The sequence below is a fragment of the Strigops habroptila genome, chromosome Z, assembly GCF_004027225.2.
Source record: "Strigops habroptila isolate Jane chromosome Z, bStrHab1.2.pri, whole genome shotgun sequence".
NCBI lineage: Eukaryota > Metazoa > Chordata > Aves > Psittaciformes > Psittacidae > Strigops > Strigops habroptila.
Genome location: NC_044302.2, coordinates 66458455 through 66593502, shown reverse-complemented (window position 1 = coordinate 66593502; position 135048 = coordinate 66458455). Strand labels below are relative to the sequence as shown.

Sequence of the window (135048 nt, the reverse complement as noted above, 5' to 3'; positions counted from 1 at the left end):
ATACAAAGAAAAGAAATTTTACTGTAAGCCATAATATACATAACCTATCCACAAGGAGTGTTCTGCTTTCACCTAAAGTGAAAGCTGCTATGTCTCTTGCAAGAGGGCTTCGGCTTAAGCCTCTGCTTAAGGACTGTGTTACCTTAATGCTGTGCATCGCTGTCATCTATACAAAGGGCCAGTCCTCCACTGGACTGTGATGAATGCCTGGCTTCAAATGTACATTGTAGTTATGAGCATCAGAATTTAATTGTAAATATGACAGTTTGTTCCTTTTTAGAAGTGCTAAATCTTTTGATTCATTATTTTTATACTGGGAGGAAAAATGAGGAATACAACTCAAGATCTGTCTATCCTCAGACTGTAACATGCGGTTTTATAGGTGATAATTATCTACAATAGTGAAGAACAATTAAGATAGCTTAAAAATATATGCTTTATCCTGTTGAATAGATGCAAGGATTAGTTTTTGCTGTAAGGCTTTATGGCTTTTTTCTAATCAAGCTTAGCATTTAGATAAGCAAATAATTCTTAAAATTTTAATTAACCTCAGCTTATTTTTTGCTTATTTACCACTAAAGAAGTGTAGTATCTCTTTATACTATTACTTCTTTTTGGGGAGCTTAGATACACTATTTGTGATACAGTTCATTGTCGGTGTATCTTGCTGGTCACTGCAGCAATCAAAGCTGTAGCGTAGGCAGGACAGTGAAAAATGTGGAATAGAGTGGAAGACAGACTGGGCAAAACCACAGAAGTCTTTCTACTTGCCAGCCCTGACTGGTATTTGTGGCAGATTAAAGTATTATAGAAAAGGCTCTGTATGCTGCATTAGTGATGTTATTTATTTGACCTACACAGCCTTTAAGAAGTACTTACAACCTTGGGAATTTCATCTCATTTAGTGCCTCAGCTGGAATCAGAAATGGAAGGGACAGAAATGCAGTAAGAACTGTCATTTTTTGCTATCATTTAACTTGAATTGGTGGATGATAGCATCTTGGTAGTGTGAAAAAATACATTGGAAAAATCCTTAGACTGTGGAAACAGCTTTGAAAACACTGCAACAGGTTTGCAGCTGGATGCCAGCTTAGGTGCTCCATGAGAGCTCACATCAGGCTTTCTCTATGAGGAGCAATCCTTTTGTTTCTTTTTTTGTGCAGAATGGCATAATGAAATATGTGAGTGACCCTTAAACTGTACCTAGCAATAACCACAGTGGCAGGAAAGAATGGACATCCTAATAGGAAAAACCTTTGGAATATTCTGCAGTGATCTCATGTTTTGCTCTGTTTCCACTGTGCCTCCTTTCTCTGACCACAAATGTTAGTTCTAGAAAAAGGCCAACTCAAAAATCAGAAAACTGTTTGAGGTGAATGCGGGTATGTATGGCATTATTTGTGTATAAACATGCGTCTTCAAAGGTTGTACAGTCCTGGACCTTGCTTTAAAAGCAGGAAGGTCTCACAAGGTCAAAGCATTCAGAAAAATGGGTGAGACACTGCTTTCTGTAAATACCACAGTGTCCGAGTACCAAAATGCATGCTAGCTTATAGGGAAGATGAAATTGATAATAGTATCATCTAACAGAGATATTTCTTTGTTTCTCATGGTGGGATGGCTTCTATGACTGGAGTGTCGGAATGGAAGGTTACAGGCTGTTTAGAAAAGACAGGCCAGGCAGACGGGGAGGGGGCGTTGCTATTTATGTCAGTGATAGGCTGGAGAGTATGGAACTCTGTCTGGGGACGGGTGATGAGGTAACAGAGTGTTTGTGGGTCAGGATCAAAGGGAAAACAGCAATGGGGGACATTACGGTGGGGATCTGTTACAGGCAGCCTGATCAAGAGGACTCTGTGGATGAAGCGCTCTACAGACAGATAGGAGCAGCCTCACGCTCACAGGCCCTTGTCCTCATGGGGGACTTCAACCATCCTGACATCTGTTGGAGGGACGGTACAGCTCGGCACAAGCAATCCAGGAGGTTCCTCGATTGTGTGGAAGACAGCTTCCTCTTTCAAGCAGTAGAGGAGCTGACAAGGAGAGGTGCCATGCTTGACCTCGTGCTCACCAACAGGGAGGGACTGGTTGGAAATGTGATGCTCCAGGGCAGCCTTGGCTCTAGTGATCACGAGATGGTTGAGTTTGAGATCCTCAGGACAGTGAGAAGAGCGTGCAGCAAGCTCACTGCCCTGGATTTCAAGAAGGCAGACTTTGGCCTCTTCAGGAACCTGCTTAATAAGGTTCCATGGGATATAGTCCTAGAGGGCAGGGGGGCCCAAGACTGCTGGCCGATATTCAAGGATCACCTGCTACGTGCTCAAGAGTGTTGCATCCCAACTAGAAGAAAGTGCAGCAGGAGGGCCAGGAGACCTCCATGGGTGCACAAGGAGCTGCTGAGGAAACTTAGAGGGAAAAAAGAAGCTTATAGAAGGTGGAAGCGAGGACAGGCAGCCTGGGAAGAATATAGGAGCATTGCCCGGGAAGCTAGGGACCAGGTTAGGAAAGCTAAGGCCCAGCTAGAGTTAAGTTTGCCAAGGGATGTAAAAGATAACAGGAAAGGATTCTATAGATACCTAGCAAATAAAAGACAGACTAGGGACAACGTGGGCCCTATCCAGAAGCTATCAGGAGAACTGACTGCCATGGATTTGGAGAAGGCTGAGGTTTTTAATGACTTCTTTGCCTCAGTCTTCACCAGCAAATGCTCTGACCACACCACGAAAGTCTTGGAAAGCAAATGCAGGGACTGTGAAAATGAAGATCTTAGGCCCACTGTAGGAGAGGATCAGGTTCGAGACCATCTTAAGAACCTGAACATGCACAAGTCCATGGGACCTGACGAAATCCATCCATGGGTCCTGAAGGAGCTGGCAAATGAAGTTGCTAAACCACTGTCCATCATATTTGAAAAATCGCAGCAGTCAGGTGAAGTTCCCGATGACTGGAAGAAGGGTAATAGAACCCCCATTTTCAAGAAGGGAAAGGTGGAAGACCCGGGGAATTACAGACCAGTCAGCCTCACCTCTATGCCCGGCAAAATCTTGGAACAGTTTCTCCTGGAAAACATGCTAAGGCACATGAAAAACAGCGAGGTGGTTGGTGACAGCCAACATGGCTTCACTAAGGGGAAATCCTGCCTGACCAATTTGGTGGCCTTCTATGATGGAGCAACGGAACTGATGGACAGGGGCAGAGCAGCTGACGTCATCTACCTGGACTTGTGCAAAGCATTCGACACTGTCCCGCATGACATCCTTGTCTCTAAATTGGAGAGACATCAATTTGATAGATGGACCACTCGGTGGAGAAAGAACTGGCTGGATGGCAGCACGCGAAGAGTTGTGGTAAATGACTCGATGTCCAGTTGGAAACCTGTAACGAGTGGTGTCCCTCAGGGATCGGTGTTGGGACCGGTCCTGTTCAACATCTTTGTCGGCGACATGGACAGTGGGATTGAGTGCGCCCTCAGCAAGTTTGCTGACAACACCAAGCTGTGTGGCTCGGTTGATACGCTGGAGGGAAGGGATGCCATCCAGAGGGACCCTGGCACGCTTGTGAGGTGGGCCGATGCCAACCTTATGAAGTTTAACCAAGCCAAGTGCAAGGTCCTACACCTGGTTTGGGGCAATCCCAGGCACTGCTACAGGTTGGGTGGAGAAGAGATTCAGAGCAGCCCTGCAGAAAAGGACTTGGGGGTGTTGGTTGACGAGAAGCTTAACATGAGCCGGCAGTGTGTGCTTGCAGCCCAGAAAGCCAACCGTATCCTGGGCTGCATCAAAAGAAGCGTGACCAGCAGGTCGAAGGAGGTGATCCTGCCCCTCTACTCTGCTCTTGTGAGACCTCACTTGGAGTATTGTGTACAGTTCTGGTGTCCTCAACATAAAAAGGACATGGAGCTGTTGGAGCGAGTCCAGAGGAGGGCCACGAGGATGATAAGAGGGCTGGAGCACCTCCCGTATGAAGACAGGCAGAGAGAGTTGGGGCTGTTCAGCCTGGAGAAGAGGCGGCTGCATGGAGACCTTATAGCAGCCTTCCAGTATCTGAAGGGGGTCTATAAGGATGCTGGGGAGGGACTCTTCCTTAGGGACTGTACTGGTAGGACAAGGGGTAATGGGTTCAAACTTAAACAGGGGAAGTTTAGATATAAGGAAGAAGTTCTTTACAGTGAGGGTGGTGAGGCACTGGAATGGGTTGCCCAAGGAAGTTGTGAATGCTCCATCCCTGGCGGTGTTCAAGGCCAGGTTGGACAGAGCCTTGGACCACATGGTTTAGGGCAAGGTGTCCCTGCCCATGGCAGGGGGGTTGGAACTAGATGATCTTAAGGTCCTTTCCAACCCTTACTATTCTATGATTCTATGATTCTATGGTGGAGGTTTGGGGTTTTTTGTGCCTTTTTTTTTTTTTTTTTTTGTAGAAGTGGAGGATTCTACACTTCTGCTAAATACAGGAGTTCTTCTTGGTGGCTCTCGTCACTCAGCTAGGAAGGCCTGTGATAGGGACCCTGCTATGGTAGATAGGATGCAGACGTTCAAAAGGGTTTCTTTCAACACCTTATTTTACAGACCCCAAAGGAAGTGGAGGGCGCTGCTAGTTTTGGATTAGCTGTGTGAGAAAGAAAGGATGGGACCTATAGCTGTTACCTGCTGTTGGGTTTGAGCACTTTACAAATAGCCCAGCCACTCCCTCTCCCCTTCCAAAACTCTTAGTGAGAACTATACCCCTCCACCATTCTAGGGAAAGAGATTCGCTCTCTCAAGTTGTGATCTTGCAGGGGTCACTCCCATTCCATGAAATGTCACTGAAGAGAGTGGACAAACCTGGGAACTTGACCTTGCACATGACAAAGACAGGCTGTGGGGGCCATAGTGGTTTCAGTTCCTGACTAAATGTCAGATGATCAGTGGATGGTTAAATCCAAGAAGTCAGGAGCTCATTATAGTACTTCTTTTTTAGCACCATCTGTGAGTTCACCTGTGCTAGATTTATCATCAACCATAGGACTGTCATCTGGATGCTACTGTTCTTCAGAGAGTAAGAAGAATGGGGAATGGTACAGTCTGACAGACATTTCAGTTCCATCCAAATCATTCAAGTCTTCTGTCATTTGAGTCTCTGTTGTCTTCATATGAACCTTATCAGCACCAAATAGGATGTGCAGAAAGAGTCTTTTCTTTATGCCCCCCTCAGGCAGGCTTTTTAAATGAAGCAGTAGTTCACAACAACGATTTTTCTTTCATGGTCTGGTTGGTATAAGCTGCATGTGACTCAGCTGTATTTTGTGATCCAGGATAGTAATTTGACAGTAGCATTTCCTGGAAACCATAAATTGACCAAGCAGTATGATTATCTCTAACTGGATGAATGGGATGCTTAAGAAAGATTTCAATGGGCTTGCTTCTAGAAAAAGAAGTGGTGAACAACTAAGATATAGCTTGTGAGGTTAGCTGGGTATAGCAATAATTTCTAGAGCACCACTGAGACTATTTTGTTCTTTTAGATGGTGGTAACTTTTACCTTAAAGGGTTGAGGATGTCTGATTTTAAGGGTTACTGGTATTTTTACCTTTCCTCCATTGCCAGGATGGGCCCATGACATTAAATTTACAATTATAAGAATCATGGGGAAGAATCTGAAAATTCTGTCAGGCTGTGCTGGGCAAGTTAGAAAACAGTATGTTTATTCGAGCTACCTTTGGCATGTTGCCGCTGTTGTCACAGAATCATGGAATGATTAAGGTTGGAAGGGAGCACCAGAGGACATCTAGTCCAACCTTCCTACTCAAACAAGGTCACCTAGAGCACATTGCTCAGGATTTTGTTCAGACGTCTCTTGGATATCTCCAGGGAAGGAGACTCTACAACCTCTCTGAGCAACCTGTTCCAATGCTCAGTCACCCTCACCTTCCTTGACCTGCTGGCAGTGCTCTTCCTGTTGCAGTCTAGGATACCATTGACCTTCTTGGCCACTACGGCACACTGCTGCTGGCTCATGGGCAATGTGTTGTCCACCAGGACCCCGCAGATCTCCACAGAGCTGCTTTCCAGCAGGTTGGCCCCTAACCTATACTGGTGCATGGGGTTATTCTTCCCCAGGTGCAGGACCCTGCACTTGCCTTTGTTGAATTTCAAAAGGTTCCCACCTGCCTCTCTTTCTTGCCTGTCTAGATCCTTCTGAATGACAGCACAGCTCTCTGGGGCGTCATCCACTCCCCCCAGTTTTGTGTTGCCAGCAAACTTGCTGAGGAGGCACTCTGTCAACCTTCATTGGTGGGGGTAAGTTAAAACACTGGACCCAGTATTGGCCCCTGGAGGACACCACTAGTTAAAGGTCTCCAACCAGACTCTGTGCCACGGATCACAACCTGCTGAGCTCTGCCATTCAGTCCATTCTCAATTCACCTCACTTTCCACTCGTCCAGCCTGCACTTCCTGAGCTTGTCTATGAGGATGTCATGGGAGACAGTGTTGAAAGCCTTGCTTAAGTCCATGTAGACAAAGTCTCCTGCTTCCCCCTCATCTATCCCCACACAGAAGACAACCAGGTTGGTTAAGCACTATTTCCCTTTAGTGAATCCATGCTGACTACTCCTGGTCACCTTCTTGCCCTCCATGTGCTTAAAGGTTGGTTCCAGGATGAGCTATTCCGTCACCTTCCAGGTATGGAGGTGATGCTCACTAGCCTGTAGTTCCCAGAGTCCTCCTTGCCCTTTTTGAAGACAAGGGTGATATTTGCTATCTTCTAGTTCTCAGGCACCTCTCCTGGTTGCCATGACTTTTAAAGGATGATTGAGGGCGGCCTAGGAATGGTGTCTGCCAGCTCCCTCAGCAGTTGTAGGTACATACCGTCAGGACCCATGGACATGTGGATGTCAAGTTTGACTGAATGATTTTTAAACCAATCCTCTTCGAATAAGTGACAGACATCTCCAGATGTCTCCCTGGTCTCTTGGGATAGCGATTCCTGAGGGCTGGCCTTGGCAATGAAGACTGAAGCAAAGAAGGCATTCAGTATCACTGCCTTCTCTGTGTCCTCTGTTGCCAGTGTCCCTGCTCCATTCAGTAGCAGGCCCACATTTTCCCTAGTTTTTCTCTTACTGATGTATTTGAAGAAGCCCTTTTCCTTAGCCAAAACGATGTCAAAATCAATCTTGTTGATGACATGCAGGACGTCTGTGAAATAGGTTACTCATTCATTGCTACAAGAGGTGCTAGGCTTTAAAAGAATATAACAACTCAATGGGTGCAAACTCATTAGGCCATTGCTCAATGGATGCTAGGGGGAAGACCTGCTGCAGGGATTCTCCTGCATTCTGTCAGCACTGGAGGGAGGCCTCAGGCTTTAATAAACATCTTTTGAGTTTAATTATTTTGCTGATAGAAGTCCATAAGAAAATCAAGGGTACTGGCAGATCAGCACAATTTCTGTTGAAGTGAATCACTAAGGAGAGAGAATTCATCATTTTTCTCCCTCAAAACATGCTTTGCTGTACTTCAATCAGAAGGTTAGGAGTTAATCCGATAGGCAACCTTTCGAATAAGAAGACTTTACAAAAATGTCATCATCCACCAGTATCAGCCCTTCAGTTCAGATACAAAGGTAACCTTTCCCTCTGCAAGTTTCATTTCAGATATCCTCAACAGGAGAAATCAGATGTCAATTTTCTTCTTAATGTAATTGCTATAGAGTTTTTAATAAAGAGTGTGGAAATACTTCCTAAAATACAAGAAGTTGCTCAATCCGCTCAGATGAAGATACTTGTCATGTTAAGCAAATAAAGGTCTCTGATAAATGTTAGCCCTTGGTGGTGTTTAACCACACACATATTCAGCCAGGATAAATCTGAGAGATATGTGTACATAGAGGAATGGCCCAAATGTTCCCCCATTGCATTGGAGCATGATACGCAGGTTGAGTTTTTCTGTCATTCAGAAGTTCTTACACTTCTTTCTCTCAGGAAACTGATTTTATACTCAGCACTGCCAAACTGTTAACCCTGCTGGGGAAAGATCACCTGGGATAAGTAGCAGTCCTTCCGTCCATGCTGCCTGCCCATGGCTGCCTCGGGACTCTGTGCAGGAGCTTGGAGAAGGCAACCTGTGTCTTCAGACTCATACTTTCCAATGCTCCCCACTGTTCCTAACCCTACACACTACTTGCAGGACTACTGCTGCAGAAGAGGCTTTAGTTACTATAAAAGCCAGCCAGCCAGGTAAAGCAAAGGATGCATGGAGCTCCACAAACTGATGAACTAGACTTCCTATAGTTCTCTGCCTTACACACAAATTGAGAGATTTCATGTCATTGAGGTATTTATAAAGTCTTTGGTTCACCCTCCCATGACTTCTCTATATCTAATAGTGCAGAAGGTAGTTCATCTCTTTTTAAGCAGAAGCACTTTATAGCAACTATTTCCTCCACGCTAAGGTGTCTGCTTCCATGAAGCTCATGGGAACTGAATTGCGTTTGAGATCTTCAACTTTCTCTCAAATCTGAGTGAAACTAGCCAATGAGTAAAATACATAAAAAAGTCACGACTGGAAAGGGCGTAGGGGCAGGCATCCTGCTGTGTTTCCTAAGGAAATAATAATAGATTTTTAAAGAAACAGTGACAACTGAGATATTTGGGTAATGGGTTTTCTATTGATTCTCTATTTCAAGTTGAGTAGACTTCATATTTTCAGGATATTTCTTCGTTTCATCTTGCAAGACTGAGCAAGGTGTAATCAGCAATTATCGTTCCACAGGATGCATTTTATCTTTTTTTAAAACGAATTCTAACTCAATATACTGTCTCCACAGCCCTTTGGTTCATGAAGAAGTACTGCACAAATTGTACTCATCTGTGTGTGTTTTTAATCTTTTGTCTTTACTAACAGATTTATCTTGCTTTCATTTCTCTTGATATAACCTCTGAAAGCAGCAGTCCAACGACTAAGACACAGTCACTCCTTTAGGCTCAGTCTTTGTGCATCTACTACATGTCCGATTGTGAAGCCCATGGAGATTTTGCTACCACTGAGGGCGAGACTAGGCCTGTAGAGGCTGTTCAGATGGTGAAACAAGCCAGCTTGATCGTTAACTCAAGATGCACTACAAAATTGAAGAGAATATAGACTCCAGTAGGAGTAAGGCAGACCAGTTAAAGGGGACTGAGAAATACAGACCTCATGGAAACAATATAAGTGACTGTGTCATGCAGAAATGGAAATGCCCCTTTCTCACCTTCCTTTCCCATCATACATCTCTCTCTTTTGTATTCTTTCCCTGACCTTTTCTGTCTGTACCTATGAGATAATCATCGCTGTTCTGGTTTCAACTGGGGTAGAGTTATTTTTCTTCCTGGTAGCTGGTACAATGCTGTGTTTTGGCTTCAGTCTGAGAATGATGTTGATAACACACTGATGTCTTTAGTCATTGCTAAGTAGCGTTTCTACTTAAGTCAAGGACTTCTCAGCTTTTCGTGCTCTGCCAGTGAGTGGGCCTGGGGGCTCAAGATGCTGGGAGGAGACACAGCCAGGACAGCTGACCCAAACTGGCTAAAGGGATGACGCCATGCTAAGTGTATAAACTAGGGGGAAAGATGGCTGGGGGCCACTGCTCAGGAACTGGCTGGGTGAGTGGTGACCAATTGCATTGTGCATTACTTGCTATGTATATTCTAATTCTGTTATCATTATTACAATTTTGTTTCTTTTCTGTCCCATTAAACTGTCTTTATCTCAACCCACAGGCTTTCTCACTTTTACCCCTTCGATTCTCTCCCCCATCCCACTGAGGGCAGTAAGAGAGCGGTTGGGGGGTGGCGGGGCTTAGTTGCTGGCTGGGGTTAAACCAAGGCAATCACTGTGCTGTCTATGGCTTTGGTCCGAGGGCTTTAGAGAACCCTGTCACTGAGGTCTCTTGCCTGGACTTTTCCCCACTGTCCTCCAGACAAAGGCACCGAAGGTAAAATGATTAGATTGTTCTTCAGAGCTACTCCAGGGGCATTTCCCACCCCTTCTGTGAATCCTATGATGCTCAGTATTGCCCTTGACCCAGGTAATGCCCCGTGGTTAGGGGAGCTCACAGTCCTTTTTCAGCCTCAAGGTCTGCATATAGTTTTTCCATGACAGAAATGCCTTCTTTCAGACACAGGCATCTAAAAAGACTGGCAATTATGGATATGCACAATGGATTGCTTTGGGTAGGAGTCTCTGGAATGGGAGATAATCATTCCCCATGGGTTCTCAGCCATGCTGCTGTGAATAGAAAGCTGAAATGCATGCCAGTGTGTGTGGTATCAAAGAGAAATAGGTAGAAGAAATGCTATGGTCAAGAGATACCACCTACCTTAAATCTATTTTAGCAGTGGGAGCTCTGTAATTTAGCACGTTGCACATAAAAATGGAAATACGGTTTCCAGCGTAATTTGATTTTTAAGATGTAAACACTATCTCAGCCTAATAATGCACATGGAAAACACATGTGTTTGTTTCTGATTTTCATCCTGTTAGCTGCCACATCCCAGTTAGTAGGATGGAAGGGCAGAAGGATGTTAACGGGACCTGCTAATGCAAGGGAACTAAGTTTTCCTCTCCCATAGGTTTCTGTATCTCTTCTTGTCATCATCCAGAGAGAGCAGACCTTATGCCAGAAGAGGGTTTTGCTCTAAAGCAAATGCTCAGAATTTGTGAAGATGGGCCTCTCTGTAGGATGACCTTCAGCAGAACAAAACGTGATTAACCATTTCATTGGCTGGAGGGCAGAAGCAGATGAGGAGCTGTAACCTCAGGAACAAACTGTGCTACTACTCACAGGTTGGAAAAAATAGGTAAGCAAGACAGTTACACCAGGAAAACACTTAGGTGTACAGCAGTCTGATGAAGTTAATACATGGAAGCAATGCATAAACACTGAACACCTGAAAATTGCAACATAAGCTATGTTCTGGCGGTGTATGTGAAACAAGTTGTCAGTTGCTGTGAAACTACAGCATGTTTTCTGTATATGTAGCAAGGAAGGCCATTAGGGATTTTGACTGCAGAGGAGAACAGCTGCTGGAACACTAAGAGAAGCCTGTATTTGGAACAAGGACAGGAGGAAATGTACTACCACGCTTACTGCGCCTGCGTTGGCTGCATATTGCTCTCTCCCACATTAGGGGTCTTATTATTATCTCTTTGTTGTCAGCAAGGACGATTGCCTGCAAACACGCCTGCTGCTGGGCACTTTGACATTGATGTAATTCCAAGAAAATGAGAGCTTCAGTAACAATAATAGGTTATTAATCCAGATAATAACCAGTGTACCGTGTACCAAGGGCATGACTTGTTTGTGTTAGAGTCCACTTACCTCCCCCTCACGACTAGTGCCTCTCCAGGAGATAGATCACTGTGCCCACCTCTCCTTAATGCAATTTGTGGCAGAGCTGGTGGCTGGCAGGTTTGCTCCTTTGCAGAGGTGTCTGCTCACAAGGTCTGCACTGGGGTCTGTGACTTCAGCTATTCTAGACAAGCTGGAGCCAGGTGCCAAAGCATGTATGTCAATATATTGGCACACATACATGCCAATATATGTATGCCAATACATTGTTTATATTTGCCTTCTGTAAGCCAGGAGTGGTAGAGCTCACCAGGGCAGGTGCAGCAGTGGGTGCATGTACATAGTGTTACCTTTCCTTTGGCATCCAGACTTTGGCACAAACCCACCGCAAGATGTCTGAGGATGCCCTATTTGCACCAGTTGCTCTTTGCTCCTTTCATGACACCTGGTGGTGCCTGCAGAGAGGACCTTCACCACTGTTCTTTTTGACTGCCAAGTGATACCAGAAACAGCTAAAAGTAGTGTCAGTTGTGCTGCCAGCTGGGGCAAACTGGCCTCGCCTGGAGGATGGCAGTACCTGTCATGCATTGCCAAAGGAGCATTGATTTGGCATCAGTCCCTTACACTGCTCTTTTCCATATAAATAAAACTTCAAGGAGAGAACCTGAGTTATGCCAAGACCGTTTCATGCCTGTTTAGCCAGGGCTGTGGATTTCCTTCTAGATGGGGATCCTTCCCACTGCCCAAGCCTTATGAGGTGTGAAAAAAGGCCTGAGCCCTTCAGGCTCTGAGCATTGCCTGCCTCCACTTGCTGGGGTACCTCTTGTGACAGCATTTGTCTTGGATGCTGGGCAGTGTGGGAAGCAGAGAGGACAGCAGTGTGTAGGGGCCCAATGCACTATAAACGGGGCTGAGGACAGGGCAGGTTTGGCTCCACCATGCTTGGTCCTGTCCTTCTGAGGACACAACACCCTGGCAGGTTTTAAAAAGGTTTTTAGCAGGATGGATGGTGGTGGTGGGGAGAGGTTGTCCAGGAAACATGTTTTTTGTGGAAAATTGTTTATTAGCAATAATGAACCTTAAGGAATTCTCTGGAAAGCATGCTAAGGCACATGAAAAACAACGAGGTGGTTGGTGACAGCCAACATGGCTTCACTAAGGGGAAATCCTGCCTGACCAATTTGGTGGCCTTCTATGATAGGGCTATGGAACTGATGGATAGGGGCAGAGCAGCTGACGTCATCTACCTGGACTTGTGCAAAGCGATCGACACTGTCCCACATGACATCTTGTCTCTAAATTGGAGAGACATCAATTTGATAGATGGACCACTCGGTGGATAAAGAACTGGCTGGATGGCTGCATGTAAAGACTTGTGGTCAACGGCTCAATGTCCAGTTGGAAAACTGTAACGAGTGGTGTCCCTCAGGGATCGGTGTTGGGACCTCTCTTGTTCAACGTCTTTGTCGGTGGCATGGACAGTGGGATTGAGTGCGCCCTCAGCAAGTTTGCTGACAACACCAAGCTGTGTGGCTCGGTTGATACGCTGGAGGGAAGGGATGCCATCCAGAGGGACCTTGACATGCTTGTGAGGTGGGCCGATGCCAACCTTATGAAGTTTAACCAAGCCAAGTGCAAGGTCCTACACCTGTGTCGGGGCAATTCCAGGCACAGCTACAGGCTAGGCGGAGAAGAGATTCAGAGCTGCCCTGCGGAGAAGGACCTGGGGGAGAAACTGAACATGAGCCAGCTTCGGTGTGCGCTCGCAGCCCAGAAACCAACCGTATCCTGGGCTGCATCAAAAAGAGCGTGATCAGCAGGTCAAAGGAGGTGATCCTGCCTCTCTACTCTGGTCTCATGAGATCCCACCTGCAGTACTGTGCGCAGTTCTGGTGCCCTCGACATAAGAAGGACATGGAGCTGTTGGAACAAGTCCAGAGGAGGCCACGAGGATGATAAGGGGGCTAGAGCACCTCCCTTATGAAGACAGGCTGAGAGAGTTGGGGCTGTTCAGCCTGGAGAAGGGAAGCTGCGTGGAGACCTCAGAGCAGCCTTCCAGTATCTGAAGGGGGCCTATAATGATGCTGGGGAGGGACTCTTCATCAAGGACTGTAGTGATAAGACAAGGGGTAACAGGTTTAACCTTAAACAGGGGAAGTTCAGGTTAGATATAAGGAAGAAGTTCTTTACTGTGAGGGTGGTGAGGCACTGGAATGGGTTGCCCAAGGAAGTTGTGAATGCTCCATCCCTGGCGGTGTTCAAGGCCAGGCTGGACAGAGCCTTGGGTGACATGGTTTAGTGCGAGGTGTCCCTGCCCATGGCAGGGGGGTTGGAACTAGATGATCTTAAGGTCCTTTCCTTAACTATTCTATGATTCTATGATTCTATGAATTTCTGCTTTTCAGTCAGATTCTGGTAAGAGCTTTGCTGAAAATCATTGTTCTGAGTGGGAAGTAAAATAGATTTTAAGAATTATTTTTTGTTTGTTTTTTGTTTTTTAATGTAAGCTATAAAATATATCATAAAATGGATTTACTGACACTTTAGACAGATGCACAAATGCTGACCAATACAGCATCTTAGCCTGGAAGGAGCTGTTTCAAGTACCCAAACAAGTTTTTCTTGCATGTTGTAAGATACTAAATCAAGCTCTTTAGAGCTAGTTTTGGCTAGCAGTATCTCATAGCATCTCTTTTTTAATTGTTGATAAACACCCAAATATAACTAGCTGTCAATGAAAAAGTAATAGTAAATGAAGAGAGTTTTGGTTTTTTAATTTTTTTTTTCTAGCCCTTCAGATAAGTCAGTGAAGTAGTTGCTTGTGGAAAGGGAAACATGTAGCAAGGAAATGTGCCATCACTCCCCCAGGCAGGACTGCAGAGGGTATTTGCTATATTTTTCTCCTTCCCCTGCTCACACCAGTCACATACCACCTTGGCCTACTGTGGTTAATGAAGGATTTTAAACCCTCTATTTCTGTTTAAAAGTGATTGCAGTAGAGGCAGGAATCAACTGTTGCCAAGCAGCAGGGTAAGACACCCCCACAGAACACAGCTGTCAACACCTCTGTGTGTCTGTGTGTGTATGTGTGTGCATATTCACTTCTGGGATAAAGCTTAACGCAGTCTTTACTTCAAACTCTCCATCTCCAACCTAAATTTTAAAGCATCTCAGATGTGCCTCTGTGAGTTGTAGCATACACCAACTTTGTTTTTTGTAGCATGTGCCTGACCTTGTTGTTTGTCCCATTTTGCAGACATGAATGTCTCAAGACAATCACTATTCTCCACTCTTAGTCTTGTAAATTTGTAAATTTATTTTGGTATTGGTTGTTTTGTTTTGTTTCAAGTTTGTTTGGGTTTGGTTTTTTGGTTTTGTGGCTTTTTTTCCCCATTTTTAAAGCTCTATTATGGTTAAAGATGAACAAAAAGTCTCTGTCCTGAGGTCACACCTTTAGGGTTGGCACAATGCCTCATAAAAAATGTCTTGATTCACTGTGGAGGATGACTTCCTGGGGCTACTATGGGAGAAACAGTAATGTCTATTGCAACCTTTTATAACTTGTGAAGATGGAAAGTTTGGGTGATTAGTGGAAAATTTTAACATTACTGATCTTCTTTTGCTGTTATTTATTGAAGATCATTCTTTTGTTTAAAAGTATCGTTCATCCAATGGCAGACTAAGAAAAAGCCAAACACCCCACCTGGCAAGGATGACAGACTGTGCAGCCTGAAGATTAAATGAGAAGGTGTCAAACTAAAGAATGGCATTCAAAACAACCTGTGAGCAAACGTGTCAATAAAGAAATGTAGGGGAACTTGGCCCAAACAGGACAACAGGTCTCCAGACATACACAGCTCCAGGAAGCTGCTGTCTGGTGGATTCACATTGGGCTACAGATAAAAAACCCTGTTTAAATTTTAAGATTACTGGAACACAGGCATTTTCCTTACTCTGTATATGCACAGCACATAGCACAGTGACATGGCAAGAGGCAGCTAGTGCTGCTTGAACACTTACGCTGAAGAGTAGCACGGCAGATCCTCATTCAAGCCAGAGCAGGTAGTTAAAATACTATTTTCAGAGCCATAGCAAGTCCAAATTAAGAGAAAAGGTACCAAGCAAAATTACACACTGGTAAGTCTTTTTATTAATATTTATTCTTGTCACTATTACTCACACTTAAACAAACAATTCAATTACATAGTGATCTATATGAAGAGTTCTGTATCAGTATCATAAGGTGAGAAAGTATACACACCACAGAGAAACATTCTGTAGATACAGTGAAGTAAAACCTTTGACAGAAGGGATTATTTCCGAAAGCCTATGTACAAATAAAGGTAACTTTCATACTATATACAAACTTACATTCACAGAGAATATACTGATTCAGAGATACAAGAGTTTCATTTAGTGGGTAATGATCCATACACATAAACACATGAGAAAAAACCCTGTAATTTTCAGGGGCCTGGACTGGCTTCCATGGCAATGTTTCTTTTTCAAGTTTGAAATGAGTAGGATGGGGGACATATTCAGATTTTTTTTACAGTGACTTGAAAATGGGAGATAAAAGAGTATGAAAACTACGAATTGGAGCAAGCTAAAAAAGCTTTTTTATAAAAATAGCATCTGATTGTCAGTTACAACACACTACTATTATTTTCACGACAATACAGTGGCCTGATCTTGCCATTTTAAGTGAGAGAAATAATTTCTGCTCATGTGAGCCAACTCCTCAGTGTCAGGATTGCAAAATCAAAACTGTGTAACAGAGATCTCAATAATGGAAATAAACACAAAAGCAAGAAAAACCCCTTTGGCATTACTTAATTTTTATGGGGGATTAAAAGAAATGGTTAATTTCTGTTGGATAGCCTGACCCTGAAAACTCTAATTCTTTCGTAAAACAGGTATGACAGAAATAACTCATGTCTTATAAACGTACTAAAATATGAGCAGCTTCCTTTACTGTGGTCTCAGTGGAAGAAAGTATTAGAGTAACAGCATGATTTAATTGCTTCATTGGGCCTGACTCTGCAAGCATTATGTTCCTTCTTCTGGGGTGAACAAGGATTGATCCCCTGCTGCAAAGGCAGTGTGCAGTATTTTGTACAGTCCCACAAGGAAGCTCAAGAGTATGAGCAAACTCCCCAACTTACTCACAGCTTCACTAAGGCGAAACCAGATCCTGCTTTACTGTACATTTATTTGACATTATTTTACATTATACCTTAACAGAGATGTGAAATTGATTCTTTACTTTAAAATTAATGATCCCCTTATTTAGAAACCCGATACTAGTCTTCTGGGTTTTTTATGGCTTCTTTTTGCGTTAAGACAACTATGTGACACAAAATAAATAAAAAAAAATAGTAAAGTGCAAGATCTTTAAAAACACATAAAAATTTGTTTGGATTAGTTTTGTGTTTGATGAGCAGTGAATTTATAATAAATCTACATGAGAGTTCATTTACCGATCTTGAATTGTATTATTTCTTATTCAGTCTGGTCCCGGGCCACATATGGCTCCTGTAAGAATAATGTGGCCAGTTGTGTGCCTCACCTACCCATGCTTCAAGTGGCTTCTAGGCTGGGGCTTACCTGGCTGGCTGGGAGCATGGGCTCAGGGCCACGCTAATGTGGTTATGTGGCTTTTGGAGAACACATGGCTTACGTCCAGCCAGGCAAGAGCACGGGCAGGAGAACACGCAAACTATCTGCACCCATCCAGGCAGACAAGTCCTGAAATGCCACACACTTCACAACTAGCAACAGCAGATCCACAGGATGACTTGTCTGGACTACAGTGCTGTGATCCATATATGACCTCTGTATCTGATGGGGGCACTGAATTGGATAACTTCAATCTGGAAAAGTTACTCTCCCAGTCCCGATGTAAATGACAGATAGATATCTCAATACTGATATTCCTGTAACTGATGGCAACAGATCCAAGAAGGATCATTTTAACATCAATCAGAAGTGTTGTAGGGCTGGAGCAGGACTCTTCTCCACACTGCCGAGTGCAGGCTATCCCATTTGCTAATCTCAAAATCACTTTTTCGAGCTGCAAGTTATTGCATCAAACTTCCCAGGAATAGCAGGAAAACAAGAATCACCTACTTAAAGGAACTAACTATGCCTCCTTCTCAGTTAGTTCTGTCATTGTTATTTACAAGAGATAAAATGGTTTCCAAGAATACAAGTGAATCCAATTTTTCTGTTTGTTCATAGCTCCCAGGACAATTATGTTTGTTATGCAAATGCATTTATGAAATACGGAATCCTAAAATAAAAATCTGTATCTTCCCAAGTCAATGGCAGAAATCTTTGGGATATCGGTGGGCCAGTTGTTGGAGAAGGGATTATTTCTTTGCTATAAATGAAATAAATCTACCTGATACAGACTCATGTTTGATTCAAAACACAATTTATATGGACCACAAGATGCTATTTTGAGGAATTACTGCTGAAAGAAGAATAATTTAAAAATGTTGTATATCCCCGTTTTCGCAAAACACGTAATGAGAGACAACCAGAGAAATAATCCCTTAAAAAACACCCAAACACTAAGAATATTTCTAAGCATCTACTAATTTTATACAGTACTTGGATTAATCACATTTAACCTACTGCATTGTGGACCTTCATATCCACACACAACAGTACCATAAGTGACAACGACCATAAACTACTTCAGAGTAGCATATTAGGAAATTACAAGGTAGGTTCATTGCCATTACGAACATCAAAGGGCATCTAGATAAGCTGCTTTGTCACTCACCATGCTTTATGCTTCATGGTTATGCAGAAAGCCACATCAATGGAATGAATAAGCAGAGGCATACAGACTCAGAGAGCCTGTCTGCACTACAAGAAAGCACTAGCTTTCAGTAAAGTAGTTAATCTAAACTATACTGAGCCTTGCTGAAAGATTTTGCCATGTCTATATAAGAACCCTGTTCTTGAGGAGATCATCCTCATATCACTCTCTTTATCGCAGTTTTACAGCATTTACCCTACAGATTTGACCATGGTGGCTTCTGGAGAGAGAAGTCAGCTATTTTTTTTTTTTTCCTTTTTTTTTTTTTAGTGGAAAACTGCAAGTACTTGTCAGACTCCAGTGGTATTTTGTACAGCCAGGGCTATTTTCTTCATCAATTCCAATGAAGTTAGTGCAGCAAATCTTTAAAACAGGTTGCAATCTGACCCACAATCCTACCCAAATGCTACTGGAAATCCCTTCCAAAAACCATGTCCAAATTTGGTTCTGTGCAGGTGTTATAGTGCCACAGAGTTGGCTATTTAACCTGAATTTGCATTCTTATCTTACTTGCTGTGTTGCCAAACTGGTGTTGCCCTGAAAGCACTAGGCTAGAACAGGATCTTGACCATAACACCAATTTCTGTATTAATTATTCATTTATGCTTCATAAGGATTATGTAGACAACAGTATCAGTTGAATAAATGAGCACAGACATACAAGCAGATGGAAGAGCCTTCAATGCTGATCAACTCATTGTAGAATTTAGGCAGTTTGTGGGACCTAGTGAAGTCATTCAGAACTTTAACTGAAGAAACAGAAATTTAATTTTGAATTCAAAGTGTACAACGTTGAGAAATGTTCATGGATCCCACACTGAAACAGTTATGAACAGTAAGAAACATGTTATGCTGGGAAATCTGTCATTGTAAAATAGAAGTTTCCTAACACGTGGTGTGCACTTTTGGCAGTGTTGAGCCTGCAGAGCTTATAGACTTCCAGTCATTTGGCTGCAGCAGCTCTTGTCTGTTCTCTCAGCACTCCAGGTTAAGATTTTCAGACTCCTCCTATATGGGATAAGGGGCCGTGCTTCTCCCTCCAGCCCATTCCTCTCTTTACCAGTATAGCTGTTACCTTGTTATCATAGAGCACAACAGCATGCAAGCATCCTGAAACAGTTTACCCCAGCAGTTATGTAGAAAGCTGCCTTGGTAAGTATAACCAGCTTTCACAGCCAGCCTCCACAGAAAGCACCACACAACTGAAATCAATCCTATAACCTCTGGAGCTGAGCTGCTACTGACAGTATAGTTATTCAGCCATCTGAATAATGATCTGCCCAACAGATGCAAGGCAGTGAGAGCTGTGAGGTGTCTCATTCCTGAGGGGAAAAAGTTACTTTTAACACCTTCCAAAATAAATATGTTGATATGGGCAAATGGACATAGGAAAAAAATTAATCAGATATATTTTAAGACACTATATAAATGCCATTACAGGACACCAGCCCGTAGCCGTACACATAAAATTCTTCTTTCAAGCTGTTGATGCCGGCTTCAGACTGAAATATTCCCAGTGTTTAGGGCTTTCCACTGGTTACTCTTTTCTCCCTACCTGCCCTCAGTGGGGCAGTAATCTCTGCTGCTGCTGCCTTCATTTTGCAGAATGCACCAGTGTGTTCTTACGGCTCTCAAGGTCAGGGAGGGCTGTTTCCTTTCCAGTATGGGAGTTACCCCATGCTGGCCATGAAGTCATAAAAAAACCTCCAACCAAAAAAAAAAAAACAAAAAAACCCCCCAAAAACCAAAAAAAAAACCACAACCAAAAAAAAAAAAAAAAAAAAAAAACAAAAACCCAAAAACCAAAACCCAAAACCCCAACCCAACTCAAAACAGAAAAAGAGTAATGTACTGAACAGAGCTCATACTCTTGCCCATACTCTTGCCCTTCCCTGGTTTCTTGATTTGAAATGTCAGACCAGCGAATCTGGGCATCTTAGTTTATTGTAAGCACCCACATACACAGAACTACCATGATCCTGCACACGCTTTTTCAGATTGCTCTGTCTTGTTTTGCCCACTTGGGAAAGGATCGCCTGTTCTGAGCTCTGTCATCAGAAATAAAAGCATTTAGTGACTCCTCTGGAACAGATTATACTGCGGAGTCAGCTCTGTATTTTTGGGACACCTGTTTCATTTGAGGTCAGAATTTGGGTTAGAGTTGCTTTTGCAAGATTGCTGTTCTAGTCAGTAGAGGGCACTGTAGATAGATAGATAGATAGACAGATAGAGAGAGAGAGAGATAGAGAGAGAGAGAGAGAGAGAGGTGTGGATCTATACACCGTCCCCTCAATCTTTCCATCGTGTACACCCGCAGAAATAAATGTTAAGAGGTGGACAGCACTATCGTTAAGACAGGTAAGGATTCTGGAGCAAGGAAAGATCTTAAATACACAAATTTTTGCTCACGATGAGAGAAGGTCACACTAACAAGCACTAAGAAGAAGAGTTGTTGCAAATGTATGGTTAAGATCAAATACTGATTCTGAATGTAACTAGGACTTGATAAGTCAGGACAAGACATGAGTAGCAGACATTGTAACTCCTAGTTTTCTTGCTATGTTACTTTTTTAATTTTTTTTTCATGATTCACATGGTATTAACAATTTAGTAATTTTAGGATGTATTTCTTTACTGTTTTCTCTACCATTGTTTTCTGTCAAGTCCTCACTCTAACCAGATACTGTTACATACAAACACATGTAACAGGAAAACAGTAAAGGACAAAGGAGATGAGTGAGAAGCAAACAGAATGGAACACAGAAAAACAGATAAGACAAAATGTGCTGAGCCTTCTGTTACACAGCTGTGAGCATGGCATTGCCATTGTGAGCACAATATGAATACAAAGCAATGCTGAATCAGGTCACAGAAATGCACTGAAATTTCATGAACTCTAACTGCACATAAGACTTGAACAAACAAATGATGAACATCACAAATATTTTCATAACACCTATTTCAGTCCTTTTTTTTTTTTTTTTTGGTTTTGTTTTGTTTTTAAAATCATCCAAACTACAGGAAAGTTAAACACTTTGTCACTTTCTCCCTTCTTATGTTTTTTTGTTTGAGGTTGGGACCTCCTCCTTCTCTCAGCATTTCAGTAAAATAATATTGCATTTTCACTCCTTCCTTGGCTTCTTTAGACACTCACACTTTCAGCAATACTAAAAAAAAAAAAAAAGATGTATGTTTCCTGCAGTTCCACTATATTTAAATTGTTAGTTTCTCCTACCTAGTTTCAAGATTTGTAAGAGCAAATTTGAACTGTCCCAGCTTTGTACATCAGCTGGGAATCTCTTCCAGCAATAACTGTATGTAGCTGTGAAGGTCCTTACACTCCAAGTAATAGTGAAAGCCTGTAAAACATATATCTACTTCAGCAATTAGGCTGCCACTTTCAACTACTTCTATTTTCTGTATGAAATACTACGCATAAGCAAATTAACCTTTTTCTTCTGGCATGTAAAGGCAAACTCATTATGATAACAGCATCTGAATATTGTTATTGCTTGTATTGCTGCATTAGAAAAAATGATGTGTTCACACAGTAGCTGTATGATGTCTGCATGTTGCGTAGCTATTAAAGACAGAGTATCCCCATTCTCGTCTTTGCCACTGCATTGCGTTGAATGCAGTTAAAAAAATGCACAAGTTACAGCACTAATCACAAAATGGCCAGGCCCAGGCAGTGTGGCCCCTTCAGTGCCAGAGTAAGAGTTTCTGGAATCTGAAGAGTTTTGCAAGATGTAATTAACCACCATTAACATCCTGCTAATTGCCTTTACGGACCTGCTATACAGAGGAAGAAACTATTTACAAATACCCTGGCTTTGCTGAAACCACATCATATAAACCCACTTCTAGGAAGAGACGTGCAAGCTCTCCCCTGTCTGCAGCTCACGCGCTCGGTGATTGCTTTCCACTCAGGAGTTTCAGCAGATTATCAGAAAACCCCCACCCCAGGGTGCGTGTGGGGGTCATGCCTCCACAAAGTTAGTATTAACGTTCTCCTTACAAGATCAGAGCTTTGAAAACTGGGCACACTGTGTATCTGCGTATACTACTACAGAGAATGAGAATTCTGTGGATAGGTACATACTCATAGGAGAAGCAGCAGCATTCACTGTTTCCATGCATGAGCAGCATCTCCGGTTCTGAGTGGCGAGGATGCTCTGCAGCAAAGAAAACCTCAGCGCAGCCGGACTCAGTCCTTTGAAGGTGATTGGACTGTCCAGCAGCAGTCATTCTTCAGCTCTGGGATCCACCCTTTATATCCCGTTCTTTTTTTCTTTCTTTTAAAATTGAGTGAGAGGAAATTTACAAATCCATGGGCTATTCTCATAGAAGATTTCCATTGTGGTTTTTTGCTGTTTCATGTTGAAGTCTATATATATTTAAATAAATATATATGGGTTTGGGGGAAGGGAGGGTGGTTTTGTTTTGTTTTGTTTTGTTTTGTGTTTTTGGTTTTGTTGTGGTTTTGTTTTTTTGATTTGGTTTGGTTTTGGTTGTTTACTTTGGTTTTTTTTTTCTTTTTATTTTTCTTCTTTGTTTGTTTGTTTGTTTGTTTGTTTTTTGGGTTTGATTTTTTTTTTTTCTTGAAACAGCATTTTTCACTAAATGGAGACAGGACACCGGATCACTTTGTCCTCCAGGAGGACACTGACAATCAGGAACACAAAATAAAGCCCAAACATGAGAAAGCCCAGGATTTTATTCATCCTCCACTTGCAGAAAGCAATCGAGAGGATGACAAAGAGCAGCATGATGAAGAGGAGGACAATCGCACAGAACAGACCATTGCTGCTGACTGTCACCGGGGCAAAGCTGTTAATGACAGCATACAGGAGCCACGGAAGAGGAAGGCTGTTAAGAAATAAAAAAATAAATCTGAAACATTGCAGAGGTGCAGGAAAAGTCATGAGAAAGCTTCTGCGGGCACTTCAAAATACCACCAGAGGCTTCCCGCAGAAAGAGAAGCAGGAAGAGTTTCAATTCTTCTAGTATGTACACAAATCTGATTTGTTAGCTTGCTTGTGGTTCCAAAGGAGAATACACAGGATTTAGGCTCCCTACTCTTCCACCAGTCATATTGGTGAATTCTATTTTCCTTGGCCACCAAATCACCTGGAATCCTGTCTGTGAGCAGGAAGACCCCTTTGATTTGTTTCTAGATTTCAGACCATCTGTGCAAGAACTACTTCCACTCTCTTTCCACGAACCTGCATGACAGGAGGGTAGGTCATATAAAGACATGTCCTTGCCACAAAGAATCAGCACTTTGTAAGGCACTGTCCCCAAAATTTGTCCCATAAAAGCTTTGATCCACATTTACTGTATAAACCTATGTAAAATGCGAACTTCAACTGAACTCCTGCTTAATTTCTATTTCTGTATTTGCTGTCATTGCATTTCTCATCTCTGATGCCACAGAATGAGGCAATATCCCTCTGGAAGATGGCAAGCTGAAATAAATATTTAAGCCACTGATCAGAGCTTAGCAGGCTTAGAAAGCATGAAGAGGGTTGTCAGAAGCTCACAGCATTCAACCCTTGAATAAGCAGCTCAAGAGAGAATAATTTATTACAGCCTCAGTACTAACTATACCAGCCTACAGCTCAACTGTGCCATTTCTGCTGTAAATATACCAGGTCTAGCAGAGGGGTACAGGACAAGCACATTTACATTAGCAGGAAGACTACAAGTTTTAAGAAAATTATGAAAGCATAGCAAAAGAGAAAAGTTTTGCAACGCACCCTATGCATTCTAAGTTGAAGCACATGGTAGTGAATAATGTTTTCATAGATTTTGCAGTTCTGATGCTTCTGGATTAATAGAAAAAAGTAGCCCATTTTTAATGCTGTGTCCAAAGGTACTGCCATTAGCTAACAGACCGAGTAAAAAAGCCATTTACAATCCACTCTAACTTCAGGATCCCCTTCTGTATCTGTGCAGTTGCTCGTATATTTTCAGCAGCAAAAATAATGATCTGTTCTATGACTAGGCTGCTCGAGACTGTGACTATGACTAGACCTGTTCTTCTGCATGTGTGATAGGAAACAAAAATCAAAGATGGAGAAACTGAGAGTATGGACATGATTCTCAGTGCCTCTATTCCTGTGTTGAAGATGGAAATGTGGGAATAAAGACAGAGTTTGTCTGTATATTTCCTGCATGTTTTTGAAACACTGAGGCATCAACCACAACATTTCCGGACCTCATCTAGCTTGGTCTCAAAAGGTCAAAACAGAATCTGAATGCCGACCACATGCCACACATTGTTACGCTAGAGCTGCTGTGAAGCAGTGTATCAACGGGTGAATTAGGCAACAAATTTGTAACAATTCTGTCATGCAAATGTCTAAAACTTTTGAGAACTTAGCACAGTAACATACATTTCATATTTGCATCATTCTCCCTTTTCAGATTCAATGGCATCACTTTTCAGCATCAATTGTTGTAGGCAACACCTTGGCAAAACCACAGCAACATGCTAAGAACAAAAGACTTGTTAAAATAGACAATCTTCTTGCTGTAGGACTTACCCCACTGTGATGTCAAATATGTTGCTTCCAACAGAACTGGATACAGCCATGTCGCCCAGACCTTTACGGGCGACAATAACACTGGTAATAAGATCAGGAATGGATGTGCCAGCAGCTAGAATAGTCAGTCCCATGATTTCTTCACTAATACCAATGGTCTCTCCAACCTAAAGGGTTTAAGTAAAATCAGAAAATAATAATAACAATAATAATAATAGTAATAATAGTAGTAGTAGTAGTAGTAGTAGTAATAGTAGTAGTAATAATAATAGTATCTCTTGGATAATACAGGCAAGATTGAAGAATTATTCATATTCACAGATTTCTACATGTTTCAGGAGAAAGATTGTCAAATAGAACCAGTAGGTACAGACAAGCAGTTGCTGATGGCTCTGATGTTACCATAATGAGCAAGTCCTGTGGTCAAGACAACCACAGCTCTCTGAACCACTTTTCATTTTCTGAGTAGTAATTTACTTCATCCATGGTTGCAGTTCCAAAAATAAAGCACTACTCAGCGTGAGATAGATGATGGACTCTGATTCTAAATGAGCTCTCACAGTGCAAAACACAATGCAGGGCTTGTATTTTGTACCAGTGTACGTCCTTACCTGATGTGCCCACCAGACCATTAAGTAAGAAAAAAATGCAATCCAGCTGATAGAACCAAAAAATGTGATAGGAAAAAATTTTCTTGACTTCTGAAACAGAAACAAAGAGAAACAGTGAACACCTATGTTGAAGGATGACATGCTGTACTTTTAATTTTTCTCAGAATGTAACAAAAAGAGATCAACTTAACTAATAAAGGAAGGAAACACAACTGCAGTGCTGTACCAGGCAACCACTGTCTAAATCCAGTTAGTGTTTAAAACTAAGTCTTGTACTGTGAATGGATGCTACCAGTCTTGAATGAAACCACAGTCCTTATGGGCATTGACCTTCTGAACACAGATCCCTACCCCAGACAAGTTCTGATGTGCCACTAGTAGAATCCTACAAATATTCATGAATAACCATAGGACTGCTTGTGGAAGTAAGTTATACCAGTTTGAATACTTGTTCCAGCTGCTGCTTGATCCTGAACTACCTTTTCCTGTTAATTCCTCGCTAAATTCACTTCCACTTTTTGCTATAGAGGGGCCTCCAGAGTTTTTGGGCAGCACACCTTGCCATTACCCCTCTCCACTGCAAGACATACCCCAGCAGCACCAGCAGACACATTAACCTGTAGGTCATTCCTAGGTGTTGTGACAGCAGACAGGACTGCAGGGCATTCCCCAACATGACTTATAGAGAGAAAATACTATTTGGCTTTTGTTGATTCAGTTTGCTCAAGCCATGATAAACGCCTCTTTTTTTAGAGAGTTTAGAGAGCTGTACAGCCATCTTTTCTTGTGTAACAGACAGAAGACCCATTTATATAGAAGGACCTCATGTTTAGGAACTGATCAGCATGGGTCCCTGTGGAGTAAGAGGCGCTCAGTGAATTGGGCTGGTTGTTAGAGATAGTCATGCGGGAATGACGCTCTGTTAGCAGAACCAGAAAAGAGCAAGGCTGGTCTGCAGCTCACTGAAATTGTGTAGACTCTTTCTGCTGACATAAATGGAACAAGATGAGGTCGTTACTAATGGGAAAAATGTAAAAGTCAGCAACAGCAATTGTGCACACTCACCAATAGGACTGGACAGTTAGAAGGTCCATATCTGCCCTAGCAGCAGGAGCAGCTGTGAGCTGTGCTAAGAACACTTACTCCCTGTGGGCTCTTCGCCTAATGCTGAATGCCTTCCTGAAAACTGAGCTCAGGACAAGCATTGATTAACATAAGCTATGCAATTCCACAACTGAATATGCACAGGAACAGACATTAAATATGCAATGGATCTAACAATGCTCTGAAAGACCCCTTACATATAAATAAATAATTAAATTTCTGTTGGAGTAAGAAAATCATTCCAGTAGATGTTTTAAATGAATTATCTTTAAATATAGGCACAAATAGCCCCAGTGGCACCTGGAAACATCATTTTCCTTTTTTACATCTATAAATTCCATTACTGTCACAAACACTGTTTCTAGAAATGTCCCAGGCTACTTTGGTTGATCTGCTTCTTAAATCCTTCTTAACTCTTTACAGAGCAACCAGTTATTTTTTCAAATCAGAGTTCTAAATCTTTCTCTAATCAGAAAATCTAATGATGAGCTAAATGTTTAAACCTATTCAGATGTACTTTTCATTTTCAAATCAAAACTTTACATGCACTGGGGAAGAGAAGACCTTAGTCTGAAAAGGAACACGAGCTGGAAGGAACACAAAGATGGCTCTTGGTGATCTGACACCAGTGTGAGCAGAATAGAGTCTGGAAGGGATAAATGAATCTAACCAGCATTTTCTTTTTTTTTTTTTTTTTTAACTAAACAGCTAGCACTTCTTTCCACCATTCTTAGTAGCCACCTCTTTCAACTTTCAACATTTTTTGTCTTCTTTGTAAAAACTGCAATTTTCTGGCAACATATATGGTGAAAGAGATGATGAAATGATAAGTCAGTTGCAACTGGTCACAAAATCTACACAGAGCACCTCCTATCAATGCAATTTGAATAATCACCATACAACACTCAAGATATTAGCATATATTGACTTATGTAAAACTAATACAGCAAGAGCTGTACTGGAAAGTAATAGCTCTCTGTCACTGCGATTATATATACCAAATGGTTCTTGCAAAATAACAGGACTTTGCCTGAGTGAGACACCCGCAGATTTTGGATGGCTAAGAATTACATGTCAATAACTTTGCATCAGGTGTATTCCTAGCCTGTTTTAGCTAGTCCTCTACCAGTAAACTTACCTGATAAGCAGCAGTTCAAGACTAAGAGTACTTAATAGGCTTAGAAGTCTAAGTACCTATTTTAAAAGGGGGAATATTTAAACTCAAAAAGGGCAAAATTTAAAGCTTGTACGTATTACAGGTGATGAAACCACAAACGGGCTCCATAGATGCTGCTATGTAATTTGCTGTCGTGGTTTAAGCCCAGCTGGTAACTCAGAACCACGCAGCCGCTCACTCCCCCTCTTCTTCCCCCTGCTCCTGGCGGGACAGGGAGGAGAATTGAAAGAATGTAAACCCCACAGGTTGAGATAAGAACAGTCCAGTAGCTAAGGTATAATACAAAACTACTACTGCTACCACCAATAATAATAATGATAATGGAAATAACAAGGGGAGAGAATATAAAACTACAAGGGGAAAAGGAAAAGAAAACAATAAACACAAGTGATGCACAATACAATTGCTCACCACCCGCCGACTGATACCCAGCCCGACTCCAGCAGCAATCTGGCCTTCTGGGTACCTCCCCCCAGTTTATATACTGGGCATGACGTGCTGTGGTATGAAATACCCCTTTGGCTAGTTTGGGTCAGGTGTCCTGTCTCTGCTCCCTCCCGGCTTCTTGTGCCCCTCCTCACTGGCGGAGCATGAGAGACTGAAAAGTCCTTGATCGGAGTAAGCGTTACTTAGCAACAACTAAAACATCGGTGTGTTAGCAGCATTGTTCTCAGACTAAAGCCAAAACACAGCACTGCACCAGCTACTAGGAAGGAGAAAAACAACTGTTACAGCTGAAGCCAGGACATTTGCATACAGATGAAACTTTTAAAAAGCAGTAATCAGAGTGCTGATTCTTTTTTGGATGCTGGATTTTTATTTTTATTTTTTTTCAGAATATAATAATAATCATGATTGTTTTGTAACTAATGACAGCATTTTTTCAAGATTTACCTCTTTGCAACTCCCTAGCTCTTGGAAATATAAAGAGATGTCAATTCCAAGCATTTTCCTGGAAGAATTAGTCAGAGACAGCAGACAGCAACCCCTTTCTTCACCTTTCCTTGTTGTCATGGTTGCTTTATAAAGACAGAGCGCCCAGTGTATTACCAATTGGTTCTGTTGTGGTCATGGTAACAGACAAATGAGAAAACGCCATGGCTGATTCAGTTCCTATGCTATTTTCTTTTAACAAAAGAGAAATAATTTTGTAGTTTCACATTAGATTGGTTGGATTAGTACTGTTCCTGTCTATCAGGAATTTCAAGGACACTTTTCTTGGTACATTTCTGTATTGATGTCATGCCAGTGTCTGAAAACAGGACTTTAAGTAGCAAGAATGATCCAAGTATGAAGGTTTTTCTTCTAAAAGCTGAAAAACTACTGAAAAACAGTGAGTGTTTAATAATTTGCAAAGTATCTATCTTATTGTTAGCCAGTATTATCATCTACTTTACCTTCAACATGAATGAATGTTTATCTCGTACATAAATTTATCTGCATTTCAAGCTGGGATTGTCCTTTCAGACTTGACAGTGCTTAAATCTGTTTACTCAGAATCAGCTCCTGCAACTGAAGCTGTGCAGGAACATCTTGTCCTTGTCCCCTTGGTAACAGTGTATCTCTGTATGGCAACAAGAGTTCATGTAAGTTGTTCCTCCTTGTTAGTAATGGAAATTTGCAGGGTTACAACAAACTGCCCCATATGGGTCCAGTGATAGCAGGACTACAGCCCCTATAGTCATTTTTATGGCCTGTAATATAAAGGGATGGACAATGCAGCATGGCTATAATAAAAGAGGTGGTGTTCAGTATCTGCCACTGATCCACTGGGCTACCTTGGTCATGTCAATTTCCTTTCAATATTTCAATAGCCCTTGCTGCAGGAGGTGGGACAGTTACGTTTGTGGCCTTTTTGGAGACACTGGGGAAATAAGCTATTAGTTCAGGAAAAATATCTGTTATTGTTCAAAACACCTGGACAAAAAGTCAGGTACAAAATTTCCCAAGGCACACCTACACCTGGTGTACTGCCAGCAACATTATTGATGTTATAGTAAGGATTTTAATATATAGTGGCTTAATGCAAGCAGGTATTATTAAGGTACTAAACAAACATTAAAACATGCCAGCTATTGAATCAATTGTGAGTTAGTTGAACTAATGCGTAATCTACTCTAAGTGTATAAAAATCTGCGTATATGTGCACAGAACAGAAGGCAGCAAGGACTTTGCTAACTTTATAACTGGAGACCTTGTATATTAAATAATTTTTCTAAAGCTTCTGGGTCTCATGGAGGTAAAGATAGCTTGGTATACTAAAAGTAAATGCAGTCAAACCGTCTCCATTATGTGCAGATAAAACATACTTTAGGAAAGAGATTCTAGGAAGAAAGGAGAACTCCATTTGAAAAGTGGACACCCACAGAGGATGTCAAAGGCTCCATACGGTCTCTCAAATCAGTATATAGCACACAAGTGTTCATTTTGTATATCCACATGCAAATCTGAACATCCTGATGCAGAATTTGAGTTTCTGACTAAAATTACCATACTTGCAAATCAACCCCCTGATGATAGGCCTACAAAATCTATTAAAGTATTACTTAGGTTTAACTTTTGCCTCACAGATTTCATGGAAAGTTGTTTTCTGATGTACATGCTGAACTGTGTTACTAGGTTTTGTTTTTGTTAGGAAGGGAATAGCAGGGATGGCACACAGGCATAAGTGAGAATACTTTAGAGACAAACACACTAATGAAGTATCCTTGAAAAGTTAGACAGTTTATGCAACCATCTGGTTAATTCTTTGACAGCAATGTTCAAAGTAAGTAGCTTGTCATCCTGATACCGTCTGTTACCTCTTCTGTTATTACTGCATGTAACCACAAACTGCATTTCTTTTACTTCTGTACAAAAAGCTACTCCTTTCAGTGAATGAAATTTTAAACCTCTGTTGCCCATTGATGTATATGGGCTTATCTTTAGTGTTATGGCAGGATATTTTAGTTGTAGGATGTCAGCATGCCAGTCTTGTTGTAAACAATACTACTGTTAATGATCAAATGCATCACACAATTGCATGCAGCTTCTTGAGATACTGCTTTACAAAACCATTACTGTAACAACTGTTCTCATTTGTACGGTACAGAATATTGGATAAAGCTACATGTTATTGATATCAACTTCAGATTTTCAAAATACAAAATAATGCACACAATTATTTCTTAGCAGTACTTGTTCATTTTGGGCCAAACTATGAAAAAAATTACAGGGATGGGTTTGAATGATAAAACAAGGGCACAGATACAGAAATAAACAATCCTGAAATTCATTAAGTATGCTTTATGTGTTACCAAACAAGAAATGTTTACTAGAGTTGTCTGAAAACTTGAAGAAAATAAAGCTTAAAGACTGGAAGGGAAAATGTCAGAAACCTTTACCTAAAACCAAATCAGAGGTCTTACTTCAGCTTGATTCTTGCACTGAATTGGAGTTTTCCAGTGTGTGCTATGGGAAAGTTTTTGAGCGTGTGTGAGGAGGGAAAAAGAATTCAGGATGTTGATTTATAACATTATAAGCTGCATATCCCTTCTTGCAGCAGTTTCAAACCTATTTTTTGATCCAGACAGGAAAAGTGATTAGAACACTACAAATGAATTTTTTCAGTTCTTGACTTTTTATCTTTTACTTTCCATGAGCCTCCCCAGCCTGGTCTATTTGTATATGTTAATATGAAAGTGGTAAGAATTGATAACAATAAGTCATTTGTATTAAAAATCAATCTTAAATTACTTCAAGCTGTGTTTGGGACAAAACTAGCAAGTATTTTACACACAGAAGGACTCATGTATCTTGTTCTAGTATGAAGATTAGAAGATGATGAGAAGAGAAAGGTCTAGTAAAACATGCATTTAAGAGAATATTCATTACTTTTGAAACACAGAGAAAATTTAGACAGACTAAAATCTTTCCAGTCATACTTCTTAGTGCACTGGAGATGGACAGACTTCATCATCACTTATGTGATATTCAGTGGGGATCTAGAAATGCAGATGTGAAGGCCCTAAGGAAGTTTCAAGAGCTTTCCCTTTGTATCATAAAATATTAGTGAATATGAATGGCAACCTTTATAGAGCTATTACTAACCAGTTGCCCATGAACGCCCATGTGAAGATTTGAAGACTGATGCTGTGACCTCTTCTTCAAAGAAGAAACTACTAAAAAAATTCATTATCTCTATTTTTACATAAAGCCACTACAGTCCATTTCTGGGATTTAGTTAGAGAGCCACTGTGTTGTGCAAAACATACTCACATACAATGGCAATTACTTACAGGTTTTCTGACATCCGGGAGTGAAACCCACAGTGGAAAAACAATGGGTAACACAAGAAGGTAGGTGAGCTGCTTGCGTGGGGTGTCAGGCCAGGCCAGGCTAAGAGGCTGGTCCTCATCCTCTTCATTCTGTAAGAAAAGCCAAAGTGAGTGGAATATTAAAGCGGATGAGTGAGGTTAGGGTTTGCTTAAAGAGGAGTCCTGAGGACTGTGCTGTTTCAGTGAGAACCCATGGGGTCTGAAAACACTGCATTACCATCACACCTCCCTCACAACATATTACCTAGGACACAGTAAAAATATTTTGGCCAGACTATGAGGTATCCCTGCAACACAGGCTGCCTGAGGATGCCCACTTGCAGCTATGCTGACTGTGATGGTGGTCTCTTGAGATGCACAGAGCAGTGTTAATGCCTTCTCCTCAGAAGGGAACTTTGTGCCTCTGATACACCTTCCCACATGTTCTCCTTTAGATTGTGAGCTAGTCTAATCAGGGATCAAAACTGTTCTGGACTGCATCAAGCCTGGACAAATAAATAGGGATAGGGATGGGGATAGCGATTGGGATATAGAGATGGAGATATATATATAGAGATAGAGACAAGACAGAGACGGGGGGGGGGGGTGTGTGTGTGTGTAAGTGTACACACACACACAAACATATATGGATGTAAATAGAATACATGTGAATATATATATCTTTAACTTTTTAAGCTTTTGTGAGTAACCTAAACAGTTACTTTTTTATATATATAGATACACACATATATATGCATTTTCTTGTTCATAGGACCATAGCGTAACTCAGGCTGACAGGGACCTGGGGAGCTCTACTGCTCAGGCAGGGGGAGTCACACAAGGCTGCTAAGAGCTCTGCCCAGTCAAGCTGTGAAACCACCAAGGATGGAGATCATTCAACCTCCCTGGGCCCCAGCTCCACCACTGGGCTGTTCTCTTAGGGAAAAGGCTTTTCCTTATCTCCAGCCTGACCCTGTCATGCTTAGACCAGCCATAATACAGCAGTCTTTTCAGTAACTTGGTGCTAAAACTGTAGGAAAGACGTTCCTCTCCTATTTGTGTAGCTGATTTGCACATCAATCTCTAGTCTGCTTTTATGTGTATGCTGTTCACCTGCCACCATTATTACAGCATAGGTGTACAGGGACCTTCCCTGACAAAAGAAAACCTTTTGGCTGCCACATACTTCTCTTTCCTTAGGCTGCTCCTGGTAACAAAATGGAGCCCTCTCAGACTGCCATGAAAAGAAAACAAAGTAAGCACGATTCAGCCTTTTAGGTGTATGTATTAAATTTTGAAATTTTAAAAGAATTCCACGTGGATCTAACTTGTACTACAGAATAAGGCTATAGAAAAAATGGTCTAAATGATTCTTTCATTAGATGTGTGTAATGCAAACCCTATTAAGTCTGTGGAAAGGTTCCTAGAGAGCTCAGTGAAAGCTAAAGTCCTGAAAAGAGTACCTGGTGAAAACTGTGTTTGTTTGAGAACATGAGCTATACATTTAGAAGTACTCTTGTTTTCTTCTTTTGCAAAAAGGTAATAATTGATAATTCAGTCCTCCCTGCAGTGTGGAAGTTATTCTTCCCCTAGATTTATAATACAGGTTTCTTGTCAGTTATTGCCCAGTCTTAAGGTTGTTTACATAAGCCTGATGACAATGCTATGAGAAGCAGTCATTTGAATCACCACGTCAGTTATTTTTTTCTAAGCAAAGAGTTATTGATGAAATGTCACTGCATGTTGGTATTGTTGTGACATTTTCTACTTAGTGCTGATTTTGATTGAAGAATGAGTCTTAATTATGCCACTATTATGAACTCCTGAAATGTTCAACTACTCAGCTACCTGAACTGACCTGTACTCACAAAAGCAAGCCAAACTCTTAGCTCAGACCCTTACATCATGACTCGATACTGATGGACTGGAAGCAAATCCCTATTTACCTCCTGGCACATTGACAGGCTGCAGCTACTTCAGCAGTTATATGTTGATGTCAACAGAAGACAGTATTTTGTTAACTCCTACACTTTCTGAAACTCCCAAGTTGCATGCTTGTAAGACAACAGAAAAGTGAACAGATCATAACAGGTATAATCATTAGAAGATTTTAAAACGTACATAGGCAGAATTTGTCACACTCCACACAGTACTTAAGAAGCTCCTGATCAGCTTAAGAAGCTAGCTTTTGCCTTGGGCATATGATCTGTATTTCACTGTTGCAATCTACTGAAGCATCACTTCTTGGGGACCTGGCTGGTGTGGGAGTTTGTGGGGCTACTTCCTGAAAATCAAATAAATTCATTTCCCATTCTGGTAGATGTTGTTGGAGTGGGAAAATCAATCTGAGATGGATGCTCAGCTTTGAAATAAGAAGACTGAAGTAAAATTTGAGCACAAAAGGACCAATTCAAGAGTTGCCCAGGTAACTTTTTCCGAGTGGCCTGTGTATAATTCAAGCAGCGGACTCACCTGGAATAAAGCTGCACAAATGACTGCTTCATAAACAGCACTGAGTGAAAAAGTACTTCCTGAATTGCCATCTTTAAGAGACTAGCCATGACTAAAAACTATATTTAATCACAATAAAAGCTTTACATTAGTCTGATTGTGCAAAATATATGGAAATTAATACCTAAGATGGTTCATGCAGTACTGTACCAGTTGCTTCAACACTTGGTCTCATTCTGGTCTTGTGTCTGTGTCAAACAGCATTGGGCTAGCACAAGCATGCAGGCAACATGAGCAGCTGGAGCAAAGGACCACAAAGAATTACATATGGAGATTGCCAGATGTCTCCTAAGAAACTTTGATCCATCTGTTAGAGATCTTTTCACCTTAAGGTTGTACTGCCTCATCCGTCTTCCCGAGACAACTATTCTCAAAATATAAGACCAAAATTGAGTTCACAGTGCAGTAGGGCGAAACCCTTTTTCTTGCTAGTTTAACTCCAGGATGCATTACAGATGCTACAGTCTGGATCTCAATTTCCTATTTTCTAAATCAGAATAAGCATCTGATTTTCAAATGCTGACCTTCCAAAAATAAGTGGAAGTAAGGAAGTTCAACATATTTGTAAATCTAGCTTCCGTGAATTTCAAAGTAATGCTGAACTATCCATTGAGGTTGAAGACATGAAAAGGAAATAATTTTGGCAGCTATAAAACCACACAAATGTGAGCGTCATGCTCTGGACTAAGCAGCAGTGATACAAAATGACTCAGGACAGATTTATGGCAGAAATTGTGTGCACTGTCTCTGGCTCCAGCCTATCTGCTATGTAAATACTGAATATGCATTCTCACAGTTTGTAGAAACTAATACTGTGTCCTGGGTTCAGCTGTAAGAGTTATTTTTCTCCTTCCTAGTAGCTGGTGCAATGCTGTGTTTTCGACTTCAGTCTGAGAACAATGCTGGTAACACACTGATTTTTTTAGTTGTTGCTAAGCAGTGCTTACTCTGATCAAGGACTTTGAGTCTCACGCTCTGCCAGTGAGGAGGGGCACAAGAAGCCGGGAGGGAGCAGAGACAGGACACCTGACCCAAACTAGCCAAAGGGGTATTCCATACCACAGCACATCATGCCCAGTATATAAACTAGGGGGAGTTACCCGGAAGGGGGAGATCGCTGCTTGGGTCTGGCTGGGTATTGGTCGGTGAGTGGTGTGCAATTGTGTTGTGCATCACTTGTGTTTATTGTTTTCTTTTTCTTTTCCCCTTTTAGTTTTATATTCTCTCCCCTTGTTATTTCCATTATCATTATTATTATTGGTGGTAGCAGTAGTAGTTTTGTATTATACCTTAGTTACTGGCCTGTTCTTATCTCAACCCATGTGATTTACACTTTTCGATTCTCCCCCCATCCCTCCAAGAACAGGGCGGGAAGAAGGAAGGCATGAGCAAGCAGCTGCGTGGTTCTGAGTTACCGGCTGGGCTTAAACTATGTCATACTGAAACTATATTTTTTATTTATTTTAGTCTTTATGATGAAAACTCAGTATTTGCAATGTTCAAACGATGCTCTTCTGCAATCCTAAGAAGACAAGCATAATAATGACATGACATACACACTGGAATCCAGTTGGCTAAACACACATATGGTAGTGCCATTTTAAATATCTTCTAGTTTATCACTTGACCTTCACATGCTCCATTAGAAGTGCAGAATATTCTGCTTGTTTATGAAATACCTGCCACCACTATACAATAATCTCAATTTCTCTAGGCCAGCTCATGTGGTACTACCTACCCACCTACACACAACTGAGTCCTATCCCAAAATTCATTCCCTGCTATCACTTTGCAACTAATTAGCTTGAAAGATACTGGAATGAACATAAGGGAAAGCTGCATTAGTTGACATTGTGAACTCTGATATACACACAAAGTTTAATGCGAACCTAAATTTAACTGGTGCCCCAAAAACACAGGTCATATTATAGTCAAGTAAAACCTGAAGCTATATAGACAATCATGGTTCTCCTACGTTTCCAAGTCCATTTGAGACGTGTCTGAAAGGATTGTCCAAAATATGTTAATGAATATAGAATGGAACAGTTTACTTATGTTAATATAAATAGCATTAATTCTAAGTGTTCTAGATAGCCATTAAACTATCAGTACTCTTTCTAACAGAAATGACTGGCACCAATATCACTTTTTCTTAAACAGCACGATCACCTGAAGACCTTTCCCAGGTTGCATTTAAAGTTTGATGTCTGGTAGGTAATAAATGATTTGGGGGAGGTGGGAGAAGATAAAGTAGTGGAAGATGTCAACAGTATTTTATAATATGGTAAGACTGACGGAATTAAGAAGACAGAAACAGCCATATTAAGTAAGACCAAAGGTCCATTTAGACCAATATTGTGCTTCTGGCAATGGCCAGACATAGGCACTCAGGGAAGTCCAAGGTAGCAGTTCTGCTGCCTCCCCTGCTTCTTACGTCTACAAGAATAAAAACCTATCAATCATTGCATGAGTGCTATACCTAAGAGGGCCTCCTTCCCTAGTTGGTTCACTCACCAGCTGGCTCAGGAAGCTGTCTTCAACAAACTCCAGGAACCTCCTAGACTATATCCTTTTTGCTGCATTGTATTTTCAACAGGCATCTGGTAAGTCGGAGCCACCTATAAGAACAAGGACTAGCAACTGCGAGACTTCTTTCAGCTCTTTATACAATATTTCATCTGTCTCTTCATCCTGGTTGGGTGGTCTACAATGTGGTTTTGTGGCAGTTAGCTTCTATAATGATTTCTGCCTTATTGACCTTTCCCCTGATTCTTACCACATAAACATGCCATAAACACACCATCGTCCAGCTCTAGACAGCCAAAACACCCTCTAACATACAATGCTATTCCACCACCTCTCCTTTCTTGCCTATCTCTTCTGAAGAGTTTATAGCCATCCACTGCAGCACTCCAGTTGTGTGAGTCATTCCACCATGTTTCCATGATTGCAACTACATCATAGTTTTCCAGCTGCACAATGGCTTCCAACTCTCCCTGCCTGCTGCCCATGCTGTGTGCATTAGTGTTGATGCACTTCAGTTGGGCTACTGATTCTGCCACCTTTTGGAGGGAGAAGCCTTAACTCCTGTGTGACTGCTCTCAGGTGCTTCCATAGAATCATAGAATCATAGAATCGTAAGGGTTGGAAAGGACCTTAAGATCATCTAGTTTCAAGCCCCCTGCCATGGGCAGGGACACCTTGCCCTAAACCACGTGGTCCAAGGCTCTGTCCAACCTGGCCTTGAACACCGCCAGGGATGGAGCATCCACAACCTCCCTGGGCAACCCATTCCAGTGCTTCACCACCCTCACTGTAAAGAACTTCTTCCTTATATCTAATCTAAACTTCCTCTGTTTAAGTTTGAACCCATTACCCCTTGTCCTACCACTACAGTCCCTAAGGAAGAGTCCCTCCCCAGCATCCTTGTAGACCCCCTTCAGATACTGGAAGGCTGCTATGAGGTCTCCACGCAGCCTTCTCTTCTCCAGGCTGAACAGCCCCAACTTTCTCAGCCTGTCTTCATATGGGAGGTGCTCCATGATTTCTAACACATCAAAAACCCTTATGTCTTTGCTGCCATGTGGATCTCCATCCCTACCTCCACTGAGATGGCCAGGGTGCTGTGCACATCAGTACATGCACATTTCAAACGTGCTCCAGTGTGCTCAGCACACTGTGGAGGAGACCTAAGGACCTTGCTAGCACACCATCTCTCAAAGCACTGGCATACTTCCCCCAGGCTTATATCCAGTGAGCCTGGTTTTATCCCTCCTCTCCTTCAAATCTAATGTAAAGCTCTTCCAATGAGCCCCACTAACTCCTATGCAAAGCTCCTTTCCACTCTTTGAGGCAGGTGTACCCTGTCTGTTGCTAGAAGGTCTGGCATCATGTAGACCAACCCATTATCAAAAACCCCAAAATTCTGCTGGTGACACCAGACTCAGAGCCAAGTATTGATCTGCTAGCTCTTCCTGTTTCTTCCCTTGTCATTCCCTGCAACTGGAAGGACAGAAAAGAACACTACTTGTGCTCCTGATCCCTTAATCAGACATTAGACATAAGCTACATCAGATCATCATATATAATAGTCATTAGTGTGTTTCTGTGAAATTCTTACTAGCTGTCAGAATTCTTTCCACTCTTTATTTATTGTTTCCTCATTTTTTCTTGCTTGTGCTTGGGACTGTCTTTTTGTTACACACATATGTGCACTGCTGACCACCACAGGCATAAACCACTCATGCCTAGATAGGATGGCCATGGTACCCTAGCAAATATTAATCAACAATGATAACCAAATTAATTCTCTAATAGAAAGATGATCCCTTTGCATATTATATGAGGGTTAATGAGGTACATCTCTAAACTACAAAAAATATAGTTATGATTCCCTATTTTCAAGAAATGAGATTAGAAATGTTTTGCTCTGTGTTCTGTTTTACACATATGTAACAAATACTCTTTTCTTTCAAATGAGTCTATGTAAATTATAACCCTATTCTTGCTACTTCAATTCTTCTTTTACATAACTCATTACAAACAATAAAAAAGATACCAAATCTCTGGATGCTCCATCTTTCACAATCTGTTCATCCAAGAACATCTATATAATACTTGCCTGTAACCACACAGAAGAAATCTCTTACTGTTTTGCTCAGGACTGGTCTGACAACTTTTCCCAATCTCCCAAGAAAATTCTTCCAAACAGAGGAAATCATGGTACGTTTCACTTTATATAAATAATACAAACATATGGTGATGTTTAATAAATATTTTGTTTACAAACAACAGCTTACAGCAAACTCCATCTGCTAAACTCACAACGTAGTCACTGCTTCCAGCAAACATTATAAAATCATTGTCTCCATGGATGCTTATGCTCATATTATCTTAGGAAAAACAGCTGCTTTTCTGGCACAACATCAAATTGCATTTTTATACTTTTTTCCTTACAGTAGGAAAAAATGGAAAATAAGTACAATGAAACACCTCAAACCTCCCTGAAATACTGAATCTTCCATTATTTATCAACTAATCTGTATTGCTACAACAGCTATAGCATAGGAATTCTAAATATTATACTCCGAGGATTATTCTGTTAGCCCAACTAAGCTGAAAAGCTGAGCCATAAATTCTCATGCTTGTATATTTCATGTGCAGTTTGACTTCTGATCTCATTGATCAATACAGAATTAGCATATAGGACTCCAGAAGAAAGGAAGCTGCGGACAGGAACTACTTGCAGTTCAATTTGCTTATGCTAAAGTATTGATATTGTACCACTTTTAAAAAGGCATTTTTTTTTCTTTACCCAATACTACTGCAAAAGACAGCTGAAGAGTATTTTTTTCTTCTCTTGGAAGTGGAAAGCTCTGTACAATCCAGCTTCTCACTCACTTCTGAGTGACTGAATCTAGAAAAAATTATGATGTCTCAAAATGTTACCTGTCTCAGAGGTAAGTAGAGATATTCAGAATTGAGATTAATTTTTCTCTTTAGAATAGCAAATCTCACGTTAATTTATTTCACTGGAAAGGCAGAGAACAGGCAATTTGAGCCCTACTGTGAACAGCTTCAAGTCTCTGCTTTCTGTTTCTTGTCTGTAACTTGAATTGCCCATTTATGTTCCACCTCTCATCTGAAAAAAAAAATAATTAATGTAAAAGAGGTGAGATAGTAAGCTCATACAGTAGAATGCAATTTCTATAGGGTAACTAAGACAGAAAACATCTTTCCTCATGAATTCTTGAGTAAAATTCAAGTAGGGAGTAAAACTAAATCCCTGAGATTTCAGAATGCATTGTTTATATATGGTTACTCTTATATATGTTATGTACTTTATGCTTATATATGGTTATATATGGTTAGGGCAAATAATTTGTACTAATTCTCTCCACAACTGTAAACTCACTAGGAGCTACCTTTTGAATGGAGCCTAGGGGAAGGAGCAAGGTAGGTATTTGCTTGAGATTCTTACTGCTTGCGTCCTCCTAGGCTCTTGAACAAATACTTTAAAGCACAGCTCCTGCAGGTTATGTACAGTTTATTACGCCCACATTAATGCCAGCGCTCTTCAGGGAATTTGAAAAGAAATACTTAGAACGTAATAGTCAAAACTGCAATCAGCCCACCAGGAGAAGTAACAGCTATGGTGTGATGCAGATACATTTGAAGAATAAGCCTTTGTCTTCCTGCCATTTTTCATTATTCTTGTTCTCAAGTAAGTGAAACTGGTATAGAGCAGAAAAAAATGTGGAATACCAACTGAGTAGCCTTGGAAAAATAAAGATCAACCCCTTCTGATGGCAATGCCATTCTCATAAAGTTACAAAATGCTAGACTGGCAAACTAAGTGCAGACATTTACATTAGAGCTAGTGTGGCAACTGAGAAAACATTTGGGCTTTGGAAGATGTAATTTTTAAGATTGATCAAAGAAATACTAGGGAGGCTGGAATAGATCATGGCCTTACAACAAAGGCTGCTCTAATCTTCTCTACCCTCTCCCTACAGAATAGGAATATTTAATATAGACCAGAATCATAGCCCGAGTCAGAGAATGCAGCACTACTCAAATTCACATCATGCTAATTTGATGCAGAGTACTCCAGGGCGGGGGAGACCGGTCCCCACTAAGGGCCCTATCCTGGAACGCAGCACACTGTGCTGCTGCTGCAGCTCTTTGGTCAAGAAGGCAAAAAGTGCTTTACCACACTGTTGCTCAGGTAAGCAGATTAGATCGAACAAAAACAATAAAGCATTTGCGTCATTTTCCTAAGATGCCTTCTATTTTCATGGAAAAGCTCTGTCTGACATGGTTGGCATGTAAACATTTTCCGGTGGGGTTTCCATGGAAACAAGTAAAAGTGTGTGCATGTGTGTGTGCTCGTGCGTGTATGTGCGTATGTGCGTGTGTGTGGGGGAGGAAAAGGTGTTATCTTCAGATTGGAAACTATTTTTAGGAAAGCTACAGGTTAAAACAGCTGTGACTGAGCACACTTAATGAAATGCTTGTTAAGAAGGTCGTGGGGGGAGGGGAGACAATTGGACTTCTCAGAAAAGTAATTTCTGTGAAGGGCACCCTATAAAACACTTAATGAGATAGTCAGAGTTCTTTTAGTCATCTTTCATTTTCTCATACATGCTCGGTACCACTTTACGAAGTTTTATATAACAGAGTTTTCTCCTTTGTGGCAACCTGCTAAAGGTTAAGAGACAGACTGCTCTAAGTAGAACAAAATCCCCGAGGAAGATGCAATATCCAGCAGAAGAGAAAGCAATTTCTGTCTACAAATGAAACAGGAATGTCTTACAGACCGTATGGTGCCAGGAGGTATTGTTCCCTGCTGTGCTGGCTAGGGGCTGGGAAGAGGACCACAGCATCTGTCTTCAGCTGACGATCCTGCTTTTATCAAAGTGTAGATCTGCTTCTGCTTACAGTGGGAGTGAGATTATATGAGTCTTACTGTCTGGGACAAATGAATGGGTTGCTAGGGACAATTTCTGGAAAGCCTTTTTGAACTCTACAAGCAGCACAAGGACAGAGTTTATCTTGCTGCTCAAGGGCTTGGACTAGCAAGACGTTAGTTGAGGTTCCCCGGAGGAGACTGGAGTGAGAAGAATGGAATTAAAGGCCTGGGAAAAAGGGAAAACCAAGACAGTGGGGTTGGAAGAGACAAATGAAGAAATTAAAAAAAAAAATAAAAAAAAATTAAAATGAAATTCACTCAGTTCCTGAAACCATATGAAAGTCATTAACTGACAGTGTCCTCAACACTGCCTTGTGTTTCAGCCTTGCGTAATTGAAAAAGAAGGAAAGGAGGGAAGAATGAGAATCTGAAAAAAACATAAAGCTGACAAAAAAATCCCCAAAGAAACCAGTAAAGGTATATGGAAAATTAGATCATGGCACTTGAAGTATTATACTTTTTAAAAAATGTGATTACGTTACCAACACATGAAAATGAAAATACAACATAAAACCTATTTTTTCCCCTTTTTCCTGCAGTCTTAGCCTGAGACCTTCCTTTTACAAGGGTCCACATCAGACTTTCAAAAGAATAGGGGTTTTATAAGTAAGATGGACTTACTTGCATATTCTCTTTGTAGTCGTGGAACAAACATTTTTAATGTATTTATTTTCGGACAATTCTAACTCCCATACAGAACTTCATATTACTAAAAGGCTTGTGTCTAGGGATTCAGACCCAGGCATCCTAATCTGAACCACAATTTACTATGCCTATTTTGCAAGAAGGAAAAGCAGGAAGACCATAGCGGAATTTGACAATGGAGGAGAAAGAATTAGATCCTTATGCACCCCTTCTGCATCCTCACTGCAAACATGTTTTAGCAATACTTGACCTGCTATGTGAATACACCCATTTCCCAGCCCACAGTCTCCAAGACAACATTTTTTCCCACAAAGGTATATTTGCAGCTTGGTTCCTCAATAATGACAGTGTTTCTAATACTCTCAGTTCTAAATGATCATCACTGGGACAGGAAGGCATTAATGGTAAGTTTTCTTAAGAGGTTTTCTAAAGAGTGCTTATGGGTCACAAAACCATATCTCTGGCCATGTACAAGTGGAAAATTGGAGAGAAGGAATTTTATACTATATTTCCAAGTTCTGACACTACAGCACTTCCTTTTGCATTGGAGCAAGGAAAAATAATCAAAAATTCAAGCTGCCAGATTGAATTCTACTCATCAAATGGAAGCAAATTATATTCTCAGTGTAAAATGGAGAACACTTGTTTGGAAAAGATAAAAATTCAAGAGCATTTGTAGGTCAAGACTGAGCTGTAATGAGTTTGTTGTTGCTCAACTTTAATGAGCTAGTTTTTTAAAGAGAAGGAGAGGCTATTGATGAGGACTGGCTGGCATACCACCCTGTGCCTTCAGTATTACTTCCCTGAACAGAGCTGCTCTTAGAACCAATATCATTGTCTTTAAAGACATACATGGGGGTATGTAGTGTCTGCATGAAGTCTGGCAAAACTAGACGGAAAGCTTGGAAGGACAATGACCAACCTACCTTCCTCAAATTCTAATCTTCGTCAAAGAAAAAGGTCATGTGAATGCTGTATGATTCTGTCATCACCTACACTTCTATAAATCAGGATTAATCCTATTAGCGTCCAGGAAGCCAGTGCACAAAGCAGAAGTAAACTGAATAGCCAAGTGTTAGCTTCAGAGTGATGCCGCAGCCTGGGAAAGTGTATCAAGAAGCTGTGCACAAAAACCTAGACAATATGTTGAGGAAGGGGTCCCCGTACAGCACAGAGTAGGCAGAGAACCTTTTAGCAAAGTAGATTCCTAAGTATCATAGAGGTCTATTTATTTGTTACATGAACGAGTAGACTATTTTTGTTAAAACTTTTCAAAACTTCCAATACATCTTTTTAAATTACAGAAGAGATTCCAGCATATCAATAAATGAAACAGCCTGAGATAGCAGCAGCTGTCAGGTTATCACTGTAAGAAGTCAAAATTAGAAAGGCTACTGGGGAGGAACCCAGCATGGGCCATGTCAAAATGTTATTAGGGAATTGCTATTTTTCATTGTGAGAGCAGACACCTAAAATCCTTTCTTTCAGATTGATGGAGCTGAATCTGCAGAATCACTCCTCTGTCAGTTACAAACCTCCTTGCTTGCTACATCTTGTCATTTGGATAAAGACAAATAATGTATACCACCTCTGATACAGCACAATAGTTTTTCAATACTTGCTGAAATGAACAGAAAAGTTCCAAATCCTGCCTCACTGAAAGTTTAAAATGTCTAAAGGGAGATGAGGGGAAGACATTGCTGAGTAGTGTACTTTTGCAATAATTTTTCCTCCTTACCCTGCAGTTGCTTGAAATTGAAACCATTGTCTTGAATGATGAGGCTGCTTGACCTTGCAGATTTCTGAACAAGCTTAGCAACTGCTTCATTGCAATGCAAAATGATAGCATACGGACATTGCTGTGACATGTGATTGCCTAAGATGATTGCTTTTCCTTCATTGTTTTCAATGAACAACCTCAGTGGAAAAGATCTTACAAAGGCAAGACGAGTTTCTTTCTTAAACTACCAAACTCTAATAGAGTCTATCCGAATTTTCATACATCCCATGGACTGATTTACATACACCCTACCAGGTTACACCAGGCTATGTCATCCCTTACTAACCTTTGAGAACAGAAGTCTAAAAGCCACTCTGCTTTGGACCCTTTTTTTTTTTTGGGGGGGGGGGGGGGGAGTGGTGTTGGGTTTTTTTGGTTTGGTGTTTTTTGTTGGGGTTTTTTCCTCCTGAAGTTAAAAAATAGTCTAAAGACGTATTTCACTGCAGTGGTTAGGTTGGACTCTCAGAACAGGACCCAAATGGATCTGAAAACTTATCTTTCCTTACCTTCAAATGTTGAGTGTTGAAGTGCAGTGCTGAGATTCTTTATTACATAGATTTAATTCATCTCATTTACATAAAAGTAATGCTTTCTTGGGCTGACCAGGATCTTTAAGTGGCACGTCACTCTGAACAACTTAGAGTAACAGAAAAGGTGACTTACTGTTCTTACTATACTCTCCTTCCCTTGGGAGAGTCATTATCATTACTGATCATTTAGGATACAAAATCTACCCGTATCTTTTACATCGTCTGATGATATCTGACTTGGACTAACAATTTTCTTGAATTGTAAATAAGCAAGTATCAACTTGCTATAAACCTGGGATGATTCAAAACATGGCTATTGCCTTTTTCGCATGATTTTGCTGTATGTAAACGCCACACAGCTCATCCTACTTTTAATAAGGGTTATGTTATGGTATAGACCACTGCTCAGCCATCTCTTGTAGTACATTTCTTGTGTCACTATGGCCTAAAGAGAAGGCTAAGAAGTACAACTGTACAAACAAAACCATTGAAGCTTCTGTGTCAAGGATTATTTTTAACAAGACTTTCTCTATACGCAGCTTTTGCTGTCTCAGTCTGAAAAAGTGGTGCTGATGTTTAGCAAAATCAATTCACCAGCATTTTTTCACTTGGTTGTCCACTTGGGATGCAGGTGGTATTAATAATTAAAAAAAAAAAAAAAACCTTATGAAAGGGCCTGGCAGGGCCAAATTTTGCAATCAGCTACTCTTGGGAGTTGCAATGTATTTAAGAAAGAAGCTAGCTCAACTGTATAGGTGTTTATTAGTAGCCATTGTGCAAGACAGACACATTACGAGTTAGTTACTACCTACAAAAGGTATATGTTAAAATAAATATATTTAAGTCTTTAATTACTTCATTTGCAGGTTTTAACCATAGGCAAGAACAGTCATATAAACACTACTATACCGTATCTCATTCAGCTTAATTTGTTACTTGTCTCAAGATAAAGGAAGACAGTATAGAGAAGAAGTTTGGGTACAGCTCCTCATTTACAACTACTTCTAACTATCTCATGAAGCACAACATGACTCTTTCAAGAGAACAGGTTGTGTGCAATGTGACGATAATCAAACAATTTCTATTAGCTATATTTAGGGCTGTGAACATCTTATCTGATAAGTAAAAATACATTTCCTAAAATAATATATTCAAGAGTACCATCTTGCCTTATACTGAAAGGCAGGGGCACAAGAAAAGAGCTTTCATATATGGCAAACAATACATTTGGCTCAGTTGTAAATGAAGACTAAATACATTGTAGACAGTTCATATTAACAGCTTCTTGCTATTAAGATGTATACATTCAGTGAAAAGCATAATGAAGCATGCAATATATTTACAAATATGAAAATAAAAAGAAGAATAAAAAAGACATTAACCTCTTCTTCAACATTATGTGCGATTCCATTCTGCACTGGTCCTGAATCACTCGGTGGTGTTACTGCAACTTCCACTTTTGCACTTTTTTCTGTGGCATCATCCATAAATAAGAGTGCGAAAACAACAGAACAAAATATTAAGTAACAAATCTATTAGTGAAACTGCTGTCATATATTGAGTCTAAGTAAACCATCAAATACTAACCGTGGACCAACATTTGCCTTTAAAAGATACAAAAATTTTGTCTTCCATTTGACCAGTACATATTTTAATAAAAATCTTATGAGTGGTTAGCTTGCATTTGAAGAAACTATTCTACTAGTACCTATGTCCTAGAAAAAATTACATTCTTTGCAATATTCAATGCTCTTTTTTATGCTAGACTCATTGAGCCTAATCCTTCAGGTAAAAAGTGACATATAGCATTCTCCCCAGACATTAAAGAAGGCAGCATGTTGCATTTACAGGTGAGGGGATATATTCAGTAAGACAGAACTTTTATATAAAACACAGTAACCCCTGCAATTAGTAATTTCCAAGCTGTACTCATGTTCTTTCTCATGCAAAAATGTGGGAAAAGAGTAACTGGATAGTCTAATAACATCCAATAACAGAGGATGATCTTTAGAATAGAATCCTGTAGTCCTTTTTCTAAACTTTTACAGGAATTAAAGGGATAAAATTGGGCCTTTAGTTTCCAATGGCAAATTTATTCAAATTTACTCTTTGACTATCTCAGAATTCTCTAAACACGAAATACCTCTTTAAGTATGTACTAGATTTTTGGCAACAGCCAAAATCCCTTGGACAACATAAAGTTATGGGGAATAGCAATATGAAATGTCTAACTTAAGTTCAACATGCCCCATGGTGTGCTTTTGTGTACAGAAGTAAATACAGCTGTCTAGTTACATTACTCCTATTCTGTGATTCTTCTAAATTAAAAATCTGAGATCACAGCCATAGCAGAGTGCCAGACTGCCTTTAATTATTTCAGTGCATGTGTGCCATCTCTTAACCCCACAGCCAGCGTTATGGCTGTCCCATCCAACTGCTTGATTCTGGAAGTAAATAGTATGAAGGTTGTTTCTTTTGTAACAAGGGTGATACCACATAAAACACATATTCTCCTAGAGCAGCTCAATAAATTATTTAAATTATCACATATAAGCTGTGAGTAACTTTTGTCTCTTTATTTCTGTAACTTCAATACATATCCAAACTTAGCATAGCTTTTTTCTATCCAACCCTGCCAGGGGGCTTTAAATGCCTCAATTGACTTTCTATTCTTGCACTTAACTCCTGTCCCATCCATAAGGTTTATACTCTTTTGCACAAGGAATCAGAATATTTTTACTAACATAGCATAAATGAAGTAGAAGGAGAAATTAATCCCTAAAGATTTTCAAGCAAAATAAAACAGTTAAAAAGGCCCTCAGGAACAGGTGATAAACCTGTACTGCTGCACTCACCATGATTAACAGCTCCATTCTGCCTTTCACTGTCTTCCACCTGGCACTTCTTTTTGGCAATCTTATGCAGAATTGAGGCCCTTTCCTTGAACTTTCCTAAAAGAAAGCATTTTCATTATTTAAATGCAGCCATTTTGAGAAGCAAAGTTCCTTTGCCATAGCTTAGGCTCCATAAATCAATGCTGATAATCCATTTCCATCCCTCCTCAAACAGCAAATTTTATTAAAACTATCTGATGTTCTCATATATACTTCTCTTTTTATTTTTTTATGGTTTTTTTTTTTTCTTTTCTATTATGAGAATTCAGCAAAAAATTGAACAAGAAATTGAGAACAAATGCTATTATTTTTCTTTGGAAGCAGTCAGTAAAGTTCCACCTATAAAACTGCTGGTGTAGGATTTCAAGCTTAACAGAAGATGAATACAGATGAAATAGGCTGTTATAAATAAACAGAAATAGTTTCAGGTCTCAATTAGTACCATAACACAGAATTTCAGATGAATGCATATATAGCATGATGGTAACTGGTCAGCTTTGTCTCTTTGCACTTAACTATGTGCCTGTGATTTCTACAGATACTCCAGAGGGGGAAGAAGAAATCTCCGGAACACATGACTTCAATATAGCTTCTCAAAGGTAAATTTTCTTCTCAACCTGACAGGTGTTTTTTGTCTCCTATGAGGTTAACCATGCAGTTCATCATCTAGACTGTTTCCACGGCAACTCATCCTGTCCTAAGCCAGGCCCCAGGTCCTCCCACGCTTTATTGGCAGCTGAGTCCAAATGACACATTCAAGCTAGGTCATGTCAAAGATGGCAAATATTAAGTGAAATTAATTTAATCCCTCTACATTGGTTGATTTTTCTATGTAAGGACTCTGGACAGCTTATGACAGTCTGTGCAGTGTCGAAAGATGATATATTTGCCTTTCTTTATTGTTACCCTCATTGCTATTTCTCTGTAAGTCTTTTTTAAACATTCAAAAAAGTGTAACTGGTGAACATAGTACAGTACACTTCTAATTAAAAATGTCATTACCAGTACACTTCTAATTAAGAACACTAACAACCACACGGGGCAGTTTTAGTTCTCCATCTTTTGTTAAAAAATTCATTGAAAACTGTTGGTGTTCTGCAGCAAAAACAGCACAGGCGTAAGACCAGGAGATATTTTCAATGGAATCACATAATTGATTAACAGTAGGAAGTGGCAGTGAGAAGTCATGAATGAACTCAGTTAGTTGGATAACAGTCACTGTTTCCAAGCTAAAACAAAAGACACACAAGAATAAATGATTAGTCAAGAAATAAATCCTCTCTTCCCTCTCACAAATGGAAGCTTCAAACCCCTGTACCAACACTTCTGTATGCAAAGAAACATATGCACAGTCCACAGACACTAGCAGCTATCATTTGCTGGGAAGTGGAATTAATTTGTCAACAGCAAATCACTTGGAAAGTAATAAAAATACCACAAAGATGTTATAAGCAGTACTGTCTTTTTAGCAGTCCTTATCTTTTCACAAACTCATCACGTTCCGAAAAGAATAATTAGCCATTCACAATACATTGCAAAGATTATCTTTTTTTGGTACACGGCACCTAGAGTTAAATTGCCTGCAGAAGATTATCTAACCATAAACCACAATGATAAATAGCAAGCCATCTCTTTATTTCAGTGCACAGGGCCAGTGGCAGAGATTTTCGTTGGAAAGGGAAGAAGAAACAAAGAGTTAAAGAAATAAAAACAGAGAGAGAAAGAGAATTGCTTGGGGTATCTGGTAAGAGAAAGAAAAAACAGAGGAAAAAATGCAAATCGTATTTCCAAATATTTTAAGCTGAAATGCTAAGAGTCAAGTCTGTTCCTAACTTCTTTTCAAACACTATGGGCACTTAAAAAGTGCTTATCCAGAAACATACGTAGATACTAAAAGATGCCTGCATAATTTTCATAGAACATGTATGTCAGTTTGATAAAGGATTGCTTTAGGTTTCAGACTCCAGCTCAGCTTCATATGCTTGAGAATTTGGCTTGTGATGCCTCAAATACACAAGTGCACTTTTTGCAAGGGATGCAAATGATGTAACTAACTGAGGCATTTTCTGAATGCTGAACCATCCATGTCTTTACCATGTTTCCAGGATGGTGTATGATCTTGTAACCTAAGTTTCAATTTAAAAACTTAGTAAAAATGATGCGGAATTGTATAAGGATATTCTAGATTTTTGTTTGAGATTGATTCAAATGGTTTAGTGTTTTTCTAATAGAAAAATTTGAGCCATTATTGAATTGCAAAGGAACTGTCTCCACAGAGATGCACACTATTTTAGATTAGCTTAACTGAAGTTGTTTTCAATTTTTTACGTATTTCCAAAAGCCTCCTCCCCATCTTTCGGAAGAATTTCTTACCTTGACTTTTAACATTGTAAGTTCTACTGCTTCATTCTAGAGACTGTTCCACATTTGTAAGTCCCTCTCATGGAAATTAACCTCAACATTTGAAATAGAAACTGTGTTTTGGTTTATTTGTATTCCTCAGCACATGCATGTTTCAGCTTATATTGTTTTACACCATGGCCTTCCATTTGATTCACTCAGTGTAGGTAAAACACAGTGTGAGGAAATGATCAAAAGACATAATATTGACTACGAAAAGCATGAAACTGAGGAAAGCAGTAGTTCTAGGCAGTAGTTCTAGCCTGCATGAAGACAGTGAGATATAAAAAAAACAGCAGAGCTATGCCTCCTCCCTCCCTTTTCCTGCCGTTTTTCTCCTCCAAAACAAACCAAAATGCGTTCAGCGATGGCGAAGCACAGAGCCACAGGAAAAAGGACCAGCTCAGGATATTTCTAAGTAAGTCAGTCATTCAAATTTACAGAACCTCCCAAAGCTTTCATCTTAGATCTTCTCTCATGCCTTTTTTCTCATCTTTAGATTACTAAAATAATCCATAGGAATTTTATGTTGCTGTTCTTATTTCTAGAAGAAAGTAGGAGCTTATATTTCTTCTTTAACAGTCCCATGTTGTACTATGAGTTTGACTAGCTAAGAGTAATTTTCACACCATCTGGTACCATAAGAGTTTAGGTGAATGAAAATTCTTGATTCCATGGACCCAAAATAGGACAGATTGTTGTAGAAAAATCTTAATTCACCTAGATTTACTGAACTTGGGCAGATTTTGCAAACTCATTTTAGTTTACAAAGGATGGGGTAGAAGGAACAAGAGATCAAGGCCAGCTGACCAGCAAAGAAGGTAGCTTAAAACTAAATTAGTTTTATTTGAATATATGAAACAAATTAGTCTTGTATAATATAGATATGCCTTGATCTGCATGAGTATCTCCAGCTGGCACCAGTTGGCAGAGATTCTCCTCCTGATCAAGGATCTATTTAAAAACCAATCCTTTTGGTTATATTTAAAAACCAATCTAAATTGTAGACTACAGATTCCCTGGGTCAGGAAAGCGTTTGATTTGAGTGGAAAATAGTTTATCTTCAGAAATTCACTAATTTAAAAAAAATCATTACCATTTGTCTAGTTTTCAGTCTCAAATGCAAATTACTATATGTATGCAGCTATCACCAAATTTTCATGAGTTTGAAAGTGTCAAATCTGTGGCTTTTGAGAAATCTGAACTGTACCTACCATTCCTGCTTGTGGCTAGTTGTGGAACTCAACTAGTGGGTCACAACTGATCAGTTTCAGAAATCCACCTCATCTGCTTTCTCCTTCAACTTTAAAATCCCGCAGAAGCATCAAATGAAAATGTATGTAATTTTGTCACGTTATAGGCTGTAGGTGGAGGTTACCTGACAGCACAAGATTACTGTGAGGGTCTCTTCCCACCTGGTAGGGTATATTTTCTCTCCCAGTTTGGCCTGATTAATCTGCAACTTATTTAGTCACTTTCAGACCAAACAAGAGCAAATTCAACAATACATATCAGCTTCTAAGATGTGGAGCACAATGGCCCTCTGGCTGTTAGGTTAAATGTTGGGACCTAACTATTACTTCTTGTCTCTGTTCTGAGGTTGCAGCAAGAATAGACGTGCCTGTGCTTCTCCACTGGCGGACTACCTACCTCCACTCGGGGTTTGAGGACCTGGAGGTAAGGATGTACTACATTAGAAAAAAATCCATAATTTGTAGCTGAGTTTACATATTCTTGTGACTAACTTTCCATACAAAATGTGTAAAAGGCCAGTCAAAAGAAGGAACAGAAAGAGGAAAACAGATAATGCAAATAAGCGTGACGCATAGTGACAGTGATTATATTTCTGAAGATCCAAACAGCAAGTTCAAAATATAGCATTTTGATTGAAATACTTCTGGGATGTATCATACTTGCATGGGTATTTTCCCACAAATAGCTACATTTAACTGACAATGGAGTATTTATGAATATCAGAAGGCTACTAACACGGTGACTATTTTTTAAATGGTAGATTTAACACTTTAGTGTAAAAACAAAAACCTTAACATACCAAACTCTGGTTACAATGAGAAATGACCTTCACATTTTGATTATAATGAAGATGGAGATAAAACACACTGCGAAAGCTTTAGCTCTGGTAGCTGTATCTGAATGGCCTGGGTTAATGTCTTATTTCAGCTGCTTGAGAGGTGTATTTAAACAACAGCGATACCACCATTTGGCCTCAGATGGTGGATCTGGGCAAAGGAGGATGGTGAGGCTGGACTGCCCAATGAGCTCATGCCTGCTATAGAGGTAAACAGCATCTTCCAATATCAGGCACAAAGCTGCAAGAAACCATCTCCTACAGCCATCCTCAGAATATTATGGTTATATTTGAGTATCAACACCAGATACAGACAATGGGAGATAGATAGTCAGAAGTTAGCACTTTTTTTTTTATCCCCTGGAGGAATTATCACAAGTCATAAAATAAAGGCTTTCTTAAAAACTTGTAAACTTCAAGAATAATCTAAACTAGTAAATAACTGTGTTTTTAAAAACAGAGAATTAAGTTACCTGCCTTACATGCCCAACATTAAAAATAAGTAGGAATAGCAGCTAACTTTTCTACAGGCCTCAAGCTTATCTCCATCCTCTGACCCTAAACTGAACATCCACGAAACCATCTGTCTGGCATTATAATCAGAGAGCTGGACAAGAGGCTTTTATCCTACAAACAATCAGTCTTGGTCCAGAAAAACTTCCAAATTATAGAAATGCTGACTGCACTAGGACTGAAAGCATGTGTTGGAAATTCAGTACAGAATTAACTGCTTTCCTGAATTAGTGTAATAAACTGCAGTGCTGTTGAATCAGCAGAAAAAATTCCTGAGACTTCACTGAGCCCTTATTCAGGCTCTAATTACTTCCTTCTTGATTGTTAGAATCAGGATTTTAAACTGTATAATTTCTGCACGGCAATTAAGCATCAATTAATACCCCAGGAACAGTCATGTCTAGTTTTTAAAGTTTGTTCATTACTTTTGAATAAAACATTAAACTGAAGTCCCTTATTAATTGTTCTTAAACTGAACGATTTGAACTTTCATAAGTTAATTCATCTTTTTTGAATGCACTGGAAAACAGAGCATATAATAAGCAGCTACAAACTATGTTATACTATGCTGTGTAATTTGTAAGTGTAACTTTGCATGTATGTTTCTTAATAAAAGCATTTAATTGTATTTCCTTATCTGAAATAGCAAAACTGAAATTCTGAAAACAAAAACCTGAAAAAAGAACCTTAACTGATCGCACCATCAATGAAGACATGCAAAAAGGAGTTTTTAAAAAAATGGAGAAACTGAAAATAGGACTAGGAAAAATGAAGAAAAAAAGAAAAACAACACATAAAAGGTGCTTAAAAAAAGCTGATACAAACAATTCTAAAATATTTCTTACCTTCTTCAGTCATTGTGTCATAATATTTTAGGTTTCCATATGATCCAAGCTCTACAACATCACAGTAAAAGACACAAAGATAAGGAACCAGCAGACATTCAAGAAATGTACACGTTTCTGCATGTGCTTCATAAACTCAAACAGTGATTATGCAAAAAAATTCTGCAGCACAGTGAAAGACAAATTACAGAAATGGCAGTGCCCTCCCCTCCTGAAATTTCACAAGTCACTGGTTTTAGATAAGTAACTTGCTAAAGTGAGATACAGAAGCACTGAAATCTAAAATCCAGCCTTTCCAATCTGTTGCCTTATGTAGGAAATAAAATAAATATTAGCAGTACCTAATTAGCATAAACTTTGGAAACTAAGTTCTTTAAACATTCCCCAGGTCAAGCACTCAAATATTTACGCATCCAAATTAAATACCAAAATCTCAAAATATATAACATAAGGAACTGTTCATAATGCTTCTACAAACGAGTGCTGATGTTGACTTGCCTTAGAGGGGTTACTTAATGTAACCACTCTCTTGTCACTTGTAAAATCAGGAAAAAAGTATTTACTTTATTGGGTGGCATGAGACCTAAATTAATTACATAATTAAATAGATCTGATGATACTGCATTACTGTATTCTAGCAAGTCAGAGAAAAGAATGGAATGCAGAGATCTCCAGATCTTTAAGTCTACTATTATTTTTCTGAGTGATACAATCTTGCTCGAAATTACTTTTTTTTTTCAGATGTTGCTATATGTGTAAGTATATATAAAAATACAGTAATTAATGGAGGTCTACAAAACAGGAAATTTTAAAATTGAGCACAAGAAGGAATTTGTAAATGATTTGTATAAGGAATTTGTGGATAATTTGACTCATCATTTTATGTAAAGCCTTAGAACTGAGCTTCTGAGCATCTAATCTTTGAGAGGTGCAAACATTAAAAAATGGATACTTAACAGTTCAGGAGTGCTGTTTTCCTTGGAAATAGTCTCTCTTCATGCTTATGAATCAGTTTAAGCACTTAAATGTACAAATGCCGTCTAATTATTTTGCTTTTAGCTGATGTACGTCATGATCTTTCAATATTTTTCCACAGAGGTGAATTTCAATAGAAGTCTGTCTATTAGTTTTTAACTGTAAAATGCTGTGATGATATGCAAATCTGACACTTTGGAAGATCCTTTGTTTTTTAATGTATTTGCAGATACCTGAGTCTGCCAAATGAACATCCCCTACATCATTTGCAGAGATACAGAACACTTTATGACACGTAATTAAAAAAATGCAAGATATTATCACAGTTACATTTTTAAAATAATTATGATTGGATTCTAATGATTTTTTCATAGACATACTTTATCAAAACCGATTACAAATACTGATGTACTCTTGCTCACACAATGTAGTGTCTTATTTGCACATAGTTATGCCCAATAGAATACATTACTCTGTCTCTCCTAAAGCAAAGGAAGCTGTCATTTAAAGACATAATTTAATATATTACTTTATAATGATATAGAATGCATATGCTCTTTTGTAAAAATGTTTAGTGTTGCAAAATAATCTTTGTAGTTGCTTTTACGTAAAAGAAGCTATTGTCCTACCATCTTGACTTTATTCCTAAAGATTTTAATCGCTTATCTGGGAAGAACTCCCAGTAACTTCAATATGGTCTTCCCTGCACACAAGCATTCGGGACCACATGTGTTGTTTAATTAGGACCCAGTATCTGATGACTCTACAGCCAGCACCTTTGCTTAAACTTATTCTTACTGATCTTTGCCTTGATGTGTCTGGGGTCCACTTTACTAGAACTGAGGTGAGGCATCTGCTGGAGGATGAGGCAGGAGTAGAAAACAGATGCCAAAAGGAGTCCAAGAGTAATCAGGGAAAGGGAAGTACATTCAGGAGACAACACTGCCAGGGAGGGGCTGTATAAATCACGGAGTAAGGATGAGGGTGCAGAAGGACGAAGTTGAGAAGAAGGTTGTACCATAGCAACAAACTTAAGAATTAACAGAATGATTATGAGCATGAGGCCTCTGATTTAATAGATGAAGCAGAAGAGGTTTCAGAGGAAGCCAACAACAATCATGAATTATGCTATATCTCCATAGCAAATAAAAGCAGCAGCAGAAAGGCAGGGCACTTGATATAATGGCAATCCGATTTAGATCTATTTGCTTCCCATCTGAAGTGAGAGATACAAGAAAAACAGGGAAGAAGAAAAGGACACTCTGACCTTATACAGAGATGGAAGAGAAAAGAAATAAAGAGATGCATGAGAGTGCATGACGCTGATGATAATCATATTCTGGGCACTTCAGCAATTCAACATGCCAAGGATTAAACTAGGTTAATTCTTGCAGTTAGCAAAATTATTTCCAGGAAAACTCCAATCTTGCTCGTGATTGCATTCCTCAAAGCCTTTATAGTCCTGTACCCAGGGCAGAACATTTTATACAATCACCAGCCCACTGACTGCAATGCACAATGATGATGCCAGAAAACATCAGCTGCACATATTCATATGCATTAGTTTGTGGATTTCAAGATCACTTGGGTCAGTGTTGCTCAGCAACATGAAAGGTCTACTTTTATACAGTCTGACTCCAATATATTTTACTGGCTTCTGCTGTAAAGTCTGATCTTTGGCATTTATGTTTGAAATAATAAGATTCTGTTCAATACAACTCTAAGTAAGCTGAAACTGAATTGAAGTACATTTTGAAAAAAATATTGTATTGGAAAAAGTTCTCAGCTTTTTAAAAAATGTGATTCTAAATGGAATTGTTCATCTGAAATACTGTGATAAAGGGTACTTGAAAAAACACCCCCAAATCCAACACTACTAAAATTTGACAATTCCAGTTTCTTGAACATTCTATGTGTTCCCAGACTGACAGCCAGTATCTGCATCCCTGCTGGTCACATGAAACAAAAAGCATGCAGGATGCAGCTTAACAGCTGATCCTCAACAGTGACAAAGTCATTGAATTTATTTGTTTCGTTCTGCATATTTTTACACCAGAAGAGAACAGAGGGTTCCTGGTAATCCTATCTGGCATTCCTGAAGGATTACAACATTTGCCTTATTACCTACTGTTCTCTCATGTATATGCAGGTACCACACCATGTCAAAGTAAACAGGAATAATGTTAGTCAAAAGTGCTACATTATTTTTAATTTCAAATCACATAACTACATTCAAAACATGGTTTTGCAAGCAGCAAGTCTAGTCTGACCAACCTAGTGGCCTTCTTTGAAGAAGTGACTACACTGGTGGACAAAGGAAGAGCTACAGCTGTCATCTATCTGGATTTCTGTAATGCCTTTGACATGGTCTCCCACAACATCCTTCTCTCTAAATTGGAGACATATGAATTTGACAGATGGACTGTTTCATGGATGAAGAATTGGTTAGATGGTCACATTCAGAGAGTTAGTGGTCAGTGGGTCAATGTCTGGATGGAGATCAGTGACAAGTGGTCACTGTCCCCCAGGGGTCCATAATAGGCCCAGTACTGTCATATATAATCATAAATGACACAGACACTGGGATGGAGTGTGTCGTCAGCAAGTTTGCAGACAACATGAAGCTCAGTATCGCTGTTGACACACCCAAGAGATGGGATGCCATTCAGAGGGACCTGAACAAGCTCAAGAAGTGGGCCCACGGGAACCACATGAGGTTCAACAAGGCCAAGTGCAATGTCCTGCACCTGGCTCAGGGGTAACCTGTCAATATAGGCTTGGGGATGAAGGGATTGAGAGCAGCCCTGCAGAGAGGGACTTGGGGGTACTTGTGGATGAAAAACTGAACATGAGCCAGCAGTGCGCACTTGGAGCCCAGAAAGCCAACTGTATCTTGAGCTGCATCAAAGGAAGCGTGACCAGCAGGGCCCGGAGGTGATTCTGCCCATCTGCTCTGCTCTGTCAAGACTCCACCTGGAGTACAGTGTCCAGATCTGGAGTCCTCAGTACAGGAAAGACCTGTTGGAGAGGGTCCCTAGAAGGGCCACAGAAATGATCAGGGGGATGGAACACCTTTCATATAAGGAAAGGCTGAGAGAATTAGGATTATGCAGCCTGGAGAAGAGAAGGCTCTGGGAATGCCTTATTTGAGCCTTTCAATACTTAAAAGGAGAATATAAGAAAGACAGGGACAAAATTTTTAGTGGGACCTATTGCAATAGGACGAGGGGTAATTGTTTTAAAATAAAAGAGGCTAGATTAAGAGTAGATGTAAAGAAGAAATTTTTTGCTATGAGGGTGGCAAGACACTGGAACAGGATGCCCAGAGAGGTGGCAGATGCCCCATCCCTGGAAATATTCAGGCTAAATGGGTCTTGGAGCAACCTGATCTAATTGAAGATGTCCCTGCTCATTGCAGGATAGGTTGGACAAGACGACCTTTAAAGGTCTCTTCCAATCCAAACTATTCTATGATTCTATCATTCTATGAAATAATTACCTAATTAATCAGTTTATTTTCAACATTCACTGACTAAGTATTGCAGGTACAGTCTGTGGTGAAGTACTCATTTATGCTTTTTAAGCACTTAAAAAAGTGCTGACATATAAGGAGAGCATTGCCAGTATTTCTCTTTGTTTTCCTGCTACAAAGATCTTTGATACACATGTCAGAAATAATCCTGGCTCAGAGTTTCTCAAAATAAGACAAACAGCTATTTTACAGATAGTAACTTGCATTGCTAGACATGTGTACCCTTTCATGAAGAATGTGTACTCATACTCTCAAAACAAAGTAATGCATTGTGGGTTTCTTTGATAAGCATAACATTTTCACTTTGCACAAAAACCATATTTGTATGACAATTCATGACACATTTCTTCAAGGTAATTAAACAAAGTTGACAGATCTTTTATTCAAAATAAAATTGTTAAAAAGAAATTACTGAAGACAATCCCTGAATTTGCAGTGCAAATCCACCATTGCATTTACTTGACCTTCCTTGTGTTTGACTTCCACAATCATGAAGGCGTCAAGGCATAATTCTGTATCAGCATCAGTGGGAGTTCAGCTTAAAAGGACTTGTGAGGCATTCTGGAGCAAGCAGATGGAGAGCATACATTTTTCCTGAGTTTTCATACCCATAAATTGAATCTAGCAAAAGGCTGAATACATAAGATGTAAGGGAGAAGTGAAATGGGAGAGTAACGGCTCAAAACTGATAATGAAATTGAGAATGCGCATGCAGCCAAGAACTGCAACTTAAAAGCCAGCAAATAATTATCAAAAAGATTGTAGACATGAAGCCTAACAGAGTATTGGAAACAAGAGAATTTTTGTGTGAGAGGTTGCACACATAATTCTGAAAGTCAGCAAATTCTTGATAATTAAAGACATTAATTTGGTAATCCACTCTTCCCCTTCACATCTTTTTGACATGACCTCTGATTTGTACTTTCTGTTGTCATCATGCTTAAAAGAATCTCCTTTTTTTTCATTGCATTTTTCAAAAAGAAGGCTGAGGAGTTAGGCCGAAGGACATAGAGGAATTCCTATTATAATATCAAGGATGACTAGGTTGTCTTTCCCTAATCATTACTGTTTCTTCTAGCTGTCAAGGTCTTGAGAAAATTCAATTAGATGATCAGAGACTTATCCATAAGTAAAAAAGGAGGCCACATCAAAAGCATTCCTAGATAAGTTGTAGTGGCTATCTAATCTAAATTGGAATCAAAGCTTGATTTGGTTTCATCAATGATGTTAGATTAGGAACAAAGAACTCTCAGTGCTAAAAACTCATGAAAGATCTAGCAGAGATTAACATTACAGGTGTAAAATGAGAGTCTTAACCTCTAGCAGATCTTTAATAAAAGACGCAACTGGGGTTGTTTAGTCTGGAGAAGCGAAGGCTCAGGGGGGACCTTACTGCTCTCTACAACTACCCGAAAGGAGGATGGAGGGAGGAGGTGGCTGGTTTCTTCTGCAAAGTAGCAAAGTGATAGGACAAGAGGAAATGGCCTCAAGCTGCTCCAGGGAAGATTTAGATTGGATATTAGGAAAAATTTCTTCATTGAAAGGGTGATCAGGTATTGGAACAGGCTGCCCAGGGAAGTGGTGGAATCACCGTCCCTGGAAGTGTTCAAAAACCATGTAGATGAGGCCCTTAGTGACATGGTTTAGTGATGGACTTGGCAATGCTGGGGTAGTGGTTGGACTGTATGATCTTAAATGTCTTTTCAACATAGTCGATTCTATGATTATGGCTTTGAACATAGACTATTTGAGGCAAAACACAAATAATCCCACAAACTGAAGGGTATCAGGCACTGTGAATTTTAAAGAGAAAGAATTTTCTTTTGAATTAATTTTCTCTTGGAGAACCTCATCTTAATTTGATTCCCACCTTTTATGAACTCCATAAACTTCTTAACCTTCTCAACCTTGTCATAGAGTACTTATACCCCATCTGAGATAGACTTGGACTGCTGTTGGACTTTGTATATATTATGACTGCAGAATGAAGAGGAGAGAAAAGAAATGCTGTTTTAAAAAGCAAAAGACTTTTTCTCCTACTACCTCCAGATAATCCAAACTATGCAATTTATAATTAATTGTTGTAGACTACATTTTTACTTGTGGACCTTCAAGCTGCCAGTTCCTGCAGAACAGAGGCTTTGTCCCTGAGCTGGTGCAGTGGAAAATACAAAGTGACTTCTTTTGAATCTGAGTAATAGTAATAGTTGCATGCATTTTAGTATGCAGTAATAGTAAATAGCAATAGTTGCATGCATTTTAGAATTACATCTTCTTGGATTATGCTACTACCAGTGCTGCTTTATTAACTGTTCTAAGCAAATAAAGAAAACCATATGAATGAAGACTTTCAGGTACTTGACCAGTAGGCAGTACACTGGGAGTAACTAAATTGTGTAATACTTTGTGCATCTGAACTCTAAAACCACATGTGGTTACCTTTCATCTTGTCTTTAAATCTCAAATCTTCTATTCCTGTTCTCTCTCCTCACGTGTCCTTACTCTGTTTCTTATTGTAGGTGGTTTTGTCCCGATAATAATCTTATTAAAGTTGTCTGCTTTTATTCTAATTAGTTTACTGCAATTTTATCAAAATGGAGTGTGAATAGAAATATAATTAAAAATTTATGCAATCTTATCAGTAGAGTTCTAGGAAGCTCAGGATAGTCATAACACCCAAAAGCAAGGTCTGTCTATTACTTTGCTCTTAATGCAACATTTAAAATGAAGACCAAAACCCCACTGTTCTTACAGTCCATACTGTCTAGCAAATCTTTATGTGGTCACAAAAGGAAATTTGTCAGAGGATCCAGAGGGTTTTAAGAGATAGAGTTAAAGATCAAATATTTTCAAGGAGGTGATCAATGGCATGTTTTTAATACATGCATGAGAAGAAAGAAATTTAAATTACTATTATGTGTCAGACTCTGCTTTTGATACTTTTAGGTGAGAGTTTTTTTGGTTGTGGTTTATTTGGTTTTGGGTTTTTTTTTTTTAATTTAAGAAAAGCATTAAGTTGTTTGCTTCTCAGGGCTTTGTTGCTTTTTCCATCTTCCTTCACACGTAAGTTACTTTTGTGCCATCAGCCACCAAAATCTTGAAGAAGAGTGCCATACATTCTCTAGAATGTAGTAACACCAGAAGACAACTGATATCTAATAGAGCTGACCCTGCCTGATCAAACACAATTCTCACTGGCTCTGAAGACAGCATTATCTTCAAAGAATTTTCAAGTATTCATGAAAATGGAATTCCAAGATGTAGAAGTGAAAACCTCATCCTACTGATGATACTGGGAACTTTACCACTGATTCTGATGGGCTCAGGATTTTACATGAATGTCTCTGGGTCCATGCATTCTAAGGTACTGGACACATACAACTCCAACTGCAGTAAATTCCAGTTCTGCTTTTCAGCATGTCCAAGGAGAATAATGCAAGGGCAGCATACATTCCTCTCTATCCAGCCAACCAACCTGTGGAGGATGAAGTCATCTACCATATGCAAACTGTTCTAAAGGAAATCTTCCACTTTAAGTTTCAGCAGAAAGTCCCTCATATCTACTATTATTCCCTGATCTGTACAGGTTTACAAATTATTCATGGTCTTTGTTGTTCATATTTCTCACAAGGAAATTCAGAGTTAGGAAGAAACTTAATATGAAGCTGAAGTGATTAAGCATGGAAATACACAGTCAGCACAGATGTACTCTGCTCTGGGATCATGCTTGTATTTAAATATTCATGTCTTGGTTGTACACTCCGCAGGGAATCCCAAGAAGAATATGATGTCTGAAGAACAGGATATCACTGGAAAGTATCATGGAGATAAGAAACAAGAATTTTGCCTGCAGTGAGCAGCTTGAGTACATTCTAGTTAAAAGAATGAAACATGACATGCACAAATAAATTGTTGTAAAACCTAACATTTACCCCAAAACAAACACAAGGATTAAAATTCAGATTTTCAAAAATAAACTTAAAAAATGCATCGGAAAACTTCCATTATTTAAAATATGCTACCTACAAAGAGCATTACAGTTTTTAAAGGGAGACCTGTTCTTCAATTTTTGAGTAGCTAGAAATTCTACCAGTGAAACTGGTAATGAGTGCCACCTTCTCTCTGCGTTTTGGAACGATTGGAACACATCTGAAGTTAAGAAGACATGACATTTACTGCTGCAGAGTTTGACAGCATCACAACAAAAAGCTACATTTTGACATTGAACTGCCCATTATGAGAAATTTGTAATGGTATTTTTGCACCCCAAGTTATGTATAACAAAAACATACCAACTTTTTGATACTTGTCACTAATTGTAAGCACATCGGGTGGATCGAATAAAAATTGCAAGCCTGCTCAACCTACAGTCATGGGAGTGCAGTCACTATCTTTAGAAGAAGACCAACATCCCCAAAATATGACAAGAATGGTTGTCCCTGCATGCATGCTAAATAAACCAACTCAGTAAAATTCTTCAGACTTCAAAAGTCTTCTTCTTTGGTTATAGATCTACATTTACGATTGGCATTCAGATAAATCACATGAACCAAAACTTGATAATAAAATTATCTTCTTTAGCCTAAGATACCATTTTCTCTATGCCAGAAGCACATATCTTAGTAAACAGCTCAGGTTCCACAGCAGTTATAGTGACATATCTTATGTGTGCTACATGGAAATTTGTAAATTCAACTGCTATCCAATTTTGGCTTCGAAAGCTTAAGTGATACTGGGGGAAACAGCTATTTAACTTCTCTCTCTCTTTACTTCCTGACAGAAATTAACAGGGCTATCTAAAATACCATTTCTGCATTTAGATAAATCTGCCCTTATCTGCCCATAACCCACATTTTCTACTCTACCTAGTAGAAGCTGCTGCTCACTCTGGCAGCATGGGGTGTTCTACCTACAGTTTCTGAATTCAGTTTGATGTTGGAGATTTCTGTAAAAATACTCATCTCCAAGAAAGGAGAAAGGAGCCCTCACTGGGGAGCGATGTGTCCCATCACTTCACCAATCTCAGCTGTTTGAAAATGTTCCCCAGGAAAAAACATTCTTCTTGCTAATGACAGCATAAAGAACCATGCAACTGAAAGCTGAGCTAGCAATGAGCCTTTGCAGCAAAGGCAGTCAACAGCATCCTTAGCTCCATTAGGGAAAGCATTGCCAACAGGTCTAGGGAGGTGATACTTTCTCTCCACCCTGTGCTGGTGAGACACAGCTGGGTGCTGGGTCCAGTCCTGGGCTCACCAGTATAGGAGAGTCATAGACATATCCAAGCAAGTCCAGCACTGGGCTACAAAAGTCATGGAGGGACTGGAGCATCTTTCATATGAGGAGACGCTGAGAGAGCTGGGCCTGTTCAGCCTGGAGGGAAGAAGGCGCAGGGAGATCTTATCCACATGTATAAATACCTGACAGGGTGGAAAGAAGAAGGAATAAGACTCTTCTTCAGAGGTGCCCACTGACAGCAGGAGAGTCAATGGGCACAAATTAAAACCCAGAAAATTCCATCTGGACATAAGAAAACACCTTTTACAGTGATGATGGTCACACAGTGGAATGAGTTTCCCAGAAAGACTATAGAGTCTCAGTTTGTGGAGGTATTCAAAACATGACTGGACGCTGCCCTGGGCACCCTGCTCTAGCTGATGCTTCCTGAGCAGGGCGTTGGACTAGCTGAATTCTGCAATTCAAGTGGTCACAACAATCGAACAAGCAAAAATTCTGTAAAGCTATCTGCATGAAGGAGGTATGAGTATCTGCCTTTGTAAGACACGACACTCCACTTTGAAGGTAAGCCTAATTGCCCTTTTTATTGGTTTCCTATCTTCTATATTCCATGAGATACCATGGGATGGAGATAAATAGAAGATGCTAGGTTATAACGAACAGTTATTAATTTGTATGTGAGTCTGGCAGGGAGCCCCCATCTTCTCCGGCTGAAGTTCCTTGCAAACATTTCAACCTTTAGCAGAGGAGAAAGCCAAAATGCTCTGAGTGTCCTGCACAGAGGGCCGTGTTTCCCTGATGAGCTAGCCAAGGAAGCAAGAACTGTTACAAGCTGGGTAAGAACAAGTGTGCAAGCAGAAGGATGCTGAACTCCTTTGCAAGCCCAAGGGTATGCCTAAAGGACACTCAAGAATGATGAAGGATCTAAAGTAGAGATAGTAGATAGCACACATAATTATTTTTTTTAATTTTGTCTAGATTTGCATATTTCTTCATGTTAGATAAAATGCTGTCGTGCTTATAAGCCACTGAAGAATTATTTCTTTCATCTCTGGCATGGTGCTTGGAGTCCTGTAGCATCCACCCACTGGAACCGAGAAAAATGGAAGTGCTCAGGTCACCTCAGAAATGCTCAGTAGCTGAGCATTACCCAACAGTCAGTGTAAGGTGAGCTGCCTGGCCTTACTTCTCCAAGGATATAATAAATAGCTTCAGCCAAAAGGAGTTCCCAATGTGAGTGAGCACAGACATGATGGTACAGTTTAGCTAAGCCAGGGGGAAGAACAAGAGCGCAAGCGATTTGCAAAATGAGACCATAGCTGGAAGTCTGATGAGTGACCAGGCAGGTGAAGCTTACCCATCCTCTGTCAGCTGTCTTTGGGGTAAGCTGACGTTTTCAGGACATCTCAGAAAAGAACACAAGTAGCAGCAGCAAATTAAGACAAGTAATTTGAGATGAACAGAAAAGCTGGGAAATTCTTATGGATCTAGGAACACAACAGGAATAGGGAGTAATTATATATACTTCACTACTATGTAAAAAACTTTGAAGATCACATAATTCTTTATTTTCCTGAGAAGCATGAACATAGGTTTTCATTTTCAGAGCAGATAATGGCAGTACCATAGTTTTCTGCATTCAGTGAAGGGACAGAATTGTCGTCTCATCTTTATGTAACAGAAGGTTACTTCTCTCACCAATAACATGCACCATATTTATGTTTTAAAAATAGGTAAGCATATAAGATAAACAAAAACTTTTCTGCAGAAGTACATCCTGTAGTTTTCCACCTTGGAAATAGGACTAGAGGTGGGAATAGCAGAGAATTGCCAAAGATACCTAGTTCTGCCTGGGAACCGAGCCATAACAGAGATTTATATCACACTCATTTTCATGCAGACAATTCCATTCATGTGTGAGTTATATCCTTGTCACACAGGAGCAAGGGAGTCAGCATCTAGCTAAATCCTTCCTTGTGGAAGATGTTTTGTCAGCCTGTGGCACTCTACCTAGCAGCAGACAGAAAAGGAGTGGCATGATTAGGAAAAGATCTCATTCTTCCTATACCCTGCTGAGGCTGTGCAAGAAAAGCAAGTTAGCCTCAGGCTGCATTGGTGCTCTGAATCCCCACTTCAGCACCAGTATCTTCCCTTTTCAACAGAGTATCCACAGGAGCCTCCAAAGAGGAAAGCCACTCTCCACAATCCTGAAGGAATCACTCTTTAAAGTAACCTACAGCTTGTAGGGAGAAGGTAAGCTAACTATTCATGGCAGACACTTTCATGCAAAACTTTCTATGTTTTACTTTCACCTGCTTCCACTGCAAAACAACAGCCCTCTTCCTTGTAAATCCTACACTTTATTAACCCATAAGTGTTTGTTTCAAAACTAGGAAAAGGAATCTCTGTTACAGGACTCAGAAGAAAAAAGGCCACAAACGATAAATGATTGCTATGATTTACGTTCAGGTTGCTTGGATTTTGGATTGGGGCCTAAACAACACAGCAGGTCTGATGATGCTGTCCCTATTCATATGGGTTATGAACAGTCCATCTTACTACTCGGTGAATAAAGGACTGCCAGACAAGCACTTAAGCAGAAGCTAATATGGCACAGGATTTCCTGGGGAATAATGACTGGCTGATGCACAGCAGTCATTAATCTTAATCCTCAGGAAATGATCTGTAGCAAGGTCATTACTTCTGTAATAAGATAAAAGCAAACGAAAATCTAATGTCATACAGATATTTGCATTTTTAACGAACGATGAGGTTTCAACTGTAATTTAAAGTTCATGTCCCACATTCTCTGAACCTTGTCTTCTTAGAAGCTTTTGCTAAGACCAAGATTTTGAAGAGGGGAAGCCTCCCTTGTCTAGACTGCTAAATCCACAGCATGGCTGCACTCCTGCCTGAATGCAGACTGCCGAATATCTGGCAACAGTATTGGTCTCTATCCGACGTGGGCTGAACACTTTGCAAGCCCAGTGGTTCCAGAGTTTCAAGCTAGCTTTCACAAGACAGGCACAAGCCATGGCAAAACCACATCTGTGTGAAGAGAGAAAAGGAAGGACAGGTTCATGAGTGTTGAATCATATATCAGGATCGCTCCATTTATCTACATTGTGTGTGAACTTCTTAAGGTAATTTTTCTTCATATTTTCCTACTTTCAATCAAGCACATTTTTAAGAGGCTTTCAAATAAAGTAGAGGTTGGTTCTGACTTCACAAATGAATTATTCAGGAGTAAATATGATCAGCTAGTTTTCTATAAGTACATTGCATGTTAATATAACAATACCATTCTATAGGTCAAGCTGACCTTTAATGGTCACACAGCCTGTTCATGCAGTCTGTACTGCTTATGCTATCAAGAGGACTTAGATGGGACTTCTTTTCTGTCAGTCTGCCTGTCAGTCTGTCAGACTTGTCACAGAAGTCTGATTGACAGAGAAGTGTGCATTTACATGCCCCCATTTTTCTTGCAATTATTCAAGGGAATAATTCCTTGAAAACATTCAACAGAATCCCTGGAAGTGTTCAAGGCCAAGTTTGATGGGGCTTTGAGCAACCTGGCCTAGTGGAAGGTGTCTCTGCCCACAGCAGGGTTTGAATAAGATGATCTTTAAGGTCTTTTCCAACCCAAATCATTCTATAACACTATGATTCTATGAATGTGTCAGTGAACTTTATTACTGACATAAAAACAAAAGCTGGATGTTCCAGCAGCAGTGCAACAGCTAGTAATTTTACTTCTAATGGCAACATTTGATCTGGAAGCCCTGAAGAGTCAAGCACAGACCTCCCAGACTTTACAAGTGCTTTTCTAAAGACTGAAAACCCAGTTTGGTTGGCTGTGCCAGCTGCAGGGCTGCTGGCGTCTGCTTGGCAAGTGCTTTGACTGATGGACCCAGCAGCTCAGAAGGAGAGCAAGCTCTAAGGAAGCCATCTTAAGGGAAGAGGCTGGAAGAAGCTAGGTGCAGGTAAGTGAGATGCAGTATGAGCAAAGGCAAAGGGAGTAAATGGTAGCAAAATGGAGAAAGAGGAAATGAGAGGAGGAGGACAAGAAGGAGTGTGTCGAAGTGCAATGTGTGCCAGAGTACCTGTATATGCGTCAGCTTTGATATACACCTTTCAAAATCTTTTCCTTTGAGAATGGCACTTTGTAATATTGTCACATACTGATCTTTTGCTGCAAATCCAACAAACATGGCTAATGACACAATGTTTTTTTTTAACCTACTGACCTAAGTAGTGGCGTGAGCCCAGCCGGTAACTCAGAACCACACAGCTGCTCGCTCACTCCCCCCCTTCTTCCTCCTCCCACTCCTGGAGGGATGGGGAGAATTGGAAGAATGTAACTCCCACGGGTTGAGATAAGAGCAGTCCAGCAACTAAGGTATAATACAAAACCACTACTGCTACCACCAATGATAATAATGATTAGCGAAATAACAAGGGGAGAGGATACAATTGCTCACCATCCACCAACCGATACCCAGCCCGACCCAAGCAGTTATCTGGGCCTTCCAGGTAACTCCCCCTGGTTTATATACTGGGCATGACGTGCAGTGGTATGGAATACCCCTTTGGCCAGTTTGGGTCAGGTGTCCTGTGTCTGTTTCCTCCCGGCTTCCCCTCCTCCCTGGCAGAGCATGAGACTGAGAAAGTCCTTGGTTGGAATAAACATTACTTAGCAACAACTAAAAACATCAGTGTTATCAGCGTTGTTCCCAGGCTGAAAGTTAAAAACACAGCACTGCACCAGCTACTAAGAGGGAGAAAAATGACTGCTATAGCTGAACCCAGGACAGTCATCATCTGGCAGAAATACTGAGGGGATCCAAGCTGACTAAATGTGACAGAAAAATGCTCAATACCTCTTTCACTATTCCTCTGAGTCCGATCCATATTTGCATTAAATGATTTGGAAGAAATCCTCTGACCTCACAGGTCGTGCAGTAGGTCCATTGCCTTTCACTACCTGAGTGCACCAGAGCTGATTTCCTTTGCTTACACAAAATGCAAACCTAACACAAACCACTTATTTATTTCTTCATTATGTCTGGGGGTTTGGTTTGGGGTTTATTTGTAGTTGGAGAGGGCGTGTGAAGTGTAAAGCCATGTTGGCCAGAGAAGACACCAGGTAATCTTTTACACTTCTACATCGCCCCCAGTGACAGGTTTACAGAGCAAAGCACTGCACTTCTCAGACACTTCTGGTAAATACTACCTCTTCTACCTCTTCTTTTAATTCTTAACAGTGAAATCCTATCAGCTTAGAAATTACTTAGCTAGCATGGTGAAGATGTGTTAAAGTAAACATGACGCACCAGATGATTGTTTGATGTTCATTATGCATGGGAAGATTAAAACACAAAAACATGGTGAGAATTCAGTTGATAAAATTCATACAGAGACACATAGATAATGAATATTCTATACAGCTGACACCCATATCCATTATCACACCTTTTTTTTAATTGAAAGTAAGATTCAAGTACAATGCCACCTAAAATTGTTAACTAGTATTACCTACCTTGGCCAGCCAGAGTATTTACATCAAACTAAAATAACTTTTCTTTTATGGACGTTTCCAGAATTATCTTGATATAGAATAATGAATGTGGACACTTAAAAGCTCAAAATATCAGGAAAAAATGAGTGTTTGGTGCAGATATCCAATACTCCCTGTGTCTGCCTTCCAAACTGCCTGCAGTGCAAAAGATCTTGAAAGCCAAATCTTCCTACAAATGAGCTGGTGGTTCAAAAAAGGTTAATGACCATAATGTGGGACAGAAAAGAGGGTGGATTATTTTTTTTTTTCACATTTCTCCTATATATCTGGGCTTATCTGTAAAAAAATAAAACCAGAGTTCACATGGAAAAATATATATTGAATGCACTCCCATATTGGCACTTTCATGCTGTCATTAATTAGAATATGAATTTCATTAAGTTGGTGGAAATTTGAAATTTTAGCTCCTTTAATATTAACACTAACTTAGATGTCTGTAGATACAAAGGGTATTTTCTAGTGTCTCTTGGCCATTTCTTCATGAAAAGTTGTGCATTAAAATACTATATTTACTGCAAATGTAAGTAGATTTATTTTTTTCCTTTTTTAACTCAGTCTGTCAGTTTTAATGAAACATACAGGTTGTTAGTGCTTTGCACCTTTTTTAAAGGCTGCAAGACTTTTATCTTCCATTTTTTTAAGAGTATTAATTCCAGGACAACTATATGAGTTCGGAGAGGAAAAAAAAACCCAAACAGCAAAGTATTATGAGTAAAGAAACGCTGAAGAAAATTTTACTGTGGAGTAATTTAAGTAAGATTTACCTATTACAACCATCTCTATCAATCCATATTGACTCAAGAGTTTTACTGACAAAATGAACAGCACTGAGTTACCTGGTAAACTTAATTATAATACCTAGGTTTTGGGCTTCTGTGTCTCCCAAGATGAATTTCAGATTTCAAAACCCTTTATTCCTGTGCTGTTTTGAAGGGGAAAGCCCATGGACCACAGAACAAGGTGCAAGCTTGCTATAGGTGAAAAGTAGTGGGAAAAGATCTGAATGCTGAACAAGTTATGTTTAGGAAAGAAATGAAATAAGCTTGAGCAATGGAAAAATACCTGAGACCTATCCTATTTCTGAATCTTTGTTAAGTCGAAATTGAACCTCAATCAACATTTCTAGCTTCCATGTGGTCTTCAATGTGTCAAAACAGTCCTGTCCCTGCTAATGAGCTCTTCCCAAACTGTATCTGTTCTCTCTTATTTTGATGAGATCTATTTACTGCTTTAGATGATTGTTATTTTTGTTTGTGTTAGCACTATTTGAGACATCACAGAGGCATTTGCAGCAAAGGAACTTTGCTTTAAGGGAAAAGAGGACTGAAAAAGATTGTAATGAAAAATTGCAATTTTTCATTAAAAAGTGAAAAATTGAGATTGGAAGTGAAAAGCTTGGTTACCAGATGGATGAGGATGAGACTTACTGTGTGCAGCAGTTAGAAAGCCTGCTCACCTACTGTAGTGATGCAAATAAAGGAAGCCAAATTTATAACCGAGGTAAATGTCTTATGTCCTCTGTCAGCAATGAATGGCAATAGATTGGGCACAGTATATTGATGACTGCACTCTAACAGGCAGCAGACTTTGGCAGTGAATAGTGGAGCATTAACCAAAGAGAGAAGCAATGTGAATCATGATCAGAGCAGAAATAATGGTGTGGAGTCTGCAAGGGCTAAAATTGCCCTTGCGTTGACAAAGTAAGTATCAGCTTCAGCTTTTGAAGAGAGAAACGGAAAAGTAAATTTGCCTTGTTCAAGAGATACAGAGCAATTAAAAGAGCTGTATACAATCTCGCAATGAGAAACATAAAGGAACTTAAATGCAAGGAAGTGCTACATACTTTTTTGATCACTGAAGTTCAGAAGGTCTTGCTGTCAGTAATATTTCTCACTAGTCCCTCACAATAAAGGTCTCTTTAGCCCCTCACAATTCCTTCCCCAGTGCTATTTTTCAAGACATTTATTACTACTGCAAGAGTAGTCCTACAGACACACATTCACCAGCACTTGTCCTTGAATTCTACTTTTTTTTAAACTCTATCAGAAGCTCAGATTCGTGTCACCCAGCACTTGCAAAGCAATTACAGTTTTCCTGACAACTTCTCAGACAAAGAAATCATGGTCTCCCTGCTAATTTCTCAAAGAAAAATAAAGAATTATCCCACACTTGGCTAAAGCAAGCAAACTGTTAACATGCATGTAACACAGGGGAATGTTTGTTGCATTTTTCCTAATGTCAGTGTTAAACCATCCAGCACCAAAACAGCAGAGTCTCATTCTTTTCTATATTCCATATGACAAATTATCCATCATTTCAGCTTTTCTTTTCCTGAGGTACTAAAATCAAAACCAGGAAAGAAAACAAAAAAAGCCTTTATGAAAGTACAAGAGAATAGAAGTTTTGTAACTTTTAAACTGCTGTTGAAGCCAGGGGTGAAGCGAAACAGTAGTTTTGATACTCATCAACCAAGTGATCTGTTTTAGTTAGCACTGCAATGAACATGTTTCCTAAATTGTAAGTCTTGGTAGGAGTATACATACTATGCCGTAAGAGTGCAAAGCTCTCTCAAAAATTCAGACACATTCAGAAAAGACTGGTGAAAACAACAGAAACGCAAAAAACACTTTCATGGGGAGAAGGGAAAAGGAAAGCATTTGTTCACTTTCACAACAGAAAATCAAAACAATTAACAGGAATACCTTCAGCAAGAGGGTCGAGTGTGTGAATCATGAGCTGGAAGATGCTGTTCCTCATTAGGCTGTTGTGGAGAGATGCAGAGCTTCCTCCCCGCTGGAGCCGTGGCTTGGTCTAGGTGTAGGTGGAAAAATAAGGGAAAGAATTTAGGGGGTTTTGTTGTTTTTTGTGTGGAAACAGGTCTAAACCACCATGAATTAATCCCACATCTCACTACACAGTGAAGCATTTGCAACCACCACCTGTAGCACATTATATTAAATTATACACTGTATTAAACATTGACATCTGTATCAAATATTTCTCTGGAAGGGATGGATCATCAGATTAGTAATTAGTCTCCCATGATTTAGGAAAAGAGCAGGAGGAAAAAGAATCCTTCTCTGTGAAAACTCTTAAAACGTTAAGAAAATAAAAACCTTATACTTGCATCAGGAAGAATTCATAGTTTGCTTCTTTGTAGAACCTTCTAGTTGAATCCCTGAAGTAAGTTTTAATTTTTATTCCCGCAATATATTGCAAATATGCATATTATTGAAACTATGGAGAAAAAGGGCAGACAGTACCCTTTTTTAATGTCAATAACCTAAAGCTCAGTCAGAGTGAAATATACTCCTCAATTTGGTTCAATTAAGTACTGATTGCAGAAACAAGATTGTAAGTGTGCTAAGGCAGCACAGACTCTTACAGCAATGGAACTAATGCACAAGCATCCTTTATGTGCTTTTAAAGAAATTTAAAAGATATTATGAGGTTCTTTTCCCCATTCCATTGTCTAGTACAATAATCAATGCATTTAATACATCCCATAGAGTAAGATGGCTTTGTGGCTGGCTGGCTGCTTGTTTTGATAAAAAAGGATAATCAGAGCTAACAGACTGCTGACTAATAAGACCCTGAAATCCAATTATAGGGAAAAAACAACCCTGAAGAAAAAAGGGGTTTTGTAGTAATACATGGTACATGCATTAATCTTTGGTATCATACAAATACTAACTGAAAAATTATAGAAACTGCACAAAAAAAATTAATTCACCATTTTATCTTTAGAAATAATTTATTTAAATTCTATAGCACCATAGGAAGGGAAAGAAATCACAGCAATGTGTGCCAAACCAAAGCAAGGCTTGTCTCATCACCATCCTGAGAAATAAATGCTCAGACACATACTAATTGCTGCCTACCGTTAGTGTTTGGTCATCCTTGTCGCCAGCATTAGGTGACTGCATGAATGGGAAAAAGAACAAAAAGAAGTTTCAGATGGAACACGCATAAAATGGAAAGGCAGTAGAACACCATGGATGCCTGATCCTATGAATGCTGCTGTGGTAGGTTTTAGAACCACTCAAATTAAAGCATCCTAGTGATCAAGTAAATCAGAGTAAATTCACACCGCAATGTTGCAGGAGTCTTTTATTCTTGTCAGTTTCTTGGACAGGAACTGTGTCATTTCAGGGTCTGGCATACAGTAGCTAGGCTGCAGATCACAATGTTCACTTCATACGAATCACAAAGGGAGGAAAAATGCCAGTATGTCAACCACTTTGAAAGAGTGAGCACTGAAAAATTAAAAGCAGTAAGAAACTCAGGATTGACCAGCTGTCCAATGAAAAGCCTAAAAAGAAGTAATATTACCGTGGTATTTTGCAGGAAGGGACTAGGCGAGGAAATGAAAAAAAGGTGTTTTGTTTAACCACTCCCTGCAAATGGCCATTTAGGCCAAACTGACAGCTCTGGTTAAGGGCAGACAACATGGCACATACTGCTCTGCCATGGAGGCAAATGAGACTCTGGTTGGATTTTAAAGGCAATTAATGCTTTCAAGTAAGTGACATATCCTGGAGATGATCTGTGATTCCTACGTCCTACCCCTAGGACAACAGCACCAGACGAATCACTAGGAAAGACTTCTGAGGGAGAACAGAAGTTGCACTGAAAACAAGCACACACAAAATTTTGTGATTCTTAGTCCTGACTTTTGCTTTTTTCTTCAATAGAATTAACACTTGTGTTAAACACGAACCCAGAACTTTCATCATGGAATATTTTCTGTGACATCCTGAAAGTTGTGTGATGAAGGCATGTTGTTTTTCTAGTCATCCTGCTTATCCTGAGGAAGGAAAGTTAATACCAGAATACACAAAATATTAAGCTCCAGTCATGAAGTACTAATTAAAATAGGACACATTGTAAACTCCAGCTGTCTCACATTTATTTTTCTTTGATCATAACCCCTTCCCCGCAAGCTGGCATAAAAATAATTTCCTCCATCTCAAGTCTCTTGTCTGGTGCATTCCATTGAAAACGAATTACGTCACAACTGCTCTATGGAAAAAACTACCCAGTGCCGTGAAGCCCAGTTTTTTGACATACATCAACACTAACTTTCAGGACCTGCCTTTTGATTTAGTGAATTAACCTTGAAGGTTCAATGGAAGGCATGCAGTTATGAGCAAACACTGATAACAGAGAAGATCCTTCCTGTTTCATAATAAGTAAAAGAATAACCAGAACTCTTTGTCAAAAATGTAGCCACCCACAACTGTGAATATTAGCTTGAAGAAGAGATAATGAGGCAAAGAAAGGATCTTTGTTCTGATAAAGGCACTGCCTGTCACCTCTGAATATAGTCTGCCCTCATGTGAGAAATGGTTAGAAAACAAAAGTTTTACTCCTGTTTTGAAGACAACCAGCACAGAAAGCACGTTCAATGGAGTAGAAAGAAAATGAAGGAAAAAGAAAATATAAAATCTGTATTCTAAAATGTCATTAAAATTGTGGATTCACCTTAGAAAATTTTTGCATAATGCGTATATACAGATATAGAGTATACGTACACATGCTCTTTCAGCTACAAATACACAAACACACTTGCAAATCTGTGATTTATTTGTGCGTACTTTGAGGGTCCCTCATGGGAGGGAAAATTCATCTTGCAGAAAAATTTTCAAGAAAGCAAAAACATCAAGCCAGGAAAAGTTCCTCTTGTCTTAAAAGAAGGAATTTAGGACAGCCACATCCTAAAGATCAGTGGGCATATATATAGAAGTAAAGTTTGTGAGATGTGGATGAGTGTTCAGAACTGGAGCCTTAATTAAAAGTTTAAAGAATTATTATTTGGGACTTTGCCTATTGAAAATAGGAAATTTTAAAATTTATTTTAATATTGAAAGACATAAGAATATATAATTGATAGATTTCAGTAATTCGTTGGTCGTACTTGAAAAAGGGCTGAAGAATGTCACTTTTCTTATGGCCAAAAGTAGCTGAAAGCATTCATTCAGCATGCCTCAAGAATTTTCTAGGCTTAATATGAGGGCATTTCTGAAAGAAAAGTTCCTATTGAAGAAAGCACTGTCATTTACTTGAAAGGGAATGGGATGAAGCTGCATGAATAATGTATAAAACCAACTAGATGATAATTGGTACCATATAATTTAATTTGTAGAAGATAATTATCTTATAAAAAGAAAGAATAATGAAGTACATTTTGAATGTAAGTTAAGGAAATAAAAGAAAAATGAAAACAACATCTGAAATAATTTAATTCTTTGTCAGTACAGAATGGAATATAACACCATGAAAAAGATTTTTTAAATTGTATTTTCCACACACGATTAGTAATGCAATTATTTCTGAGCATAACTTGCCAGTAAAGTTCCATCCTAGAAGAAACATTCAAGACTGGAATATAAATATAATTTTAAGGCAGAAGCTGTTTTAAAACAGTTTTAAAAACAGGAATGAAAACAATGGTTTGACATTTTGGTGATATTAAATACTTACAGTGCCTGGATTATCTCCTGGATTAACAATAATAACACTTTGAGATAGTGTTTTAAACTATGGCAGTGGGAAATTCAATTGCAGCGTTGTTGTTTACATTATGTATTTGATGGCATTTTGTCCCCATTATGATAGCAAAATATTTTTTTTCCTATTGTTTACAGTGAGCTTTGCATTTACATGTTCATTGCTATGTAATTTGGGTATCACAGACTGCAAGGCAAAGTATTCCAAAGCATCATTTTTCCCTCGTAGAGAAATGTAGTATTCAGTCATTTTATACAACCCTTTTATTTAAGTCAACACTTCAAAACTAGTCCAAGGTTAAAATGGTTGTGTTTCTTTGCACTGGGAGTGAAAACTATATTTTTGGAAATACTCCATAGTGATTTCTTTAAAGACAAGACACATTTTCTGAGAAGATAAGTTTGCTCTCAAATCATGGCAACCATTGTATATTAGTTCCCTCAGGATCAGAAAGAGACAGAAATTCCATGTCATCTGTACCTTACATATATTTGTAAAGGAATTTCTAGTAAAAAAAAAATATCCTTTGCAATTATATGTTATAATTTATTTTAAACCATTAATTTATTATAGTGCTGCAAAATGAAAACAATTCATTCTAGTATACTCTCTTATTCAAAGGTATCTGGGGCACAATCCCTTGTTATGTTTTCATCACAATTATAAAAAGATTAATCAAGAGACAGTTCACTAATTTTTTTAGAGACTTCATCAAAATATTTGTTGGTTCTCCTGCCTGCCATGGCAGCATGTAAGAGTTTGTCCATCCTCCTACCTCTACTGGTGATCATGTATTCAAGTTGGCTCCACCTCTGCTAAAAGTTTTAAAACATTTTATTTCAGGAAGAATTAAAAAAAAAAAAAAAAAAAAAGTCTACTTGCTATGAAGAAACGGTCTATGTTATCTTTTTCACACATCTCTTTTTCTCAGTGACCTAAGTCCATCAGAGATAAAGCCTGCCATCTTCCTTATATTATTTAGGAATGCATGCTCTTGAGAAACAAGGGTGCTGAAGCAATTCATGCAAGAGATGATGCCCCACTAAATACATGGCTAATCAGCTAAAGCTTTCCTTTAAAATAAAGGGCATCATGGCAGTCAAATAAGGAGCAGAATTTGTTACAGGTTGAATAGCCTGAAACAAACTGGACTGCCCACCCCCTTCTCCTAACATGAGAAAAGCAGACTGTCAAACAGCAGCAGGTAAAAATGTAACTGGATTTCAACACCCTTTCTACAGGATGGGTTCACATCTCTTTCCTGCTTGCTAAATCTTTCCCAGCTATAATAACTAAAAAGCTGCCCCCCCCCCCCTTTTTTTTTTTTTGGCTTTTTGCCTTTTTTTTTTAATCAGGTTTGATGGGAATAATGAAAGTTCATGATGTTTGGTGGCTGGCAGTGTGCTACCACCATATTTCTGCAATATGGTGTTTCTAATTATTGTAGAGTATGAGCCCAGTGAGAATTTTGCTAAATTGTCTCAAGATGTTTTATAGTGAAGAACTTCTGCTACTCCCTTATGCCTGTTTTCAAACGCAGACTCTATAATTTTATACCTATTAGTGAGTCACTGCTTCTCAGTCCTGAAGTAAATTACAGGTGATAGTCATGGTGCACAGGGCTATCTAATCTCTTACCTCTCTAAGGAGGTAAAAGCTTTAGTAGGCACACTATAGAAAATTAAAACTAAAATTCCCTTTCACTTTGCCTGCCTTCTTCCTTCCTTTGACCTCTTTCCTAAAAGTAAACAGGAAGTTCTACCTAAAGAAGCAGACTTATGTATTATTGAAGAAAATAAATATGATTCACAAGAACCACATCCAAAATTACATTGAGGTTGTAAGCTCACTTATCAAAATGAAGAATTTATTAAATTAGAGCTTGAACTTTCAAAGACATTGAGCTGGACCATCACACTGGGATACCTGGCTGCATTTACAGCTGCTTGTTTACAGGCACCTAGTGTGAAAGTTGTAGCCCCGGGCAAGGCAGAATGGCTTTGTTCATTCAGATCAGTTGCCTCTTTTATTTCAGTCTGTTCCTGCAATTACCCAATGCGCATACACATAGTGAATCCTCATAAATGTTCAGAAGAGATGCATCTTAACCTGAATGTGAGCAGTGACAAATGGATGGTTTAAGGTATCAGTTGCTAAATCACATGCTAATGTTAGGTCAACTGATTTAATTCCAGATTTTTATGCATACCATTATATGAATTAGAACTTTTCCAGTCAGCCTGTAGGACCAATCATGTGATATTTAGTTATTCAACATGTGTAAGAAAGTCAGGGTCTGCCCCATGTCTCTTACCTTCTCTGAACTTGCTTAAAGTCAGGTATCTTTGGCTCATGATGGCAATGTAATAGCTCAAGCTTAAAGACTTGACGAGTTTTTAACCACCTTAGTGTCAGAAGTGATTATGCAGTTTTAAGTTGTCCTCTTATCTTCATTTCAAAATTTGTCAATGAAGTCACCTTTTGCTATTTTTTAAATATATAAATTAGCACCACTGTTCTGTGTGTCTACGTGACTTTCAAGGAGACAAAAGAATAATTAAAAAAGCCCCAAACAAAACAAAAACAACACACACACCCCCAAAGAAACCCCACAAACAAACCAAAACTAAAGCTAGGTACTTTCAGCAGTCATTAAATACTCATGCACACAAAACATTTGTTCACAAGTGACAGATTAAGTACTTCAGTATGGATTTATGTGGCTAGCTTTAAATACCCAGATTTAAAATGTTTAATATGCTGCTACTTTATCAACAATATTACATGGGAAAGCATTAATGGGTGTTCCAAGATTAAATTCTCAACATTTAAAAAACGTTTGCATTAAAATCACCCATGAACGAAACTGCAAATTCTGAACAGAGGGCAGAGAAGGTTGTCAGCTGAACTCCAGCTACACCATTGAGACTACTGACAGGAGATGCCTGCTCTTCATTTCTTACAATTCAATCAAACACAAACAGCTTATAAGAAGCCAGCAAAAAAGCATGTCCTGGAACTTCTGTTTACCGAAGTACACAAAGGATCTGCTACAGATTATGGAGGTTTTAGAGTTTGCCTTAAAAGTAATCACAATAATTCCAGAGAGGAAAGTGTTTGACGAATCTTAGTGTTTGCTGATGCTATGCTGATTTGCAACTACCAAATAAATCCCATTGCAGTAAGTAGGCTGCACATTGCAGAGGATTTATCACAAGGGCAAAAAGGCTGCAGTTTCACTGCCTTTCCACCTCCAACACCCTGCAGATCCTGAAAGACACGGGCAGCTCCAGCTGTAGAGAAGAACCCCACCAGCACAGCCTGTAAGGAGGAAATGCTGAATCATAGCACCCTCAGCTGCTCCGTTCGCATCCCCTTTTCACTAAGATCTCCTCACTTTTCTGTCTCACTTCACAGCTGCCTTTCCCCCTTAGGTGACTTTTTGTCTCCGGATCTCTTCCATCTTTATTGTCAGTGGGCAGAAATTATGGATCTAGCTCTCAGGATATAATGACTGCAAGAAGAATGTAATCAAATGTGAGGGAAATACAAAATAATGAATGATACTGAGAAAGCTAGCTGAGCACTGCTAACAGTCGATGTTTCCCAGTGTCAGAAAAGGACAGAGAACAGAAGGTAGAATGCTGGCCCCTTAAATGAGACAATAGACATGCTGTATCCATCGTGTGGGACTACCTTTTCCATGAAACAGTAATAACATTTAAAGTGGTCTACCTCACACATTTTAAAAAAGAGGGAGCAGGGAGAAAGGAAAGCACCACCACCAAAAAGGTTAGGATGATGCTTAACGTATAAATGCTTCAAGTAACTGCTTCAAAACGTAAAATCCTTATTCACTGAGAGCACACCACCAGCTCTAGGCTGCAGGACTGTGGGTGTCAGTTTTACACCAGCCTAATAGGTAAAATGTAGCAGTTGGCTTTCATTGCTCCATTTCTCATCCATAAGCTAGGACTACAGACACTGGTTTTGTTCGGGCAGACTGCTTTAGTGGCAAGTCACTGATTCAACTGCCTTCTCTTCAGCAATTAGCTGTGTTCTTTGGGTCTTGCATCTTCTACTGAGCACATGCTCATGGCAACAAGCTACAAAGCAGAACTTCTCTGAGAGCAGCATCTCTATATGTAAAGGATCCTTTTACGTATAAAGGATCCTTTAAAATGTACCTTTTACAATGTTTTGTTAGCTAACAAACACCAAATGTTTTGGTTTTTGTTTTGGGGTTTTTTTTTTGGACTTCTTACGTCTCAAACAGGTCTGATACTATGGGTTTACCAGATCATATGAGAATCAATGCAACAAAGCACACAAAGCATTTGTACTTTTCACATTCAATAGGATGTTAGACTGATTCTTCAACATAGTAAAAGGAAAACCAATGAAAATATGTTGGGTTTATTTTTTTATTCACCCACTAACTGGGTGAATAACCACTGGATTTAGGTTACACCTTCTCCGTTTTAAAATGGGAAACTAGACAATAAGTCTGAAGAAAAAACAAATTATTACTAAAAGCAAATACCTTAATTTGGCATATTTGACTCAACAGTATTTCAGGCTCGCTGCCTTTATAACCAGCACTGAATACCACCTGCTTCCATACCTGCAGCCTTATAATGCTGTGGACAGAAAAGCAAGTCTGAATTTCCAAATTTCGTCTACAAGCACAAAGCAAACCAAATTGTTTTCTTCACATTAGGTGAAGAAAAAAGGACCAGCTTCTGCCTTACTCTGATTTCTCCAACCTTTAAACTATTTTTCTACAATGTTCTGCTTTGCATTGAGATGAAAGAGAAGATCTGTGCCTCTGAAATCAAAAGCATCCCTGTATGCTGGGATTCTGGAGACCACCAAGCACATATTCTGGAGAATCTGCAGCATGCACATGACAAGGTACTTTTAACTTCTTTTGAGCCAGGAAGTGAAACTGAGGCAGAAAGACCTAAATGGCACTGTTTCTAAATGCAGAGTTATAACATTTAGAGCTTAAATCAGACCTCCCCTATTTTAGCTATCAATGTTTGGACATCTCATTTGCAGAATTGTGTCCTATGTAGCACAGCAAAGGATAGACAGAAAAATCTTTGTGCTCACCTTCCTTCATCGGTCTGCTATTTCACACTGCCTCTCATACTATTGATTTGCCTCTGCAGCTATAAACCAGATGACTGCAGGTGACCCACTGCCGCACATAATGCAGAAGCAGTGACTCTGTTGCTCTCCTTGGCAAAGCCTGGTCCTTTCAGAACAGCTTCCTAATATTTAAGGTAAACATATAGCTCCAGGGAGAACTCCCACTGTGATCAAAGAGAATAAGGCATTAGGGGAAACAGATCCTCAGGAATTAGGAAGATCCTCAGGACTTATGGAAGGGTGTAGTACAAGACCATGGCTGCAAGAAATCATGACAGAGTTCATGGTGAAATACAGAGGGTGGCAGCTTAAGCAGCTACCACTCCTAGCTTAGGCTAGTATCCACCTCTCCCATTTGCAGCCTAGGACAAAAGCAGTTCTTCGCCTCCAAGCTGCTAGATGAGCTTCACTGCAAATCACAAGACTTCTCAGAGACTTTTGCTGAGACATGTTATTTTGGACACCAGCCAAAATCACAGTCTGCAAATTCTTTCAATTAGAAAGAGAAACTCCTAGTAACTCCATCCATCTTTCCTATAATCCCATTCCACTATAAAAAAAAATTAAAGTCTTTTTTTCTCTAAGCACTGCAGGAGTCATGAGCGGAAGTCCATGCTACTACCCCTGCTGTAAGCCTCCTTTTAGCCAACAATTTCTCCTTAAATGTTCAGTCAGCCTCTATCTTTTGCTTTCATCATGTCTTGGACTTTCCTGCTGACTTTTTTTCTCACAACTCTTCAACAGGCACATCACGCAACGCCAATGGAAATCTAGTTCACCATGAACATCTCTGTTCAAGGGGCTGGCGAAACTCTTTCTCTGAGACGGATGCTCCCACAGTTTCAGCTATCTGCTTTCATTAAGAAATGCAATCCGAACTGCATTTAGCACTGGTTTCAATATTGCACAACTCCACTAGGCTCTCTTCAGTGAAAAAGGTGCAACAAATGGAAGGATCAGGGGATGTCTTCAACAAAAACTATGCCCCTGCATTAAGTGAATCACCTTGACAGAGGGGATATGAAAACAAGACTTGGACCTGCATAGCAAAGCCAGGAACTGGTTCTGAAATACACTGGGTGTGAATTCCACTAAAACACGTAAGATTACTTTCTGAGCTGCAGTATAAATACTTGCTGATTATTTGACAGCCAAACTCCAGTTCCTCTGGCTATGCTCTGGGTTGGCATGTTTTTGGCTTTAATGACATCCCAGTGTAAATTCCTGTTTTCAGGTAATGCACTTAGTGCCAGATCTGCAAAAATCTGGTTGTTCTCAGAGGGAAGAATCTAGTTCCCTAGGATAAGCTTTTAATACAACTTTTAATACACATAAAGAAAACTGTAAGGTCAGGTAAGCCAGAAACCATTACGCTCTTTGCAGTCTTAAGCTGTCTAGAAGTAATCCATAAACTTAAGTTCTATAGAGAATTCCCATGAATCTACACGTTTCTGTTTTGACATGACTCTGCAATCATTCTGTAAGCACGTAAAAACTTCAGTAAATAATGCACATAGAATTCTCTTTACAATATTCACTTGAACTTTAGAAAACTGCAGACCATACCAAACTAAATTGTCGGTGAACATGGGGAAGTTTGTGAGGCTCCAATCAGAATGTTATGATTAAGATACTTTTTATTATACTGTGTTCTACATATGGTCTTTTATGTTAACCAGCTTTTGTGCTTACAATGCTGACCAACGGAGTCAGAGAGAACAAATGTATTTGATTCTTGAAATACCATCTTTCCATTTGTAAAACACTGTGTGGCCAGAATGAGAAGTAACACAGATTAACACTCCCTTTCTCTGTCAATTGCCAATTTCTAATATGCTTCATAAGTAGTATTCCTGCAGTCCTACTGTGGATATCTATGGCAATACCTGAAGGGTGCTTTTCATATTAAAATCTTTTTTTTCCTTTTAATTCAAACCAGTGCTTATTGAATGGGAAAGAATCATTAGGACTGTTACTGTTCAATTCCTGTTAACTATGTTCCATTTCCAAACTGAACTCCCTTATACAGAATCGCAAAAATCTCTTCTCAAACCATTCACATTTTTCAGTATTCTAGTTAATCTGAATTATCTTTCTGTTCCACAGAGATTTAGCAATTACATGACAAAAATTAAGAAGGTCAGGTAAAATCACGATCTTTATAAAGAAATAACAAGTACAGGGGTACTGGCATGAAAAAACCTCCCGCAGATCAAAAGAATAGAAAAAAGCTGGCTCAAAGTCCTATTTCACACCACTCTGAACTATGGGATTAGCATAAAACTACATTAATTGAAAGCAGGTTCTGGTCGAGCATGCAAGAAGAAATGTGATATTTATTCCACAGCAATCTGAAGCAACACTGCAGCGTTCAGATCTGAGAAGACTGGGGGCTCTAGATGTAGATTGATTATCCTGACAAGCAAGGTCAGATTGGGCTGGAGATCTGGAGAGTTTAGCCTGATCCAAAAATACCAATTGCCAGAATGTTTTTGGAAAACCATTTAGGTAATTTCATGTCCTACCTTTGTTAGCCAGCTCTCACCATTTAGCTAGCAATAACCATTTAAAAAAAATGCTATGCATTTTTTGATGGCTATGTCAAATTATGGTGAGTTTTGCCACTGTTTCTCCCAGCTAAAGGACTGTGTGGCCACTCATTATCAGCACCCAAGGCAGCTTTACACAACACCAGATCAGTCACCCTCCACACCCCTCACTGCTTTCACTCCTGGCCTCAGAGTCCCAGGCAAGTAAGGACAACATTATAAACTACTCACTGAGCTCATTAAAGGACAGCAAAGCAGGAACTATAACAGGATGCAAACCCTTTCATGTCTCATTTCTAGCTGAAAGCTCGTTCAGGTTGGGAATAAACAAGAGCTCGTCCTGTCTGCTGGATTAATAGTGCCATATGTGAAACAAGGACTGCAGAATCGACCTGGGAGATAGCAGATTTTGGTGTACTAACAGAATCTGTTGCAACCTTGCCAGTGCCTAGCAATCTTCTGTGCACAGACGGAGAAAAGCAAAGTACAGATCTGCATTGGGGCAGACTGGTTGTTTCACCAAAGACCTTGCACAGAGCCATAGTTTTTGCACAGCCTTTGGGAAATCTGCCCTCCATACTCCTTACCAATCCTGTGGAACTGATATGTATATTCATTCCTCTGATGGAAGTTAATTAACACAACTGTACAAGCCTTAGTTACAATTGTATTAATAGAGAAAAGGCTCATCCTTTGATTTGGACCACACAGAATGACACGCTATCTTGGATGAAAACAAGAGATACAAAACTAAAAAAAAAAAAATTTTTGCTGCTAAAACACAAAAAATACAATTTTTTTTGATCATGAATAAACTGTTCTACCGACAGAAGCAGGGGTGCTTTTCTCTTATCTATCTTCTTATTAAATAAGAACATACACTGGCAGAAAGAAAATTCTGTCTTAGGAAGCCTTTCTTTTTTGCCCAAGAAGCAGCCATAGATTCATGAGCAGACTGAATTCTAACCATTTATTCTGGGGGGGGGGGAAACACTGAATTTATGTTATTTAGCTCTTGGAAACACAGGACAGATATTTGCCAGAAATACATAGATCTAAAATCTTTCCAACCATGACTCGACATGGAATATTAATCCTGAGATCTAAGACTACATCTTTTTGTATGAAAATCATAGAGACTATGAAACATTTGTGGAGCAAGTAAACTGTACCTCCCTGGACCATAAAAGAATACCCAACAAAGGGAATTTCATATGTCTCTGATGAAAGTACTGTGAAAAAACTGGTAATATAAAAACAATACATCTTGCATAGCTAAAGAAAATTGAATAAATCAGAACAACAAAGAACTACAAGTAGCAATATCTCAACAAACAAAACCCAATCGCATCACAAGTTTTGCAAAAAGAAGTTGTTACATGCAGAGTTGTGAAAGTTTGATGTGGCAATTTGGATTTGACTTCCATAAAATTTGTTTAGAAAGACAAATTTCTTCATTGTCATCACTGCGTTATGAATTTCCTACTCTGCTTGCTATTGAATTAAAAGAGAGTGCTTTAAAGCTTTTGCAGCAAATCTTTCATTATCAATTTTCATGTAATTCTTCCTACTGGGAATTGGAGCACTATTTTGTTTAATTATTTCAGACATTTTATCTCTCATAATGTGAACTCCTATACAGAAAGGAGAATTAGAATCATCTCTGAAGTTTGTTTTCTGTCATTTAGGACTTAAAGCTTACTGTGATGTGTATGTGCCTGACTTCTTTCTTAAAAAATACATTATTTTTTTCTTAACTCATTTGCTCCCTTCTGTCACTAGTTGAAGAGAAATCTTCAACCATTCTATGATTTTATGACACTATGAAAGTTTTATTCCTGCATTAAAAGGTGTGGTGTAATCAATCACATGCAAAAGCTGGTCTAGCACACAATGAGAAGCAACCCTTCTTCTTATACATTATTTCTTATATTTTTGTATGTATCTTCCCCAAGGTATCCGCAAAACTTCTCAGCAATGACTGCATCGAGATCAAGGGTTCCTTAAAAAAGCCATGGGTAGAAGGTATCAGCTTCGTGACAGCTGCTGGTTTTTACAATCTGCTTAGTAAAATTTCAGCTTTAGGTAGTAGGTGACTCACTCCTGCAAATTCACAAAAAAATGAATTTTTCCTGTGCTTTCTAAAAGTCCTTTGAAGGTAATCATGATTTTAAGATGTTAAACAGAAATAATGCCATTCCACATACAAGGCTTCAAAATCACCCACAGAAAAGATTTGATTCAGAATTCTTAGTCTGGTTCCAGTCTGATCTTCAGACTGATACTCTCAGAAGGACCATTTGATTGTGTTGGGGTTTTTTTCCTCAACATTTTCTGATTCAGTCTTGCTTTCACTTCCACACCCCTCCACCCCTTTTTCTTTCTGATTTCTTTTGATAAGGTCTATACCACTAATATATTCACTGTCTTGCATTTGTCTTTAAAACTGCCAGATTTTCTGCAGATCTGTCAGTGACCTCAGAACCAAAAGTTATATATTACCTTTGCTATGGTCAGAAATGTCTGATAGAACTTCTAATACCTGAGTGGAAAATGCCAGGCAGTGTAAATGTCACTTCTTTGCAAGAGATTGACAGAACTATTTAACCCACCCCATCCCCACCAACAGCAGCGAATTCATCTGCTGCAGATGAAACAGGCTCAGTTTTGAGTAACTGTCATAGAGAGGTGCAATTATGGCTCCTGTCTGTTCACTCCAAATGTATATACTTATGCTACTTGAGCCAGAAAATGTCACAGCAATAGCTAGTCATTATCTCTTCCCTGAACTACACCATTGAAGGCAAGAAACATCTGGAGAAAAAGCTCACAGAAATATCTAAATAACAGACAGTTGTCAAGTCTTAAGAAAAAAAAAAAAAGCCTGCAGCCCATAAACTGGAGAACCCTGTACACTGAAGAATCATCAGCTTGTGCATAGTTTTCACAAGTAACTCTTCATTGCATTTTTTCTAACTCCACAGATGTTCTCAGAGCTCTAGCCAGAAATGCAGGCATGTGGCAACACTCCCATCAGCATCAATTCTGGACCATGGATGACAGTGTAACAACAGACATAATGTCAGCTTAATTGTCAAGGAGACTTGGTCTAATATGAAAAGATTAACATCACAAGGCAAAACAACAACTAAGGCTAGAAAACTTTATAACACCCAAAGGGATGGGCACCCAGCAGTTTAGGGGATAGAGGCAGTGTAACTTATTCCCCAGGAAAGCTATGGCAAACTAGGGGAGATTTATCTCTGAGTAGATCTATGCCTGCTTGTGACGAGCTTGTTTTCTGAATTCAAATGCAACTGAAAAGACTTTGTAGCCTGACACTCCTATAGGAAAACTAACTTCTGTGCAGTGCCTGCTGTAGGTAAGAACTCCTAACTCCTATTTATTGTCAATGTCACTGAAACCCACAGTTTTAAAATAAATATGTTTTTGATTAACATCTACCACATAAAATTCGTTTGCTTTTTGGTTAGCTACAGCGTGAATGCAAATGGAACAAAAATCCTTGGGAAGGGACCAAGTGGCATGGAACATGATAGTTTCATAGAGTAATTGGCTCCCTTCGGGAATTGCTTGCACTTTCCTGTTTTCTACAGTATCCCTGCAAGCACAGGATGGCGATTGTCCAAACTCTTATAGATCAATGGCATTAAATCAGGCAAATCGTTGAGGGGCTCATGCAAGTAAGAGTTTTTGGGACTGAGCTCATAATTTCTAAGAGCAAATACATTAGCATTTTATAAGCTCAAAAAGGCTTGTGAGAGTAATAATCCATAAAGCCTATTAAGCTATTAAGGTAACCAAATAAAGCATCTGCATTTTGATCTGTATCCAATCTAAATACTCAGCATGAAGCTTTCTTAGTGATATAAAGATGTCTGAAGAAATCATCCTGCATAAGAGAATTTTCTATGTTTCACCTTCTGTTAGAAAATAGTATAAATCCCTGAAACTTCTTTTAATTTCACAACATCTTAAATCAATGTTATGCTTTCAAGATTTGAAAATGTCTTCTCTGTTAAAAGGATTTTTCATTCCTTAAGACAAAGGATAATATACGCTGGTTCCTCTAGCTTATTTATATTTTTCCATGATTGCACTGTTTCACCTGCTGCAAAATCCATCAGTCACACTACTCCTGTGGACACCTTTGCTTCACTTACTACTTGTCATTACTGCTCCATACTATTGGCTCTATGTTCTCCACAATCATTCATTTCTTTTTCATTCTTTTCACTTTCATTCAAAATGTGCTTAAAGACAAATTTCTGTGCTGATCATAACAGGCAAGTCCATGACCAAAACAAAACTAAATGGACTTTTTAGCTAGTGTTCTTTGGAGGTTACCGTTTTGCATCCTAACTATTTTGGTTTTAAATCCTGAAGAGGTAAAGTCCTTATACTTTATATTCTTTTGGTATATCAAGTAGGGCCAAACACACAATTATAGCTAGCTTACTATGTATTTCTTAGAATTTTTTATTGAGTGTTATGTGCTAACATCACAAGCAATAGTCCTAGGTTTTCTGCCAAAGCAAATAGGTGCACATTTGCTAGCCTCAGCAGCAGTCTATTTGATTTATGTTGTAAGTAAACCTGTAGAATGAAAATGGCTTACAGTTTTAGTTACATAATTGTGAATCGTATTCTCAGACATGAGATTTCATACACATATCTTGAAATAATCATAATCAAATGAGAGGAAAATGGCAATGAATGCATCACACTCTGCAACAGGATTCACCAATTCATACAGTATTAGTTGCAGAAATATGTTTGGTATTGCTCATCTCCTACACTTTTCTATTTCAGAGTCACAGAAATGCCATTCTTTCGTCTTTCTAGTAAATGTGGTTAAGTTGAAGCCATTCAGTAAGACAATGTACTGTTTCTCACTTAATTGCAAAGTCCCCATTTTGGAAAACTATTTCTTTACATTTTCTTTAATTTTCACTTTCCTTTTCCAGGCCTGGAAAAGTTTTACTTCAAAGACAATTATAATCTAAAGACAAGAAAAGCTTTACAGACAAGCCAATCAAACAATACTGATTATGATACGAAATAAAAAGGTGTCTGTTTCCAGGGTAAAATGTAACTACTGTATTAGACACAGCCACTGCAGCAATAAGCAGAACCTGCAGAGAAGATACCTTCTGCCTGAATACAACAACATGCCAGAGATGATCTTTTCAAGTAGTGCTGATTTTATTATTTCCCCCCTTTACTTTTTCCATGCCAGGTGATATTTAATTACCACACCCCATATCAAATAAAGATATGTGTGAGAAGTCTTTGATGACAAAAACTTGTGGTTCAGAAAGTTTATTTGGAGGATGAAGTGAGAGGACAGAGAAATATTCCCTTTGTCAGGTCTATCATTCTTACTGTCACCAAATAGTGCTCAATATCTGAATGACTGAGCACTATTCTTGAGCACTATTCAGAATAAGTGGTCATGGTAAGCTTGGATTTCTAAAGAATATACTACAAGCAGTTGTAATATATTCTTATATAAGCAATTAAGGGTACAATTAGATGATTTTTACTTTTTTTCTCCACTATATTCAGCTACAGGTACTCAACGTTTAGTCTCAGTGACACAAAATGAATAAAAACGTTTTTATGGTGTAAGTTAACATAAAGTACCCTTATCCAAACACAAAGCTTTGGCTTTGTTCAGCCAGGTGGCTTGCAAGACTAAAGATTGTAACACTGAAATTTCAGTAATTCCATTTATTCCAAGCCTTATGTAAATTACTGTAAAGATTGTGTATTTATTTTAGAAAGCATTTTTCAGAAAGTGGACTGAAATCCATAAGGCCTGCTCCTGAAGTGATAAAACCAAACTTCTACTGATTTTCATGCCTGTAGTTCTTTCTGTACATCGAAAAAAATCACTATTTACCACTGAGATACCTCTGGCTGAATGGCAGCTGCAATTCACTGTAAAATGACACCATAATTGAGACAGCGAGAGGCAAAGAAACCACTTGGGAAAATTGGTGATAGGGGTTATTTGGTCTATATTAACTATTGAACAGCATAATATTTTCCTTCATTTTTATTTACATTGCCACACACTGTTGTAGTACATTGCCGCACGGCTGCTGTGCTCCACCTGCATCTTGCACATCTGTCAAGTGGTTCATGAAGTACTTTACGTCCATTTTGCACTGTTCCTCAACCAGACATTTTTCTGGATAGCACGTAACAGCAGCTGCTCCTTCCAATGTTTTATTATTAAAAGACTTTTTACCTAAATCCCAAAAGGCTAAGCCAAATCTCAACTGAGGCCCAACACTTCCATGCCGTCATTAGAGAGATTTCATTCCTTGCTATGTACTGCTTCCCACTGAATCCTTCGTACAGCTACACCTGTACAAAGACAGAAGCCCCATTATCCCTGGGGACTTCTCATTGTTGTCTCTTGTCCTATATCTTAATACAATGAACGCGTATACAAATCAGCAGATTAGACTAACATATCAGAAATTTTGCTTAGGCAATTGTACTGCATCGACTATAAACCACTGAAGTGAGAACAATGGCAGCCCGCTGCAGGTTACCCTGGGATCTGGGGCAAACACTGACCTGCTACTTCTCCCATACAGATGATAAGCACTAAAGGCAAATAGCAGGGTTAGTGGGAAAGAACTGCAAGCTGTCCCTACAGTCCCTTGAAGGATCCACAGAAACACTGATGAAATTTCACTTCCACCTCTATCTGGAATTTGCCATGTCTGACAAGTTGGATAAATATGTTCTAAGTAATTGTGCATAAATATCTTTGCTTCAAACAGAATAAAACTAGTAGCAGACATAAGTTGCATTTAAATATAAGATTGTTAGGCTATCCAAATCACTCTTACCACAGGTGCTTTACAGTCAGTTTAGGTCAGCTGTGCTGTCCCCTATGCAAATGGGAAGGATAAGCAGGATCAGACAAATTTGTGACATCTCATTCCTCCCTGTCAGCTGCTGGGACACAGCTGGGACATAACTTTCCCTGGCAGAAGAGAGGGAACAAGACTTCCCTTGCATTCGTTCCATAAGAACAATAACTTCATTCATCCCTGGACACTTGCTTGCACAAAGGTAACGGTCTAGGTACTCCAGCATTTTTCTCTCAAAAGCCTCAGAGCTCTTTCACATACTTTTTCAAGAGGAAAAGCTATTCCCACATTAAGTGTGAGAATATCCATTGCCTGCAAGCCTGAGGGATCTAGATTTCCACTCTGCCAGAAGACAGAATCATAGAATCATAGAAGAGTTAGGGTTGGAAAGGACCTTACTATCATCTAGTTCCAAACCCCCTGCCACAGGCAGGGACACCTCACACTAGACCATGTCACCCGAGGCTCTCTCCAACCTGGCCTTGAACGCTGCCAGGGATGGAGCACTTACCACTTCTCTGGGCAACTTGTTCCAGTGCCTCACCACCCTCACAGTAAAGAACTTCTTCCTTATATCTAACCTGAACTTCCCCTGTTTAAGTTTAAATCCATTACCCCTTGTCCTATCGCTACAGTCCCTAATGAAGAGCCCCTCTCCAGCATCATTATAGGTCCCCTTCAAGATACTGGAAGGCTGCTATGAGGTCTCCACGCAGCCTCCTCTTCTCCAGGCTGAGCAGCTCCAACTTTCTCAGCCTGTCTTCATACAGGAGGTGCTCCAGCCCCCTTATCATCCTCATGGCCTCCTCTGGACTTGCTCCAACAGCTCCATGTCCTTCTTATGTCGAGGACACCAGAACTGCACACAGTATCCCAAGTGAGGTCTCATTAGACCAGAGTAGAGAGGCAGGATCATCTCCTTCGACTTGCTGATCACACTCCTTTTGATGCAGTCCAGGATACAGTTGGCTTTCTGGGCTACAGGCGCACACTGAAGCCGGCTCATGTACACTTTCTTATCAACCAACACCCTCAAGTCCTTCTCCATGGGCCTGCTCTGAATCACTTCTCCGCCCAACCTGTAGCTGTGCCTGGGATTGTCCCAACTCAGGTGTAGGACCTTGCACCTGGCCTTGTTGAACTTCATGAGGTTGGCATTGGCCCACCTCTCAAGCATGTCAGGGTTCCTCTGGATCCCATGCCTTCCTTCCAGCATATCAACCGAACCACGCAGCTTGGTGTCATTGGCAAACTCGCTGAGGGCGCACTCAATCCGACTGTCCATGTCACTGACAAAAATGTTGAACAGGATTGGTCCCAACACCAGTCCCAGAGGGGATAAAATAAGAGAGCCTAATCCTAGCTCCATAATAAGAAAGATCTCTTGCCCTCAATACATCCATATTTTTATTTAAACAATGTCAATTCCCAAGTTTACTTTGATGTCAGAAAATTGGGCACCAGAGGAACTCCGCCACAGTGAAGCGGCTCCAGAAAGCTACAGCTGCTTTCAGAAAGCTGGAAAGGGACTTTTTGCAAACACATGTAGTGACAGGACAAGTGGCATTTGCTTTAAACTGTAAGAGGGTACATTTGGATTAGATATTAGGAAGAAACTATTTACGGTGAGGCTGGTGAGACATTGGAACAGGTTGCCCAGAAAAGTTGTGGATGCTCCATCCCTGGCACTGTTCAAGGCCAGACTGGACTGGGCTTTGACCAACCTGGTCTAGTGGAAGGTGTCCCTGCCCACGGAAGGGAGGGTAGAACTAGATGATTTTTAAAGCCTCTTCCAGCCCGAACTATTCTATGATGCTATCATTTGATGTTTCCAGACTCCCCATGTGATAATTACAGAATTTGCCTCAGTACACAATATCTTATTAACATTTTCTTAAAGAGTGCTTACTTTCCTGCCAATCTATATATTTTGGTCAGAGCTATTTCCAAGTGAAGGCTGAACCCTGGGATTTATCACCTAGGCGACTGCTCTGACAAAGCCCTAAAGAGGCCACAAGGAATACAGCAAGTAGCACTTCATACAAGTTCTTTATAAAGATAGAAATAGCTCTAGTGGGTCTGACAGAGTCTTTGACAGTTTTAGCATTTCCTCCATTTTGGACAGATACATGGTCTCAGTTATGCACTTTAAGGAAGAACTAGAAAGAAATGTGAGCCCTAACAAAGAATATGTCAACTTCTTGAGGTAGATTTAGGTCCAGTTTTCCTGTTTTCAGACAGAAAATGGAACTGAATTCTTTATACTCCTGCTGAATTCCTGGTTTAAATGCTGGTACAAACCCACATGGCACCAACTAGTGCTGCTAAATGCCCTGAAGCTCAGTGACCAAAGGCAGGGACAGAACCTCTTATACAGGTTGCGGGAAGGTAATGGTCCTACCAGCTACTGCAAGCTCTCATGTTTCAGTCCAGAAGTAGCTAAGCAGACACCTATGTAGAATTTGTATATGGGTTTATCTAATTCTTTAAAATGATCCAATGATGAGCATTGCTATTGTAATGTTTATATTCCTATAAGGCAGGAGCTGATCTAAACTCTTCTTTATTTGCCAATAAATGGCAGGTTTAAAAATGCTTTCAAGCCACTGGTTCTAGTCCTGCTAGGACAATGGTGACGTACGTAGGAGGATCTCAGCTTTCTTGAGAGCTTTATTGTTTATTAAGACAGGTAAGACTTGAATGACCTTGCGCAGTCCTAGCACAGGTGAAGGAGGAAAAAAGTACAGAGATGCTTACAAGTGCTTCTTGTAGTACATCAAAGCAAAAGACTGTAAAACATTAGGATTAAGGCAATACTGGTAATGCAACTTGAAGCTAAGAACAAATCCACTTTCTGCTTGTAACTGGCACATTCTTTTTCCCTGCGCAGGCTCTGTCGCCATGCAGAATGCTTGTATTTCTCCAGATGCTGAACGCTGAGAAGTCTGTTCTGAAACTGAAAATCTGATGAAGTGTGTCTTTATTTCCACTAAAATGCGTGTTTAAAAAACTTTGTAAAGCAGGTCCTCAGTGAATACTGCAGCTTTTTGACTAGCCACAGAAAACATGAAAAGAACAAGAGCAACCTGCCAAGACATAAATTATCTTTTCTGTGATGATCTCCCTTCTAGAGAGGGCTGCACTATCACTGTACATTTAGAACAGAGTTTTCAATTCCTGCAAATAAGCACTATGTACTCACATCAAACAGTCAAAAGATTAAGAAGTATTCTTGGTTCCCCCTTTGATTGTATTGCTGTTTGCTTCCCCATGTGCAAAATTTAGCACTTCACTTTTTGTGAAGTGCTTTGCCAGTCACACATGGAAAATTCAGCGAATAAGCTAAGTATTTCGTTCAATCATCCTGTACCTTTACTGTTCCCTTGCCAATTGCTATTTCTGTTTCAATCTGCTTCTAGTTAAACCACATGCATCTTGTGCAATGTTTTTGGCTGGTGATGAAAAATACTTGAAGAGCTACAGCTGATGGTCAGAATGCTTTTTATTGTTGAAATGCACATATAAATTCAAATAACAGATTCAAAGTATGTCTTAGTCTAACCTAAATCTAACATAACAGAAATATTTATTTAGTTTTTATGAAATTTACAAAATGTCTTTTCAACACTGTACTGAAACTGCATAGCAATGAAAGTATGTACCAACATGTTATCCTGTTATAAGCAGGGACTGAATCAATGTAAGCAGAATCATCAGCAGAGTGGTGAAATAATGTGTAAAACCATCCTTTCATATTTTCTAGGGTTCTGCTGCTAGCGTAAATTTTCCAATTAATTTTCTAGGAGGCAGGAATCTTCTGAACAGAGCAAAAGTTGCTGATGAGTTGATCAGATCCACTTGAAAACTCTTCTCTGGTGTACTTTGCTCCACTGATTAGATGGGTGCTTGTGTCAGCAAGGCTCTGTCAGTCACCCAGGCCAAGCATTTTATGCTTGAAAGACCTTAGCTCCAATGCTTTCGCATTCAGCCGTTGGCCGGAACACTGTTATTTGGATAATGGTAAAACCTATCAAGAAATGAGCAAGCCCTTCCAGTCAAAATGAAGGCATGAAATTGTTTTCTCTGGAATCATCAGTAAAATATCTACAACAGGGCAACCTGCTGTATATATGCAATAGGGACACACCCTTAGAATTTATACTGCTCTTTTTTTGAGAATCTTTTTTTTGAGAATCCTGCAGAAAGGCAGGATCCTGTCCTTCGGGTGAGCTCTTGCTGGTGCCGCTTCTGAAGTCTTGGTATGAAAGAAGAATAAATTCCAAATTAAATCTTGCTGACAAACCACAAGAAGTTCTGACATTCAACAGCCTAAGAGGGCCAACGTAACATTTCTGAAGTTTTGTAAATCTCAGAATTAGTAGAAGGCACATATCAATTCCTTTAGAAGTCTTGATCTTTGTTTCCTATACAGTTAATAATAATTAGGGAAATGAAACCACAGTAAATATCCTGGTTTAACTCAGCTACCACAGTTTCCACTGACATCATCAGAGTTCTAAAAATGCACTGCTTTAAGGTACCTCTAGTCATTACAACAATAGCATTATCAATACATAGGCATTTCTTGTATGGACCTATCTTTCCACAGAGGTTGCTGGCATTATGAGATATGAGGAAGGGATGTAGACATTAGCTTACATTTTCTTAGTTGTTGACCATGACACCAGATGTTAAAATAACAGGTTCCATCAATGTCAAATCAAGATCTGTTCTGTTCTTTAGTCAAACCTTTCTCCTAGATCTGATGTTGCTGTACCAGCATTTTTTATGTTTACTGTTCAATGACCAAAATGCCTGTGCATTATAACAACTGTTTCTTGCTCTGCAGAAAATGGCTGAACTTACACGTGCACCTTCCATTTGTCTGAGTGGTTCTTGGCTTTATTTACTGATTTTAAGTCAATAAGGTTCAAAATATGATGCAAGGAAAAATGAAGCCTTAATATACACATTCCATTAATTTTAATTTTTCTATCAAACCTACAGAGAAAGATTTGATCAAAAAGGTAATTTTCTTATGATTTTTATGTGACTTTCCCATCCACTGTTTTTCTCCTTCATTCCAGTCCTACTTGGTGGAACTTTTATTTATGCAATGTCTTCCACTGCATCAACTGCAATGGAATGGAGAGTTGTTTATCTTTGGTTTTATTTGTTTTGTTTGAGTACATAGTTTCTGCATTCTCTAGAAATAATGTGAGGCAGGCTTACAGCTTTTGTCACCTGTCTTCTATCATCTTGTAGTTTGCTGGACTTCATGAAGAACATTGAGGCTTAAACACTTTTAGCAGTATCAGCTATTTAACTGATGAGTTCTTTGTACTAACGGGGCACTGAAAATGAGCCCATGTCCTTCTGTGCCTGTGTCATGAAGTGCCTCTTACTGTGCAGATAAGGCAGCCAGGCTGACAGCACTGACTGCAGTCTGTTCTAGTTTGATGAAAACAATACAGATGTTCCCCATTAGACATGGAAAGGTCGAAGAATGCTACTGAAAGTTGCCTTAAAAGAGACATACTCAGGCATGAGTATTCAAGTATTTTTTACTTGAATTGTTTTGTGACTTAATGAAAAAGTGAGTGAATGTGTTAACAGATAAGCTTCGCTTTTTTTTTTTTTTACCATCTGCAAAGCTTTCAAAGCATTTAATAGGACCTAATTCATAACTCACAAAAAGGACAATGGCAAAAAAACTACCATTCTGTGCACGCTGTCTGCCCTTAGACACTTCCTGGGTAGAAAGCTGCAAATCGAGGTATATCATCCCTATCTCACTTCCTAAGCATTTCTACTCCCTTCAGTACTGATGAAGCCAAACATGGTGGCTCATCAAATTCATAAACTCAGCATTCTTCATTTATTAAAACATTGTTCAAATTTAACAAAATTATAATGGAATTTTTATCATGATTTCAAATGACTCTGGTCCATGGATAAACTTCCGTCTTCATTGCTTTCACCAACTTGCTGTTAAATCAAGAATATCCGTCTGCTTTCAGAACTCACCCACCATAACTGAACAGTGAAAATCACTGGAATTGCATTGCTAAATAGCAGCTTGCATATTTTGGATAGGTCTCTAGAATTATGTTCATATACAGAAAGGTGTTTTATAAAGGCATTCCATTACCTCCATCATGTGGAACTGGTCAAAATCTAGAGAATCACAGTTCATTAAGAAATAATATAACTGTTCCATAGTGTCTTCTGTCAGCAAGGAGCTTATCAGTAAGAAATGATGGAAAAGGAGAAAGGTCATATTCTGTCACGGAATGATGATGAGCCATGTACATATTTTCACTGTGGAAAAGCTAAATGCTAGTATGTGTCAGGAAAAGTATTTCCAGTAGAGATTGTCAGCCCTTCAAAAAGGCACTGACAAAGGCTCAACTGCAAGATGGTAAACAGCTCTAGACATATGTCAAGAAGAAATAAGGGCAGATGCTGCGAAGGACACACAGCTGAACAGGAGACAAGAGGAGACTTCAGAGCTTGATTTCTCTATCTAGGAAAAACGTCAGATTGAGAATACAAAGGCATTTAAAAAAATTATCAGTGAAACAAAGAACAAAAAGATAGAAACTGGCCAAGGAAATGACTGGTCTAGAAATGAGAGGGATTTCTATATTGGGAATGGTGAAAACCTGAGCACCAACACTATCTGCCTTTTCCTTGGGGCTTTGACAAGTGTATACAAAGGATAGCAGAACAGAATTGCCTCTGACTGCAAGCAACAGGACACACAAGTCCATCCCAGAGCTATGTTATCAGGTTTTGCAATAAGTATTTGCAGTATATGCTGATGAAAATCTAGGAGGAGATTCTGATTTTACTAGGATTTATCAAAAGATCATCTCATCCATTTGATAACTATGTGCAAGTAATCAAATCCTCCTTCATGATAAAATGGAAACTGCTGATATTCATAGTAGCAGTTCACACACAGATACACACCCCACCCTCAAAAATAGTCCACTTTAGAATGAAGCAGAATTTGGTTTTTATTTATTTAGGCATTTTATTTTAATAAGCAAAACCTTTTATTTTATTTTATTTTTTTTTCCAGAATTGCCTTCTGGCCAACTGTTCATCACTGAATCACGGGTGATTCATCACTTCAGCGGTTGTTGATAGAGTTCTGCAGAGTCATGGTAGGATAGGATCTGATTGTCTCTCTTCACCACTTAAAACATAGAAGTGGGGAAGAGAAGATTGATAAAATGGGATAAATGGTTTCCCAGGAAGGAACTCTGGGCAGAAAGGATACTTTAGAAAGCTCTCTAGTTATCTAAAAAGATAAATCTCAAGTACAGAAAGTGAGCAAATTTTTGCACCTCGGTGATTTGTACATGTCACTTTGAGAAATCTGCTCATTTTCAGGATGGAAGAGCAAGAAGGTTCATATAACTGCTTTCTCTGTGTAGGCTAAATGAAAATTTTGAAACAGACAACTGTGCGCTGAAGCAGGTTTTGACTATATTCAGAACTATTACAAGAACTGCACGTGAAGTAAAAGAGTTAATGCAAGCTTATATGCTGTTTCCTGGCTATATAAAATTTTTGTTCATTCTGCTAGTACCTAGATGGAATATTTTGTCCTTAAGCCATAGAAGATAGCAACTAACTTCAAGGACTCAGCAGGTGTTTATATTTCTATCACTGCTTTTTAAATGCTCCCATCCTAGCAATTGTGAAAGGCATTCTTTACAGTACTATAGTAGCACTTGGTTGCTACATCCAACAGCATTCATTCCTCTAGAAATCATGTGGTTGACTAAGTCTAGTATATTTAATTTATCCGAACCTATGTTCACTGAGATACTTAGCCATATTAATAAAATACTACATTACATGAAAAATTAAAAGTGAAATAGATTTACATAAAAAATTATACTTTGACAACACAATACTCAATTACTGTGTTCTCATAATAAACCCACTTAGCGAATAATCCCACATGGCAGAACTAAAAATTATATGACAGGAAGTCCAAATAAATATTACCCTAATGCTTCCATTTAAAGCCAGGCTATTTAATTTGTATTTTATAAAGGAATTTGGTTCTTATTATACTTAATAAGAATGCAGCTATTAATTTAGATGCAAAATGACCATGGAGATATGATATGAAATATTGACCTTCAAACACAAATGAAAAATGAAACACTTTACCAAAACAGCAGGAAAGGGCACTGACTTGAATACCCATGAGAGTATTTAAGCACTCTTCTAAGAGTTGTATGTCTGACGTAGCAACCCCCTTACTCCTCCCTTGGCCTAACACACACCTGCGAGCACACACGTACACACGCATGTGTGCACACTGCTGTCCACGGTTTTGAAGAGATAACAAAGCCAAAAAAAACCCAACCCATAAAAGCCCGTTTAGTTCTAATGAGTTAATTTTATAAAATATCCTTCAAATCCAGTAATGCTAAAGTATGAAAGCACCTCCTTATGCTTAACTAAACATAAGCTGCTTAGATTTAAGTCAGAGTGACACTAAGAAACCGTATCTTAAAAGAGTACTAAAAGACAGAGATGTCATCATTTCTGTAATTCTCCCTTGATTTAAAAAAAAAAAAACACCACCACCTCCCAACATGGATTTCCTATTTCAAAGAGATCATTCAATGCACCATTCTGAGTCATACCATTGGGGTCTGGCAAACATTAAGCTGTGTAAACCAGATGGTATTCTAAACTTCAAACATAGCTCTGGTTCCTTAAGGAGTCTGGGTGGTTAAAGACACCTTAAACCCATTGTACCTTGGCATTTTGCCTTGTGTAGCAGGTATCTTAACCTCCTTCACAGACATTTATGCAGTCTAATCCAAGGGTGCTCATGATTTAAGTTGCAGGCAGGCCAGGAAACTGACTTAGAGAGCTTCCTATCTTCCCAAAAAACCTCATGCAATTTCCCCTCAAATTTCTAATAAGGCAGAAGTTTAAACCTTTAGAAGTAGTATCTATGAAGGTTCAAGCAGATGCTTGGAAGTAGTATCTATGAAGGTTAAAGCAGATGCTTCTTTTGGAAGAACCGGACATGTGACATTAAATTGCAAAAGAGAATACTTCTTCCTCCATTGGCCAAGTATTCTTCTCCCCTGCCTTCCCCAGTCTGCTTCTTCAGAGGCTATTGTCTTAGGTCTTATCTCTCAGACAAAAAAAAAAAAAAAAAATGGTGAAGTTTTATCAGGAGAAACTTTGACTATTTTTTTTTCCCCCTCTTCTTCCTCCCCACCTCCAGAAGGGAGCAAAAGTTCAACCCCTGCAGCTCAGAGATTAGATGTTGCCAGGCTCCACTGTGTAGTAGTGTCTACGCCTTTTCTTCCATTTTTTTTCGTTTATTTTTTGGAGAAAGAGGTTACTTGCTAGTGAAAAAACTTGTTTGATGATGGAATCTACTCACCTGTTCACAGCATTCCTATGAAGTTATTTCATTTCAATGTATAATTAATTTCTTTTTAATCTTTGACTGAAAATTACTTTTAAGCAAGAGTAGAAGATAAATCTCTGCTTAAAATTTACACATATATTTGAGAGAAAAAAGCATATTTACTTCTTTCACTACTTCTGCCTTTAGATTCTTCACCAGCAGTAGCACTGCCGTGTGATAATGTGACATGATGGCATGATAAGTGAATTTTTGGCTAAGCTAGTGACATAAACTTCAAGAAAACAGTCTTTCACTTTCATCTTTCAAAATGCCAGGAAAACATGTATCAAGGCTATTACAGAGATGAAAAAAAAAAGCTAGAATAGCTTGTAGCAGTGAATAGCACTGTCTCTAGAGCCAGGAGAATGAAAGAACTAAATCCCCAAGGCAGAAATCACGGCCCATGAACATTTCTTTGTGAAAATAATGGTTTAGAGTGTCTTTTATTCTTTTTCAAGGACTGGAGAAAGAGACTGTGATTTCATCTTTCATTACATTTACAATGGGCTTCAGGTACAACTACATTAGTCATCGTGCAATGGCTTTCTGATCGAGCAGAGCATCATGCTCTGCTCCCTTCCTCTAGAACCTTCCATTGGAGCAGGCAAAGAGACATTTTGCTGACTCAATTCCATCTGTAACAACCTCCTAATGTTGTTATTCCACAGAAGCCACTAGAATGTTGCATCACTGGAACAAATTGCTCATTAGTGTTATTTCACAAAAGAGATACAAAATGCACTAATAACCACTCTTGCATATTGATGAATCTGAAAGTAAGAAAGCATGAATTGAGCTAAAATACGATCATTTCCAAGCACTACCTGACACTGCACAGACCCAGCTTAGTAACACAGGAAATAGTTTCCACTCCAGTGGTTACAACATAAATGTCATGAATATCTTGCTGCAAAGCCTAAAACTTCAAGTAATCCTCAGCATGACTGTCTGGGTGATAAAAAGATATGCAAAATGAGCAGAAAGGGGAGAGACCCTTTCATGTGGGTACTCAAATCTTACTTCAGCTGTTAGGAAAAATGGCATTTCATCTCTCTAGAAGAAAAGGTAAATCAGTGCACCAGCAGAGCTGCTAATGGGAAGCTTTGTAGTGAATGGCAGCTCACTACATATACCAGGTGCACTGTGGTGCTACAGAGAGCACTGGCACAAGGAGCTGCACACTGCTAGACAATTATTTACAATAACATCTCAGAATGCACTGACTGCATGCAATAGACACTGTAAAAGACAATGACTTACGAATTCTGGCTACAGCAACCTGCTGCTAAATCTTTCCTGAGAAGAGGTGAGACTGCCAATTTTTGTGTGGATTAGGAATACACGGATTATTGTGCATATTGCCACTTTTAAGTCACCTAATCAATTTTAATTCTCTTTAAACTAATCCCCTTCGTAAAGAGATCCCAAAGAACACTTGATATATATTAAAAAAAAACCTTCCAAAAATTAAATAGCTTACAGAATTTGAGCAAATGACTCATTTAGAATCAGTTTGCCATACTGATATTAAAATATTTAATGAAGAATATTGTTTATAAAAGAAGTCAAGCCCTAATCAGCCTATTGTTGCAACATATTGTCTAATATAATAGATGATAGTAATCTTACTCATAGAAGAATATTTTATGGCAAGTGTTTCAATAACAGGAACAAATTCATTATCTGCATAGGTCTATTACAGGCAATGAATATAAATTGGAAAATCACATGAAGCATTCTACGTGTTATCATGGCAAAACGATTTTACCTTGAATAAATCATTTTACTTAACACTACACTATTCTGTAGATAAAAAGTGAGCATGCACACAGTAACACTAGATAACTGAAAACTTTTCACTTGCAACTTTGAGTTTGTAAATTACAGGTGACAACTTAAAGACCAAGGAAATAAAGTAAACATAACATTAGATTAATTATAACAGTAAATGCAAAACATGAATAGTCTTTTTACCATCATGCAAAGAATTCTGCTTATACTTTAGACATACAGAAATTACTCATAAATACATATACTGATAATTCTTCCCAGAATTTGGAAAATCCTCAGTTAAAAACATAGCCCACAAGTGAGCCAAGAACTTCTGGAATTAAATATGTCATTCTTTTATTGGAACAGGAGTATTAATTTAAACTATCCTGCACACTGCCAGCAGCAGTGCAGCAGAAAATACCATTGTGAGCTATTTGAGGCCAGATTTAACCATCCTACTTGAAATCACTAAGGAATCCGAAAAATCTGTTAATTGGCTCTTCCTCTGCAGACTTAGCAGCCACAGAAAGTAATGTCACTCTCAGTCACCTCTGTTTGTACATCGTTCTTTATTCTCATGTCAATAGTTCTTGCTTAGCCAGACACTTTTTGCATAGCAAAGTTGCTGTATTCCAATATACACTTAGCAGAAACACAGCAGAGACTACACAGACTTGGGGACAGCTCCGAGAAAAGTCTTCAGCCCAGTGAACACATGAACCTGGAACTGAATTCCTAAATGAGGTCCAGAGTCTTCCAATTCAGTGCAGGAAAAAAATGCCTCAAAATGGGATCTCATTCAGCCCAGGACCCTAAGCGGGGAACCTCCTGATACAAGCAATAGGACACAGCAAGGCTGGGGCCAGGGACAGAGGAAGATTTCGGTACCTCCACCCAGGTGGCAAGAAGGCACACCTTTTTACTTCCATGGTGCAGCTCATGGCTGGCTCCTGAATGTCAGCAATTGCTCCGAGATAGCTGGGTAGGCATTGCTCCAGCCTGCTGAAAAGCCACTTCTATTGATTCTGCCACATTTCAGTGCAGAAGTGCCCACACTGTGGTGTTGCGAGCTACTTTAGAGCTTACAGACGCCACACAACCACCACTGCTACTGCTGTTGAGGTCCCCAGGAAAAATACATGCGTAGGCCTTTGACCTTGTGTTGACATCACTGTTTTTTCCCCTCCTCTGCCTCTCCCTTGCCTAGAAACAGAGCAAACCAGGTTCATGGAATTGAAGAATTCAAAATTCAGTGAAATAGTCTATATGAATAAGATGCATAAGACATCTGTCATGTTGGAGCCCTCTCTAACAAGCAGGGAGGTCCTGACTGCAAGCCGAGAGTCACACTGCTCCATGGTTCATCCTTGCATCAGAAAATCAGTGGCAGGCCTTCCCTCAGAGAAGCAGAAGTGTGGCGCCCAATGGTTTGATGGTTAAAATGCTCTCCTGGGAGCCAAGAGAGACAGCACTGACGCTCAACAAGCCAAATTATAGTTAGATCTGCAACTTGCTTCTTGCAGATGCTGAATTCCAAGGATGTTATAGAGCCATTTGAGCTGGAAAGGGCCTAGGGAGGTCTCCAGGTCAAATTCATGCTTGAAGCAAGTGCAGCACTGCATTCAGGCAGTGTCCAGTTGGATCTTGAAAACCTTTGAGGTACTTCATTTTGTGAGAAGTACCTCTCATATGTGTGTTGGCTAACCCCTAAGTCTTCCATAAGGAGACACCTCAGGCAGTATGTCACAGGATGGCTGAGTTTCCACACCATGTCTAGGTGATGTACAAGCTAGCTGCTCAGCTATTGAATGCTACCGACAGAGAAGAATTACATCCATGTGCAGATGCGCAGTTCAGGAACACTGGTGTTATGTCCTTCCAAGATTAGTAAACATTACAAAAATCACCAAAGTCATCAAGCCAAGAAAAGCTGGACCAGGTGATCCTTGAGGTTCCTTCCAACCTGGTATTCTAAGATTCTACAAAAATTGTACACTTAGGTACCTAAATCCCATTCAATAGGATGCAGACCTACCTAATTAACTTCTCAAATAACAAACACTTTAGTTGAGAAATTCAGTCTTGGCTAGCATCAGTTACCTAAGAATGATCAAATGATATTAAAGTTTTCAGCAAAATCAGCTCATGAATATAAAAGAATCATAGTTGGCTTATCTAATGGCTAAAATTAGCACAGTACCCAAATGAGATGACAGGTACTGTAACGCAGCAATGTAGTGATTAAAAACGTAATTGTTTCTATTGAGAGACTCAGTAATTACTCAACAGTTGGTTGACTTTGTCAAAGAATTAGCCTTGCCAATTAATAGTGCTGCCAAATATAGACTTTAATTAAAAAACAAGTAACCACTCGTCATGGTGGCAAAAATTCCATTCCGAGCTAAACCTACAAAATGCTGTCCTTGTTCAGATACCAGGAATGACGGCTGCAAGCTGTGTAACTGAGCTCCACTCAACAAAATACAATACAACAGTTTACATAACAGTGCTGCTGAATAATAAATCTTTGTAAGGTGAAGAGAGGTGCCTAAAGTAGGAAAAAAGTAAACGATACTAAATCAAGTATTTCTGCTTCCTGCTGGATGGCTAGAAAACATAGTGTTTCTGCAGAAAGACATGTCTGTGAAAAAGACAGCTTTCATTTGAATCATCAGGACCCACTGGCCTGCTCAGAATTGAACATTCTGTGAAACATGATCTTCTCTCCTTTCACGGAACTGAAATGTTTTATTAATCAGCAGGTACCAGAAAGATATGAGGATACCTGCTGGTTAACAAAACAATTCAGCTCTGAATTTCTAACTGTAGATACTTACTTGAAGTAATTACTAGGCTTTCTAAGCTTTTAATATGACAAAGGAAGCATTATCCATGTGGCTGGCTTCCTTAAAATTAATTGCCCATGAGTCACCACTGTTCCACAAATTTTTGCATAGAATAAGATGATGTAGGGTCTGAGGGCTGATTCAAACATCTGAAACTGGGCTGTGTCCCCAGACTACACACTCAGTAAAACTTGTTCATCAAAAAAGTACCTTTGACTCAGAAACAGCTTTACTCCGTATCTTCCTTGCTTCAAAGGATGCATACAATACAATTTCTTTGGTTTGTTCCCACAGCAATTTGCAGACTGTTCACATGAGCTCAGAGGTTCCAGCTGCCTTGTCTAACTATGCTTCTCTAAACACGCAGCCTTAGTGACCTGCTTTTCAGAGTAACTTCTGCAAACATTAACCATTCATGCTCCCACACATTAATTGGCATCCCAGGAAATCTTTTGTTTTGTCAATATGTAAAAGAAGATCTGTTTAATTTATCAACTTGTTTACTAGAGAATATGACTCTGAGGAACGGCATGGGCTCCATGCCCCAGCTGTTTATTCACTCTTGATTTCAGGACTCAAATACCTTCTCCTTGGAAAACTACTTTTCTTAAACCAAGAGAGGAGGATTCCCTATGGACCTGTAAAATAAAGTTGTCTTCACTGCTATATTTCTCTTCATTCTACGCCTAAGCTATCATACACAAGTGTCAATAGCCTTGTATAAGAATCTAAAAAGATTAAAGTCTAGTAAAGACTGTGATAGGGTCACAAATTGAAGGTTTTGTAGTATTTTGAATGTCTCCATTTTCCTATCACCTTTCTCTATATAGGATGAAAGACTACTTTCTGCCTGTGAGAATAGAACGATTACCTTCTACCCAGAGAACCATCAAATAGCCAGCTGGATTTATGAGGACCTTCTTCACAGGTATTTTGAGTGCTTCCATGAGAGAAGAAATAAACACAAGATCCAAAAATATTTAGGTCTTGTCAAAAAATGAATTTTCCCCAAACATTTTCAGTCAGGTGTCACATAGACTTAACGCACTATTAATATCATCCATTGCCTTTATCTTATAGTTGAGACACAAAGACAAAATACCATAGCACAAAGACAAAATAACACACCTCCACTGCTTTTGGGCAGGCTTCTGCAGCAAGAAGCCTGTTTACAGCAGGTTTAACCGAATGCCTTTACACTGCCTATCATGTGAAGCAACCTGCCTTTGGCTGTACAAGCCGACAGAGTAGAAGGGATTGGTCTTACAAAGACCAAGTATGCCTAGTTGCAAAGCGCTCTTGCTTCACAATCCATATTACGACAGTGCGTGGTAGAACAGATATGTTTCTGCTGCTTTTGCTGAGTAACAACCCCGCACAACCCTACTTAGTCCAACCATAATGTATGCAAAGTGCTTAGTTAATTGCAATTCAGTGAGGACTCCTACACAGATAAATCTCCTTGCAAGAAAAATTTAAATCTAACCATATTTGAACTAGACTACCACTTTAAAATGCCCCTTTACTGAATGCAAAGACCAGTGCAGTGCCACAGCAGTTCCTGCAGATAACTGAAACCCCTACAACGCACTGAATATTGGTGTGACAGACATCAGCAAACCACAGCTTTCACTGCTCTCTGCACCGTGTCCTAGCGCTGAGAGAGTGTGCTGTGAGTCCTATCGAAGTTTACGCGTTGGTGTATCTTAAGACGATTTAATATAAATACTTCTATGTTTAGTACCTGAGCATAAAGCTGTGAGTAGAAAAACCTGAAATAAGTAAACTGTTTTGTTTGTCTACTTCAGTCAAGATCACAGCAGCTAATGCCTGTTCCTGCCTATTCCTAAGCAACTCATTAAAAACTGCAATTAACCCTTTTGCTTGATAGCTGCCATTCATCCTACTTAAATCTTTGGTAAACTAGTTTTGGTTTATAAAGATTTAGGACATCAGTGAATGGCAGATAGAAAATGGCAATGCTGCAATGCTACAATGCCTGCCAGCTCATTTTTCTACTCCCTCTCCCTCTTGATCATTTACAGTGCATTTGGCAGTCACTCATTACAATTCAATTGTTTTAATCCTTTCTACTCCTTCTGATGCAATGTGCTTTCTGCTGGGGAATGAAGGGGGTGGTAACTGAAATCCTTATGACTCTGTTATTAGGATATTGAAGGTATTCACCGGTTTCTTGCAATAATTGAAATTCAGTGAGATTTAAGGCTTCATAGCAATGCACAACCTGGTCTAGTGGAGGGTGTCCATGCTGGTGGTGGGGGAGGGGAGGGGTGGAACTAGATGATCCCTTCCAATACAAACCATTTTGTGATTCTATGACTAGGCTGAAAACCATGTCCTACATAACTATCATGGTTGCTGGCTAAAGGCTCCCAGACAGAGGTCAATCCTGTATTAGTAACCTTGGTCAGTCTTTGAGGACTGTTTATACTGCTGCTTACAAAGAGTCTTGCTGGGGTAATGAACAAAATGGACCTCAAAAAGGTGGGCTGCAGCCCTCCACTACACCTCACCTCATGTCTCACATACCAAACACCTCAGCTATTTGTCTCTTTTAAAAGATCTTTGTGTTTAGGGACTGTCAGACATGGTCCGGTAAATGGAAGGGAAGCAGCTGATGCTAGTGCTGTTTAATTAATTCATTATTTTGGTTTAGCCACCAAATCTAACACTAAAAAAGTTAAATATAAATATTTTCCTAGAAAATTTACTTGGAGATTAGTCCTAAAATTGACTGAAACCTCATTATTTGCAGTGAATAAAGAATTTTAAATAAACTTTTTTCAGGTGACTGAGATGGGGTGCATCTGCGTAAATACAGCAGTCAACGTCTGATCAAGATCTGTAATTTCTCCCAGTGCATAACAGAAAAAGTATTTCCTGGGTGTAATACAGCAATATTTTTCTTAGATATCCATTGTAGATGCATCTACTTCTCTTCATGGGATGTAAAAAGACTCAGATCACAATACCCGTACTGGAGGAGTCTTATGCCACACCAATCTCACCTTGCTGTAAGTGCAAGCAAGATGATGTGACCTTCCATGCATTTTTATTGCTCTTCAAACTGAAAAAGCTCCTGTAGCTGTAGAAAAATATAAGGGGGGAGGGGGCTCATTCTAAGAAGAAAAATCTCAAAAATCTGTGAGGCACACAGAATAAATGTGTTGAGGAAGAAACAGCTGGTAAAACAAAGGTGATAATAAACTTATTTTCAATTCATGTGAAAAAAGTATCAGTTACTCAGAAACAGGCTCTGTTACTAGTAGTTTCAGCAAAAAATGGGGGAGACAACTGAATTTTAATGCTGTTGAGAGTTTCTTGGAAGTCCAAGTTCTTGACGAGATGTCACTGCTATGGTAGACAGATCTGTTCAGTCAGTCCTAGTTAATACCTCAGATACTGCTCACAGAAAAGGTGTTTGGCTTCCACTGCGACAAGGTAGTGCTGCCAGCTCATAATGGCAACCTGAAGCAGTCAAACAACTCCTTTTGATCTTCTTTATGTTGTGCCTGAATAAAAGTTCAGCAGAGATTGGTATGTTTCTGTATGTGACTTTAGAATGGGAAAAATAATTTCTTAGCATAATTCCTAGAACACAGTCACATCATAGTTTCATCTATTTTCTCTTATAGCTGGCCAGGTACTAAGGTAAGATTCTACAAGCGAAGTATTAACTGTTTGCATTGTGTATAAATTTTTTTCATATGGTTCATAGTTTATTATCATTAAAACTGTATTTCCTCATGTCTCATCGGAATAATCCATTTATTTATCCTTACACACAAATCTTATGTGCTTTGCTTTTATCTTGCACACAAGAGGCTTCATAGGAATCAAGCTACAACAAAAACAATATGCCAAAACTGCACGTGTCTACTGCAGAAAGCAACTTCTTACCAGAAAACAGGTGACTCAGTGTAGCTGCCTTTTTCTGCGGGCAGATCACAAAGCTCCTACTGTGATGGACAATGAACCTGCCCTGCTAAGTAATGGCTATCAAAACTTCTCAAAAACTTTTGCCTTGTGTCAACAGCCTTTAAAATCTTTCTTAAAAATTAAGAAAGCAAAATTTCAGAAATGTTGACCCTAGACTGCCTGGTTTTAGATATACTCACACATAGAAGTAGGTTTTGTGCCCATTAACCTTATTTCTTCATAATCTCAAGGATACTTCGTACCAGGCTCATGCACCAAAAGAAGCAAGAGAGATTGAAGCACCTCTACAATGCAAACTCTCTAGAATTTGGCATTAGTGGTGCTTTAGGACACCTTGAGTTTTGCTCTCCTGGACTGAATCTTTTCTGGCATCTCTGCACTACTCAGAGTTTCTCCAGCAAACGGAAGCCATGAGGCTGACCTGTGCGAGACAGCCAAACTGATCTGTAGGAATAGCTTTGTGCTATTAAAAAGGGCATATCTCAAGTGTTTTCAACAAACATCTTATACTTCATAACTCCGTAAGAAAAGTGCCCCATTCTCCACTTGTGGGACACCAAAGGTTGCTCTCCTTTGGCTTATACCATGCTCTTCATGGACAACAGTTACTAAGTTCTGCTATTTCCTCTTGATATTCCCTTTTTTTTTGTGTGTGTGTGATTTTTCTCTAAAGTGTGTTAAGTAGGCAGCAAGGAGTCCACGAAACCAACGTTAAAGCGACTCTCCATAACATTCCCTCAAACCTAGCTCTGTGCAGAGCAAGGTTTCCCTTTCTGAAGCTATTTAAAATGAAATACATCAGAAAGAATTTAATCTGCAAAACCTAAAACACTGATCTAGGAAAAGAGTATCTGTAACACATACTACACAGCATACAAATGCACAATGCCCATTCTTTCTGCAAAGTGGCTAAAAACCAGACTTTGAGGTTACTAACAAGAATTTTGCCTGATACACAATTAGCTACCTTGATGCGGGGACTGTGTATGTGACTCAGCTTGATTTAATTTCTTGCTTCCCTTTTATCTCATGTATAAAACAAATGTGAGAGGTGTCTGTATAAAATTAACGGTGATCTCAGACAACCCGCAGAAAATTAATAATCAGATATGAAAATAATGACCTAAAATAGTCAAAGTTTTCAGTCTTAGGAATTCCTGAATTTGCTCATACGAAAGAAAATAATTGCCCATTTATCATTTCAGGTGTTCGGAGTAGTATGCAGACCAGACCATGTCATAGGAGGAGAGGCTGAAAGAGCTAGGGCTCGTCAGGCTGGAGAACAGAAGGCTCAGGGGGAGCTTACACACTGTGTAAATACCTGGCAGGAGGGTGCAAAGGCGCCAGACCCTTCTCAGTTGTGCCTACTGAAAGGACAGGAAGCAACGGCACAGACTGAAATACAAGAAATTTTTTCTACCGTGAGGGTGGTCAAACAATGGAACAGGTTTCCCATGGACAACACAGAACCTCCCTCCTTGGACATATCCAAACACAACCAGGTATGTCCCTAAGCAACCTGCAGCAGCTGAACCTGCCTGAGGTGGGCTGGGACTGGACAATCTCTAGAGGTAGCATCAGCCTCAGCTCTGGTGTGATTCTAAATGCAGAACCTCATTAGAGGTACTTTGAGGAAAGCCGTTTATTTCAATAAGCTTGCTTACATTCTGTGTGCTCAGAGGCAGAATATATACAATCAGATTCCTTCAATTAAAAAAAAAAAAGGCTAAAAACTGAAATTATAATATTCTTGTCTTTCAAGCTCAAAAAATACAATGTTGGCATCTGACTCCCAGAATTTAAGGTCTTGAAGAGCAAAATACTTTTGCTGGTGTGTGCCTTGGAGTATTTCTTTTTACTACTGCCAGAAATTAAAAACATACTTTTTGTGAGTACAGTCTGCCTGCTAAAAGTACTTATTTATTTGTATATTTATCTTTTTGCCTGCAACTTTGGTAACTTACTAAAAATCATCCAACATACATCTGGGCATTTACACCAACTTATTTGTTGTGCATGATGTACATGATGATTGATCTACACCACAATTTATTACCTTCTGGCCTAAAGTCTGGGTAACTAATTATCTGCATAGTAAAGTGAAGCATGTTTCTCATTAAAGTAACTGTAATTATGGGGAAAGAAATGTGATACCATACTTTATTATAACTACAGTGTACATGCACTAGTTTTCTGTTACTTTGAGCTCAAACAAAAACAACCGTATCTCCTCCCTGCCCCTCTCCCTAAAAACACGAAGGTGGAGAAAATAAGAAATATATCTACAAAAAAATGTTTAAGATGATCCTTCATTATCTCAGCTGCTGCTGAGCAAGACACATTACCAGGTTTCTTGTCTTTCCTCTGAGGAGGCACAGCTAGGACACAAAGACAGGCTTCCAAGTCATTCCCCTACAAAACTAGGAGCCTCTATATTTTATTTCTGCTCTTTTTAGCTGAGAAATTGAACAGGATCTTAAGCCCATTAATTAAGGATCAAACAAGTGACTGTGTGCTCTGGCTTGTAGCAGTGTGGAGAATTTGCTGCTCCCCCAGGAGATCAAGCCCTATGACAAACGCCATGATGAAACAGCTCTAATCAACAACAGCGAGGCTGGCCTGTTACAAGAGATGTCATCCCACTTACTGGAGAAAGTGTGTTTTAACAATAATCCCATTTCATCATCAGACTGCCTGGGTACTGCAGTTCACAGCTGAAGAGAGAAGCCACATATGCCTATGAGGATATGTAAAAATTGTTCAACATTTTTGATGTCAGTATCTCTGACATCAGAGGAACAACCAATCTGCAGCATTTTATACCCATGCTGAAACAGCATACCCTCAGCCATCTCTAATGGGCTGAATCAATATACACTCTTGGTAACTCTGAACTTTAAGGGAGTTTAAATCTAAAAAATTAAGTTTAAAGGCTTTTTTTTTTGTTTCTAATTGAAATGTCTTATGTAAATAACATATTTTGACTCCACAATCCAAAAGAAGGTCACCAGATGGCACTATTACATATTGTCTTTCTGATTTCTTAATGCACACAAAAAGTTTTTAATTGTGGAAGAACTGGTAATACTGTTACTGTAGCACCACATTTATTTGGGGGCAAGTGTGATGAGTAGCATCTCTGTTCTTATCTCTGTGATCTTTACAAATTCTTCCACAAGAGCTGTCCTCTGAGAACCAGATGCTCTATCACAGATTTAAATACAGACATAAAAAAAGGGAAGACACTGTTCTATTAGTTATGTCTTTCTCTCCTCAAGAACTAGCATGTATCTGTAATGGGAACACATCACAGCAGGAATGCACACACATTTGGCTATGCTGATTTCTCCTCTGTGGTAGGCAGAAATCCTCTGCTGCCATTATACAGAGATTAAATGCCCTAGGCATACTGTAAATATGTACTTTTCTCAATTATACTGACAGAGAGCCAGCATATCCAAGCTGCACCTTGGACCTAATTAAAATGCATCTACACACCTATTAGCAAAAGATTGCATAGATGACTGTCAAAGCTGACATTTGAACCTCTCTCTTGACTGTCCTCAGCTCTTTCTTTAAAAACATCAGCAGAAATATTAACCTCAAGACTCCTAATTGATATGACACTTACAAATGGCCTGAGCAACTCTTGATATTTGTATTTTATAATGGCAAACCATTTCTCATTTCTGTGGCTACTAATTAGTGATCCACTGATGTGTGAGTCATGATTAATTCCAAAGTATGTTAGAAGACTAACTTAGGACAGTAATACAGACTTCCTAATGCTTTAAGGCTGTAGAGTTTTTTTATCTTTGTTCAGATATACTTTTGTTGAAACCTTATATAAGCTGCATATTATTTTTTCCCTGACTCATAGCACAAAGAAACAGACTCAGCAAATTATTATTTTACTTTCCACATATCCCCATATACACATTTTTTGTGAACTGTATCTCATACTCCAATAAACTCATAACTGGTGAAACAGTGAAAAAAATCAGGCCATGAACTTTTATCTGATGAAAACAGCCAACTGCCACAAAAAGTCCCAAACCATATATGGTTGACTGGATCTACCTCTGACCAAATACAGTCACTCCTCCTATATCTTGACTATGAGTTTTTACAATAGTAGCATTACTAAAAGAAGTTTACTTCATGACAAGTGTATCATTGGCATACATGCCGTGTTGGAGATAGTAACAACCTTGCTAAAGGAAGAGATTGCGAAACATCAGAAACACAACTGTTTCTGCTGACAAGGAGTCTAACTTTTCAGTATTACATCTAATCTTCCGCTCTCAATCAAACTTTTCCTCCTAAATTCCAATTTGGAGGGTTCATGCTGTCCTGGGCATACAATACCCAAGTGGAACTTAACCAAAACCAACAAAACTGCCACCACAGTGCCATGGAAGCACTGCAAGCACTCACCACACACTCAATCATATGAAAATATAATTTATTTTTTAAGATTTTACGCATTTTACAAAGAGTAAATTCACGCCATGGACGTACTATTTTGTCTACAGTAGTACCGTATTTTGAAAGTTGCTGAATAAGGCTGCAAAATTTTTCACAGGAAATGGTGCTGCATTTTACCAATAGTAACATACATAAACACAGATACACTCTGTATATACTTCTGCTCACAGAAATGAGCAGTTCTGCTCAACACTAAGCTTTATATTAATCCTACATAGCTTTATGAACTTAAGAAAGCTTCTTACGTTAGGAGCACAGCACACACCCTATGGTAATAGTTCTGTTTTTCTCTAGAAAAAAAGATTTTCAGCAAATTGTCCTTGCTAGGGAGGTCAATACTGGACAATACAGGCTCTCGTCCAAAACAAAAAGTCGGAAAGGTACAGGATGCCAACAAGAGTTTGAAAGTCCTGCTTCTCTTTACACAATGTTTGCTACCAAGCATCATCTTAATGGTCATCACTTTCTGTAGGGTATGCTGCAATTAAACTGAAGCTGTTCTAGCACTCTGAATCTATCCAAAACCCATTAAAACCAACAATGGTGATTTCTATCTACTGCAAAACAGAAAGCCAGCCTCACGCTGCTGGTCAGCTTTCTGCAAGGTGCAATCCCTGGCTAATGCTTGGACCTGAAAGAATAGGTTCTTCTGCTCTTGGCGTCAGGAAGCACTTTGCTATGTAGTCTTTCATAGGCTGCCAAAAAGGGTTAAGTCATGTCTCCTTGCCCAAAACCTGCTTGTTTTCCTTATTCCCCCTTTGCTGTAAGAAGCTTGGTGAAAAATTGCAACCAGTGTGGGCCCTAGAAGAGGTTAGGGAGCACTGGCTGAGGCTTGGCATTGGCCAGTCCTTCACACCTCATCGCCTACGCTTACGAGTAATGTACTTATCTCTCAAGAGAGGTGCCCAGCAAAGGGCATACAGTAAAGTTCCATGTTGTGCCAGTTTTTCCATGGCAAATGGATAGTGTTGCGCAAAATCTGTGGTTAGTATGAAATAATACATATATAAAAATGAGGTATAGCATAAAAACCTTAATGTAATGGGAGGAAATTTGCCTTTTAAAAATACCTGTTTCTCATTATCAATTTCCTATCCTTGCTCTTTTATCTTACTCTTTTAGCCTTACTCTTTTTCTTTATGCTGATACATGATGATGCTATAATTGCTACTTTGACAATTCATTGATGATGTCAAAAAAGAGTGGTGGGCAGAACACACTGCAACAGGAACAAACAGGTGATGTTCTGCATTTCATGAGTGAAATGCCACTGTCTTCTTGCCATACACAGATATCGTAGCACTGATTATTTTAATGCAGTGACATTCAAGGACATCCAGGGTTGTTTTATTTTTTCCACAACTGAATAATGCAGGCATATGATTTCACAAGTCTGAGGGGATCTGAAACATGGTGAAAGAAATTACTTGCTCAAACTCAACCAACAAGTCTGAATGAGCCACAACTGTAACCTCATTTCCTCTCATCAAGGGTCTATGTGCACATATGCTTCCTCACAGTAGGCTCTGTTCTCTCACTATACTGTAAAATATTTGTATACAACAATTAGCACATAATTGTGAAGAACAAACTTCCAAATGCAGTGAAAAGCAGACGGAGCAAGAACAATGTAATCTGAATTTTCATAATTAACCACTCATTTTTCCTTTGGAAGCTGGAGTTGCAGAATCCTACCATGGGTGTTTCTTATTATTTTAGGGGCTGTAGACAATTTAATTAATTAATTGTAAATGTTCAGTCTTCCACATGGAAGGCTAAGTAAAATTTAATTAACTAGGTAATTAATTAATACTGTAATTCTCTGAAAGTTAAAATTACACCTCCTCTTATCAAAAAGATAATCCATAAATCTGCTATGAATATTAAGAGTCTCTCTGGCTACAGTGCCAGTGACTTTTCTGTAAAATAATAGTAAGACTCACTTTATAGCTTATTTGCAACATGCACCTCTTTGGAACCACATGTGATACCTACATACTGACCTGAATAACAAGGAAGCAACTGAAATGTTCACAGACTTGATTAACACCTAAATAAGCATTTTCTTTGCTTAGTGGCAGAGAAAACCAGTAATTTTAAATCAACCCTATCTTTAAGGTCACCCTGTGCAAAAAACACATCAGGTTGTCACCCTCACCACAACCTAATGCAATTTCAGGTGTTAGAAAAGGCAACACCATGATATGTATTAGCTATTGCTATAAAAGCACAGGGGATGGCTTTTCAGATTTTACCAACCTATTGCTGGAGGTGACAGCCCAGGCTAGTTTTGTCCCATTTCAGGTTAGGAGAGGATTAATCCTTATAATAAAAGATATATGTGACTTTATTATAATATAAGAAAGTCACAATATTGGTGGGGTATTGGCCGATTACCAGCTGAACATAAGCCAGTTTGTACCTAGGCAGCCAAGAAGGCCAATGACATCCTGGCCTGTGTCAGAAACAGCGTGGCCAGCAGGGCCAGGGCAGTGATCATCCCTCCGTACTTGGCACTAGTGAGGCTGCACCTCGAATCCTGTGTTCAGTTCTGGGCCCCTCACTACAAGAGAGGCATTGAGGTGCTAGAGCATGTCCAGAAAAGGGCAACAAAGCTGGTGAAGGCTCTGGAGAATAAGTCTTATGAGGAATGGCTGAGGAACTGGGGTTGTTTAGTACGGAGAAAAAGAGGCTGAGGGGATACCTGACCACTCTCTACAACTACCTGAAAGGAAGTTGTAGTAAGGTGGGTGTCCATCTCTCCTCCCAAGTAATAAGAAACAGGACAAGAGGAAATGTCCTCAAGCTGTGCCAGGGGAGGTTTAGATTGGATATTAGGAAAAATTTCTTCACCAAAAGGGTTGTCAAGCATTGGAACTGGCTGCACAGGGAGGTGGTGGAATGACCACCACTGAAGGTATTTAAAAGCTGTGTAGGTGTGGTGCTTAGAGATGTGCTTTACTGGTGGACTTAGCAGTGTTAGGTTAACAGCTGAACCCAATCTCAAAGGTCTTTTCTAACCTAAATGATTCTATGATTCTACAAAAATGCCCACATTTTCTGACTGATCATAGAAGTAAGCTGAGGAGACTCTATTCATAGGTCAGCCAAGACAGCTAAACCAGATTAATGTGGGGCCAAGAGTTGGATTCTGCAATTGTCTGAGTCTTGTACTTCTCATTGGAAATTGTGAATGCAGATCAATTAAATCTGAAAATTAGTTAATCTGCTTTTTATTTTTGCATACTACTTTTCCATAGGAAGACTAGGTTAATTGTAGAGAAGAGTTCTCTTCCACTATATCACCTACAAAAATGTGCCTGTTAACTAACTGTAGAACAGTAGCTTCTCTATATTTCAGAAATAACTGACTTTACCCACACCCAGTATTCCCCTTAAAGAGACAGACCCCCTAAAAGTAATGAAGGCAGCAGTGATTTCTAGAGATGAGTTGTCTGATTAAAAAACAAACTATTATGGGCTCACCATGTAATAATTGCTTTGAGATTCATCAATAATTGAGAAACTACCCACGTGACAGGACAGATCAGGCTGTGGAAACATTGAGTGCCTTTTTCCAGTTCAAATCCAAGGGCACAGAAAGCTGATAAAGCCTGGTTTGCTTGCTCTGAAACCTAAAGAAATTGCTTCGTTTGTTTGCTAGGGATGGTTTAATATGGAAGGAGAGCAGCTCAGAGGCTTGGAATTAGACTAGAGAAGCAGCAAGATTGTAATTCTCAATGTCCACTTCTGGACTTAATTTCACTCTCATCAAAATCAACAGCAAAACTTATCATTAACTTCAAATGTACCTTATACTCAGTTTAGTCCTTTCCCTCACAAAAAAAAAATTCTTGGAGTCATAAAAATCTACACCTACACGTTTCTTCAATTCCAATTTCCTTATTGAAGGAGGGACAATAATGTTAATGACGGGAGGAATTCTTAATCAGGAAATCTACTAACATTTCAAACTTTGGCAAAAATGGCTGCTAACAAGATTATGCTTATCAAGATGCTTCAAAAATAACATGCCACTAAATTAGAGCCTCACATATGGTATCTGGTTTGTTTGCCAGTTTCCACCACACCTCACCACTGCTGTTTCTATCACCTTTCTCTCAGATGCCACATGTACTGCCTTGCCTCAAGACCATTTTGCCATCAATATGCTGACCACTGTTTTTCTTGCACGTAGTAATCCAATCAAGCAAGCAGAAATAAACCTTCCTACAGCACACCATACAATGTTCTACAAGGCTTGAAAGCCACAAGCTTCTAAGAAGATTAAATGAAATAGAGAACCACATCTCGACCCTTAAATCCAAAACTAAGGCGTGAGTTTGCAATTCAGTCCACGCCTGTTACTGAGCCTATTGCTGTTATTTTAAAATGAGAGTCTGTCGTGGTTTAAGCCCAGTCGGCAACTCAGAACCATGCAGCCACTCGCTCACTGCCCCTCCTTCTTCCCCTCTGCTCCCAGAGGGATGGGGAGGAGAATCGAAGGAGTGGAAATCCCATGGGTTGAGATAAGAACAGTCCAGTAACTAAGGTGTAATACAAAACTACTTCTGCTACCACCAAAAATAATAATAATAATAAGGGAAATAACAAGGGGATAGAACATAAAACTAAAAAGGGGGAAAATGAAAGAAAACAATAAGCACAAGTGATGCGCAATGCAATTGCTCACCACTTGCCAACTGATACCCAGCCCAACCCAGGCAGCCATCTGGGCTTTCCGGGTAACTCCCCTCAGTTTATATACTGGGCATGACATGCTGTGGTATGGAATATCCCTTTGGCTAGTTTGGGTCAGGTGTCCTGTCTCTGCTTCCTTCTGGCTTCCCATGCCCTCCTCACTGGTAGAGCATGAGACTGAAAAGTCCTTGTTTGGAGTAAGCACTACTTAGCAACAACTAAAAACATCGGTGTGTTATCAGCACTGTTCTCAGACTAAGGTCGAGACTAAGTAGACTGCACCAGCTACTAAGAAGGAGAAAAATGACCACTACAGTTGAACCCAGGACAGAGTCTGTCTTTCTTTATGCATGTCCAAGTGTGAGATTATAAATCAACATTTATTTCCCATGGCCCTCCTTATGAAAGAAGAGGTTGCATGTTTGGGGGATGCTAAATTGTTTGGGGGATGCTAAATATGTATACTATATATTACCTTCTAAATACGCTTATAGAATTGCTTGCAAGCAAACAACAGACAAAGGAAGTTGTCCAAATAATTAAGTCATTTCAATACTAATATATTTTAGAATACTTAGTTTAAATATTGATATTTATAACTAATATATTTGCAAATGTACATACTAATATATTTGCAAATAATTAAGGACTGGATTTGGTGACTTTTCCATTCCTTTGCTTAAGAAGACTTATGTTTTCTGGGTAGATACTTTAAGTGAAGAAAGTAATACTTCAAATTCATGTCCTAAATTACAGCACAGTTTCTTGCTTATGTAACAAATTTTAGTTATTGTAATTCCACCTGTTGGCCTTCCATGCGAGTAAGAAATGGCCTTTTCTCTGCATGAAATGTCATGTAGCAAAGAATGGTGCCCTGAACCATTCCCATGGTAGAATCAAGTCCTGATTACCTCACTGGAAAGTGAGAAATCATCCCTCTCCAGTGATGCAGACCTTCTGTTTCTATTTCTGCGAGGCACAGGATAGCAAGAATTACTAATATGATACATTAAGGTATAATAAAATATGTCAATAGCTCAGTATGTCATGCCCTCTGCCTCAGACAGAAGTGATTTGTTGCTTGGAAGGAGTCCAAATTTAAGGAGAAAACACAGACATACTTTCTGAACAGCTAATCTGGAAAAAAAAAACCTATGAGAAATGTGCTGCTCAGAAATTTTAAATATCTGAGTAAATCTTACAGAAATGGGTTACTAGGCAGAGGACAGGTGAAATGATGTAGGAAGCATGCAAATTACCATGCTATGGATCTGCACTGTGTCTCATTGACCTTTTATATGGCCTGCATGGCACCCTGGAGATTCACAATTATGTGTGCACGTGTATACATAGGTGTGACCATATACATACACACACACACAAGTGGTAAATGGTTCCAGTACAAACTGACAATAAGACAATGAAAAGTTTACAAAATTAATTTATTATAACGTGTAGAGTTGGATTCTGAGTGGCAGCAAGTAGCGATTTATCTCAGAAACTGAACACAAAAAACGATGGCAATATTCCTCTGAAATTCAAACCATTATGTTTCTCTGACTAAATTTTAGAGGAATTTTGACATTGATTTTGAGTGAGAGTAGACTCAGGTATCCTGTCTGTGACTTCTGGGGAGAAACCTGAATTCCTGTGCCTGCTTCGAAGATAACATGGGTCAAAACCTCATTATGAACTGGAAAACTTAAGTGTTTTTCATGGTTTTCAATATAGAAAACCATGAATTTCTTAATCCAAATTTTGCAGAGATTATTACAATTATCATTCCATCATTTTAAAATTCAACCAAAATGAAGCCTTCAAACATGATATGCTTCCACCCAGAAACATTCTAAATTAAAACAATATGTAGCAAATAAATACAGTATTAAGAATAAAGCAGAAAAATAGGAATATTTAAATAAAAATAAAATTACACAGAAACAAAAAATATCTGCTAGGCAGCATGACGCTTTCAAATTACTTCAGATGACTGCTTTAAGGATATATAAATAACTTAATACCATGAACTATTTCTAACTACTTCTGAACAGAGCATTTCTGGAGTTCCAAAATCTGGGGCTTTTTTCCACTCCAACATATGACTGCCATAAATTTTAGCTAATTGATAACTTGGTGATTGTGCCTGGTAGCAATAAAAGGTATTTAATTAGTAATTTGATAAAAGCTTGCACCACAAATTAAACTACAAAATTAACATCTGATTAATCCCCAGAGAGGTGCTTATCTTCTGGCATTACAATCCCTGCAAACTTCAACCTTCTCCCTCAGGCAAAAGCCTACATAACTGGACAGGTCTCAAATGATGTCCTGAAGGTCACCAAACACAGCCTGTGACAGCAGACGTGCCTTTTTCTTTAGTGCTCTATATCCGCTCGAGCTGTTTTACAGCAATGTGAGAGGGTGAAAAGTTTACACTAGCTGGTTATGCAATAAATGTCACTGGTATTACCACTGACTTTAGACTAGACTCCCAGCAGTAAGCAGTTAAGAGGTGATAAAGCAGGATTAATTCCTGAGGAAAATTTATTATTAATTTGTCAGTGTAGTATACAGTACAAACTCTCTGCTATCTTCATTCTTCCTCAAACAAGAAATTATTTTGCATCAATCTATTCATACGTTATGTGTAGCACTTTACAGCAGTGTGAATATCATTGCACACACACCTTTAAGCCTATTCTGACACACTCACCTTAGAAGAAGTCATCCAAGATCATTGCTATTTATGGCTATTCATGTAAAATAATATAACTTCAATGACACAGAGGACAGTGGAATAGTAATGGAATAGTGCAAAACAGAGTAACTGAGCAGTAAAACTATTCTTTGCACCACCCTGATGAAATTGTGTCTGACAGACAGTAAAATTACCCAAGTGAGCCACTGTTGACTAAGGCAGAGCAGTAGTGATAACATTAGATAAAGCCACTTTGGAGGCAACATGAGCTCTGAACCCTCCACCTGCTGTAGAAACAAGTATACAATCAACACTTAAAACTCTCACTGCCCTTCCAAGCCATGAGGCTCAATTCTACTGCCAGCAAGCCAACGGCTGATTTTCCAAGCCTGCATTTTTTTTCACTTCCTCTTTTCAGATAGGAACACATGTAAGCCGACTAACCACCTATGACAGCAAATATCAACTTTGAGGAAATAGTTACAGGTATTGCCTGCAAAATAATGAAATACATGGTAACGTACCACAAAATACTTTGTCAGATGTAACTGGTTTGCCAAAGTAAGCCCTAAGGCTGCTCTAACTTAGGATTTCCAGTTTGCCTGCACTTACTACCACGATTACACGAATTTCACACGCAAAAATTTACAGCAAAACCAAACTAAACCCAAACCATCAGAATTGCCTGTTTGCCCAAAAAGCAAAAACAGAGCACCAAGATGACTATTTTGACTTGGGTCCTGTTATACAAAAGATGTTGCCTTCTAGTAGATTGACTGATACTTGAAAAGATCTATTGATAAATCATATAGACAAATAAACTATTTCTTTAAATTACCCCAAGACCGTTATCTGTAACACAGAATCAGCAACTCAATGACAGCTTGGATGATGGGGAAAAGACTGACGGTATGCTAACTATATAGAAGGGTAAGCACGTAACAATGTACATAAAATTACATAAACGATTAATCGTATTCTTCTTATCAGGTATCACAGATGGCATTTATCTTTTTCTACCATGAACTACAGAGGGGAGGAACTATGATTTCATACAGTTGTCTAAGCACCTAGTGTGATGGAGACCAGATTATCATCTCAGGACTTTGGTATGAAAAATAATAATAACTAAAACATTTGTGCCTGTGTTAAAACAGAACATTACAGAGTCAAGAGTATTCTATAAGAAGGAGTTCTCATTGACATCCCTAAAGTCCAGAATTTTGAAATGCACAGCTAAGTATAACCAGGTATTTGGTTTGTACTGATAAAGAAAACAGTAATTTTCAAGAGAAGTACTTAATGAGGGGGTTTGGATTAAAAAGCCAGTCAACTTTCTTTTTCTAAAGCACCTCTATCTCACTTTATGATGCATTAACAACTGATCTGTGCATAATAAATTTATTACAATTACATGATTTTCATCTATTTTGTCACTGTAGGTTCTGAAAGAGTTGCCAGTGCAAAGACAGAATTTGAATTTAGTTTGTGCCAATAGCTCACTTATTGGTGCACAGATTAACACAGCCACCCATTAAGTTAAATAATAAAAAGTGATATTTAAATAAGAGCTGGCTGAAATACAAAGGAATATGGCTAATCTAGGTTAAGGTAAAAGAAATACCATTCTTTATTCTACAGAATTAGTAGTTTGAAGGTTAGGCAAAACATTGTAGGTGACTACAGAGAAATTAAGAAGTCTTATTCTTTACATTAAAATTTATTTTATAAATAGCAAAAAAGGCTGCTAAATAGATAAGAGATGTCTTAATCAATTGTCATAGATATTACAACTATTTATTTGTACTTATCTCTAATACATCTTCCCATCTGTTCTATACCTTGTGTATAAAACACTTTTAATACTCATTCATCCCACATAGATCTTTCAAAGCGTAAACTTTCAGATGTTCTTTGTCTCCGTATTTCTTTGCTTTGCTGATTAAAATGAGATTCTGAATTTTGGTTGAAAGGGCCAATGGAAGCTATTTTAATTTTGAAATACTGGTACTGTATTGATTGCTGTTTACCAGAAAGCATTCACTAGTTTTGTACGTTTGTTTTCTGTACCTAAGAGGTAAAAGGTTAATAAATGTCCAAATCCTACATTGCCTTACACCATTTTTGTAAGACATATAAATGTCCACCCACAAGTGACAGAGAATAGGAACCCAGACCATATACTTTAGGTTTAGTCCTTTCAAAAGCTTTCTGCATAGAAGGTTTCTGATTTCTATGGTTAAAAAGCCTGCCTCAGCAAACACCAAACAAACATGGAACTTCCCCAGCCATTACACTATGCAAACTTCTGCATTGCTTTTGTTATAGGATTTTCTTCAGTATGAACATACTGTTTATCCATTACGCAGTAACAAATTGAAATTGGTTATAATCTTATTCTACAGTTACAAAATCAAGATGCCTGAATTTTTAGAAACAATTTCAGAAGAAGAAAAGACCCAAAAGTGGCTGTTTTCTCACCTCTACAATTGGCAGTGGAAAACTTACTCCTGATAATAAAACCAACAAAACCTCAGATCATTAAAGAGGCAGAAGCACTTCATCAAACCTACTTTTCTGTCATGTGGCCCTGGCACTGTAGTGCTACCTGCCTATGGAGCTTTACCACTCAGAAAGCCCAAGGCCACCCTTATGTCAGCAGTGCCCAAAACATCACTGTACTGTGGCACCAAAATAACACTGCAACAAGCACTGCCTAGGGCAGCTTCCACCACCCACATCCCACAGTTCAGAAAGACAGCTACCTACACTGCCCTTTAAAAACACAATGTGGAGGGCTCACTATTGCCTCTTAACGCAAGAGCAGAAGAAGTAGGGGAGTCAGTTGTGCCTTGCCACACAAGATTTTTATAGGATGAGTTAGGCACCACGAAGTGAGCAGTGAATATGGGACATATGCATATAATTGCATAAAATTTGAGCACTCTCACCACCAGAATCTGAAAAGGTTGTAAGAGCCACTAGATTTTGTTTATTATTCTGGGAGGTAAATCTGGAGAACTAGCTTGGGGAAAAAAGTAGAAGAATGTGGATTAGATGGAAAAGAAGTGCCATGCTGCTCCACCTGGGTCTGACATTTCTGAACAAACCTGGAAGCGAAACTACAGCATCTGAAGATGTTCACTGTTCAAAAGTGAAGCTACCTCAGAGTTCAAGTGCCTCCAAGCAGGCAGACATTTGGAGGTCTGATATGCTGATCAGGGGATTGAAATTCTACCTACAGTCTCCTGTAGCTCCCACATCCTGTTGAGGATCTGGACCAAAGTATCCAAGACTGAGATGTCACAAGGTAAAAAAACTTATAAAGTCTCCAGACTCTGGGACTGCATATTCCTTTCTTTGTATAGCTTTTAGCACAATGAATTTAATCATGTCTGGAGTTCTGAAATACAGGATGGTGAACATTAGCCAACACAGCTGGTTTTGTGCAGCCTCTAAGAAGACTTGACTTCTGACTTCTTTTTAATTACATATGCTTTTTATTTTTAAATATATTGATGGGTATGTTGTCTCCTTGCTGTTAATTAAAGGTTGCACAGTTTTGCCCTTCCTTTTTCCAGCACAATTAGCAAGCGTTGCCTAATGAATCTTAGTGGATGGCCATGATTTAAGTGCGTTTAATCTATACTGCATTTCCACGCTGTCACTTTCTGTTTGTTACCAGGGTAGATGATACTCACAAAACCAAGAGAATACAGTGGTGAAAACCACTATAATCATTGCTTTGTAGTCAGTAAATTACTGAGCAGCACTAAAATAAACTGAGAATAGTACTCATTTTACTGTACTAATGGTTGCAGGTATAAAGTATCAGCCTTTGGGTATGTCAGTAATAGCCTTAAATTGAAACAATACTAAATATTCAAGGCAAATTAACAGTCACTGCTACTGGACTAAGTAAGTTAACACAGAAGTAACTTGAAAGTTTTTGAGATAATAAAAGCAGATAAAACATAGGGCAGGGGGTTTGGAACTAGATGATCCTAAGGTCTTTTCCAACCCTAACTATTCTATGATTATGTGATTCTATGATAACTTAAACCCAGGCTTTTAACAAAACAAAACATGGTACAAGGACAGCGATGATGCTCATGTTTCAAAAGTGCTTAAAACAATGCAACCACCTTGGATACATTAGAATGCAAGATCCAGATACTCATAGCTCTGTATTCACACACGTTCGTTTGTACAAGTAAGCTGACTGCGAAATGCCTGTTGAATAAAACTCCAATCTCCCTGTAAGTATGAAACATTGCTTTAAAATGTGGCGGTGAGAGAAGAAGAGCTATTTTATAAACTGAGTTACAGTTACTGGGTCTGTGGATTCGACATTAAGAAACCCTGAAAAAGAACTGTTCAGGAGTTCCAACCAACTACAGACATGGATCTTCTGCACATTCCAGTTTTTCCTGCATGCATACAGGTAATTTATGTTTTTCCTTAAACAACACATATTAGATCATACATTATAACAGTGACTGTCGTGGCACTGTTAATACAGCAACCAATTAGAGAAGTACCTAAAAATACTGTTGAAAACTTTTCCTTTAGAATGCAAATACCACCATTAAATACAATGAGGCAACACTTGAGATCAGTATAGATCTTTAAATATCACATACAAGCTATTCAAGTTTCTTAACACAACAAAATTGGCAATAAAATAATGTCAAACTATGTTTTGTTGGTAAAAATAGCTCATTTTCCAAATGCAGTTCTCTGTAAATGTAGAAAAACTGTAACTGTCTTGTATATACCATAAGCTATTTATCTAAAATGGTACTGTCAGTGAAACAGATGTCACAGCACAATATCCCTGTGCCACCCACATTCTGTTCTCCCAGTTGCCAAACAGAACTGTTTTGAGTTATTTACTGAGTGATCAGATTCAAGTATTTTTGCAGTGAACTCCATGCTACATTAAAGAAAAAAAGTACTTGAAAACCAAAACGTAATTTCACATGATGTGTTACCATGATCTAATATAGTCAATATGTCTTCACCATTACAGACTTTGAAAAAAAGACTGAAATCTTAGCAGAAGGTCAAAAAAGTCTTATTTTTAAGAATTTTGTACATCAGCTTTTTCCATTGTCTTCCCATCCATTATACTAAATTTCAAGCTTCTGTTTTTAAACATCTTCACTCAACTGAGGAACATGTAGAAATACTATCAGTTTTATCCCCAGTCCTAAAAAATCATCTGTTCTTTGCAGCATAACTGCATAAAGCCTAAAAATCATGCCACACAGTAAATTAGGCTTGAAGGGACTTTTGGAGGTATCTGGTGGCAGGATCACATTACCTACTGTAGGACCCATCTGGGGCAGCCCACAGGGTTCACTGCCACTTGTCAGGGACCCATCTTGGTCTGCATTTGCCACATGCCACGCTACTTTGTAGGACTGTGCCATCTGGTTTTTATTCCATCCTTTCATGCTGTCTTGCTTTGTCATCTTTCCTCCTTTTTTCCATCCTTGCCACAGAGATCTCTGCAGTTTATTGGTATCAGGCTTCCTTAAGGGTGAGAAAGGACATGAGACTATCCACAGTTCAAACAATGCACCCCATGAACTCTAAATGCAGAAACCTTGTAGTCTGTTCTCATCTGTGTCACCGAATTGTTGCAAAATTCAAGTTATCAGATTTTCTCAACCTGTACCCTTTAAGAAACCAGGCTGTATTTGTTTGAAAGCTTCGGAAGGCAAATAGGAAGCACAATTAAATTCATATGTAGTACTCTGTCTGCATTCACATTTTTAAAAGTAACTGACGCACCAAAGAAAGTGAGATCAGGAAAAAAAAAGTAGTTCAGTTTGTATATTCACAGTTTTCTAGTACCAAAAAAAAGTGCTTTAGTTTTATAAACAGGGATGAAAGAAAGGAATCTACAAGACATCTAGAGATACATATGCACTCTAACAACCCAATTAATACATTTAGAGCAAATGACAGCTAAACAGGAAAATAATCTCATATCTAAGACCTTTTTCTTATGGGAAATACTGTCCTTGAGAATGTAAAACTTTCTTCAACTTTTCAAGATAATTCAATAATAAAAGTACTGAAATTCATATTAAAATACATTTTGGTACCTCAAGAGGTTTTTCATCTGATGAGATTTTTACTCGTTGACACTTGTTTGCTAATAAGCCATCTAACCCTTCAACTATCCAGCTTTATGATTCCTTATTTAGACGTCTCAACTTTGTTGAGCTGCTTTCAGATTACAACACAGTCTTAAAGATAAATACAGCAGGCAAATTTTTTAGCAGAACACTTGCCAGTTTGGCAACAGCAGAATCAACAACAGATAGGCAGAAGAATCATTGGTTAGAGGAAAGAAGAGAATTTTGTATATACTCCTGTAATAAAGTTCTTTCAAAGAAAGAGAGAACAAAAGAGAGAACGAGAGAATGAGAGAAGCAAAGTTAATAGAACTTTCAACTCTAACCTAGCAATTTCAGAGAGCTGCCTAGCAATTCACTGACCTAGTACAGAAAAAAAAAGTGAAGAAATTTCCATTAGAAACAACGGAGATTGCAAATTCTGAATTTGATATACTAATTTGATTTTATACAATTTTATTTTGCATTGACATAGCACACTTGTGATGACTGGAAACAAGTTATAGATTCAAACCTCCTTCAAATCCAGTTTATGGGCAGATGAAGGCACATTAAACAGTTCCTTCATATACCGTAGTCTCTCTACCATTACACACATTTAGCACAAATTCTCAAGGTACTTACAATGCATTGTGAAATATTACATTATTTAGAAACCAACTAATGTAGCTAAAGCAGCCCTTCGTTAATTACAGCCAATACTTTGTTGGTGTTGATCCTTCTTTTAATTTTCTTAAAAAAAAAAAACAACAAAACAACCAAAAAACAATTACACATTTTGAGAAAAATGAAGCTAAGCATGCTGATTTTGGAAAAGGAACAAAACAAAAAGGAAAATATAAAATTACAAGTGTATAGGTGTTAAACTTGGTTAGACAATTTAAAAAATTGAGAATTTTCTGGGTTTACTTTTGGAGGACTTTTTGTGGTTTGTCTTAAAACTGAGCGCACCTGCCCATACTGCTAAAATATCACTCTCTGTCTTCAAAGTTAGGAATATATGCAGAATAACCAGTTTTCTGTGAGTCACAGGCCGATAACCCCTCTGTCTCTCTATCCTTCTGTTTATATGCCTGCACAGATCTACTGGTGGATTGAGTCTTCTGAACTATTCATAAAGGGCTGTTAACGAGACAAAATAGTGAACAGTTCCCTGATGCTCTGAATAACTAGTGGGTAATAAAACCTTACCTGATGAATAATTCTACTGCCATATAAACCCAGACTTTTCAATTTCAGTATTAAATTTCCAGTAACATACTGCTATATATATCAGCATTTATGGGTTCACCTTCGTAAGTCCCCTGTTTTAAGAAAAGAGCTGTTTAAAACATAGTAGTAATTGCTGAAGACCCACTGACACCTCCATGCATAAATTCCCTTCCCTACTTCTATTAGGCCAAAACTCAGTTTGCTAATCCCCCTGCCTAAACAGAGGACCTCCACCTTTTGCTCTTGTGGTCACTGTTTTTCCAGACATTTTTTCATGTAACTGCCATTAACTACAATCGGAAGTTAATACTGTATATCAGTGCCAGTAGATAAAACATATGTATAAAACGCCTTAGTATACTGAGTGATTCACTTTTTTGAGGAAGAAAGTGCATTACAAATCTTCAAAAAGCCAAATTTTGTCACAAAATCCTCCCCAAATATTATTACTGCTAAATCCAAAAGCATAGGGAAAAATAGTAGCTACATCTCAGACCTCATCAATATGACAAAATGCTGAGTAAAGGTCTACATCTTTTTGTTGGCATTTTTTCTTGATTTCTGTGTGATTAGGATCATTCTGGAGTTAAAAGGTATTGATTTACTAGAAGGCTACCTCATGTTTTACATTTTCAATCCTATTGAAGGGATTAAACAAAAAGACCTTTTTAGAAAAACATGAAACCTTTGAATATTGCTTACTCTACTATATTGGGATCTGTATGATACAGAAGGACTCGGCATTTTAAGGACATTATTACATACATCCTAATTAAAAATTGACCAACCTTTCCTTCAGCATCTGCTGCTGTTACCTTCTCAACCTTGTTCCTGTTTAAAAACTTCTTCACCCATTCTTCCACTTGAACGTTGAACTTCATGAAAGTCACATAGCAAAAATATGCTGTCAGGAGTGTTAAGCTTTCCCACCATATGATCAAGTTATCCAGAAAAAAGATGATTAGCAAGATCAAGTCAACGATGTAAAAGGACACATCTCGAAAGAGTGGCCACCAAGTAAGGTTCAAGATCTCTCTAGAAAATAAAGCACACATTCCAATAACAAACAGAATATTGAAGACAGCAGATCCCACTATTGTACCAATGCCAACATTGCTGTGGGATATAAACACTCCTATTAAAGAAGTGAACAGTTCTGGAGCTGACCCACCAGCAGCCATGAAGGTTGCCCCTGCCACATCATCAGATATAGTCAGTTTTTCTGTGATGACAGTCAAGGAAGGAACAAAGAACTCATCGCAGACTATGGCTAAGGCTATAAACATGTAAATCATTCCAATTACATGGAGGATCACTGCTCCCTTCCTTCTCTCCTCAAGAGAGAAAAGGTCCTTGGGGTACTCTCCCTTGGCATGACCATCTGTTGCATTGTCATGTTCAGCTTCATATTTCATAGCAGTGTATGGGTCTGGACTGCCGTTTTCATTCTGTTCCGTGAAATCCAACAGAGTTCTTTGGTGCCCGTGCACCAGTTTTTGGCTATCTAGGCTGCTGGCCAATGCCATGCTATGTGGTTCCATCTTGAAAAAGGCACTAATTGAAAGAGAGAAAGTGCTCATGGCCACTACACTGACAAGAAGGCCTATAATTCGTACCAGTCTCAGTTTTTTCCTAACATTCTGGTGCCATCTGCAACCGAATAGCGGTTCCTCCAAACACCACTCCTCCAAGACACCAGCAATAGTTTTCTTTTGAAGAGCCATTTTGTGTTCTGTGTGAGATGCTGAGTCAGATGGATTGTTCCCTCATGCTTTTCTCCAGCTTTGAAGTTAGAAGTGCTTTAAGAGTTTTCTCCGAATCAAGTACTTTTACTCTTCATAGGAAGCAACTTCTTCAGTCGTCTTAAAAGGACAAACAGGTATTATTAATATTAGCGAAATAGCATGTGATTAGAAGTGTCTGAAAAGCATTTTACAGGCTGGGTTAAATTTAGACTTTAAAGCAGAATATTACCAACTGTAACAAAAAACCCTGTCACATCCCATCAGACACAGCAATAAGACGTTTGTTTCAGCAGTAACCCTGCAGATAACAGTCTATCAACAGTCAGATCATTTTATGCCTCTCATATGCCTCTGAGCCACTGCTCTCCTCAAAAAATCCTAGTGGAAGGTAAAAGTTGTCCCCAAATGTTGTGTAAAAATGAAGAAACTACTATTTTAATGGATACACCAAAGATTATTACTTTCTGTAATTACTTTTCATCATGATCATGTAACGTCCAAATCTCAAATGCAGGGGCAATAATGTATCAAAAAGCAATCAAAGTGCTAACATGTATCTCATCAGACCTTTAGGCAGCTGAGGAGGTATTAACTGAAATGTTATGCATGCACAGAGCAAGACTATTGATACGTAGGTAAAACACCATGCCAACTATGCTGCTGGAATAGGATTGAAATGAAGATCTAATACATCCACAGTTTAATTTCTCTGCAAAATCGACTCAAGTTTACACACAGAGAACTGAGTTTGCTTCTGGTCAGACCTAGGATACTAGCTTGGACTAGCTAAGACCTCCGGTTTTGGTTTATGTCACACATTTGGTTATGAATGTAGGAAGTTACTACGAATACCTATGTGGTAAATATATTTTAAAAACATTTATCTTACAGATCCTTAAAAAAATAGTTTAAATTTACGTAAGACCTGATCCTGAAACAAATGAAATGGTGCAAAATTAATCTATGTGGGAAGAACCGTTCACGTATGCCAGAGCTGAGTATGTTAGACCAACAGAACTTTCAAATCAGGAAAAACCCCACTACTTAATAAGAGGTGCTCTGGTTACTGATTTTGAATATATGTAATGTAGAAATGCACTGTAAGTTACATTTTCTATGACAGGAAATATAAAATATTTTCTAAATAAAACTATTACTCCTTGCTATTGGAGTCAAAAAAATACTTTGTTACACCACTTTTTCGAGTCATTCGTTGTACTGGCTGAACACTGAACAATCTATTTATCAGTAGAATATTGATTTTGTATTCTCAAATACAGAATTACAAATATGCCCTGCAGTTATTTACATAAAAGTTATTAAGTTATGTGCAGTTCCTCCTGATTTTTACGAGCAGCTTCTGTACTAAGAAGATGTCACAGATTTATACTCCATCTGCAAGACACAGCACCACAGCAGAGATATTTTATTTTCCGTCTCGGAGTTACTGCCCACCGGACTGTCATAAAAACACTAAGCAGGAAAGGCACCGGAACGACGCTACCGCTGCTCTGCGCGATTTACGGCGGATGCGTCGATCACCCCCTCGCCCGTTATAAACCACCTGAACGGGAACGGGGAAAAGCGCCCGGGATGTCCTCTGCCCAAAAACTCGCAGTGCAGCGCCCAGCCAGACCGCTCCCGGCACCCATCCCCTGTCTCCCCTCCCTGCCCGTCCGTCCGCCCGCCGCGGACTCATCCGCGGGCGGCGCGCAGCGCCCTGCATCCCTCGCCCCCCAGCACCATCCTCCCCGTCCCCCCGCGGAAATGCCGCAGAGCCTCGGCTAACTCAGCCCAAGTTTGCACCGCACCGCGCCCCGCTGCACAAACTTTTTTTCCCTCTGCGAAAGGGGAGTGAGTCCCACCCCGAAGAGTCCCGCAGCTCCAACCGCGGAAAGCCGCTGAAAGACTGGCCGGCCGGCTCGGAGCACAGGGCACCCCTCCGCAGCCGGGTACCACCCATGGGGGCGGGCAGAGGGGGAGGGGAGACCCCGCACCGTCGCAGCCCACACCCCGCCCGTGCAGACCGGCGGCGCTCACCCGGAGGCGCGCTGCGCTGCGCTGCACTGCGCTCCGGCCCACGGCCGCTCGACAGGGGCACGGGAACGGCCACCGCCGGCCACGGCCCGTCTGCGGCGGGTGGTGGCTGCGGGGTCCGCCCCGTCCCGCCCCGCGCAGGAGGGGCAGGCGGCGGCCCGCCCCTGCCCGGCGCCGGGGTGGCAGTGCGCGCGGCAGCATCTTCGTGCCTCCTCCATCCAGCCCTCCATCCCTCCGCGCCCGCACGGACAGCTTGGCCAGTGGTGGAACGGGGGTGACAAGCATTTATTGTGGTTTGGGGTTTTTTTTTTGTTGCTTGTTTGTTTGTTTTCCTTTCCCCTTTAGGATGGATTAGCTGATTAACCAAGGTAAAATTCAGTAAAGACAATCAGTCTCAAGGAGTGGGGTAATTTTAAAAAGGAGAGGTATTCTGATCAAAATATCCTTGATTCCAAGTGTTTTCTGAAGCAAAATCAGTAAATGAAAGAAAAGGACATTGCATTTTGGGTTTGATTGTAAGGTGACATGTCTGCTATAAAGTCATCATTAATTTACTCATTAAATCAAAATTACCATTCATTTACTCATGAACATAAATGTCTCCAAACTGCGCCTTGAAGTTGTTACAGAGAACAATAAAGATGCACTGAACACCCTAGAGAACAGGGGAAGTTCTTAGCCACAACTATCCCTTTCTCTTTTGGTCTCCATCTATTTGTCCAACAAATTGTGCTTCATTATGTAACTGCTTCAAGTTTCAAATACAATCATAGCATCATAGAATGGTTAGGACTGGAAAGGGCCTTAAGATCATCTAGCTCCAACCGCCCTGCCATAGGCAGGGACACCTCGCACTAAACCACATCACCCAAGGCTCTGTCCAACCTGGCCTTAAACACCACCAGGGATGAAGCATTCACAACTTCCTCAGGCAACCCATTCCAGTGCCTCACCACCCTCACAGTAAAGAACTTCTTCCTTATATCTAACCTGAACTTCCCCTGTTTAAGTTTGAAGCCATTACCCCTTGTCCTATCGCTACAGTCCCTGATAAGAGTCCCTCTCCACCATCTTGTAGGCCCCCTTCAGATACTGGAAGGCTGCTCTGAGGTCTCCACGCAGCCTTCTCTTCTCCAGACTGAACAGGCCCCAACTTTCTCAGCCTGTCTTCATACGGGAGGTATTCCAGCCCCTGATCATCCTTGTGGCCTCCTCTGGACTTGCTCCAACAGCTCCATGTCTTTCTGTCATGGTTTAAGCCCAGCTGTTAACTCCGAACCACACAGCCACTCGCTCATTCCCTTTTTCCTCCTCCCGCTCCTGGCAGGAGGTGGAGGAGAATCAAAAGAATGTAAACCCCACAGGTTGAGATAAGAACAGTCCAAAAACTAAAGTATAATACAAAACTACTATTAATGCCACCAATAATAACAATGATAAGGGAAATAACAAGGGGAGAGAATATAAAACTAGAAAAGGAAGGGAAAAAAACCCCAACAGCAGTGATGCACAACACAATTGCCCACCACCCACTGACTGATACCCAGCCTGACCCCAGCAGCCATCTGGGCCTTCAGTGTGACTTCCCCCAGTTTATATATTGGGCCTGACTTGCTGTGGTATGGAATACTGCTTTGGCTAGTTTGGGTCAGGTGTCCTGTCTCTGCTTCCTCCTGGCTTCTTGTGCCCCTTCTCACTGGCAGAGCATGAGCGACTGAAAAGTCCTTCATCACAGTAAGCATTACGTAGCAACAACTAAAACATTGGTGTGTTATCAGCATTATTCTGAGGCTAATGTTGAAAACACAGACTGTACCAGGTGCTAAGAAGGAGAAAAATAACTGTTACAGCTGTGCCCAGGACACCTTCTTATGTTGGAGACACCAACATAAGTACTGCACACAGTACTCCAAGTGGGGTCTCACAAGAGCAGAGTAGAGGGGCAGAGGATCACCTCCTTTGACCTGCTGGTCACGCTTCTTCTGATGCAGCCCAGCATACGGATGGCTTTCTGGGCTGTGAGTGGAACTGTTACACTGCAGGTCGATCATAGCTAATTCCTGGTGCTATATGCTGTAGATCCACCAGAGTATACAGGTGCTGCTCTTTTGAAATAAAACTTAGAATCCTACTCTATGCCATTGTTAGAAAAATCCACATGGCAATCCATCGATAAACTGAAGTAATCTCATGTAGGTGAGCCAACATCCCAGGAAGACCCTTGTTGCACCCAGGCAGCTGGGAAAGATCTCCATGTACAAATCCTTGAAAAATGCAGAGGCCAGGTGAGAGCAGGGAGATTCAGACAGGTTGGATGGGGAGGACCGGACAGGGCTGCAGGTGAGATCTGTCAAGGGTTTGGTAAGCAGCTCGCTAGTACTACTCTGCTTTCAGTTTTTCGCATTCTGAAAAAGTTTACTGTGAACAGTGAACTCAGCCTCTTTGGGCTAAAGAATAACTTTGATTTTTACAACTTCTACTTTCTTCATTTAGAACTCTAACTTGTGGCTGCCCCATGCCTGGCAGTGTTCAAGCCCAGGCTGGACGAGGCTCTGAGCAACCTGGTCTAGTGGAAGGGGGTTTGTAGCTGGATGAGCTTTAAGGTCCCTTCCAGCCCAAACCATTCTGTGATTCTGTGATATATCATGTCGCAATCAGCACCAGGGCAATCCAAATGGCTCAGGTGCTGATTGGAAACCTGCAAGTTCTTCTAAAGAGTTATGAGATGGCAAAAGTAGATAGACCAAAACACAATAGGCATCTTAGAGACTATGTGGACATGCAAGAGATAGAAAAGGTTCAGAAGATATTTCCAAAATTTCAGCAATTTCCAGTGAGATCCATGGCTGACTCACACATACAAAATGCCCTTCAAAGCCAGTTTGCACAGGTGGTTTACATTTATTTCACATTACACACTGGGAGGTTTTCATTAGTGCCTGACAGCTGATAGAGGGTGCCTGCTGATTATCCAGACTTGCATTGTTTAGGCTCATTGTTCAGGATGATGCAACAAGACATGTGGAGATTGTCTTACCCGTCCTTCTAGAGTCACCGTGTAAATAAGAATTAGTTAAAATGTAGATCTACAGCCTGTATGCACATAGACAAGACACAGATGAAGTGGTGACATCTCAAGTGTCGAAACTGTACTTGCTATACAGTGATGACAAGGATTAAAGGTAAACATGCTTTCATGACTTCTTGTGGCTACTGTATTTTTGGCTTGCAGTCTGTGAGAAATGGCCACTTGAAAGATACTTAAAAGATGTTTTCACAGCTTCACAGATGGGCACAGGCGGGCTGCATATGTGTATAGTACCCCAACTTCTACCAGTTTCTGAAATAAAAGTGGAAGCAGGTGAGTTTTGCAAATGGCCATGGGAAGAATATGTAGAAAATCCCCTATAATTAGGTTATTATATCCCCTATAATTACATTATCTTCTAAGCAAAAGTCCACATATCTGAATTGTAATATCCAACTGTTTACCTGTACTTGTCATGCTTCTTCTCCCAGCAATAAATGTGATTGCAATCCAAGGACAATAAAATCTGTAACAGGAATGATGTGACTCACAGATGGGTATCTCTACCAATAACTTCAGCATTTTGAATCAGCTGACCTCTTCTTACGTAGATGCTACATAATAATGATAACAGGACAAAACCCCCCACAATTAAATTAATGTAAGGAGGATAACAATAAAATAAATTCCATATTTTCCTCATAAAATTAAATGTCAGAACATGTCTTGGTTAGATACAGAATAATTAGATTATTTGAATGGAACAGTCTTTGGCTTACAGCTGGTTCAATGTTTCTTCTCTTAAGTGAAGACAGAAAAGACGTGTGTGAAGTCATTGGGTTCTGCACCTACACATTTGTATATATGATTAGGTTTTCATTTTTACATATGCTGAATATGTAGTTTTTAATAGCTTATATCTAGTTTACTGCACCATGTGTGATGAGCCCTCTGAAAT

General features: G+C 39.4%; 1 protein-coding gene across 5 annotated transcripts; it reads right to left on the bottom strand.

The window, feature by feature from the left end:
* Positions 1 to 15431: 15431 nt before the first annotated feature.
* On the bottom strand, positions 15432 to 131162 carry SLC24A2 (solute carrier family 24 member 2). 5 transcript variants are annotated; one of them, XM_030470652.1, is made up of 11 exons: positions 130856 to 131010; positions 128069 to 129142; positions 72748 to 72786; positions 71569 to 71677; positions 53547 to 53597; positions 47661 to 47756; positions 46188 to 46276; positions 31851 to 31979; positions 25293 to 25382; positions 24682 to 24848; positions 15432 to 23002 (listed from the first exon to the last, which is right to left on the bottom strand). In XM_030470652.1, the coding sequence occupies exons 2-11, from the start codon at positions 129002 to 129004 to the stop codon at positions 22753 to 22755; spliced, it is 1956 nt and encodes a 651-aa protein (XP_030326512.1). In that variant the 5' UTR covers positions 129005 to 129142; positions 130856 to 131010; the 3' UTR covers positions 15432 to 22752. The 5 variants fall into 5 exon arrangements, with proteins under 5 accessions (XP_030326512.1, XP_030326515.1, XP_030326511.1 ...); XM_030470651.1 differs by lacking the exon at positions 130856 to 131010 and adding an exon at positions 131066 to 131162 and having other exon boundaries at positions 22735 to 23002; XM_030470653.1 differs by lacking the exon at positions 130856 to 131010 and adding an exon at positions 131066 to 131143 and having other exon boundaries at positions 22735 to 23002; positions 128096 to 129142.
* Positions 131163 to 135048: the final 3886 nt, after the last annotated feature.

Bases quoted from the DNA above. Each gene is read 5' to 3' on its own strand.
- SLC24A2 (XM_030470651.1), bottom strand. From the start codon at position 129,004: ATGGCTCTTCAAAAGAAAACTATTGCTGGTGTCTTGGAGGAGTGGTGT. The intron at 53,598-71,568 runs GTATTCCTGTTA...GTGATGTTGTAG, and splicing joins ACTCGACCCTCTTGCTGAAG to AGCTTGGATCATATGGAAAC. The intron at 31,980-46,187 runs GTTAATGTCTTT...CTTTTCTTACAG, and splicing joins CACATAATGTTGAAGAAGAG to AATGAAGAGGATGAGGACCA.